Below are 144179 nucleotides of genomic sequence, written 5' to 3' on the forward strand. Positions count from 1 at the left end.
ATTCTTACCCAAGAAGACTCGGGGCTGTAATAGCTGGCAAAGGCGCTTCAACAAAGTACTGAGTAAAGTTTCTGAGTACTTATGTAAATAAGTTTATTTTAATTTTATAAATGAGTGAAAAATTATAACAACCTGTTTTCACTTTGTCGTTATGGGGTATTGTGTGGAGATTGCTAAGGATATTTAATTTAAATTCATTTAATAAATGAATTTATAAAATAATGGCTGTGACGTAACAAAATGTGGAAAAGTCAACAGATATAAATACTTTCCAAAGGCACTGCATCTGCATGGAAATATCGAAATGGATGCATATACATTTCAGTGTTGTTTTATTGACCCCAGGTACTAATGTGCTTGAGTAATCCATTGATTCAAAATTGTTTTTCATACTTCATTTTCTATTGGTCAGGCCCAGATTATCAGGTTTGCTCCTTTTGATCTGGACGTCTGACCACATCAGTTCATCGAATGTGTTCAAATGGAACTAACCGGTATAGAAACTGAACTAAACATGTTGATGTCAGGCATCTCCAGGAGGTTGTAACGTATTCCTCCCAATCTTGGGGTCAAATTCAGCTCAAACTGTAAATTCAACTCACATTGTTCCATCATGTCTTAACCCCTTTACAATACCTGCCTTTCATCAGCACAAGATCAGTCACTCAATACCAGGTCATCAGATCCCAACTGACAGTTTATTGGAGGCTCAGTGGCTTAAAGTATTAGCCAGTAAGAACATGGGGGCAACCGATTGTAAACCACTTGCTGGTCATATGGGGTAAAAGGATCAGATAGAGTTTTCAAGACAAAACACTGCAGTCTCAGTAAGCATTATACTGTAATTCAATGTGTTTAATGCAGTCTGGGATTTCATTACACCAATAGTTCCTAGCAGTGTGTGAGAGTTGTGTCAACTCTCTCCAATAATCTTTCATTTAAAATAATTCCTGCTAAAATGGAGATATGGTGATCTTAAAATGTGTATGTCGTGGAAAAACTATATTTATAGGATGCAAATAGGATTGCCAATTGTTTTCTCATCTTGTTTGTTTGCTGCAGTCTATTCTTTGAGGATGTGAGAGCCATAAGCTATGAGGTTACAGGAGGAGAATGTAGGTGATTCGTTTTTCCCTCAAAAACATTGCCTGTTGTCTCGTTTGAGTCAGCTCACAAATTTGGAAAACAAGACAAAGGTTCTGGTCCAGTGCCATGACTCTGACTGGTTCTGGCCCAGTGAAATTACTCTGACTGGTTCTGGTCCATTGCCATGACTCTGACTGGTTCTGGTCCAGTGCCATGACTCTGACTGCTTCTGGTCCAGTGCCATGACTCTGACTGCTTCTGGTCCAGTGCCATGACTCTGACTGCTTCTGGTCCAGTGCCATGACTCTGACTGGTTCTGGTCCAGTGCCATGACTCTGACTGGTTCTGGTCCAGTGCCATGACTCTGACTGGTTCTGGTCCAGTGCCATGACGCTGACTGGTTCTGGTCCAGTGCCATGACTCTGACTGGTTCTGGTCCAGTGCCATGACTCTGACTGGTTCTGGTCCAGTGCCATGACTCTGACTGGTTCTGGTCCAGTGCCATGACTCTGACTGGTTCTGGTCCAGTGCCATGACTCTGACTGGTTCTGGTCCAGTGCCATGACTCTGACTGGTTCTGGTCCAGTGCCATGACTCTGACTGGTTCTGGTCCAGTGCCATGACTCTGACTGGTTCTGGTCCAGTGCCATGACTCTGACTGGTTCTGGTCCATTGCCATGACTCTGACTGGTTCTGGTCCAGTGCCATGACTCTGACTGGTTCTGGTCCAGTGCCATGACTCTGACAGTGGTCATAGAGGAGGGGGTGGAGGGGGTCGACCTGATGGTGGCTACATCTGGTTTCTAGGCCAAAACTTAATAAACCAGACGGAGGCTGTTTTTGGTCTTCTTTTCCCAGCAGCACTTTGTGTCTACACACTCTGCTGCTTTACAATTTCAAAATGTGAATATGTCAGAATCCTCACCTCATTTTTCTGGGAAGGATATAATATAACAAGCTTACAGAAGTTCTTTTTGGATGACTGCTGAGACAGTGTACAAGCATACTGAGTTTAAACGACTGGTATGAAGTGTACAAGCATACTGAGTTTAAACGACTGGTATGAAGTGTACAAACATACTGATTTTAAATGACCGGTATGAAGTGTACAAGCATACTGAGTTTAAACGACTGGTATGAAGTGTACAAGATTACTGAGTTTAAACGACCGGTATGAAGTGTACAAGCATACTGAGTTTAAACGACCGGTATGAAGTGTACAAGCATACTGAGTTTAAACGACTGGTATGAAGTGTACAAGCATACTGAGTTTAAACGACTGGTATGAAGTGTACAAGCATACTGAGTTTAAACGACTGGTATGAAGTGTACAAGCATACTGACTTTAAATGACCGGTATGAAGTGTACAAGCATACTGAGTTTAAACGACTGGTATGAAGTGTACAAGCATACTGAGTTTAAACGACCGTTATGAAGTGTACAAGAATACTGAGTTTAAACGACTGGTATGAAGTGTACAAGCATACTGAGTTTAAACGACTGGTATGAAGTGTACAAGAATACTGAGTTTAAACGACTGGTATGAAGTGTACAAGCATACTGAGTTTAAACGACTGGTATGAAGTGTACAAGCATACTGAGTTTAAACGACTGGTATGAAGTGTACAAGCATACTGAGTTTAAACGACTGGTATGAAGTGTACAAGAATACTGAGTTTAAACGACTGGTATGAAGTCTACAAGAATACTGAGTTTAAACGACTGGTATGAAGTGTACAAGAATACTGAGTTTAAACGACTGGTATGAAGTGTACAAGAATACTGAGTTTAAACGACTGGTATGAAGTGTACAAGAATACTGAGTTTAAACGACTGGTATGAAGTGTACAAGAATACTGAGTTTAAACGACTGGTATGAAGTGTACAAGCATACTGAGTTTAAATGACTGGTATGAAGTGTACAAGAATACTGAGTTTAAACGACTGGTATGAAGTGTACAAGCGTACTGAGTTTAAACGACTGGTATGAAGTTTACAAGCATACTGAGTTTGTTCAAGGAATTTGAATCGCCTTTTCTTTTTCCGCCTGCTGTAAACATGAAATGTTTGCCTTTTGAAACATGCAAGGTGCTAGTACTTGTTTACTATCTTTCAGTAATTCCTACCACATTTAAGCACAGCTGTACGCCTCAAAGCATAACAAACTGTTCAAACAGTGTGAAGTTTGATCAACAGCGCAGTTAGCAAAGCTCCTTTCATCATCACAAAGGGTTGACAATAGCCTACATGATATTGTAGTGCGTGAGAGCCATTGGCTCTCTACATTAGCCTCCCTTCTGTAGAGGAACTTCATAAATACATTATTGTTGTGTGGTTAATTGTTTGTTAAATGGAATTATTAAGGACAGTGAACTCAAGGAGGACAGGGCAATTCTAAAGGCTTTCTTTCATGATTTCAAGTGGATACTGTCCACACAATTGAAAAGCCTGGACCCAATTATGTTGGTGGTGGTTGAAAGAGATGGCAGTTTGCCAAGGCCAGTACAAATGATCTGCTGCCAGTCTCCCTGGGCTAGGTCTTTTGACCTGTTCATTTAACACACACACACACACACACACACACACACACACACACACACACACTAAACCAAAACAATAAAAAATGGTTAAATAAGCTATTACATCTTCAGTGTTCTTTTTACTCCATCCAAATGACATGGCAACACATGTATTACACTATCTTCAAAACTAGGGGGCCTTGCAATGTGAGTTATGTCTGGCCGATATCCTTTTTTTAGTTCCTCGGCCATAAAAAAAAACATTTATGTGAAGATCCTGGTTCCTCCCTTGGTTATATAACATCATATAACTGGTTGAGTTGTAATTGTGCCTGAAACGCCCTCCCTTTTGGCCTGTTTCAGAATGCATGTTGCCCTGGCCGTGCTGTGTCATTACAGTTTACAGAGTACCGAGCAAATTCATTCTGTAATTCTAGGAGGGAGAAAGAGAGCAGTTGGAAATGTTCTGAAAATACCCTTTCTCTACATGGTAATGGGTCTTTATCTAGACTACTTGTTACTGTGGCTTAGTTTAGAGGCAAAACATGCCTGCATTAAAGGACTTGTGTTTCCTACTGAGCCTATGGCGTTTCAGATGCAATGTATTACAAGAGTAAGCAGGCATTGACCATTCAAATAACACAATGACCTTTACACATGATGCATACCTGAACAGTAAGGTTAACAGATAAAAGCTGTTACAGACAAAAAAGGAAAGAAAAATATGATTTGAGGGGAAATTAAGAGTTAACTTAAGCAGTTATACAAAATGTATCTCCAGCACATCCGGTATAGATGAGGCTAGCAGATGGGGTAGTCCAGCCACCTGTTACTCTCCTCCTCATGGAAAGGATGAACAGCCATATGTTACTCTGTTACTCTCCCCCTCATGGAAGTGATGAACAGGCATCTGTTACTCTCCTACTCAGCGGAATGATGAGCAGCCATCTGTTACTCTCCTCAGGGAAATGATGAACAGCCATCTGTTACTCTCCTCAGGGGAATGATGAACAGCCATCTGTTACTCTCCTCAGGGGAATGATGAACAGCCATCTGTTACTCTCCTCAGGGGAATGATGAACAGCCATCTGTTACTCTCCTCAGGGGAATGATGAACAGGGCCTTTTTCTCATCCAACATTTGGAATTGATTAAAGGAGCACACACACACTACCTGTTTTGTGGTTATTCCAACCACTAGTAACTTTAACAGCCCAAACATTGCCTCTCAGATCCAATAACTAGCTGTGCTAACTCCCCATAAACAATCACACATACTGAAATTGTTTGCCACAACTATGGGTCCAGTCTCTTGAACAGCACACACTGTGTATATGCAGAATTTCAGGGTCGGGTTTTGAGGATAACCAGAAATGCCTGATGTGGACCCAGTTAAAGACGTCATGTGGTGTCTTGTTTGCTCTTATGTAGACTTCTACCAGAGTGATCTGAGAGTGGACTCAAGAGATATCTATTTTTGTAAATAACAGCTGGTGCACGATATCTGAGAGTTGAGTGACTTCCGGAGCCGACAGAGATGGCCGACTCGCTTCGCGTTCCTAGGAAACTATGCAGTTTTTTGTTTTTTTTACGTGTTATTTCTTACAGTGGTACCCCAGGTCGTCTTAGGTTTCATTACATACAGTCGAGAAGAACTACTGAACATAAGAGCAGCGTCAACTCACCATCAGTACGACCAAGAATATGACTTTCGTGAAGCGGATCCTGTGTTCTGCCTTTCACCCAGGACAACGGAATGGATCCCAGCCGGCGACCCAAAAAAACGACTTCGTAAAAGGGGGAAACGGAGCGGTCTTCTGGTCAGACTCCGGAGACGGGCACATCGTGCACCACTCCCTAGCATTCTTCTCGCCAATGTCCAGTCTCTAGACAACAAGGTTGATGAAATCCGAGCAAGGGTAGCATTCCAGAGGGACATCAGAGACTGTAACGTTCTTTGCTTCACGGAAACATGGCTCACTGGAGAGACGCTATCGGAGTCGGTGCAGCCAACTGGTTTCTCCACGCATCACGCAGACAGAAACAAACATCTTTCTGGTAAGAAGAGGGGCGGAGGCGTATGCTTCATGGTTAACGTGACGTGGTGTGATCAAAGAAACATACAGGTACTCAAGTCCTTCTGTTCACCTGATTTAGAATTCCTCACAATCAAATGTCGACCGCATTATCTACCAAGGGAATTCTCTTCGATTATAATCACAGCCGTATATATTCCCCCCAAAGCAGACACATCGATGGCTCTGAACAAACTTTATTTGACTCTTTGCAGACTGGAATCCATTTATCCGGAGGCTGCATTCATTGTAGTTGGGGATTTTAACAAGGCTAATCTGAAAACAATACTCCCTCAATTTTATCAGCATATCGTTTTTGCAACCAGGGCTGGAAAAACCTTGGATCACTGCTATTCTAACTTCCGCGGCGCATATAAGGCCCTGCCCCGCCCTCCTTTTGGAAAAGCTGACCACGACTCAAATTTGTTGATCCATTAGAACGTGCGTTGAAGATGTCGTTCCCATTGCAACGATTAAAACATTCCCAAACCAGAGACCGTGGATTGATGGCAGCATTCGCATGAAACTGAAAGCCCGAACCACTGCTTTTAATCAGGGCAAGGTGACCGGAAACATGACCGAATACAAACAGTGTAACTATTCCCTCCGCAAGGCAATCAAACAAGCTAAGCGTCAGTATAGAGACAAAGTAGAATCTCAATTCAACGGCTCAGACACAAGAGGTATGTGGCAGGGTCTACAGTCAATCGCGGATTACAAAAAGAAAACCAGCCCCATCACGGACCAGGATGTCTTGCTCCCAGGCAGACTAAATAACTTTTATGCCCGCTTTGAGGACAATACAGTGCCACTGACACGGCCCACAACTAAAACATGCGGACTCTCCTTCACTGCAGCCGACGTGAGGAAAACATTTAAACGTGTCAACCCTCGCAAGGCTGCAGGCCCAGACGGCATCCCCAGCCGCGCCCTCAGAGCATGCGCAGACCAGCTGGCTGGTGTGTTTACGGACATATTCAATCAATCCCTATCCCAGTCTGTTGTTCCCACATGCTTCAAGAGGGCCACCATTGTTCCTGTTCCCAAGAAAGCGAAGGTAACTGAGCTAAACGACTATCGCCCCGTAGCACTCACTTCCGTCATCATGAAGTGCTTTGAGAGACTAGTCAAGGACCATATCACCTCCACCCTACCTGACACCCTAGACCCACTCCAATTTGCTTACCGCCCAAATAGGTCCACAGACGATGCAATCTCAACCACACTGCACACTGCCCTAACCCATCTGGACAAGAGGAATACCTATGTGAGAATGCTGTTCATCGACTACAGCTCGGCATTTAACACCATAGTGCCCTCCAAGCTCGTCATCAAACTCGAGACCCTGGGTCTCGACCCCGCCCTGTGCAACTGGGTACTGGACTTCCTGACGGGCCGCCCCCAGGTGGTGAGGGTAGGCAACAAAATTTCCACCCCGCTGATCCTCAACACTGGGGCCCCACAAGGGTGTGTTCTGAGCCCTCTCCTGTACTCCCTGTTCACCCACGACTGCGTGGCCATGCACGCCTCCAACTCAATCATCAAGTTTGCGGACGACACAACAGTGGTAGGCTTGATTACCAACAATGACGAGACGGCCTTCAGGGAGGAGGTGAGGGCCCTCGGAGTGTGGTGTCAGGAAAATAACCTCACACTCAACGTCAACAAAACTAAGGAGATGATTGTGGACTTCAGGAAACAGCAGAGGGAACACCCGCCTATCCACATTGATGGAACAGTAGTGGAGAGGGTAGTAAGTTTTAAGTTCCTCGGCGTACACATCACAGACAAACTGAATTGGTCCACCCACACAGACAGCATCGTGAAGAAGGCGCAGCAGCGCCTCTTCAACCTCAGGAGGCTGAAGAAATTCGGCTTGTCACCAAAAGCACTCACAAACTTCTACAGATGCACAATCGAGAGCATCCTGTCGGGCTGTATCACCGCCTGGTACGACAACTGCTCCACCCACAACCGTAAGGCTCTTCAGAGGGTAGTGAGGTCTGCACAACGCATCACCGGGGGCAAACTACTTGCCCTCCAGGACACCTACACCACCCGATGTCACAGGAAGGCCATAAAGATCATCAAGGACAACAACCACCCGAGCCACTGCCTGTTCACCCCGCTATCATCCAGAAGGCGAGGTCAGTACAGGTGCATCAAAGCTGGGACCGAGAGACTGAAAAACAGCTTCTATCTCAAGGCCATCAGACTGTTAAACAGCCACCACTAATATTGAGTGGCTGCTGCCAACACACTGACTCAACTCCAGCCACTTTAATAATGGGAACTGATGGGAAATGATGTAAAATATATCACTAGCCACTTTAAACAATGCTACCTAATATAATGTTTACATACCCTACATTATTAATCTCATATGTATATGTATATACTGTACTCTATATCATCTACTGCATCTTTATGTAATTTTTTATTTTACCTTTATTTTACTAGGCAAGTCAGTTAAGAACAAATTCTTATTTTCAATGACGGCCTAGGAACAGTGGGTTAACTGCCTGTTCAGGGGCAGAACGACAGATTGTCAGCTCGGGGATTTGAACTTGCAACCTTTCGGTTACTAGTCCAATGCGCTAACCACTAGGCTACCCTGCCGCCCCGGCAGATGTATCACTAGCCACTTTAACTATGCCACTTTGTTTACATTCTCATCTCATATGTATATACTGCACTAAATACCATCTACTGTATCTTGCCTATGCCGCTCTGTACAATCACCCATTCATATCTTTATGTACATATTCTTTATCCCCTTACACTTGTGTCTATAAGGTAGTAGTTTTGGAATTGTTAGCTAGATTACTTGTTGGTTATTACTGCATTGTCGGAACTAGAAGCACAAGCATTTCGCTACACTCGCATTAACATCTGATAACCATGTGTATGTGACAAATAAAATTGGATTTGATTTGATTTGATCTAAGGAAGTCTCGAGCTATTGCTCGCCTGAGATAGAGTATCTCATGATAAGCTGTAGACCACATTATCTACCTAGAGAGTTTATCTGTATTTTTCGTAGCTGTTTACCATCACAGTCAGAGGCTGGCACTAAGATAGCATTGAATGAGCTGTATTCCACTGTAAGCAAACAAGAAAACGCTCACCCAGAGGCGGCACTCCTAGTAGCCGGAAAATTTAATGCAGGGAAACTTAAATCCGTTTTACCAAATTTCTATCTGCATGTTAAATGTACAACCAGAGGGGAAAAAAACTCTGGACCACCTTTACTCCACACACAGAGATGCATACAAAGCTCTCCCTCGCCCTCCATTTGACAAATCTGACCATAATTCTATCCTTCAGATTCCTGCTTACAAGCAAAAAAATTAAGCAGGAAGCACCAGTGACTAGATCAATTAAAAAGTGGTCAGATGAAGCAGATGCAAAGCTACAGGACTGTTTGGCAAGCACAGACTGGAACATGTTCCGGGATTCTTCCGATGGCATTGAGGAGTACACCACATTAGTCATTGGCTTCATCAATAAGTGCATTGATGACATTGTCCCCACAGTGACCGTACGTACATACCTCAACCAGAAGCCATGGATTACAGGCAACTGCACGAAGCTAAAGGCTAGAGCTTCCACTTTCAAAGAGCGGGACTCTAACCCGGAAGCTTATAAGAAATCACGCTATGCCCTCCGACGAACCATCAAACAGGCAAAGCGTCAATACAGGACTAAGATTGAATCGTACTACACTCGTCAGATGTGGCACGGCTTGAAAACCATTACAGACTACAAAGGGAAGCACAGCTGCTCAGTGACACAAGCCTACCAGACAAGCCAAACTACTTCTATGCTCGCTTCGAGGCAAATAACACTGAAACATGCATGAGAGCACCAGCTGTACCGGAAGACTCTGTGATCACGCTCTCCGCAGCCGATGTGATTAAGACCTTTAAACAGGTCAACATTCACAAGGCCGCAGGGCCAGATGGATTACCAGGACGTGTACTGCGAGCATGCGCTGACCAACTGGCAAGTGTCTTCACCAACATTTTCAACTTCTCTCTGTCCGAGTCTGTAATACCAACATGTTTTAAGCAGACCACTATAGTGCCTGTTCCCAAGAACACTAAGGTAACCTGCCTAAATGACTACCGACCCGTAGCACTCACGTCTGTAGTCATGAAGTGCTTTGAAAGGCTTGCCATGGCTCACATCAACACCATTAACACCAAACCCTAGACCCACTCCAATTTGCATACCGGCCCAACAGATCCACAGATGATGCAATCTCTTTTGTACTCCACACTGCTCTTTCCCACCTGGACAAAAGGAACACCTATGTGAGAATGCTATTCATAGATTACAGCTCAGTGTTCAAAACCATAGTGCCCTCAATGCTCATCAATTAGATAAGGACCCTGTGACTAAACACCTCCCTCTGCAACTGGATCCTAGACTTCCTGACGGGCCGCCCCCAGGGGCCTCTCAGAGGTGCCTGCTGTCCTCTCATGTACTCCCTGTTCACTCATTACTGCACGGCCAGGCACGACTCCAACACTATCTTTAAGTTTGCCGATGACACAACAGTGGTAGGCCTGATCCCCGAACAATGACGAGACAGCCTATAGGGAGGAGGTCAGAAACCTGGCCGTGTGGTGCCAGGACAACAATCTCTCCCTCAATGTGATCAAGACAAAGGAGATGATTGTGGACTACAGGAAAAAGAGGACCAAGCATCCCCCCATTCTCATCGACAGGGCTGCAGTTGAGAGCTTCAAGTTCCTTGGTGTCCACATCACCAACAAACTAACATGGTTGAAGCACACCAAGTCGTGAAGAGGGCATGAAAAAACCTATTCCCCCTCAGGAGACTGAAAAGTATTGGCATGGGACCTCAGATCCTCAAAAGGTTCTTCAGCTGCACCATCGAGAGCATCCTGACTGGTTGCATCGCTGCCTGGTATGGCAACTGCTCAGCCTCCGACCGCAAGGCACTACAGAGGGTAGTGCGAACAGCCCAGTGCATCACTGGGGCCAAGCTTCCTGCCATCCAGGACCTCTATACCAGGCAGTGCCAGAGGAAGGCCCTAAAAATTGTCAAAGACTCCAGCCACCCTAGTCATAGACTGTTCTCTCTGCTACCGCACGGCAAGCGGTATCGGAGCGCCAAGTCTAGGTCCAAGAGGCTTCTTAACAGCTTCTACCCCCAAGCCGTAAGACTTCTGAACATCTAATCAAATGGCTACCCAGACTATTTGCATTGACCCCCCCCCCTCTTTTACACCGCTGCTACTCTCTGTTGTTATCATCTATGCATTGTCACTTTAATAACTCTACCTACATGTACATATTACCTCAACTACCCGGTGCCCCCACACATTGACTCTGTACCGGTACCCTCCTGTATATAGTCTCGCTATTGTTATTATACTGCTTAATTACTTGTTACTTTTATTTCTTATTCTTATCCGTATTTTTTTAACTGCATTGTTGGTTAGGAGCTCGTAAGTAAGCATTTCACTGTAAGGTCTACACCTGTTGTATTCAGCGCATGTGACTAATACAATTTGATATGATGTTTTCCTCATTTCACCCATCTTGTATTTATACACTGTATTCAAAGAAGAGCATTAGTAGGTATGGGGTATTCAGACTAAGTCCTCACTGTTGCCTTTCTCTGTCACGCAAAGAGAAACAAGTGGATCATAACTTCCTGCTAGTGACGACCTGGCCAGCAGCCCAATTACTTTTCAACATCCATCCAGACTTGAGCCTCTTAGAAGTCACAGCTTTACTTGATCTGCCAAGTCCCTCTGTTCTGCTTGCAGCTCTATGCACCACGTTTGCAACTCTGGGATACCGTTTGGCTTTTCTGCAGGTGTGCTGTACAGCTACTCTAGCAAATCTATCAGGCCACCGGTATCTCTCCCCCACTCTTTAAGAAGTTATGGAACTTGTCTTGCGGGACTTTCTTCATAGGTGATTGTGGGCATCAGTGTGCATACGTCAAAACATGTTATCTGTACCATCTAGACATCTGTCACATTTATTCTGTTCTAAGTTGAGGCAGTTATTTGTCATGTGGTTTTGTATGTTTGGGCAAGACCTCTACACATTGCACCGCCAAGACCTCTACAAATTGCACCGCCAACACCTCTACACATTGCACCGCCAACACCTCTACACATTGCACCGCCAACACACACACATTGCACCGCCAACACACACATCTTTGCAATATGAAACAATCACAAAAAAGTGGCCTTAAAATGTCTCAGTCATTATGCAGGGCCAGCTGCGGGCTGAGAAAAAAAGAGCAGGCTGTCAGACTACCGAACGTTTTAGTGACTCACACAGACGCCAGATGAATTGGCCTAACGGCTCATAGAGTTGTGACTACAAGTGAAAGCATAAGAGGTCTTTCCAAATCAACTTGTTTCTTCATATTTCCATTTCAACTGCATAAACTCTCCTTATTGAACTACATTTCTACAATATTGACCTAAGCACAACTGTATATGGATTCTGTTAGTACAATTAAACTATCCACTATTGAGCCATAGTTGGTCGATCAATCGAGCATTAAGGTGTAATAACTACGTAATTACAAAACTCACAAAGGAAAAGAGCTTCAGAGGCAAAGCCAGAAACAAATTCATTCCAATGTAACAAACACAAAATCCAGCATGTATACCAAATATTATTTATTTTCCAAAGGTATCAAACTACAGACAAACGGGATCTTTGTCCTAACATGACACTGAATGCAAGCTGTTATTTCACCACAGCGCCATCCCCCACAGAGCCCTGAACAGAGATCCTTGAACCTCCACGTTTGCTGGAAGTCATAGCTTACTTGGAAATACACTGAGTGTACAAAACATTAGGAACACCTGCTCTTTCCATGACATAGACACAACTGTGGGAAGCACTGGGGTCAACATGGTGACAACTTGTTGAGTCCATGCCATGATGAATTGAGGCTGTTCTGAGGGCAAAAGGGGGTGCAACTCAATATTAATGTTTTGTCCACTTAGTATAGTACAAGAGTATAGTACACCATGTGATTTGCACTGTTACAAAGAGAAGCATTTGAAGAAATGCATCGTCGTAAAATGCATTCGTATTGATGATATACAGTACCAGTCAAAGGTTTGGACACAACTACTCAATCAAGGGTTTTTCTTTATTTTTACTATTTTCTACATTGCAGAATAATAGTGAAGAGATCAAAACTATGAAATAGCACATATGGAATCATGTAGTAACCAGAAAAGTGTTAAACAAATCCAAAATATATTTAAAAATTTAGATTCTTCAAAGTAGCCACCATTTGCCTTGATGACAACTTTGTACAACCTTGGCATTCTCTCAACCAGCTTCACCTGGAATGCTTTCCAAAAAGTCTTGAAGGAGTTCCCACATATGCTGAGCACTTGTTGGCTGCTTTTCCTTCACTCTGCAGTCCAACTCATGGCACACCATCTCAATTTGGTTGAAGTCGGGTGATTGTGGAGGCCAGGTCATCTGATACAGCACTCCATCACTCACCTTCTTGGTCAAATAGCCCATACACAGCCTGGAGGTGTGTTGGGTCGTTGTCCTGTTAAAAAAAATGATCATCCCACTAAACGCAAAACAGATGGGATGGTGTATCGCTTCAAAATGCTGTGGTAGCCATTCTGGTTAAGTGTGCCTTGAATTCGAAATAAATCACAGACAGTGTCACCAGAAAAGCACCCCCACACCATCACACCTCCTCCTCCATGCTTCACGGTGGGAACCACACATGCGGAGATCATCTGTTCACCTGCTCTGCATCTCACAAAGACACAACGGATGGATCCAAAAACCTAAAATTTGCACTCATCAGACCAAAGGACAGATTTCCACCTGTCTAATGTCCATTGCTTGTGTTTCTTGGCCCAAATAAGCCTCTTCTTATTATTGGTGTCCTTTAATAGGGGTTTCTTTGCAGCAATTCGATCTCCTCTGAACAGTTGAGATGTGTCTGTTGAACTCTTCTGTGAAGCATTTATTTTGGCTGCCATTTCTGAGGCTGGTAACTCTAATGAACTTATTCTCTGCAGCAGAGGTAACTTTTCTTTTCCTGTGGTGGTCCTCGTGAGAGCCATAGCGCTTGATGGTTTTTGCGACTGCACTTGAAGAAACCTTCAAAGTTCTTGAAATGTTCCAGATTGACTGACCTTCATGTCTTAAAGTAATGATGGACTGTTGTTTATCTTTGCTTATTTGAGCTGTTCTTGCCATAATATGGACTTGATCTTTTACCAAATAGGGCCATATTCTGTATACCACCCCTACCTTGTCACAGCAACTGATTGGCTCAAACACATTAATTAACTTTTAACAAGGCACACCTGTATCACATCCTGCCGTGATTGGGAGTCCCATAGGTCGGCGCGCAATTGGCCCAGCGTCGTCCAGGTTTGGCCGGGGTAGGCCGTCATTGTAAATAAGAATTTGTTCTTAACTGATTTGCCTAGTTAAATAAAGGTTAAATAAAATTATATGTGTAATTTAAATGCATTCCAGATGACTACCTCATAAAGCTGGTTGGGAAAATGCCAAAAGTGTACAAAGCTGTCATCAAGGCAAAGGGTGGCTACTTTGAAGAATCTCAAATATAAAATATATTTTGATTTAACACTTTTTTTGGTTACTGCATGATTCCATGTGTCATTTCATTGTTTAGATATCTTCACTACTATTCTACAATGTAGAAAATAGTCCAAATAAAGAAAAACCCTTGAATGAGTAGGCGTGTCCACACTTTTGACTGGTACTGTAATCCCTGCAATACTGAGAAACTGGACATGGAAGAAGTTTGAAAATATATATCTTGTATTTCATAAGGAGGAGATAAAATCACTAGCTGTATATATTATTTATTCATGGTTATGATTAACATTGAACTGACCGTTGAGGCACCATGGTCGACTAAGTGTGATCCAGTAAAACATTAACTTTTCCATTGTCTGTCTTCCACTATAATTCCCTTTCAGAAGTCCATCACACATCTAAGGAGGTGAACCTGATCATACATGAAACTGTATTGTTTAGCCCAAGGTTTAGTTTGGCATTCTACTGGAAGAGCTATTACAAGGCTTGAGATACAATGCTTGAAAAACAAATCTCTGAAAGAGGTGACAGTTATCACCATAGAGATCCTATTACATTACTACAGGGGCTATGTCATAAAACCTCAAAGGTACAGAATGGGGTCAAAATGGTAGCCATATTGGTCAGGGAGAAATACAAAACCTGTAATGGGGTGCGTGCTGGTGGCAGGGAAGTCAGGCGCAGGAGAACGAACTTGGTATAAACGGAGTCGTTTAATAAATGCTCACAAACTCTGAAAACCATCATATACAAAATAATAAAAGTGGGTTCAAAACCCGTCGCACACCAGAACATAACTTGCACATAACATACAATCAAACAATCACCGACAAGGACAATGAGGGGAAACAGAGGGTTAAATACACAACATGTAATTGATGGGATTGGAACCAGGTGTGGAGGAAGACAAGACAAAACCAACGGAAAATGAAAAATGGATCAACGATGGCTTGAAGGTCGGTTACGTCGACCACCGAACGCCGCCCGAACAAGGAGAGGGACTGACTTCGGCGGAAGTCGTGACAAAACCAGTGTAATTAGAATGAATGGCAGTAGAGGCATAGGAGATGCATGTATCAGAAATATAATTATAATCAACAAATAATATTGTCATATAATTATAAATACAGTTTATACAGGTTTTATACCAAATGTCTGTATAAATAGCCTCTAAAATATAGGTAAACTGACCATAAATGTCTCAGATTTTATTTTCTTGGAAAGTTGTGAGTGCTTTTATGATACAGTATCAGTAGTTGTTGCATTTACAACTTGTCTCAGTCCTATCATCAATTGATTTCGGCAAGTGTACGGCTGTAGTTTGACTGCATTGTTTGAATGGAATGTTGGCATATTGGCATTTAATTTGAACAATTAATGGAAAAATTCCTCTAAAACTGGCTGGCTAGCTAGCTAACAAACACACAGTGCAGATAAATTCTACACATTATCACAGCACTGTCAAACCATAGTTGACCAACTCGCTGACCAAAATGGCTGACCTTTGGACCATCTTAAGAATGTTCATGTCCATTTTAGTATTCTAATTCCTAATTCTATGGTTATCATTTTGAAATTCTAATAACCTCATCTTTATAGGTTAAATCAGAACACTGTATTGACAGAGATAGACATCACATGCCACAGTGATAGGAAAATAGGTATTGACAACTTTTTTTCAACATAATAAAATATTATGGTATTGTTAAGCTTGCTTGGGACAATTAACATACTCTTTCCAGTGTATTCGTTTCAGAAACATATTGAATTATTTGCTCAGTCATTAATAACTACCTTACTCTGCTAGCTGTAAAGAGTTAATGTTGACTCAGCTGCAGTCAGCCCTGTACAGAGTAAGGTAATTAAGAGTTAACGTTGACTCAGCTGCAGTCAGCCCTGTACAGAGTAAGGTAGTTAAGAGTTAACGTTGACTCAGCTGCAGTCAGCCCTGTACAGAGTAAGGTAGTTAAGAGTTAACGTTGACTCAGCTGCAGTCGGCCCTGTACAGAGTAAGGTAGTTAAGAGTTAACGTTGACTCAGCTGCAGTCGGCCCTGTACAGAGTAAGGTGTTTGTTTAAAACTCCTCAGGTGGTGCTATGGTGAAGTGAACCAAAGGTCAACAAGTCTAGTTAGAATTCCAGCACATAGCTAGAGACTGTGACCCTCATATGAGCTTAGACAGAACCCATGTCCTAATGTAAACAACAGTTGGAAATTCTGAAAAACTATTTTTGTACATTAGACAACAAGCCAAATGAGGCTCTCCAATATGGGCTGGAAGAACAAGCATTCAAATAATGAACATTACACAGTACTCTCCTCGCATTATCTGATTACCGCACAGATTGTTTTTATTTTTCCATAGACACTGCTAAATCAGAGATGGTAAATCCCACATCAGAAAGTTGACTCAATCTCATATGCTAAATGAATATGAGTTTACATACTGTACACTTACCATGGGAAAGGTCGGAGTAAACCAGGTTAATAAAACAATGATATAACAACATAAGCCCTCCTGGTTATCAAGAGGGCTTCATCTTCCACAGTCGTCCATGTAGAAGCTGTGTCCCCCCCTAGGATCATGGATATAAGGCAGTGGAAAGTCAATGAGTATTCTTTGAGGGAAGTCAGCTCTGTCTCCAGTGCAGCTCACGTTGGTAAAGCAAAAACAGCATGGGGTTATTGAGGCCTAACCTACACATAACTCAGATACTCCAGACCAGACCTGCATCCATATTCCAGTCACTGTTTTCCTTACTGCCCCTGAAGTCTGTTAACGTGCTGACATGGAAGCAAAATTGGAACCTATGCGTCCGTCCTGTCACACACACAGATAGAGGCTAAACCACGCAACAGTACTTCTTCCACCATGATTTAGAAAGCTTCTTCATCTTGTCTGGAGTCCGTTTTTTCAGTCGATGCTGCTGCTGACTGTCAGAGTGCTGGATGCTGGCCACGATGGCTGCGTCAAACACCTCTTTGAGGTTCTTCTGGGTGAGTGAGGAGCACTCCATGTATGACACGGCCCTCATGTCCTCGGCACACTGCTGGGCCTCCTGGGGCTCCACTGGCCTCTCTTTGTACTTAGCCAGCTCAATCAGAACATTAACATCCTCCCGCAGGTCTGACTGGGTGCCCACCAGAACCACCGGCGCCTGCGGGCAGTGCCGGCGAATCTCCGGCACCCATTTCTCTGTTACGTTCTGGAAGGAGGAGGGGCTGACGACACTGAAGCACAGCAGGAAGACGTCTGCGTTGGTGTAGCAGAGCGGACGCAGCTTGTCAAACTCATCCTGCAGGGAGGAATGGAGAGGAGAGGGGGGTTCATGACACGACATGATAACAAGCAGAACCGAGAATGGGCAAGCTCAACTCAATAGCCCTCCTTGTGAAAAGGTTTTTGAGTACACTTAGAAAAAAAGGTGCCATCTAGAACCTAAAAGGGTTATTTGGCTGTCCCCATAGGAGAATCCTTTGAAGAACCTTTTATGGTTCCAGGTAGAACCCTTTCCACAGAGGGTTCAACATGGAACCCAAAAGGGTTCTACCTAACACCAAAAAGCGTTCTACCTGGAACCAAAAAGGGTTCTCCTATGGGGACAGCCGAATAACCCTTTCTTTCCAAGAGTGTATAGGGTTGACAAGGGCATCATCATAGCCAAGAGAAGGAAAATCCTGCCCTCATTGGCTATGTCACCATGTGCATGTCTGTAACTAGTGGCGCCTCAGCCTCATGACAAAGTATCTCTGGCAAGCAGGAACACACAATCTGTGTCCACATCCTGAAAACCCATGACACCTGTATCAGTTTCAGTTAGCGTGACATGCCGTAGTGGTTCTGATTAGGGACAGCTCTTTCAGCGTAGCCTACAGTTGATTTGAATTTCCTCTAATGTTGCTGACTGACATGCAATTTAGTAATGAAGGTACTATTCATGCCGACCAGCATATAATACACTAGCATGACTGCTAAATAGAAAAACTACCAATAGCTAAATTGTAGAGAAAGAGCATTGTTAAATTGCTAGAACATGACTATATTATAGATTTAAATAATTACTCTGAACATAAAATATAAACGCAACATGCAACAATTTCAAAGATTTGACTGAGTTACAGTTCATATGAAGAAATGAGGCCCTAATCTATGGATTTTACTGGATAGGGGTGCAGCCATGGGTGGGCCTTGGAGGGCATAGGCCAACCAACTAGAAAGCCAGGTCCAGCCAATCAGAATAAGTTTTTCCCCACAAAAGGGCTTTATTAAAGACAGAAATACCCCCCCCCCAAATGATCCTGCAGGCGAAGAAGCTGGATATGGAGGTACTGGGCTGGCGTGGTTACACGTGGTCTGTGGTTGTGAGGCCGGACTGCCAAATTCTCTAAAATGATGGAGGCAGCTTATGGTAGAGAAATTAACATTCAAATATCTGGCAACAGCTCTGGTAGAAATTCCTGCAGTCATCATGCCAATTGCACACTCGCTCAAAACGTGAGACATCTGTGGCATTGTGTTGTGTAACAAAACTGCATATGGCCTTTTATTGTCCCTAGCACAAGGTGTACCTGTGTAATGATCATGCTGTTTAATCAGCGTCATGATATGCAACACCTGTCAGGTGGGTGGGTTATCTTGGCAAAGGAGAAATGGTCACTAACAGGGATGTAAACAAATTAGTGCACAAAATTAGAGAGAAACAAACATTTTGTGCATATGGGAAATATCTGGGAAATTTGATTTCAGCTCATGAAAACAACACTTTATATTTTTGTTTAGTATACATAAGACCATGTACCATAGTCCACACTTTGTCTGCCCCTGGAGCGGTGACATCATTTATATCACCAGTTAAAGAGCCCCTGAGTGGAGTGGTGACATCATTTATATCACCAGCAAGAGTCCCTGAGTGGAGTGGTGACATCATTTATATCACCAGCAAGATTCCCAGAGTGGATTGGTGACATCATTTATATCACCAGTTAAAGAGCCCCTGATTGGAGTGGTGACATCATTTATATCACCAGCAAGAGTCCCTGAGTGGAGTGGTGACATCATTTATATCACCAGCAAGATTCCCAGAGTGGATTGGTGACATCCTTTATATCACCAGCTAAAGAGCCCCTGAGTGGAGAGGTGACATCATTTATATCACCAGTTAAAGAGCCCCTGAATGGAGCAGTGACATAATTTACATTACCAGTTAAAGAGCTCCTGAGTGGAGCAGTGACATCATTTATATCACCAGCTATAGAGCCCCTGAGTGGAGCAGTGACATCATTTATATCACCAGCTATAGAGCCCCTGAGTGGAGCAGTGACATCATTTATATCACCAGTTAAAGGGCCCCTGAATGGAGCAGTGACATAATTTACATTACCAGCTATAGAGCCCCTGAGTGGAGAGGTGACATAATTTATATCACCAGCTATAGAGCCCCTGAGTGGAGCAGTGACATCATTTACATTACCAGCTAAAGAGCCCCTGAGTGGAGCAGTGACATCATTTATATCACCAGTTAAAGAGCCCCTGAATGGAGCAGTGACATAATTTACATCACCAGCTAAAGAGCCCCTGAATGGAGCAGTGACATAATTTACATTACCAGTTAAAGAGCCACTGAATGGAGCAGTGGCATAATTTATATCACCAGCTATAGAGCCCCTGAGTGGAGCGGTGACATCATTTATATCACCAGTTAAAGAGCCCCTGAATGGAGCAGTGACATCATTTATATCACCAGTTAAAGAGCCCCTGAATGGAGCAGTGACATCATTTATATCACCAGCTAAAGGGCCCCTGAATGGAGCAGTGACATAATTTACATTACCAGCTATAGAGCCCCTGAGTGGAGAGGTGACATAATTTATATCACCAGCTATAGAGCCCCTGAGTGGAGCAGTGACATCATTTACATTACCAGCTAAAGAGCCCCTGAGTGGAGCAGTGACATCATTTATATCACCAGTTAAAGAGCCCCTGAATGGAGCAGTGACATAATTTACATCACCAGCTAAAGAGCCCCTGAATGGAGCAGTGACATCATTTATATCACCAGTTAAAGAGCCCCTGAATGGAGCAGTGACATCATTTATATCACCAGCTATAGAGCCCCTGAATGGAGCAGTGACCTAATTTACATTACCAGCTATAGAGCCCCTGAATGGAGCAGTGACATAATTTACATCACCAGCTAAAGAGCCCCTGAATGGAGCAGTGACATAATTTACATCACCAGCTTTGGAGCCCCTGAGTGGAGCAGTGACATCATTTATATCACCAGTTAAAGAGCCCCTGAATGGAGCAGTGACATCATTTATATCACCAGCTTTGGAGCCCCTGAATGGAGCAGTGACATAATTTACATCACCAGCTATAGAGCCCCTGAGTGGAGCAGTGACATCATTTACATTACCAGCTATAGAGCCCCTGAGTGGAGCAGTGACATCATTTATATCACCAGTTAAAGAGCCCCTGAATGGAGCAGTGACATAATTTACATTACCAGCTATAGAGCCCCTGAGTGGAGCAGTGACATCATTTATATCACCAGTTAAAGAGCCCCTGAATGGAGCAGTGACATCATTTATATCACCAGCTATAGAGCCCCTGAATGGAGCAGTGACATAATTTACATTACCAGCTAAAGAGCCCCTGAGTGGAGCAGTGACATCATTTATATCACCAGTTAAAGAGCCCCTGAATGGAGCAGTGACATCATTTATATCACCAGCTATAGAGCCCCTGAATGGAGCAGTGACATAATTTACATCACCAGCTAAAGAGCCCCTGAATGGAGCAGTGACATCATTTATATCACCAGTTAAAGAGCCCCTGAATGGAGCAGTGACATAATTTACATCACCAGTTAAATAGCCCCTGAATGGAGCAGTGACATAATTTACATCACCAGTTAAATAGCCCCTGAATGGAGCAGTGACATAATTTACATCACCAGTTAAAGAGCCCCTGAATGGAGCAGTGACATAATTTACATTACCAGCTATAGAGCCCCTGAGTGGAGCAGTGACATAATTTACATCACCAGCTAAAGAGCCCCTGAGTGGAGTGGTGACATCATTTATATCACCAGTTAAAGAGCCCCTGAGTGGAGTGGTGACATCCTTTATATTACCCGTTAAAGAGTCCCTGAGTGGAGCAGTGACATAATTTACATCACCAGCTAAAGAGCCCCTGAATGGAGCAGTGACATAATTTATATCACCAGCTATAGAGCCCCTGAATGGAGCAGTGACATAATTTACATCACCAGCTTTGGAGCCCCTGAATGGAGCAGTGACATAATTTACATCACCAGTTAAAGAGCCCCTGAGTGGAGCAGTGACATAATTTACATTACCAGCTATAGAGCCCCTGAGTGGAGCAGTGACATCATTTATATCACCAGTTAAAGAGCCCCTGAATGGAGCAGTGACATAATTTACATTACCAGTTAAATAGCCCCTGAATGGAGCAGTGACATAATTTACATTACCAGCTATAGAGCCCCTGAGTGGAGCAGTGACATCATTTATATCACCAGTTAAAGAGCCCCTGAATGGAGCAGTGACATAATTTACATTACCAGTTAAATAGCCCCTGAATGGAGCAGTGACATAATTTATATCACCAGCTATAGAGCCCCTGAGTGGAGCAGTGACATCATTTACATTACCAGCTATAGAGCCCCTGAGTGGAGCAGTGACATCATTTACATTACCAGCTATAGAGCCCCTGAGTGGAGCAGTGACATCATTTATATCACCAGTTAAAGAGCCCCTGAATGGAGCAGTGACATAATTTACATTACCAGCTATAGAGCCCCTGAGTGGAGCAGTGACATCATTTATATCACCAGTTAAAGAGCCCCTGAATGGAGCAGTGACATCATTTATATCACCAGCTATAGAGCCCCTGAATGGAGCAGTGACATAATTTACATTACCAGCTAAAGAGCCCCTGAGTGGAGCAGTGACATCATTTATATCACCAGTTAAAGAGCCCCTGAATGGAGCAGTGACATCATTTATATCACCAGCTATAGAGCCCCTGAATGGAGCAGTGACATAATTTACATCACCAGCTAAAGAGCCCCTGAATGGAGCAGTGACATCATTTATATCACCAGTTATAGAGCCCCTGAATGGAGCAGTGACATCATTTATATCACCAGTTAAAGAGCCCCTGAATGGAGCAGTGACATAATTTACATCACCAGTTAAATAGCCCCTGAATGGAGCAGTGACATAATTTACATCACCAGTTAAATAGCCCCTGAATGGAGCAGTGACATAATTTACATCACCAGTTAAAGAGCCCCTGAATGGAGCAGTGACATAATTTACATTACCAGCTATAGAGCCCCTGAGTGGAGCAGTGACATAATTTACATCACCAGCTAAAGAGCCCCTGAGTGGAGTGGTGACATCATTTATATCACCAGTTAAAGAGCCCCTGAGTGGAGTGGTGACATCCTTTATATCACCCGTTAAAGAGTCCCTGAGTGGAGTGGTGACATAATTTACATCACCAGCTAGAGAGCCCCTGAATGTCTCAGCCTCCAGTATTTATGCTGCAGTAGTTTATGTGTCGGGGGGCTGGGGTCAGTTTGTTATATCTGGAGTACTTCTCCTGTCCTATTCGGTGTCCTGTGTGAATCTAAGTGTGCGTTCTCTAATTCTCTCCTTCTCTCTTTCTTTCTCTCTCTCGGAGGACCTGAGCCCTAGGACCATGCCCCAGGACTACCTGACATGATGACTCCTTGCTGTCCCCAGTCCACCTGGCCATGCTGCTGTTCCAGTTTCAACTGACCTGAGCCCTAGGACCATGCCCCAGGACTACCTGACATGATGACTCCTTGCTGTCCCCAGTCCACCTGGCCATGCTGCTGCTCCAGTTTCAACTTCCACCTGACTGTGCTGCTGCTCCAGTTTCAACTGTTCTGCCTTATTATTATTCGACCATGCTGGTCATTTATGAACATTTGAACATCTTGGCCATGTTCTGTTATAATCTCCACCCGGCACAGCCAGAAGAGGACTGGCCACCCCACATAGCCTGGTTCCTCTCTAGGTTTCTTCCTAGGTTTTGGCCTTTCTAGGGAGTTTTTCCTAGCCACCGTGCTTCTACACCTGCATTGCTTGCTGTTTGGGGTTTTAGGCTGGGTTTCTGTACAGCACTTTGAGATATCAGCTGATGTACGAAGGGCTATATAAATACATTTGATTTGAATGGAGCAGTGACATCATTTATATCACCAGTTAAAGAGCCCCTGAATGGAGCAGTGACATAATTTACATCACCAGCTAAAGAGCTCCTGAATGGAGCAGTGACATAATTTACATCACCAGCTATAGAGCCCCTGAATGGAGCAGTGACATAATTTACATCACCAGCTATAGAGCCCCTGAATGGAGCAGTGACATAATTTATATCACCAGTTAAAGAGCCCCTGAATGGAGCAGTGACATAATTTACATCACCAGCTAAAGAGCCCCTGAATGGAGCAGTGACATAATTTACATCACCAGCTAAAGAGCCCCTGAATGGAGCAGTGACATAATTTACAACACCAGCTATAGAGCCCCTGAGTGGAGCAGTGACATAATTTACATCACCAGCTAAAGAGCTCCTGAATGGAGCAGTGACATAATTTACATCACCAGCTATAGAGCCCCTGAATGGAGCAGTGACATAATTTACATCACCAGTTAAAGAGCCCCTGAATGGAGCAGTGACATAATTTACATCACCAGCTAAAGAGCCCCTGAATGGAGCAGTGACATCATTTACATCACCAGCTATAGAGCCCCTGAATGGAGCAGTGACATCATTTACATCACCAGCTATAGAGCCCCTGAATGGAGCAGTGACATAATTTATATCACCAGCTAAAGAGCCCCTGAACGGAGTGGTGACATCATTTACATTACCAGTTAAAGAGCTCAAGTGGAGCGATGACATAATTTATATCAGGTATAAGTGTGTGCTTATCTTCGCTAATATGTGTTTAGCTATTTTATCTGGCAAACTTATTACACAACGTTCATGTTACGCTTGCATATCTCCAATACATCTAGTTCTATAGGAGGCAAGATAACGGTGGCATTCCACTAAGATTATATTTTGTTGTTAATTGACAAAAGTGCATTCTATCACTCTCTCTCTCATCTGTTTCTCTGATACACCCAGCTTGTGTGTACCCATTGTTTCATAAGATTTTAATAGTGCATTTCCCTCCTCAGATGGTAGCAGCAAAGGGTCTCCAGATCATTTCTGATTGGCTGGGAGTTAATTAACGGTATCAGGAACCCAATGAGGTCAACAACATCCCCAGGAAGAGTAGCTGCTGCTTCAGCAACAGCTAATGGGGATCCCAATAAAATACTAAAACATTGACAGTGAGGGATCCTGTATTTGGTATTCAGACAGTCTTCTGCATGCTTAGTATGCTAAATACATGGACGCAGTTATGCCCAGAGGAGCAGGGTGACATTGAGCATTGAAAAGGTAATAACTATTATTTTGTTGAATTGGCTCAGCCATTATCTCATATTTGTAGCACATCATGGGGTTGGGCGGGCAGGTGGCGCATGTGCTTTCACAATTATTTTGGGCTGTTTCATGAAAGCAAAATATTAATGCAAACGGAAATGTCATCTTGATTATATTTCAATGTAACCAAGGTTTAACTATGTTATAACAAAGTTATAACTATGATATTGCTTGCATTGTCTTGTAAAACATTATTTCAAAACAATTGAAAAGATCATTGGTGTCTAATGAAAAGCCCATCGCCTCAGAGCCTCGCTGCTCTTTCTGCAAAGAGACAAAGCAGAAACCTATGAACCCACAGAGCTCAGCCTCCAGCCAGGGACTCTCTCTGTGTCTAGACAGAACCGCTCTGGATCTCTCTTTGCCTGCGTTCATGGGCTGTTTTCCACTGCGGACTCTCTCCAGCCTGCTCTGCTCCTCAGAAACAGACCCATCTCGCGTTTCCTTTCCAGGCACAGATTCAATTCATTACACTTATAAAGTTTCCTCTCTGTAATCCCCCTCACATGTGGGGAAGACAGTATTTATCTGAGTAAGCTCATTTCTGGTGCAGACTCATGACTGGACAAAAACACTACTGTAGAGCATCAATTTAGACAGACAGATCCCTTATCTTCCCTACACTAGTAGACCATTTGAACCCATTCCGTACGTGTAGTTGCCTAGGGGGTTAGAAGACGTTTGAGACATTTAGGAACAGCAAAAAGGTCAACTTGTTTATTTTTAATGAATCCTTTACACTTCCAGGATTGTAGCGATCATATGAAACTGTCCTATAGGTGTATTTGAATGACAAACCTGCCCAGCTGTGTCACAAAGCTGCAGTTTCACTGGCTTGCCATCAACTGCCACGATCGCTGAAAGAAAAAAATATAACAAATTATACATTTAAATCAGCCAATATAACAAATAATAAATTGGTAACCACAAAGCAATTAAATACTTTTAAGGCCAGAATAGTGTTGTTATGGACAAACTATTGAGTATAACAATTACCATAGTGTTCCTGTTACCAATGTAAGGCAGCAGACAGTTGACCAAAAAAACAACAAAAAAACAGATTGTTGTAAATCAGGCTGAGTTCAAATATAGAATTCATAGAAAACAATACCTGTTTTTCAGGTAACACCTATGCTGTTAAAAGTGCCAGATAAAAACAATTAATTGCATAGCCCAATAGGACGACAACAGGTCCTAATAGTCTACCCGATTTAAAAAGGCACATATTTGTCAAGTTACCTGAAAAATTATCAAAGGCAGTTGGGACATATTTAGTTGGATATCCATTTGTGGTGTAGCTGACAATCAAGCTCGTCTTCCCAACTGCGCCGTCACCGACAAGCACACACTTCACTTTGCGCTCTCCGCCACCGGGCCGACACTTGGAGCCCGAAAACGACTCTCTGCTCCGAACCCTCCGAGGAGGAACCGGTGGGACCGCCGCCGACACCGCTACAGGTTTATAATCTCCGTCGCCCTGGGGTGGCATCGCCTTGTGGAACTGTCCAGCAACCAGTTAATCCTAGTTACGCCAAACCATTAGTTTCCTAGATTTGACATCAACGGGACTTTCACAAGAACTGTCCCTTATATTCTGTAGTGTTCCATGGCTGGAAAAAGTTTTGCCTTTCTACAAAGACGATGTAGACACCTTGATGTCAACCCCCCATTGTACAGAAATAAATTCCTCAAGCAATAAATCCAATAGGTGAAAATGTTTCCACCCCGTAGGATTAGAAATGTATTTCCTGAATATTTTCGAAAGTTGTAGTTTGCACTCCACTCACCTACTCAGCCCTATGACTCTAAAAAAAATCTGCCTTCTACTCTTGAGCAACATGACATCATCAAACACCACTGAGTCAGAAAAAACATTGCACCATTGACCAATAGCAACAAGCAAGCCCCCCCGTAGATTGCACAAATATCCTACTCCGGTGGTAGAATTGGATTATTTTTGTGCAAAAATGTTTTTTTTAAATGAACTAATTTATAAGGCTTCGTCTGTTCAATGGTTTCCAATGCTCTACTATTGATGGTTAAATTGTTACATAAATTGGGCACAATTCTTACAATTGTATCCCTCAGCCTGTTTGATCTCACCAACAATACTTCTCTCGGATGAAATGGCTGAGCGATGATACAGTAGCTCAAGTCTGCCATCTTGTGGACTGTGACATGAAAGACGCTATATTGAAAATCTCTAAGAACAAATTCGTATTTACAATGACGGCCTACACCGGGCAAACTGTCCCCTAACCCGGCGACGCTGGGACAATTTCAAAAATAGAGTGGTGTCATCGGCAAGCTCACATGATAATATCTGTCAACAATAGATATACATTTTATATCGCTGGATTTAAAAAAAAACAGGTAAAGAAGTTGGGTTGCAAGCAGTAAGAGGTAAATCAAAATTGGGCATCCTTGCCTAATTCCTCTTTTCAAATCTAGGAGAAGTGCCATGCTTTAATTTAATGGAACTGGTCCCATTCATATAAATAATTTTAATAGTGCTACAAAATAATTCCCCAAAACCAAATTTCTCAAAGGAGAGAAATAGAAACTCAAGTTCCACCGTATGAAGGCTTTATAAAAGTTTAAGAATACAATGAAGCTATCATGGAAGTTTAGATCAGAATAGTTAATAAGGTCTAACACCAGTCGGATATTATTAGATATATGTCTATTCCTCATGAAGCCAGATTGGGTATCTTCTTTAATTGAGCCCAACATTGCCTTCATTCTTTTTGCAAATATAGAGGCTCATATTTTGTAGTCGTTATTGAGCAGACAGATTGGACGCCAATTATCGAGAAGCAAATATTTCTTGGGCTTAGGTATTAATGTAATCAGACCTTCGAGTCAAACTGGGAGAGCATTATTTGCAATGCTTTTAGAAAAGACCTCCAACAGAAATGGGGCTAACTGTTGATAAAACGTTTGTAAAACTAAGCAGATATACCATCAGTCCCAGGAGACTGATTTTTAAGGTGTTCATTTATTCGATTGAACTCTTCAACTATAATAAGGTCATCACACTGTTCCCTCTCTAGTGTTTTAATTGCAAATAGGCGATATGGCAGGAGCGCGAATTACACGGAACGTTTGCCTCCCAAAAGTACTGTTCCACTCCGGACATATTTAAAAGCTACAACAGTGACGCACGTTGGAATTTGTCGTGACAGACAGCTAGCCAGCGATTGAAAGAGTACGATCAAATTAGCGTTACTTGGTAAATTAGTCCAATTAACACTATGGCAGAAACAGGGGTTGCTCTTGGCTTTTTGGAGGAGGCCGAAAACTGGCAACTACAGAGTCATCAGTTCCCCAGCAAAGTTGGAGGCAAACCTGCATGGTTGAGTCAGTTGGACATCCCAGGTCTTCCTGAGTTAGAATGTGGGAAATGCCATCTTCCTACCGCATTTCTCATGCAAGTTTACGCTCCAATAACTGGACAGGATAGAAGTTTTCACCGAACTCTTTTTGTATTCTGCTGCAAGACACCAGACTGCTATTCACGAAACGACAGCCGTTGTCTGAAAGGTAAATGGCTGTTAGCAAACTAGCTATTGCATTTCCATCAACATCACACCCATAGTCACATGGTCAGGGAAGGGGCACACTAAAAGGCTGGGATTATCCACCGCTCCCACCAGTGTAAAGTTAGCTACAGCGGTGCAACAGTTGGAGTGGGGTTTGAATTTGCAAACCTGTTAGAGGGCAAGCACATTACCACAGATGGACCAATGAGCCAGATATTTCACCGATTGGATGTGTGAAGCATCCGGTTGGCGTTTCCACTCACTACCAAATATGGTGAGAGGAAGCCCAGTGGTCGTCAGTGGAAGATGGAGCCAGGTGGATTTTGGTCGACATAATGCCAATTTATTCAACGATGAAACGTTTGACGTCAATAGTTTTCTGTTCTCAAAACTATAATCAAACAGGGTGAACTAAGTTTAGTAGATTTGACCTTTTTCCAAAGTAAAAAAAAAAAAGAGTTTAGAAGTAGTGCACGTTGAGTTATTTCACACGTGCACTTCAGAGTAGGCGTTCCCTAACAGAAAAATGCAAATACATGCTACAACGCACCAATAGGATCTCGCTAGCTCCTGCTTGGCTCTGCCCCCTCTGACTCATTTGCTCCCTTTTAAAATTCCAGGCTTTGGCCATAGGCGAGTTAAACAAATATTTGACACTACCAAAGGTCCAGATCCATCCCTTGGCAAGAGGAAGCAGTTTGGTAGTTGCAAAAAGCTGCTGGGATCCATAGTGAGCTCCTTATCAAGCTGAGCCTTGAGTGTAGTTATGATGTGCAACATGAGTGATTATGTTAATCAGAGGCAGGAATATGCCCGATCCACATCAACAGGACTGCAGTAGTCAGCTATTTTAAGTTCCTTGGCATCCACATCACCAAGGACTTGACATGGACCAACATCACCACCCGTGACAATATTTCCAAAGGCAGCTGATGAAATTTGGCATGCCACCCCGGGTCCTCTCCAAATACTGCTGCACCATCGAGTGTCCTGACCGGTTACATCACAGCCTGGGACAGGGAATTGCTCTGTCCACGACCTTCCAGCAGGTGGTGAAGACAGCCCAGTACATCGCTGGGGCCGTGTTCCCACCCATCAAGGACATCTACTTGAAACAATGCCCGAGGAAGTCCCACAGCATCATCAAGGACCCCACACACCTCAGCCACGAGCTGTTCATTCCCTTACCATTGGGCATACAGTATTGGAGCATGAGGTCTGATACTAAGAGGCTCAGAGACAGTTTATATCTACAAGCCATTAGAGCAGAGTCTGCTGAACACTTGAACTGGACTGACCACCTGCTCTGACTCTGCACACACCACAATGGCTGCTAGCAAACGCTTATTTACTATTGCCAATACTGCACAATTTAAACACTTATCCCCCAAGTCCCTCTCTTCCCCAATACACATACATATTGGACTATAAAATTGTCCCTTCCTTTATTATCCTTGTGCTAAAATGTTTATTCTATTGAGACATTTATGTTCATGTTATTTTATTTCTTGTTGCATTGTCCAGAAGGAACCGGCAAGTAAGCCTTTCGTTATACGGCGTATACCATGTTTATCCTGTACATACGACTAATCAAACTTGAAACTAATGATGTTCCTCTGCTTTTATTCTGCTCAAGCTGACATTGAGATTACTATTTTCTAGTATTTCGTAGCCAGTTGCCAAGGAGAAACGACTTTTATCCCTACAATCCTCCATCTGATGAAGACCCCAATTGGACTGAGCGTGACCCCTGTGTCCACGGTTCAGGGGTTAAACTATGCAAACTCTGTGGCTGTCCTGGTCAAAAAGTTTGCTCTAAATGCCATGTAGTGTCCTACTGCAGCAAAGAACACCAGACCATAGACTGGAAACACTGTCACAAGAAAGAGTGTTGCAAACAAGGTAATTATACTGCTACCATAAACTGTCACACTATTTGTAATAATGATGAAATTGTGTTTTCTGCTCGCCTGAAAGATAAAAATTCAACTTTCAATACATGTTTAGTGCCGTCCAGTGCAGTGCCTTCCCCATTCCTGTTCCCCGAGTTGGAACTGGTCACAGAGCCTGAGGAACATCAGAAAGAAGAGTCTCGTCAAATGGTGGGGGATGCACAGAATAATGTGGAATGCTCCTCCCTAGTTGATGGTAAGAATGCATTGCATTTACATGCCTAGTCTTTTCAGATCCATTAAGACACCAAAAGGAGGATGAGAGAAAATGTTGACATTGGACCCAACCTAAATAGGAGTCTATACATGATTACAATTTCTGTTGTATAAAAGCATACTTTCTATTCCACAGATTTGGCTGAGACAGAACTTGAAAACATGGCCATGCAGGAAACCGAAGATGGCAAAGTGTTCCAGAAGTTTAAACGGAGGATCGCATCAGAGCCACATCAGGTAACATAACTCTTCAAGCAGAATCCTCAGACATGAAGAGCATCAGAATTACTCAAATATATATTTGGCCATCCTGTAGATAACTTGAAACAAATCGCTTGTGGACAGACTCATGTCATTTAGGATGGTATCGTAGCTTCTGTCAAGACAGATGCAAAGACTATTTTTTTCTGTCACTGATCATTTGGGCAAATCACGATTTCGCAGGTATTCACAGCTTTCGAATTTCATAAGGGGAGGGGACATTTGGCGAATGCTCTGGCTGAGAGTTTCCATTTAGCCAGGTGGAGACTTATTAGTATATTCTCATACATCTCCCTCAGAACTTAATCGAGCACCTGATTAAATTATTATTTTAGTTCTGGGTTTCCTAAATTACTGAAGACCATAATATTGTGTTATTGTAGGTTTTGCGATATTTCAGAGATGGCTCTCCTCTTTGGGTTTCGTCTGAACATGTTCCTGTGGAGAAGGGCATCCCGCATTGTTCATGTGGTTCCAGGCGTATCTTTGAATTTCAGGTATTTGCAACAAAAAAACGTTTCTATTAAACAAATTCAGGTAGGTCCCTCAATTTCTTTGTTTAGATCCTAGAGTAAATGTTTTGCAGTGGTCTGCGACTAATGAATACGTAAGCCTAATCCTGGACTAAACCACACTTTCAGTGGAGATCTTTGATCCAGGACAGAACTTAATCTGGATCCGGAAAACCAGACCTTAATGTTTCAACGTCTAAGGCTTGCTGTTTATAAATGACAATGTGCTGATAGTGTTTTGCATCGCAACAGGTCATGCCCCAGCTACTGAATGATCTGAAAGTGGACAGCACTGATGCCAGTATAGACTGGGGAACCTTGGCTGTCTTCACATGTGCTGACAGCTGTGACCAAGGCAACAAGTACTCTTCTGAATTCATCTGGAAACAAGATTTCACAGAACAGAAATAATTGTATTAAAAACCAAATGTACCTAGTTAAGAAAATATTTAGTGGGGTTTTTGCATAGTTACACTGTCCTTTTGTCTCAGTGGCTATTTCCTTTCCTAGAGAAACTACGCATAAACAGCCACACTGTTCCAAATCGCTCATACATTTTGTTTTGAGGAATCTTACTTCAGGTTGTTACATTCTTACTTTATCACCATAAGCAAAAAAACATGTCATTTGTTTTGCCATAGGACTAATAGTTTGCATAGCTTCAACTGGTTTAAAAACATTTCTGTAATGCAATGTCATTTTTTGAGCATTAAAACTCAAATTAAAACACATGTTAATGTCATGTGACATTATGAGTCCATTCATTACTGGTCATGCTATCTCAAATCCATGTACAGTCATTCCCTGGATTGTTGTAAATCTTGCCATACCCTGAAGACAAAGCTTTTTAAACTAAAGGAGGGAGATCAGAATTAGTAAGGAAACATTTAACTGTGCACAAGGTAGCAAAATAACATTTAACACAAACAAATTACTGACAGGGCTTTCATGGTAGACCAAAAATACAGTTGTGTAAAATGAAACAAAATCCATGGTGAATTAGGCTAGTTAGTCCATTATAGCATTAAAACATGAGGGTTCTTCAATCATGACCAAAAACTGAATGAGAAATAAGACATGAGGTACATACAGATAAGACTAATACCATTCCTAAGATGCAGACTAAGGCTGCATTATTAATGTTCCATTTTCTTGCCTTCAGTACCAGTCGTCCAAACAATGTTAAAATAATGACAAATTGGGTAGTTAAGCCTTGCTGCGATACAATCCCAAGTGAGATTCTTCATACAACAATGAAAAAGACTAAAAACCATTTAAATTATGAATCTTAAAATGTCTGTAGGGAATGTGTGGACAAAGATGCACTGAGAAACTGTAGGTTAACAATAAAACCTACTTTAGAAAAATTAAAAGAGCCAGCCAAGACTGCCTTAAGCAAGAGTCACTTAAAAAAAAAAAAAAAAACTGCTAAAATACAGCATTTCTCCAAGTATCACCTTTATCTACTCCCCCAGATTCAGATCTACTCATAAATACCATGCATGTCCAGTATGAAGGAAGTTAAAAGGTATTTTCGCGAGCCAATGCTAACTAGCATTAGTGCAGTGACTGGAAATCTACAGGTATCTGCTAGCATGCTAAAGCTAGTTAGCATTAACTCAATAAACTACATTTAACTTCCTTCATACTGGAAACAGACATAAAAATGGTATCCACGAGGTCATCTGACTAAGTAGATAAAAGGCCTCATTGCCAAAATCTCAGAATTATCCCTGTAAGGTGAATAGGAGTGGTCCCTGCTTTGTTGATTAAACTGTGCAGGTCCAATCAGAGTCCCAAAGGAACGGGTCACAACAAAGGACAAGTGTCCCCGTGACTATTAAAACAAATTTTTAAAATAATGTCAGACAAATATTTACGTCGTCTTCCTGAATCCTTTCAAGATCGGGTAGATGTTTTCAAATGCTTCATAAATTTCTCCTCTCACCTTCGCACCTTGAAATAAGCAGCAACAATAGGTTACATTTGACAAAAATTGACAACAAATTTTCCTTTTCTACCGTTGCTTGCCAAAGTATTCACCCCCCTTGGCATTTTTCCTATTTTGTTGTCTTACAACCTGGAATTCAAATTTATTTTTTGGGGTTTGTATCATTTGATTTACACAACATGCCTACCACTTTGAAGATGCTAAATATTTTTTAAATATGAAACCAGACAAAAAAAACATAACTTGTGTGCATAACTATTCAACCCCCCCCAAAGTCAATACTTTGTAGAGCCACCTTTTGCAGCAATTACAGCTGCAAGTCTCTTGGGGTGTCTCTATAAGCTTGGCACATCTGGCCACTGGGATTTTTGCCCATTCTTCAAGGCAAAACTGCTCCAGCTCCTTCAAGTTGGATGGGTTCTCAATTGGATTGAGGTCTGGGCTTTGACTAGGCCATTTTTTTTTTTTTTTTACCTTTATTTTACTAGGCAAGTCAGTTAAGAACAAATTCTTATTTTCAATGACGGCCTAGGAACAGTGGGTTAACTGCCTGTTCAGGGGCAGAACGACAGATTTTGTACCTTGTCAGCTCGGGGATTTGAACTTGAAACCTTTCGGTTACTAGTCCAATGCTCTAACCACTAGGCCACTAGGCTACCCATTCAAAGACATTTAAAATGTTTTCCCTTAAACCACTCGAGTGTTGCTTTAGCAGTATGCTTAGGGTCATTGTCCTGCTGGAAGCTGAACCTCGATCCCAGTCTCAAATCTCTGGAAGACTGAAATAGGTTTCCCTCAAGAAGGTACCTGTATTTAGCGCCATCCTTCAATTCTGACCAGTTTCCCAGTCCCTGCCAATGAAAAACATCCACACCACCATGCTTCACTGTGGGGATGGTGTTCTCGGGGTGATGTGGTGTTGGGTTTGCACCAGACATATCGTTTTTCCTTGATGGCCAAAAAGCTCAATTTTAGTCTCATCTGACCAGAGTACCTTCTTCCATATGTTTCGGGAGTCTCCCATATTCCTTTTAGCAAACACCAAACATGTTTGCTAATTTTTTTCTTTAAGCAATGGATTTTTTTCTGGACACTCTTCCGTAAAGCCCAGCTCTGTGGAGTGTATGGCTTAAAGTGGTCCAATGGACAGATACTCCAATCTCCACTGGAGTTTTGCAGCTCCTGCAGGGTTATCTTTGTTGCGTTGCCTCTGATTAATGCCCTCCTTGCCTGGTCTGTGAGTTTGGTGGGCAGCGCTCTATTGGCAGGTTTGTGGTGCCATATTCTTTCCATTTTTTAATAAGGATCTAATGGTGCTCCGTGGGATGTTCAAAGTTTAGGATATTTTTTATAACCCAAACCTAATCTGTACTTGTCCACAACTTTGTCCCTGACCGGTTTGGAGAGCTCCTTGGTCTTCATAGTGCTTGGTAGTGGGGCCTTTCAGAACAGAGATCATGTGACACTTAAATAAAGTCCACTTGTGTGCAATCTAACTTATGTGACTTCTGAAGGTAATTGGTTACACAATTTCTTATTTAGGAGCTTCATAGCATAGGGGTGAATACATATGCACGCACCACTTTTCCATATATATTTTTTTTAAACAAGTTAGTTTCTTAATTTCACTTCACCAATTGACTTTGTGTTTGTCCATTACATGAAATCCAGATCTATTTAAATTACAGGTTGTAAAACAACAAAATAAAGAAAAACACCAAGGGGGTGAATACTTTTGCAAGGCACTGTATGTCATTAGGAAAAGGAGAAAAACTCACCTGTTAATACAACTTTGCCTGAAACGAATATCAACAGGACAATTCTGGGTTTGATCATTCTATAGATTAGCCCAGGGAACAACTCCGGTTCATAACTGAAAAACAAGAAAACGATTAGGCCTACTTATGATCTTTGCTCTCAGTACTAAATCACTTTAGGAATACCAATCGCAGTATTATAAATAATGAACAAAATGACAGAATTCCAAGTATGACAATGCATCTCCTCAGCTATTACAGACTTGAATATTGCAGTAGTGAATTTTACAAACCTGCTGAACTGCTGGTGAGTTAGTACAAGTCCCTCTAACCGAATGGGGAATTTGACATCACAGCTGCCCACCATGTTCTGTATCTTGAAATCAAGGAATTTGGCTGGGAAGCCCAACTTCTGCACGACTCTGGCATATTTCCTGGCCGCCAGGCGGGACTGCTCTTCACTGGGAGGGGGAAGAGGGAGTATGAGGCCTTTAAATAGATGATCTCATATGTTTTGTGTTTTTTCTTTGTTGAAAGAAGATACTAACCTTTTGGCTCCTGTGCACACCATTTTCCCAGAGCTGAAGATAAGTGCAGTTGTTCTTGGCTCTCGTATTCTCATGATAACAGCAGCAAATCGCTGTAAGACAAAGTTGCGAATTTGTTCAATAGAACAACAGTGTCTTGGTGGGACATTCTCGGACCAGAAGCAACATGCCTTTCAGGCCCATTCTAGTTGGCATTTTAGCTTGGTCCCATTTCACCTTTCCCTGGGCCCTGACAATGATTTGGAAAAGGTATGTACAGCACTAGTTATTATATAGGATGAGCTGTGTATTCGACATGGGGTCTGAATACTTTCCGAAATCCCATTTCCACATGTTTAGAATTTTTATTTATTTATTTCACCTTTATTTAACCAGGTAGGCAAGTTGAGAACAAGTTCTCATTTACAATTGCGACCTGGCCAAGATAAAGCAAAGCAGTTTGACACATACAACGACACAGAGTTACACATGGAGTAAAACAAACATACAGTCAATAATACAGTATAAACAAGTCTATATACAATGTGAGCAAATGAGGTGAGAAGGGAGGTAAAGGCAAAAAAGGCAATGGTGGCAAAGTAAATACAATATAGCAAGTAAAACACTGGAATGGTAGTTTTGCAATGGAAGAATGTACAAAGTAGAAATAAAAATAATGGGGTGCAAAGGAGCAAAATAAATAAATGAATTAAATAGTTGGGAAAGAGGTAGTTGTTTGGGCTAAATTATAGGTGGGCTATGTACAGGTGCAGTAATCTGTGAGCTGCTCTGACAGTTGGTGCTTAAAGCTAGTGAGGGAGATAAGTGTTTCCAGTTTCAGAGATTTTTGTAGTTCGTTCCAGTCATTGGCAGCAGAGAACTGGAAGGAGAGGCGGCCAAAGAAAGAATTGGTTTTGGGGGTGACTAGAGAGATATACCTGCTGGAGCGTGTGCTACAGGTGGGAGGTGCTATGGTGACCAGCGAGCTGAGATAAGGGGGGTCTTTACCTAGCAGGGTCTTGTAGATGACAGTATGAAGCGAGGGCCAGCCAACGAGAGCGTACAGGTCGCAATGGTGGGTAGTATATGGGGCTTTGGTGACAAAACGGATTGCACTGTGATAGACTGCATCCAATTTGTTGAGTAGGGTATTGGAGGCTATTTTGTAAATGACATCGACAAAGTCGAGGATTGGTAGGATGGTCAGTTTTACAAGGGTATGTTTGGCAGCATGAGTGAAGGATGCTTTGTTGCGAAATAGGAAGCCAATTCTAGATTTAACTTTGGATTGGAGATGTTTGATATGGGTCTGGAAGGAGAGTTTACGGTCTAACCAGACACCTAAGTATTTGTAGTTGTCCACGTATTCTAAGTCAGAGCCGTCCAGAGTAGTGATGTTGGACAGGCGGGTAGGTGCACAATACACAATACCCCATATTGACAAAGCAAAAACGGCTTTTTAGAAATGTTTGCAAATATTTAAAACTGAAATATCACATTTACATAAGTATTCAGACCCTTTTCTCAGTATTTTGTTGAAGCACTTTTGGCAGCGTTTACAGCCTCGAGTCTTCTAGGGTATGACGCTACAAGCTTGGGGCACCTGTATTTGGAGAGTTTCTCCCATTCTTCTCTGTAGATCCTCTCAAGCTCTGTCAGGTTGGAAGGGGAGCGTCGCTGTACAGCTATTTTCAGGTCTTTCCAGAGATATTTGATCGGGTCCAGGTCCGGGCTCTGGCTGGGCCACTCAAGGACTTGTCCCGAAGCCACTCCTATATTGTCTTGGCTGCATGCTTAGGGTCATTGTCCTGCTGGAAGGTGAACCTTCAATCCAGTCTGAGGTCTTCATCAAGGACCTCTGCTCCGTTCATCTTTCCTTTGATCCTGATGAGTCTCCCAGTCCCTGAAAATTATCCCCACAGCATGATGCTGCCACCACCACCATGCTTTACCGTAGAGATGCTATTGGCCATGTGATGAGCGGTGTCTGGTTTCCTCCAGACTTGACACTTGGCATTCAGGCCAAAGTTTAATCATGGTTTCATCAGACCAGAGAATCTTGTCAGAGTCCTTTAGGTGCCTTTTGACAAACTCCAAGTGGGCTATCATGTGCCTTTTACTGAAGAGTGGCTTCTCTTCATCTGGTCACTCTACCATAAAGGCTTGCTTGGTAGAGTGCTACAGATATGGTTGTCATTCTGAAAGGTTTTCCCCATCTCCACAGAGGAACTCTGGAGTTGTCATAGTGACCATTGAGTTCTTTGTCACCTCCCTGACCAAGGTCCTTCTCCCCTGATTGCTCAGTTTGGCCAGGCAGCCAGCCCCAGGAAGAGTCTTGGTGGTTCCAAACTTCTCCATTCTTAAATTGAAGGACACTGCATTCTTGGGGACCTTCAATGCTGCATTAATTCTTTGGTACCCTTCCCTAGATCTGTGCCTCGACACAATTCTGTCTCTGAGCTCTACGGACAATTCCTTCGACCTCATGGCTTGGTTTTTGCTCCGACATGCATGGTAAACTTCGGCACCTTATATAGACAGGTGTGTGCCTTTCCAAATCAGGGGTAGGGTAGCCTAGTGGTTAGAGCGTTGGACTAGCAACCGCAAGGTTGCAAGTTCAAACCCCCGAGCTGACAAGGTACAAATCTGTCGTTATGCCCCTGAACAGGCAGTTAACCCACTGTCCCTAGGCCGTCATTGAAAATAAGAATTTGTTCTTAACTGACTTGCCTAGTTAAATAAAGGTAAAAATTAAATTTAAAAATCATGTCCAATTAATTTAATTTACCACAGGTGGACTCCAATCAAGTTGGAGAAACATCAAGGATGATCAATAATAAGCTCAAGTTTGAGTCTCATAAATACTTGTGTAAATAAGGTATCTTTTTTTATTTGTAATAAATTTGCTTGAAATAAAAATTGATAAAAGATTGTATAGATGAGGAAAAAAATCTAATATAACCCATTTTAGAATAAGGCTGTAACAAAATGTGTATAAAGTCAAGGGGTCGGAATACTTTATGAATGCACTAACTACATTTTAATAATTTAGCAGACAAACTTATCCTGAGTGACTTACAGGAGCAATTAGGGTTAAGTGCCTTGCTGAAGGGCACAGACAGATTTTCATCTAGTCAGCTCTGGGATTTGAACCAGCAACCTTTCAGTTACTGGCCCAACACTCTTAACCACTAGGCTACCTGACTACTGATGTGCATAACCATTACTTATATATTGTCCAGACACACACTGCATATTTATATTACGGACTGACACTGCTTCTTCAGATATTTCTTGATTCTTTTTGTCAAGGCCGGGGGGGATTATTTGTGTATTAGCATTGTACTTTTGGACACACACTGCTGGAGATAGAATCAAGCATTTCACTGCACCTGCTTTAACTTTACACTCGTACCCATATGCGGGTTGAAAACAGGATATCTGATAAACAGCTAAATTGGAATGCAGTGGCTGTAGAGTAAAATGCCATACATGACATCAGAGCTCTGGCTTTGCGCTTCACAGCACTGTATGGGTTCAGAGCTTGAGCACTTCGCACGACAAGACGGTGCCTCCATCCCTCCCGCAACTTTTGCACAAAAAAATAATAGTCTGTGGTAAATGCTGTAAATTAAGAGGACTCAATGTATTTTCAAATGTGAGATGTTGAGAACTATAATAAATGCCTCTGATGTCATACATCAATATTTACATATCTTGCATTACTCATCTCATATGTATATACTGTATTCTATGCTATATATTGCATCTTAGCTTATGCCGCTCTCACATTGCTCACCCATATATTTATACATTGTTATTCCTTTCACTTAGACATGTGTGTATTCGATTTTTGTTGTGGAATTGTTAGATATTACTGCACTGTTGAAACTAGAAGAACAAGCATTTCGCTACACTTGCAATAACATCTGCTAACCATGTGTATTGTGACCAATATCATTTGAAACAAGCAAGCCAAACACCTGTGAGTCCAAATGTGCACTTCACATTTCCAGATCAAAAAACTCATACAGTGTCAAGGTTTATGATCACCATGTTTGATGTACAGGATTACATGGCGACATACCCTGGGTTGTTCTGAACAGAATGTTAGTCTGTTGAAGAAAATTCACCGCGGCACACACACCTGAATGCACTCATGATCCCTATGCGCACCAAAATGATCAGTTTCCCTGAATTGCATTGTGAAAGCCTAACACTGTTGTGTCCTATATTATAACTTAGCTAGTCATATTGACAAGAGAACAGGTTTTCAAATGATGCCCATCTGACCCAGATTGCAATTTATAAATGGACCACTTTTGGATTGCATAAACAGTAATTGTGTGATGGCGGGAATGTGTTCCAAACAAAACAACCACAAGTGTGCTGCTCTAGTTCCTCAACGGCACAGCCAGGAGAGCTAAAAAATATATTTAAAAAAAGCACCTTATAGTTGAAGACTCTCTTTGAGTCATAAAAGTGCATTGAAATTACTTAGGAATTGTGCACATTGGAGAGGTGTGTGGCCACTTGGAGACACCAGTTAGTCCTCTCAAAAAAAACACTTTCATGTTACTGAATGTATTCAGAGTATTTTCAGATTTAGTTATAGTACAGCAAATGTAAAATAGACATCAAATCAACAGTGTAATGTTTAGATTCAGTCATGAGTCAGATGAACTGTTGCCAAAATTCCAATAACCTCTAAACTGTTCCCTTTCCGTTGCTACCATGGTTAATTCACACGACGGTAAATGGTTAGCATCTGCTAATCTGTGTATGCAACAAATTAATAATAACAATATGCTTACCTTTGGATTGTACTCAGCATTTCTAGCTCGGAGTGCTATTGTTTTTAAGTCAAGTTTACAGCCCAAGTTCACAGTGGATACGATATTCCTAGAGAGAAGGAAATAAACCATGCAATCAGGATGGGAGATTCTCCTTGTTGATATGGTCACATCACTATAAAAATCATATTCAAACCGTCACTATTCACCTTAATCTTTTAGCTTCTTGTGTTTCAGGTTTATAGCAGTGCCTACATAGTGGTTGAGACTAACACATTATTCAAGAACACTTACTGTAGTTGTGGGACAATCCCAGAGCTCTCAGAGGCAGGTGTGGCAGGTGTGATGGGTGTCATGGGGGTTAGCGGTGTAGTGGTGTAGAGAGGGGTGTTTCCTGGCAGTGTGGTGGTGGTGACCGTTTGGGAGTGATAAAGCTGTGGCGTCTGTCCTGAGCCCCCTGACACCCCACCCTGCTGAGTCGAAGCCTGCTGCTGCTGTTGTTGCCGATGCTGCTCCTCCAGGAGAGACAGGCTGTTGGTGTTCGTCACAGGTTGGGGAGTCAGACCACTGCCATAGGGCATCATGGGGCTGAAGATGGGTATTCCAGGTGTCATTGCCCCCTGTAAAAGACGTGAGAACAAGCCCTCCATTAGGCTAGTTGAATCTAGAACATGTGAGCAAAGCTGTGTTGTCAACAAAAACATCTCACTGACATGTATTATTAGTCAAATTAGTTACCTGAGGGGAGGCAAGACCCTGGAAAGGAGGCAAACTGTTGTTCTGCTCCATGTCCTCAAATTATGAAGGTGGACAGTTTGTTGACCGTCTCAAAGGAAATAAATTCAGAGACCTAGGACTAGGAGCAATTCTGTATTTGAAAATGCCGACAAAAGTCATGTGTTGGAACAGAGCGTAGGAGGGAACCCCTTAGCTAGATAATTTTGACCTGAAAAAATATTAGAAGAAAAAAAACATACATAAAATTAGCTAAGCATCGAGCCCGGTGAAATTGCTACGAAGTAACCCTGCTGTCAAGAAACTTGATCATGACTCAACTAGACCACATTATGCAGCAGTAGCTAGCGAAAAACTATCGACCGCTAACGTTAGCAAGCTAGTTAACAAACTTAGCCTTTGCAAACCTTCAGCTAGCTACAGGCAGCAATAGTGGCGCACGAAATCCCTCTTAATATAGCTAGCACTAACATTACACTTCGGAATAATTAAATCCAATGTTCACAGAACGCGTACAAATTGTTTGGCGCAAAAATCGCAACTGAATTGATGATTGGCAGAGCTGGTCAGTCTAACGTTAGCGTAGTATTTACGCTAGCTAGCTACTTCCATGTCAACACTCATGTGGTCATAAGTGTTTTGCACACTAAGTGGTGAAGTTGAGATGGGACAACATTTTCAAATACTCACCACGTCCATAAAACAGCACTTAAAATGTCACATTAAAAACCTAGCCGCTGCTTTCACTGGTTCATGCGCTCACTCGCTCAAAAATTATATCCGGTATGGTACTTAAACACTTCCGGTGTCAAAGTTCACATAACATTTTGGGTTATTTTGTCTGGCAGGAGCAAAGGCAAAGGTTATCCAAAATTCAAAACAGAAATTGCTGTTCAAGAAAAAAAGGTTGGCATTATGCATTTTCTTTCGTGATTTTCTTTGATTCAATCCCTGTTTCAGCAGTACCCCTCAACCCTTACATATTGTGGCAGCAGAAAGATAATCCCTGGTTTCTGGCCTTTGTCAGAAACGTTACCCCTGGTTGCATAGGGGCAGTACCGATTTTAGCATGTACATCTTGGTGGAGCAAAATATATAAGTGGGACGCATGCCAGCAAAGCCACTACACAACACTAAATAATACATTCTTTCGTAGGACCATCGTTAAATATCCTACCTGTATCCCAAAACCATCATTATTAACGTTGCACGTGAAAACGCTCGTAATCTAACGCTCGTAGAACAGCTAAACGCATCGGTCGATTATTTTTCGCCCTCCCGTGTAACTTTATACACAAGATATTCACTGAACATAGCATCATGTGGTTTATTAGCCTCTGTTCCCGCCGATAACTTCAGAACAATTCACTACAAATAAAGTTGCCAATGTCTTTACAAATAAAACAAGCCAGCGACGTATAAAAAAAATGCTTCAAATTAAAACCGAGATGAGTGCAATAAAATAATACAATAGGTTATAGACATACTTACATTAAATTGACAAATGTCATGCTCAATAAATTGAGTTACTGTACAACACCTCATTTGGCCGCTTTTCCTTCCAGTTCTCTGCTGCCTGTGACTGGTACGAATTGCAAAAATCGTTGAAGTTGGAGACTTGTCTCCCTCACCAACTTTAAACATCTGCTATCTGAGCAGCTAACCGATCGCTGCAGCTGTACATAGTCCATCGGTAAATAGCCCACCCAATTTACCTACCTCATCCCCATACTGTTTTTATTTATTTACTTTTCTGCTCTTTTGCACACCAGTATCTCTACCTGCACATGACCATCTGATCATTTATCACTCGTTAATCTGCTAAATTGTAATTATTCACCTACCTCATGCCTTTTGCACACAATGTATATACTCTTTTTTTCTTTTTCTGTGTTATTGACTTGTTTGTTTACTCAATGTGTAACTCTGTCTGCACACACTGCTATGCTTTATCTTGGCCAGGTCGCAGTTGTAAAGGAGAACTTGTTCTCAACTAGCCTACCTGGTTAAATAAAGGTTAAATAAAAAAATGAAGCTGGTTGAGAATGCCAAGTGTGTGCGCAAAGCTGTCATGAAGGCTATTTGAAGAATCTCAAATATATTTTAATTTGTTTAACACTGTGTTACTTCATTGTTTTGATGTCATCACTATTATTCTACAATGTAGAAAATAGTACAAATAAAGACCCTAGAATGAGCAGGTGTTCTAAACTTGACCGGTAGTGTATGTTGGAGCAAGAATTGTCTTGATACATTTGGAAACTGTTCAGACTTCATTGTAATCAAATACATTTCATGTTTCTTAAAAAAAATATATACTGACATGAGAAAATTAACTACAGGGAACATTTTTATTCTTCAGCAAGAATGTAAAGAGAAAAGCAGGGGAAGGGTCCAAAATATGAAAAATCCAGACAAAAGCAGTAGCTTGAAATTGTGGCAGAAATAAGTTGTTCAGTCCTTCCTGAGTGGGACTGTTTCTTCTTTGATGCCCTCCTTGGTGACGATGCAGATCCTGAGGGCATCTCCGGTGTACACGTCTCTCTCAGCAGCAGAGATGAAGACATCTTTGACCAGCTGCACAGCCTTCTCCTGGTTCAGGGGCAGGTGCTGCACACCCTCCATATTCTTGAATCCAATCTAATTGTAAATTAAGAATAAAAGACAGACTAAGGGGCAATACAGAAACAAAGAGATGGTTTGTCCCGAACCAAAGATATCTTGGTCACTAGAATGTCTAGGGTTTCCCTGCCACTGCTAAATTCTGCATACACATTTGGCATACAAACATTCAAGCCATATTGTGCTGTCAAATTGGACAAAGCCCTCAAAAGCTATTAGCAATGCTCAACTTATACCACTTTTTGGTTTCTTTACCTGATTGTCAAGCAGAGGTTGCAGCATGGCACTCGCTGAGCCACCAGCTTTGTATGTGTCTCTCTGATAGGATCCCACAGGGTCAAAACTGTAAACAGCTCCTTTACCTGAAAAGCAAAAACAAACCAGCTCAGTTTAGAGTCATAAATAGTGGACTAGACTTAACACATGCAGTGAATACCTTACACATATGGAACCAAGCATCTGATAATAGTAATAGCAGCAATAGAGCAGGAGTCATACCCTCCTCATCCAAGCCACCGATGATGTTGTAAACGTAGTAGGGGAAGAATCTTCTACCGTACAGGATTGTTGACAGCATGGCTGCGATGGCTCCACTTGTCATGCTCTTGTTGTTTGAATGCTTGTACATCTAAAAATACATTCTCCCATCAGATATTGGCTGATAGAATATTATACATTTACAAACGTTACCTTATTGTGTACGCCATAAGTTTCTGCTCAACTAACAATTTTGAAAGAAAAAATTATGAAAGTGAAACAGCCTCAAAATGATCTCACCTTTAATCTTGCATCAATGATTTTGGTCAGAGTCAAGCAATCCCCATGGAATCCACTGCAGCCTATGACAGTCGTATTTGTTCTGTGAGAAATTAAACATGTATTAGTCACAGTACCGTAACTTAGTGGTGAAATATTTAACATATAATTTATTATGATGTTCACAAGCATAGACAGGCAGCCCAATTATGATTTCTCCACGACTAATTGTTTTTTTGTTCAGCTCAGAATAAGATCTGTGATTGATCGGATTGGTCAAATGATCAATTAGTGAAAACATATCAGAATTGAGTTGCCTGTCTAAACACAGCAATAGTGAGGCAGTAAATGGGGTTAAACCACACCATCTGGCAATTTTCCTTCGGTCATCCTTGGAAATACAGTTGTGTGCACATGACTTACAACTTGTAACATTTTGGAGAGTCACGACTGTGGATTGAATAGCCTTCACTCAAACGGGTGTCTGAGGCCACAATGGCGAAGTCTTCACCTGCAACGGCAAGCACAGTCCTGGAAACACAAAAAAAAGTTAAGTGTCAGTTGACATGATGCCCTAACAAACAAGTTGACGTTAGTTTTGGCAAAACCTTAACTCAACTACCAGATAATTAACGTTAGCTACTGTAGCTAACTGAAATCGAAACCAGATAAACATGTATTGTTGTTCACGTAGTTAGGTAACGTTACTTAACTACGAACATCTATTGATAAAGTGTTAGTTATTTGCACAATGACATATTACTAGTCAGACGCTATCTCCAGTCAGTGTCCATTCCTGCAGAAAACAATTATGTACAGCATTAGCTAGGTAACGTTACTGTAGCTTGCTATCATTTGGGCTACCAAAACGATTGTTAGTTGGATATTGACGCTTACCCTCCGTTGAAGGAATATGGAGAGAATCGGTGCTCTACTGGTCCAGTATAGTGATACTCCTTCATTTTCCCATTATCTCCATAAACTTGTGTAAACATTATGGCAGTTAACAAGAAAACCCGAACTCTTCAAATTGCTGAGACAAATGGGAAATCTCGCTGTATCACTGCAATATGGCGGACGGAAATGCTTCTTCTTCATCATCATCATCAACAACCGACAAAACAAGAAAAGTTGTCTTTCCTACCACCCAGTGGCTGGAATCATGGAGGGAGTTCGAAAAAGCGGTGAGGGAGGAGCGCTTTCAAATCGAACAGTAATCTGTGCAGCTCAACAATGTTACCAGCAAATCAGCAGAAACAATGTCCAGAAACAACATATTTTCATTGGGAAAGCAGATAAAGCATTTTTTAAATAAAAAAAACATCACTTTAGCATATGAAAATACAGAACCCTACGAATTACGTCACTTTTGTCTTGTGCCGACTTCGCTGCTTTTGGGCTGGGGTGTATTCATCACGTCTTACATCGGAAACCGTTAAGAACAAAACGGAAGCTAACGGTAACGAAACGGCGAGGGACCTACCGAATTTGTCCAATAGAATCTCGTTTTCATTGCAAAACTTTTCCCTTTCGGAGTAAACGTTTTGCAACAGAATAAACGTTAATGAATACAGTTGTGTCTCTTTCAGTGTGTCTTCGTCCGCAGAGATGAGGGTAAAGCCATTGCATTTAGGTTAACATTTTGTAACAAATTTGCGATTCACTTTGAGCCTGGCCTTTGGTGTTGCAACCGGTATCTACGTTTTTCGTAGATGTATACACTAGCTTTTTATTGCTGTATAACTATAACGTATCAATCTACCAAGCTAGCTCGCCTTTACCTTAGCTAGCTAGGTAAGTTAACGTAAACTCGTACATCGCCTTGGTCCGTACAATTTCCTTTAATTTAGCGCCCCAAAAACATAATACTTCCAGATCAACTGTAATGTCAATACCATTGTAAAGCACAATTTCTCCCCTTTCCAACATAATCAATTACATGACCTAAACGCTGCCTGTTTCTGCATAATTCAAGCAGGCAATGAGCCCCGTCGGGTCTTTTTTTTAAATGGCGGGTGGGGAAGCGAAACTAATAAGATGTTGAGTGGGAAAATTGCTTTTTTAAAACTCGATCTGTCCAACTTATCGCCTCTCAAATGTAAATAAAACACTATAAATAGTTTATATAATGTGTCATTACATACCTATTTGAAAGTTTGTGTCGAATTTGAATCGGGGTTTTAGTGATTTTAGAAGTAAACAGGCTTTGAGAATGATGATTGCATGCAATGATGATTTAAAAAAATGACTAGGTATCCCCCTTACCCCCTTCACTGTCCACTTCTTGTTTTTAAAGGATGATAGAAATGTTACACCTGGTGGCTAGAGATTGTAAGACAGAAAAAGTAGCTTTATGTGTGCTGTACGTTACGACATGACACGTCAAGATGTAACGGAGGGTCAGTTTCTTTCAACTTTTCTCTAATACTATAGAGTCATTTCCATGTCGATCAACGCTTGAATAGAAACCTAGATCACACCCCCGATTTTGACGTCAACACAGTCGCTAAAGTCCCATTAGTTTTCTTTGTAGCCTTGTTTGAATGTTGCGGTTTACCTTACCCTGGGGACAAGACAAGGAGTTTGGGCTATTCCTAGCTTTGGGACACTACATCGGGAGTCTGTGTATTCAGCCTGATCTCATAGACAAGACGTAACATAATAAATGTAAATCTGGAACACTCATTTGTATTATATGTTACTTTTGGTATGTATGGTTCAGTGCTTAATTTGTTAATCGGGAGATGCCGGAACAAAAAGTGAGAGGGGGATGATCTGGAGAGCTCTGTGGTACCAGGGGTGCATTACTTACTTTTTCTCACCTTCATAATAATATCATTGCATTTGCTTTGTGGCATAGAGCAGTATAGGCAATTTAATACTGTAAATGAAATGACAGGCTCCTTTGACACTGACAAAGTGAAAATCTGAGATCAATGAAAACGACCATGTGTTGAATCCATCAATAGACTAGGCCTAAGTGTGTGGAGACATGTGTTGTAGGCTACAAAATGAGGAGGAAATTATAGTCCTACAAATGCTTTACAGTTTCAGACTCACCCAATGATGTGCAGCTCACTCACCGGTGATGGCCGACGCTCTCGTGCCAAAAGCCTATATCTCTCGTTTTACTTTGTAAAACAATATTTGGAAGTTGATCAAATATTTTGTTAGCCTACAGCAGACAGATTAGTGTTCTTTTTTTCAGATTCAGCCATTTGCTTTACAAACTGTGTTTTCCCTTGATTGTAATTTGAAGTATTCCTTAAATCCTGTTTTATCTGCATGCTGTTTGTTCAATGACAGATTTGTCATGTATTCCTGACTGTAGCCTATTCCTTGTTATTGGGCTACAATCTACAGCTAGGCTAAGAGAGAGACCAGCTTCTCTCTCACCACAGCGATGGCCATGCGTTGGCTACAATGTTGCGCAAATGTTTTAACGAAGAGGCAACTCGAATGAACTTTGATCGCTTTCATTCAAATTTTGACATTGTAAAAAGTGATTATTCGTTTTCATGCCACGATAGGTACCAGATCTGGCCAAATAGGTTCTGTAATGAAACAGTCCATAACAGAGAGGTGCTGGATCCTGTTCCAATTAAGCACTGGTATGGTTACATATGACAGAAGGTTACTGAAGGCAAAAAACGAAAGGATGGTGGTTGGTAGTGGTGGGCATAAATGTGAACATCTAGCAACCCAAAGGTTGCGTGTTCGTTCGAACCTCATCACAGACAACTTTATAGCATTTTTGCTAATTAGCAACTTTAACTACTTTTTAGCTACTTTGCAATGACTTAAAACATTTATGTGGAAACTGTTAAAAGTAGTCCTGTGCATAGAGTTGTATAGTTCGTTTAACTTTGCAATCATTGGTATTTATTTTGTTACTACCGTGTAATTACCCATTTATTAATACCCCGTCTGGAACATAAGTGTTTGACAATTGTAGATGACCTGAGAGGACCATTTCCAGAATCAAACACTGTCATGTTCCAGACGGTGTATTTAGAAATTCAGTCTGGTCCCCAGGCAACTAGCTAGCTATCATCACTAAGAGTCCGTTTGCTGCTGAGTGACTGCTTAAGTTAGCTGTTCGCTAACGATAATACACAGGGGGCGTAGAGACTGTCACTGCTTTTTGAGTCATCACCGCTCGACGTGATTGATTTATGGGATCAATATCATGCCAAATGTATTCGCAAATGTAAGATACCAATCCACAAATGTAAATCACCAATCCACAAATGGCGCGATGGGTAACGATGCTTCGATGGTGTCTTGTCGATGAATGCAGATTGTCCCTGGTTCAATGCCAGGTTGGGGCGAGGAGAGTGACGGATGCAAAAGTTTGATCCCATATCCTACACCGAGGTAAAGACAGTTTCAGGTTGGATATTCGCCTGTAGTTTTCCTTACTTCCACCAACAGCAGTTAGGGACCGTCAACATAGTGACAAATCACATTTTTCGAATTTCAATAGCTCTTTAACCATTAGTCCAAACATTTTCAAAACTGGTTGTAGCTAATCCAATGGCATGAGAGCTGGTGAGGTTGGCTGCAGTGGGTTTGCTGGTCAATACATATACTGAACATGTAACCACAGTAAAGGTGGCCAGTAAATCAATGAATAAAAATATAATATTGACAAATTAAACATTAGACCTTTTCCAACATGTCAACAGACACTTAACTTCAATTAAGTATGAAACATTTCACCGTGTTAACTTTCTCTTTATCCCTGGTTGATGTACATATCAGAGCCTCTTCAGTGTGGATAGGATATAGCATACATTTTCAACAACAAAGACTGCACTTCCAGTTTGTGTTCTTTACTCTGTTGAACTCTTTTGTCTTCATTCCTAGGCACAGCACATGGAACCTCAGTTGGCATGCAAAACATTCAATCAAAACAAAACAGGACAATAAAAGTAGCATATAGGATCCAACCCTATCACAGAGTGAATAAATGTACGGTCGTGGCCAAATGTTTTGAGAATGACACAAATATTAATTTTCACAAAGTCTGCTGCCTCAGTTTGTATGATGGCAATTTGCATATACTCCAGAATGTTATGAAGAGTGATCAGATATTCATTAGGCCCTAATCTATGGATACAGGCAAGGATATTGCTGCCAGTAAGATTGCACCTAAATCAACCATTTATCGAATCATCAAGAACTTCAAGGAGAGCTGTTCAATTGTTGTGAAGAAGGCTTCAGGGCACCCAAGAAAGTCCAGCAAGCGCCAGGACTGTCTCCTAAAGTTGATTCAGCTGTGGGATCGGGGCACCACCAGTACAGAGCTTGCTCAGGAATGGCAGCAGGAAGGTGTGAGTGTATCTGCACGCACAGTGAGGCAAAAACTTTTGGATGATGGCCTGGTGTCAAGAAGGGCAGCAAAGAAACCACTTCTCTCCAGGAAAAACATCAGGGACAGACTGATATTCTGCAAAAGGTACAGGGATTGGACTGCTGAGGACCGGCGGACTGTCATTTTCTCTGAATCCCCTTTCCGATTGTTTGGGTCATCCGGAAAAAAGCTTGTCCGGAGAAGACAAGGTGAGTGTTAGCATCAGTCCTGTGTCACGCCAACAGTAAAGCATCCTGAGACCATTCATGTGTGGGGTTGCTTCTCAGCCAAGGGTGTGTGGCCTCACTCACAATTTTGCCTAAGAACACAGCCATGAATAAATAATGGTACCAACACATCCTCTGAGAGCAACTTCTCCCAACCATCCAGGAACAGTTTGGTGACGAACAATGTCTTTTCCAGCATGATAGAGCACCTTGCCATAAGGCAAAAGTAAGTGGCTCGGAGAACAAAAATCGATATTTTGGGTCCATGGCCAGGAAACTCCCCAGACCTTAATCCCATTGAGAATGTGTGGTCAATCCTCAAGAGCCTGGTGGACAAACAAAACCCACAAACTCTGACAATCTCCAAGCATTGATTATGCAAGAATGGGCTGCCATCAGTCAGGACGTGGCTCAGAAGTTAATTGACAGCATGCCAGGGCGGATTGCGTCTTGAAAAAGAAGGGTCAACACTGCAAATATCGACTCTTTGCATCAACTTCATGTAATTGTTAATAAAAGCCTTTGACACTTATGAAATGCTTGTAATTATACTTCAGTATTCCATAGTAACATCTGACAAAAATATCTAAAGACACTGAAGCAGCAAACTTTGTGGAAATTAATATTTGTGTCATTCTCAAAACGTTTGGCCACGACTGTAGAGTGTTTGTAGACTTTAAGAAAAAAATATCAAGTGACAGTTTCATCAGTACGTGCTTAAAGAAAGTCATATCACAAAGATCCCAGATGACAGTGCCCACCAACTCTATGACAATAACAAATTGTAAGCACCAAAGTGTGTTTGTCAAAATAATATCTGAAAATGTCAGTTGTTGAACATAATACTTTTATTTGTAATAGAAATGTATGACATATGCAGTTGAGAAATATTCCATGTACCAACACTACATGTAGGACGGACATAAGACATTCCCACATACAGTATTTTTTTTATTTGACCTTTATTCAACCAGGTAAGCCAGTTGAGAACAAGTTCTAATTTACAACTGTTACCTGGCCAAGATAAAGCAAAGCAGTGTGACACAAACAACAACACAGAGTTACACATGGAATAAACAAATGTACAGTCAATAACACAATACAAAAGTCTATATACAGTGTGTGCAAATTAAGTAAGATTAGGGAGGTAAGGAAATAAATAGGCCGTAGTGGCGAAATAATTACAATTTCTCAAATAAACACTGGAGTGAGATGTGCAGAAGATGATTGTGCAAGTAGAGATACTGTGGTGCAAAGGGGGGAAAAATATATATAAATAAAATAATTAACAATATGGGGATGAGGTAGTTGGATGTGCTATTTACAGATGGGCTACGTACAGGTGCAATGATCTGTAAGCTGCTCTGACAGCTGATGCTTAAAAATAGTGAGAGAGACATGAGTCTTCAGAGATTTTTGCAATTCGTTCCAGTCATTGGCAGCAGAGAACTGGAAGAAAAGGCAGCAAAAGGAGGAATTGGCTTTGGGGGTGATCAGTGAAATATACCCCTGCTGGAGCGCATGCTATGGGTGGGTGCTGCTATAGTGACCAGTGAGCTGAGATAAGGTGGGGCTTTACCTAGCAAAGACGTATAAATGACCTGGAGCCAGTGGGTTTGGCGACGAATATGAAGCGAAGGCCAGCCAACGACAGCATACAGGTCGCAGTGGTGGGTAGTATACGGGGCTTTGTTGACAAAACGGATGGCACTGTGATAGACTGCATCCAATTTGCTGAGTAGAGTGTTGGAGGCTATTTTGTAAATGACATCGCCAAAGTCAAGGATTGTCAATTTTACGAGGGTATGTTTGGCAGCATGAGTGAAGGATGCCTTCTTGCGAAATAGGAATATGATTCTACATTTAATTTTGGATTGGAGATTAGAGTTTACAGTCTAATCAGACACCTAGGTATTTGAGGTTGTCCACATATTCTAAGTCAGAACCGTCCAGAGTAGTGAAGCTACGCGGTTATAGATCATTTGTAGCCAGCAATAGGGGACTGATTGCTTCCTACAAGAGCACAAAACGTGTGCATTGCTAGACATCTTTGAAAAGCCCGTTTTTTTTTTAAGGGACAGTGTTGTATTTTGAGACAGGCTTGAATAAGTAGCCAATAGACAGAGGGTAGCATAATTTGTCTGATTCTCTGTAATAATGGTATGGGAAAAATAATGCAGTTTATTTTGTAAAGTGGGTTCTCTTATCAAACAACACAACATTTTCAGTCACCTCCTTGTCTGAAGTGGATAACAAGTGGATAAACTGGTTGTCAAGCCCTGCATGTTGTCAAGTCCTGCAAGTCTCATGGAATGTAGGCCTACATTGAGCACCACACATTGGCTGCTACTGTAGGCTGAATAACAGAACAGCTATTTCCATGTTAAAATGTTATGGGATGCATTTTCTCCATTATTTTTTATGGTAGGCCACTCTGGTAGCCACTCTGGTAGGTCTACATTATGATCAAATAGCCTCAGTAGCCTACTTGGCCACTGTTAAAACTAACATAAAGCGGATACAGCCTCAGTGTTCAGCACTGGACGTTGCACAGAATTTTCACAACTGTGAAATTTGCGCTCAGCAGACCTGAACTTTCCTCAGTGTCTAATTGTTTTTTAGGGAACATTGGCTTTAGGCCCATTTGTTGCAGACCTGTTTGAACGCAAAGTTACGCTAACTCCTTATTCATGATGTCCGATACACAGTGAGGCAACATTATTAACTCACCTAGCTGACTTCCTAAACTATACGGAACAAAAATATAAACGCAACATGTAAAGTGATGGTCCCATGTTTCATGAGCTGAAATAAAAGAAAGCATACATTTTCCAAATGCACAAAAATCAGTAATGTCCAACAGAGCTGTTGCCAGAGAATTTTTGTTAATTTCTCTATCGTCATTTTAGAATCCAACATGCCTCACAACTGCAGGCCACGTGTAACCACGCCAGCTCAGGACCTCCACATCTGGCTTCTTCATCTGCAGGATTGTCTGTGGAGGGGGAAGGGGGGTGCTGGAGTATTTTTTTGTCTTTTTTTTGTGTGTTTTTGTTGTTGTTGTATTGTACTCCCCTTTTCTCCCCAATTTCTTGATTTCCAATTGCAATCCAATTATGATCTTGTCTCAAAGCTGCAACTCCCTAGTGAGGCAAAGGTTGAGTCACGCGTCCTCCAAAACATGATGCTGGGCCAATTGGGGGTGACCCGGACTATGCTGCACCGCCCTATGGAGGTCATGGCCGGTTGTAACACAGCCTGGGAACGAACCCGGGTCTGTAGTGACACCTTATTAAGCACTGCAATGCAGTGCCTTAGACCGTTGCGCCACTCGGGAGGCTGCTGAGAAGTATTTCTCTCTGTAATAAAGCCCTTTTGTGGGGAAAAACTCATTCTGATTAGCTGGGCCTGGCTTCCAAGTGGGTGGGTCTATGCACACCCATGGCTGCACCCCTGCCCATTCATGTGAAATCCATAGATTAGGGCTAATGAATTTGTTTAAGTCTTCTATGAACTGTAACTCAGTAAAATCTTTGAAATTGTTGTGTTTATATTGTTGTTCAGGATATTTGTCATTTGTGTTTGACAGCATATCACTGTGCGGAAAGCAGCTGATGGCCGTGTTGTTTTATCCAAGTTCCAGAAGTACCAATTGTATCATTGCCCCTTCTGCCAGCTCTCCATTTTCAAGCCCTGAGACTATGCCAGTGTGTCGGCACACATTGAGTCTCACAGATTGAAGGCTGTGCTGCATAGAGGTAATCTCATCCATTAATTATGCTAGTTTAGCACATGATACCATGCTTTTTATCAACTGGGGAACTTTGGGTCCTGGATGCTGATTCTTTTTTTCCCCTCATTTCAGAGTTCACAATATTCATATGCCATTTGGAGTGCAGAGAGCAGCAAAGCATTTTCACAGCCCATACTGCCCCAAGATCTATGTAAATAGGAGTGATTTTACCAAACACATTCTACAATGTGAGTCAGTATGTGGGCGAGACCCAGGTGCAACTGTGAGAGGCCCAGATGTAACCAGTGCAACTGCGAGAGGCCCAGATGTAACCAGTGCAGATGTAACCACTGCAACTGCGAGAGGCCCAGAAGTAACCCATGCAGATGTAACCAGTGCAACTGCGAGAGGCCCGGATGTAACCAGTGCAACTGCGAGAGGCCCAGATGTAACCAGTGCAGATGTAACCAGTGCAACTGCGAGAGGCCCAGATGTAACCAGTGCAGATGTAACCAGTGCCACTGCGAGAGGCCCAGATGTAACCAGTGCAGATGTAACCAGTGCAACTGCGAGAGACCCAGGTTCATCGTGTCCAGCTATGAGACCTGCAAGCAAGAGGAAAATCAAATGTCGTAACTGCAGTTTATGGCCTAACAAAAATGATGAAGAAACATCAATTAAGGAAGCATACATCTGCTGAGAAGTACATTACAGCTCACTCCAATCTCAAAAGACAGTGCTTTGACCAGGACAATTGGGTGTTTGCAAAGGATCAACACATTTTACCTGTCTCTCCTTCTGGTGAGCAGCAATACATAATATATACACTGAGTGTACCACCATTATGAACACCTTCCTAATATTGAGTTGCACACCCCCCTTTCCCTCAGCCTCAATTTGTCGGGGCATTGACTCCACAAGGTGTCGAAAGCGTTCCACAGGGATGCTGGCCCATGTTGACTCCAATGTTTCCTACAGTTGTGTCAAGTTGGCTGGATGTCCTTTGGGTGGTGGACCATTCTTGATGCACACGGGAAACTGTTAAGCGTGATAAATCCAGCAGCGTTGCAGTTCTTGACACACAAACCGGTGCACCTGGCACGTACTACCATACCCTGTTCAAAGGCACTTAAATATTCTATCTTGCCCATTCACCCTCTGAATGGCCCACATACACAATCCATGTCTCAATTGTGTCAAGGATTAAAAATCCTTCTTTAACCTGTCTCCTCCCCTCCTTCATCTACACTGATTGAAGTGGATTTAACAAGTGACATCAATAAGGGATCATAGATATCACCTGATCAGTATGTCATGGAAAAAGCAGTTCCTAATGTTTTGTAAAATCAGTGTATATGATGATGATGATATAAAATATATAGTGTATTCCATTTACATATGCCAATACCTCACTCATGTTTCAGTACCAGCAGTGGAGGGAGAGATGGGAAGGATGTGCCCATTCTACACCGAGGATACCCACTGGGCACAGACGTCCACGTTGATTCAACATAATTTCATTGAAATGACATGACATGCAAACAACGTTGATTCAACCTGTGTGTGCCCAGTGGGTAGACGCATCTTCCATGTCTCCCCTGCTCCTGGTGGGCAGTAATATACACTTACCTCATTCTTCTCCACCTTGTTGTGTTATAGATGAAGGATCAGCAAGGTCTCCAGAGCCTGGAAACTGATCTTCAGGGGGCTGACTTCAAACTTAAACTGGTGAGTTTCATTCCACTTTGTATCTTATGCTCTTTTTGAGATATTCAATGGGAGTTTATGAGAATAAAATAATTGTTCAGTTAAGCAAGACAAAAAAAGTATGATTTATGTCCACAAAATATTGTTTATGAAAAGGCGTCTCACTCCCCTGTAAAAACGTTTCAACTTGATGTAGGATAAAAGTATAATGTTTTGATGCTCAGAATAAGCATATGTGTTTCTTAGAACCATGCATCTCTCACCTGGGGAAAAGCAGTCACTTGTGGCTTAAAGTTTTATGTCAATTGATACATTATTCAAATGTTTTTTCCTTTAGATGAACCATTTGAGCCTAATTAGGGGATGCGACGTGAAAGATGCTGTGTGGCGTTTAATGAGGCGCACAATTTCCAACACGCTGGCAAAAAAAACATGAATTGAAGAGGAGTAAATAGAAAAATCCCTCTTGCATCCCTTTCTACTGAGGTAGGTTTTGATTGGTAAGGATTTCTCATATTTACAAATGTCTCAACGCGACACATAGCTTCCTGCAGTGCAATTACCATGGCATTTTACAGTATTCCGTTCTCCCTGTTGCAACTGCCTTTTCACATCTTTGCAACCACTTGTGCTCTTGTTCATTAGCTGTTGTCCGGAAGAAATCGTTAACATATAGAGCGTCTGAAAGCGATGTGGAGTCGGCCATGAAAAAGTGGTTGCAGCTGGCAGCATACCGGGAAGGAGTGTGGTGGCCCCTGTGCCATGATGGACTTGGGAAATGGGTGTATTTAAGTGATAATGCCCAAGAAGATAGATTATGTAGATTATATACGTCAAGGGCCAGCAAACCGTGCCAATATAACCTCCAACAGCTTGGAGGGCATTATCACTTTTATACAACGGTTACCGACATATTCAAATAATGATTGACTTATTTTCATTAAAAACGTTATTTTTGATTAATTGATTCATACTATTTCCTTCCTTCCATAAGATATAGTCCCAACACAAATCTAAGGTGCTTGTTGCCAGCCAAGCCAACTGGTTGTTAGTTCTATGCTTTCTATGCCATGCTATCTAAGCTAAATGGCTATACTAGACCAAATAAAGAGATAACGATGCTCTGACGAAGACACAACCCCTTTTTGTTCCCTTGCATGAATTGAGCAAGGGAACAGTGGAAAAGACAGTGATGTGTAAGTTAGAAGTTAATATATTAATGCATAATTCGTATAGCCTATATATTAGTGTCCAGTGCCTTCAGAAAGTATTCAGACCCCTTGAATTATTCCACATTTTGTTGTTAAAGCCTGAAATCAAAATGGATTCAATATATTTTCTCACATCTACACAATACCCCATAATGACAAAGTGAAAACATGTTTTTAGACATTTTTGCAAATGTATTAATTTACAGAAATATCTAATTTACTTAAATAAGTATTCACACCCCTGAGTCGATACATGTTAGAATCAACTCTGGCAGTGACTACAGCTGTGAGTCTTTCTGGGTAAGTCTCTAAGAACTTTGCACACCTGGATTGTACAATATTTGCACATTCTTTTAAAAATTCTATGAGCTCTGTCAAGTTGGTTGATTTGTTAAATACTACTGCACTGTTGGAGCTAGGAACACAAGCATTTCGCTATACCTGCAATAACAACTGCTAAATAAGCCGATTTGTAAAAACTGTAACTAGGCCACATGAACAGTTAATGACATCTTGGTAAGAGACTCCAGTGTATATTTGGCCTTGTGTTTTCAGTAATAGTCCTGTTGAAAGTTGAATTTGTCTCCCAGTGTGTTGGAAAGCAGACTTAACCAGGTTTTCCTCTACGATTTTTCCTGTGCTTAGCTCTATTCCGTTTATTTTTATAAAAAAAAACTCCCTAGTCCTTGCCGATGACAAGCATACCCATAACATCATGCAGCCACCACCATGCTTGAAAATATGGAGTGGTTCTCAGTGATGTGTTGGATTGGCCACAACCATAACGCTTTTGTATTCAGGACAGTTCTTTTCTTTGCCACATTTTTTTTGTAGTTTCAGTTTAGTGCCTCATTGCAAACAGGATGCATGTTTTTGAAAATGTTTATTCTGTACAGGCTTCCTTCCTCCTTTTCACTTTGTAGTAACTCCACAATATTAACCTAAATGTTAATGTTGTTGAGCCATCCTCAGTTCTCCCATCACAGCCATTAAACTCTGTAATTGTTTTCATGTCGCCATTGGCCTCACAGTAAAATCCCTGAGCGGTTTCCTTCTTTTCCGGCAACTGAGTTAAGAAGGACGCCTGTATCTTGGTACATCCAAAGTGTTAGTTAATAACTTCACCATGCTCAGAGATATATTCAATGTCTGCTTTTTTTTTACCCATCTACCAATAGGTGACCTTTGCTAGGCATTGTAAAATCTCCCTTGTCTTTGTGGTTGAGTCTGTGTTAGAAATTCACTGCTCAACGGAGGGGACCTTACAATTATCTGTATGTGTGGGGTACAGAGATGAGGTAGTCATTCAAAAATCATGTTAAACACTTACATTTACATTTAAGTCATTTAGCAGACGCTCTTATCCAGAGCGACTTACAAATTGGTGCGTTCACCTTAAGACATCCAGTGGAACAGCCACTTTACAATAGTGCATCTAAATCTTTTAAGGGGGGTGAGAAGGATTACTTTATCCTATCCTAGGTATTCCTGAAAGAGGTGGGGTTTCAGGTGTCTCCGGAAGGTGGTCATTGACTCCGCTGTCCTGGCGTCGTGAGGGAGTTTGTTCCACCATTGGGGGGCCAGAGCAGCGAACAGTTTTGACTGGGCTGCGCGGGAACTGTACTTCCTCAGTGGTAGGGAGGCGAGCAGGCCAGAGGTGGATGAACGCAGTGCCATTGTTTGGGTGTAGGGCCTGATCAGAGCCTGGAGGTACTGAGGTGCCGTTCCCCTCACAGCTCCGTAGGCAAGCACCATGGTCTTGTAGCGGATGCGAGCTTCAACTGGAAGCCAGTGGAGAGAGCGGAGGAGCGGGGTGACGTGAGAGAACTTGGGAAGGTTGAACACCAGACGGGCTGCGGCGTTCTGGATGAGTTGTAGGGGTTTAATGGCACAGGCAGGGAGTTGCTTATTGCACACAGTGAGTCCATAGAACTTATGTGACATGTTAAGCACATTTGTACTCGTTTACGTTGACTCTATGACAATTGAGTACTTTTTCTAGCATTGATGAAACAGACCTTTTCTGAAGTAGTTCTATAATCCCTTATAGGGAAAATGAATGGTGAAAAAACGATTGGAACCATTTAAGTGTTTGACCAAACACACACATGTATACACTCATTACATTTACATTTACATTTAAGTCATTTAGCAGACGCTCTTATCCAGAGCGACTTACAAATTGGTGCGTTCACCTTAAGACATCCAGTGGAACAGCCACTTTACAATAGTGCATCTAAATATTTTAAGGGGGGTGAGAAGGATTACTTTATCCTATCCTAGGTATTCCTGAAAGAGGTGGGGTTTCAGGTGTCTCCGGAAGGTGGTGATTGACTCCGCTGTCCTGGCGTCGTGAGGGAGTTTGTTCCACCATTGGGGGGCCAGAGCAGCGAACAGTTTTGACTGGGCTGCGCAGGAACTGTACTTCCTCAGTGGTAAGGAGGCGAGCAGGCCAGAGGTGGATGAACGCAGTGCCCTTGTTTGGGTGTAGGGCCTGATCAGAGCCTGGAGGTACTGAGGTGCCGTTCCCCTCACAGCTCCGTAGGCAAGCACCATGGTCTTGTAGCGGATGCGAGCTTCAACTGGAAGCCACTCATGCTACACACACATCACAACTGCTGCTACAAGAGTGTTAAGATTGCTAAATACTGCACAATTTAAAAAACACTCACCACCCTATCCCCCTTCCCCAAAACACGTGTTAATATTGGACTATAAATTGTGCCTTCTTGTATTATACTTATGCTAAAATGTGTATTCTATTCTACTGAGCCATTTACTTTGTTCATATTATTAGACCACGCACAGACAGCTGTGTGTTATGTGCTAAATGTCAATCATTACGGGTGTTCGCTGGGTCCGGTAGTAGCCTGTGTTTTCTTCAACACTGTTGCACCTGTGTAAAGTTGGTTCAATACACTTTGTTCATTTATGATCTAGTCAGGTTTACATTGGTGTCAGAAGTAAAAACGTTGATACAAGTTAAGCTGACTTATGTGGCTATTTGAGAACGTTGGAATCCGAAAGTGAAGGTGGAGGTGGGGACGACCAGGTGCGTGTGAATGGACGTGCATTCTGTCTGAGGAGATCTAGGGCGTTTGAAGGACAAAAGTGCACCTGTATTTCGACACCTAAGGATGTAAACAAACATGGCGGCGCCCAGTTCCGGCTGCGTCCGTATCTGTTAGACCCAAGTATTCATTGGGAAGCTTTTCATGCTCAGTTTGAACTGTTAGCTCATTTTAGGGGTGGTCGGATGAAGAAAGGGCACTGCAGTTGGCTTTATGCTCACGGATGAAGCTCTGTCCTGTTTGACCTCAGTGGGAGCACTAGGAGGCGCTTGGACAGTGTGTACAGCCCGGGCTACTGCGTCCGAACTGAGGAATAGACGCAGGCAGCCTGGAGAGCCTCTACGGGTGCTAGCTAATGACATTGAGAGCCTCTCTCGGCGGGCATATGCTCACATTTCCGGTAGTTCATACAGGCGCTCCCCTACGGAGCTGCGCATACAGACCCAGCTGGCTCATCCTGAGTCATTGCAGACAGCCTTGGAGATGGCTTTGGAGAGGGAGCTGGTGTGGGCTGGGGCTTTGGTGGGGGTGCAGGGAGACACACCTCTGTGCGAGCTGGGGGCAGAGCAGCCCGGAGCCGGAAAAGCCTGAAATGACAGAACTCATTTGTGTCGCTACTGGTCCCAGGGTCTGCTGGGGTTGTGGCCAGCCAGGCCATCTGCGCCGAGATTGCTCCCATGTCCCCCAGAGCTCAGGGAAACGGCTCCCGCAAGGACCGGGTAGTGCGGACCCTTCTTTCTATCCCAACCACCATCATCTTCAGGAGGAGCCCACCGACAGACGGGGAGGGCCCAAACAGACGAGGGGCAAGCGGAGGGAGCCTGGACCTGTTTGGGGACTTTGTCATGTCCCTGTCACTGTGGAGGGGTGCCCTTGGTGGACACTGGGTCCACAGTAACCCTGGTGAGGCCAGATATTGTGCCAGGTTGGACTCAGTGTGAGCCTACAACTGATGCAGCTCCGCACAGTCACAGGTGAGCTGGCACCCATGAAAGGGAAGGGAATAATGACTCTGACAGTAGGGGGCAGGACTGTGCGTCATCCTGTGTGGGTGGCGGCTGTGCAGGACCCTTGTATCCTGGGGTCAGAACTTTGTTAGGAGCACAGGCTGCCAGTTAGACCTAAATGGGGCACACTGAGCTTCCAGGAGGGACGGATGGCATCCATGTTAAAGTCTCATTGCGCCCTACAGCTGTGTGTGACTGTCCCCTGTCACCTACGGCGGTTCAACCTCCATGACACAGCCCTCTGTGAGCTCGGGCCGCACCCCCAGCCCAGCTGCTGGGAGGGAGGAGAGGACACTGTCTGCAGTGAGGAGATATGGGGGAGGAACTGTGTTGGTCTTGACCCTGAGCAGCAGCGGAACGGTTTGGCAGTTGCTGTTTGAATTCAGAGACAGCTTTGCGTAGACTCTTCTGGTGCAGCATGTCGCATGATGCTGATGCTAAGGAGGCGGCAAAAGGCTGTGTTGGAGATGCAGCGGGCAGACTTCATTGAGCCCTCAGACAGCAGTCGTGGATGGTTCAAGAAGGGGGCAAGCTGAGGTACTAAAATGAGGTAACCAGGAAGGACTTTACCACGTATCGATGAGTCGCTGGACCTGGTTAGGGGTCCTCCTGGTTCTCCTCACTAGACCTCCGCAGTGGCTACTGGCAGGTGCCCCTCTCCCCAGAGGCCAGAGCCAAAACTGCGTCTCCACTAACAGAGGACACTGGCAGTTCAAGGTCCTGTGCTTTGGCCTGTGCAACGCTCCAGCTACTTTTGAGCGTTTGATGGACAGGGTGCTGGATGGCATCCCCGACAGCAGTGTCTGGTATACCTCGATGACATCCTGGCCCATGGCAGCTCCTTCCAGTCAGCCCTGGGGGCGCCACGGCGTGTGCTGGAGAGGGTGGCTGCCGCAGGTCTGAAGCTTGCCACTATTATCTTTTATTTTTGGTTGCATTGTCAACCTGAAGGAAAGAGCCTGCAATTAAAACATGCACCATTGTCAAGAAGGAACCTGCAAGTTAAGCATTTCGTTGGAGGTGTGTACCATGTGCATTCTGACTAATAAAACAAAAAACACCATTTGAATCTATCAAAACTGTTTAACCAATCACAATTCGCTGATGATGCACCCACTTATTTCGCCACGCCCACTTTCCGCGTATGCCGTGATCCATACTTGGTTGTCATTAGTTACCAAATCACCAAGTCATAATTATGGATAAACCCCGCTAATTACTACAATGTAATTTCTTAAATTGAAATTTTAAACATAACCTCAACCACACTGCAAACCTTGTGCCGAACCCTTAAATGAAGACCTAAAAGCACATTTTTATATTCATGAATTTGTACGATGTAGCCAATGTTGGCAAACATGTATTCCCCATCCAAAGACTTGCTTTACCGCCACTTGAAGAAGATTTGTTCCTTGTCTCTGTTTCCAGTCGGTAACATTATTATCCTGGTGTGCATCTCTGAAGCTAGCAGCACAGTAACCGCTAAACATGGCTACTGTTCTCCCAACCAGACCTTGCGATAGCAACCCTGCAACCCCGGGAGCTCAGTCTATAAAGGTAAACTTGGCAAATATATCGGATCAGAAATACCAGTATAACGTTACACATTGCTGGCCACATACATATTGTGAAGACACAACAGGCTATGGTAGCTAACGTTAGTTAGCTGACAACACAAATGTTTAATTCAACCTACTGCCGTTTCGCTAGTTAAATACAATTGATAGCAATCTAGCTGTTTTGGGTCGATGTGTTCTAACTTTTGTGTCGTCGTTAGTTAACGACTAGACAGTTTACGGTACTAGCTAGCCATAACGTTACCTGAATTTACTTAGCTAGCATAGCATCTAACATTTTAGCTGTTTAGTACTGTCAGCGTATCATTGTTTACCGAGGTAAAGACAGTTTCAAGTTGGATATTCGCGCGTTCAAACCTCCAAATAAGTGTCATGATGTTGGAAAAATTGCGCACAACATTGCACGGGAATTATTTACACGATTTGGACATTCATTCGCTTTCCAAAGCGAAAAACATGTGGAAATGTGAGCAGCATTCTGTATTCCTAGTTGAATTAGTTAGGGAGCGTAAACAAACTTTTTTACATTCAAATTTCAATAGCATGTGACCTACTTGACTCAAACAAGTTTCATAATGTCCACTGACTTCCATTCTTTCTATATTGCACACACTCTAGTTTGTCCATTTTCATCTCACATGATTTTACATGAATGTTAAAAAATAAAAAATGTCAATAGCTCCTTGATCATGTGCCCTACTGACTTCAAACAAGGTGCAGAATGTACACAGACTACCCTTCTATATTGCACACTCTTGTTTGTTCTGTAAAATCACTCGATGTAATGTACATTTTTGATCGTTTAAAATTTCAATAGCTCCTTGGTCATGTCAATTACACACCTAAGCGTGCAGTGGATATACACCCATTGCATAACCTCTAGTCATGTATCTTCTATATTGTTGTACATTAATATTAGTTTGACAATTAGGGGGTTCAGTCCAGTGTTGTGTTTACCCTTTTCTTTAATATTTATCTACAATAATTGGTAGTTCTAAGTACTTATTTTCCCTGTTTTTATTTTATTTTACCATAGTATTTAACAGCGGTACACAATAGGAGAGAGACAGATAATATCTCCTTTCATCGTTAATATCAACCATAAAGGGCAAAGTATGAGATTCATGCTATTCATTGTCCAAAGCAGGGATGAGAGTGAGCTAGTAAGGTAGGCTGCAGTGGGTTTGCTGGTCAATACATATACTGAACATGTAACCACAGTAATGGTGGCCAGTATATCAATGAATAAACATTTAATTTTGACAAATTACACAGAAATTGTATACCTTTCATCTTTCCAACATGTCAACAGACACTTTACTTCAATTAAGTATGAAACATTTCACCGGGTTAACTTTCTCTTTATCCCTGGTTGATGTACATGTCAGAGCCTCTTCAGTGTGGATAGGATATAGCATACATTTTCAACAACAAAGACTGCACTTCCAGTTTGTGTTCTTTACTCTGTTGAACTCTGTTGTCTTCATTCCTAGGCACAGCACATGGAAGCTCAGTTAGCATGCAAAACATTCAATCAAAACAAAACAAAGTGTAACACGTTATAAATAATGTCAAATATCAATGCAGTACGACGAATTAGCCATCCATTGTGTTATATCATAAATGGTCTTACATGCCGTCACTGTTGTCAAAATATTATAAACATGTTAAATAAAGTTACTAACCCAGTCAGTCTTTGGGCCACATCCAGGTTCTTTATCAGTGGCACACATGAAGCAGTTGTTGGCTTTGTTGAACTCTGAAATCATAGGCATGAACTGAACATATGGCTGTCCCACACAACTACATACACTAAGTTGACTGTGCCTTTAAACAGCTTGGACAATTCCAGAAAATGATGTCATGGCTTTAGAAGCTTCTGATAGGCTAATTAACATAATTTGACCTGTACCTGTGGATATATTTCAAGGCCTACCTTCAAACTCAGTGCCTCTTTGCGTGACATGGGAAAATCAAAAGAAATCAACCAAGACCTCAAAAAAATTGTAGCCCTCCACAAGTCTGGTTCATCCTTGGGAGCAATTTCCAAACGCCTGAAGGTATCACGTTCATCTGTACAAACAATATTACGCAAGTATAAACACCATGGGACCACGCAGCCATCATACAGCTCAGGAAGGAGACGGGTTCTGTCTCCTAGAGATGAATGTACTTGGTGCAAAAAGTGCAAATCGATCCCAGAACAACAGCAAAGGACCTTGTGAAGATGCTGGGGGAAACGGGTACAGAAGTATCTATATCCACAGTAAAAACAAGTCCTATATCGACAACCTCAAAGGCCGCTCAGCAAGGAAGAAGCCACTGCTCCAAAACCACCATAAAAAATTCAGACTACGGTTTGCAACTGCACTTGGGGACAAATATCATACTTTTTGGAGAAATGTCCTCTGGTCTGATGAAACAAAAATATAACTATTTGGCCATAATGACCATCGTTATGTTTGGAGGAAAAAGGGGGAGGCTTGCAAGCTGAAAAACACCATCCCAACTATGAAGCACGGGAGTGGCAGCATCATGTGGGGGTGCTTTGCTGCAGGAGGGACTGGTGCACTTCACAAAATAGATGGCCTCATGAGGAAGGGAAATTATGTGGATATATTGAAGCAACATCTCAAGACATCAGTCAGGAAGTTAAAGCTGGGTCGCAAATGTGTGCGAGCAAGGAGGCCTACAAACCTGACTCGGTTACACTAGCTCTGTCAGGAGGAATGGGCCAAAATTCACCCAACTTATTGTGGAACGCTACCAGAAACATTTGACCCAAGTAAAACAATTGTATGGGAATGCTACCAAATACTAATTGAGTGTATGTAAACTTCTGACCAACTGGGAATGTGATGAAAGAAATAAAAGCTGAAATAAATAATTATCTCTCCTATTATTCTGACATTTCAAATTCTTAAAATAAAATGATCCTAACTGACTGTTAAGGGAATTTTTATCAATATTGACTATGTATACATTTTTGGGTATTAAAACGGAGGAATTTAATTTCTGTAACACTGACCCAAGACGGACTTTTTACAAGGATTAAATGTCAGGAATTGTGAAACTGAGTTAAATGTATTTGGCTGAGGAGTATGTAAACTTCCGACTTCAACTGTATACAGTGGGGCGAATAAGTATTTGATACACTGCCGATTTTGCAGGTTTTCCTACTTACAAAGCATGTAGAGGTCTGTAATTTTTATCATAGGTACACTTCAACTGTCAGATACGGAATCTAAAACAAAAATCCAGAAAATCACATTGTATGATTTTTAAGTAATGAATTAGCATTTTATTGCATTGCAGTCTATCAAATATCCTGCGATGTGAGATTGTAATGTCCTGGAAGGGTTTGAGCGTACAAGGGGGTCTATCAGTCAGATACTCTTTTTCTCCAAATTACTTCTGAGTGTGGGTCTCAGGCTTACAGATTTAAGTCTAATAGCATGAGATGAAAGTAGACGAACATCAAAGTGTGCGATTTATGAAGGCATAGTCAGTGGACATTCTGAACCTTTTTTGAGATCATTAGGTTACATGACCAAGGAGCTATTGAAATTTTACATTTGGAAAAATTCATGTAAAAATGTGTGAGATGAAAATCAACAAAGTAAAGGGTGTGCAATATGTAGGCCCACTGAGTGGACACTGAACCTTGTTTGAAGTCAGTAGGTCACATGACCAAGAAGCTATTGAAATTCAAAAATATAAATAAATAATTTAAAATAGTGCGAGACGTAACACACATTGTGTGTGCAACGTGTGTCTATGCCATCGGGTTAGCTACAACCAGTTTTGAAAGTTTTTTAGGTGTAATGGTTAAAGAGCTATTGAAATTTGAAAAATGTGAATTGTCACTATGTTGACGGTCCCTAACTGCTGTTGGTGGAAGTAAGGAAAATTACAGGCGAATATCCGTCGAATATCCAACCTGAAACTGTCTTTACCTCTGCTCATTGTTTTTGTTTGCATCTTACATTGTGCATGTGTCGTTAGACCACAATCCAAATCCAATGCTCTCTGTTTTTCCTCTAGGAATACCTGAATCAGATTGTGATAACAATTATTGGTATACAGTCTGAAACAAAACACAGCAAAAACTTGAAGTGTCCTTTATTTTTAATTTAATTAGACAAGTCAGTTAACAACAAATGATTACTTACAATGACGACCTATCAAAAAGCAAAAGTCCTCCCGTGCTGGGATTAAAATTATAGGACAAAACACACATCACGACAAGAGCCACCACAACATAAAGAGAGACCTAAGACAACTTAGCATGGCAGCAGCACGAAACATTATTGGGCACAGACAACAGCAAGGGCAAGAAGGTAGAGAGAACAATACATCACGCGAACAAGCCACAACTGTCAGTAAGAGTGTCCATGATTTGAGTCTTTGAATGAAGAGATGGAGATAAAACAGTCCTGTTTGAGTGTTTTTTGCAGTTAACGTTAGCTGTAGCGAACTGAAAATAGGAGAGACCCAGGGATGGGGTTACAATGCAGAATGTTTAATACAAGTACATTTTAATTTACTCTTTCTGTGCTGTTGGTACTTAATTTGGTCGAAATTAGAGACCAAATATCCGCAGGAAAGTGTTATTTACCCGACTTTGTGCCAAGGTACATAAGAAAAACCATGTAAACACCTCCAATACTTCGGTTAGTATGCATTTGTCGCGTGCATGTACTTCCCATCTTGTGCACGTGCGATGTGTCATGAGCAAACAAATCTTGTTTGCCACACTCGCGTCTTGAATTCGTTTAATAATGATTTCCTGTGGATATTTTGTCTTACATTTTGACCAGCTGATGGACCAACCCCATGGACAATCGGCAGAGTAAGTTCAAATATAATTGAATTCATCATTTGTGACAGACAAGCGATGTTTAGTGGTTTCTATGTATATGTGCATGCCTTTTGCTGTACACAGTGGAAGGCAATCGGGCTACCTTTAGGCCAGCTTTATCGAATGAGAGGGGGGAATGGTGCTTGCTGGATCGACACAACAGAGGAAATTATCTCACCCCGTGAGATCTGATAACATCCCAAAAACATTATTTTTGGAGAAAACTTTAACAAGTAGTAATAGTTCAGGTGTTTTGTGTATTCTAACTGTATTGGCTATCATTTTAGGATGACATCGAGGAAGTGTCCAATGATGGCAGTCAAGCTCCAAAAAGACAGCGCATGGGTTCAGGTGACAGTTCCAGAAGTTGCGACACCTCCAGTCAGGAACTTGGGTATGTGGTCAGTTTGTATCTGAAGGTGTAGTTTGAAATATTTTCATCACTACTTCCTAATAGACCATGTCCAATCCCCATTACAAACACTTTGGCTGCTTTTACACAGGCAGCGCAATTCTGATATTTTTTCCACTAATTGGTCTTTTGACAAATCAGATAATTTCACATCAGATCTGCTTGGTCAAAAATATCATAATTGGGCTGCCTGTCTAAACGCAGCCTACGTGCCCAATAACATTGAGTCTGTCTTTCAAACAGGCTTAATACTTCTACCCTGCTCTTAACTTTTCAGTCATATGTGTTTCCCCAGGCCCACATACTTCTCAGCAGAAAATCTGACCGAGTACAGGTGGCCGTCAGACGGTAGTGGGGAGTACTATATGTTACAAGAACAAGTCAGTGAATATCTGGGAGTCACTTCATTCAAGCGAAAATATCCAGGTAATGTGACTAAAAGTTCGGCTTGTATGGTGTAGTAGGATCATTGCGTGTCAATTTGATTATTAGGCTAGTAGTCTTGTTATAGCCTATCTGTAGATCATACGGGTCAATCTCTGACTAACCATGCCCTATCTCAATGGAAATAAGCCTCCAGGTTTGATTGTTTTTATCCTCAATCATTAATGTTGTCTCTTGCTGGAGCAGTCTACTACTTTTAATTACCTAATCAATTCAATCAATCAATACATTCTTCTTTTAGATTTGGAAAGGAGAGACCTCTCCCACAAGGAGAAGCTATATCTGAGGGAGCAAAATGTCATCACAGAGACACAGTGCACATTGGGTGAGAAGTGAAAAACATGGAATTGTTGCGTAATCAGGAAGAGCTTAGAGTTCAGCATAAACCACCAGGGCCTCAAGCCTCCCCAAGAGTTGTTTTGGGGAATTGGGCTACTCGTGGATACAATAATTAATTGTGAATATTTTTTTCCAGGCTTGACTGCTTTACGAAGTGATGAAGTGATTGATTTGATGATCAAGGAGTACCCAGGAAAACATGCTGAGTATTCTGTAATCCTCCAAGAGAGGGAGCGCCAGAGGATAACAGAAGAGTACTCTGTAAGCACGATGTTCAGAGAGTATCACTATGTTAGTACTCTGTTCAGAGTACCACTAATGTTAGTACTCAAGGTAGTATGCTCAGCAACATTGACATATTAATTAATGCAAAGTTAGCTTTGTGTTTGCAGATTTCTATATTTTGTTACAGAAGTCTTGGACTTGAGTTTTATATATAAATAATATTTGTGCAACTCAAGCCAAGACTTATGTGTGTGTATTTTTATATATTTGGGGAACTCAAGTCCAATTGTATTTTTTTTTTTTTTTGTATACTCTACCGTTCAAAAGTTTGGGGTCACTTAGAAATATCCTTGTTTTTGAAATAACATAAAATTGTATCAGAAATACAGTGTAGACATTGTTCATGTTGTAAATGGATATTGTAGCTGGAAATGGCTGATTATTTTTATGGAATATCTACATAGGTGTACAGAGACTCATTATCAGCAACCATCACACCTGTGTTCCAATGGAACGTTGTGTTAGCTAATCCAAGTTTATAATTTTAAAGCGCTAATTGATCATTAGAAAACCCTTTTGCAATTATGTTAGCACAGCTGAAGACTGTTGTCCTGATTAAAGAAGCAATAAAACTGGCTTTCTTTACACTAGTTGAGTATCTGCAGCATCAGCATTCCCCCCCATATGGGGAATGCTGGTATATAGACTCTCAACATCTAATGTGACCAAAAACAAGGACAACTCCTGAACTGTATTTTCATTTAAAGTTGACATGGTTATTCAATATGTTGTTGGTAAGTTTTTATTCAATTTTTTTTATCTCCTAGAAAATGCAGCAACAAAGGCCTCAGAAGGTTGAAGCCAGTAAAGTGCCAGAGTACATACAGAAAGCTGCCAAGAAAGCTGCTGAGTTCAACAGTAACTTCAACAGGGAAAGGATGGAAGAGAGAAGGGCCTATTTTGACCTTCAGACACATGTACGTTAATTCCACGAATAAAGACATATAGCTCCATAGGTCTTTTGTGTTTATAAGAACTCCCTTGCCATGTTTGAGTAGATCCACCGAGTGTACAAGGCATTAGGAACACTTGTTCTTTCCTGGACATAGACTAACCAGGTGAATCCAGGTGAAAGCTATAATCCCTTATTGTTGTCACTTGTTAAATCCACTTCAATCAGTGCAGTTGAAGGGGAGAAGACATGTTGAAGAAGGATTTTTAAGCCTTGACACAATTGAGACATGGATTGTGTATGTGTGCCATTCAGAGGGTGAATAGACTAGACAAACTATTTAAGTGCCTTTGAACGGGGTATGGTAGCAGGTACCATGCACACTGGTTTGTGTCAACTGCAATGCTGCTGGATTTTTCACACTCATCAGTTTCCCATGTGTATCAAGAATGGTCCACCACCCAAAGGACATCCTGCCAACTTGACCCAACTGCGGGAATCATTGGAGTCAACATGGGCCGGCATCCCTGTGGAACATTTTTGACAGTTTGTGGAGTCCATGCCCTGACAAATTGAGACTGTTCTAAGGGGAAAAGGGGGTGTAACTCAATATTAGGAAGGGGTTCCTAATGTTTTGTACACTCAGTGTGTATCGGTACATTCATTAACTATTATCTATGTGGAGTTGAACTTGCAATTGAAGGAGTAAAAGTTTCAACTAACTTTCTAACAGATTATCCAAGTACCCCAAGGGAGGTATAAAGTCCTTCCTCCAGAGAGAACCAAGACTGGACCCTATCCAGTGGCCCTCATCCCTGGGCAGTTCCAGGACTACTACAAAAGGTAAGGTTCACTAACCAAAAAACTAGTCTCATGAATGCAGGTCCTGACCTCTAAAGATATTTGAGTAGCTGATAAATTGATGTTCCTGTGTTTGATACAGGTACTCTCCCAACGAGCTGCGCTACTTGCCCATGAACACAGCCCTGTTCGAGCCCCCCCTGGACCCGGAGCTGCCTGCCCTGGACAGTGATGGGGACTCGGACCATGCAGATGACAACAAGGGAGAAGAGGGCAAGAAAAATTCAGTAAGGAACTGGATCCTTGAACTGGTTTTACACAATTCACTTGATTTCAGAGCTAGAGATGCGAAGACATGTTGTATTGTATTACCAGTAAATGCCTAGAGATGCTCTGTAAGTTGATTCAATGTAAGCTCTTTTGCAGCTTGCTTGAATAGTAAGAACTGAATTGTGTCTACAGGACAGCTCATCTGGAAACACTTCAGATGGGGACAGTCAGGACAGTGGAGTGCAGTCAAAGGGCAAGGCCAAGGACAGGACTGCCATCCTGGCTAAAGATGCCACCCCACGCCCCAACCAACACAAATCTGTCCCTGGGTACAAGGTAGAAGAAAAAAGCCCCTGACTTTCTCCAACAGCACTTCTCTTCCCTTTCCCCTTCTCTACTACCCCTTCCAGATTCTTCAGCACTTTCAATAGAGAGACTCTCCTTTGTTTTCTGGCCCTGTCACTTCTCTCACACACATACTCCACCAGGTGGCAATAGTTCTTATTTGGGGCAACACTCAAGTCTGTGGACTTGTTCTGCCTTCCCTCTTTCACTTGGTCCAGTTTGCTACTGATGGTTCCAGATCAACCATATGGTTAAAATACTGATGGTTCCAGATCAACCATATGGTTAAAATACTGATGGTTCCAGATCAACCATATGGTTAAAATACTGATGGTTCCAGATCAACCATATGGTTAAAATACTGATGGTTCCAGATCAACCATATGGTTAAAATACTGATGGTTCCAGATCAACCATATGGTTAAAATACTGATGGTTCCAGATCAACCATATGGTTAAAATACTGATGGTTCCATGTCAACCATATGGTTAAAATACTGATGGTTCCAGATCAACCATATGGTTAAAATACTGATGGTTCCAGATCAACCATATGGTTAAAATACTGATGGTTCCAGATCAACCATATGGTTAAAATACTGATGGTTCCAGATCAACCATATGGTTAAAATACTGATGGTTCCAGATCAACCATATGGTTAAAATACTGATGGTTCCAGATCAACCATATGGTTAAAATACTGATGGTTCCATGTCAACCATATGGTTAAAATACTGATGGTTCCAGATCAACCATATGGTTAAAATACTGATGGTTCCAGATCAACCATATGGTTAAAATACTGATGGTTCCAGATCAACCATATGGTTAAAATACTGATGGTTCCAGATCAACCATATGGTTAAAATACTGATGGTTCCAGATCAACCATATGGTTAAAATACTGATGGTTCCAGATCAACCATATGGTTAAAATACTGATGGTTCCAGATCAACCATATGGTTAAAATACTGATGGTTCCAGATCAACCATATGGTTAAAATACTGATGGTTCCAGATCAACCATATGGTTAAAATACTGATGGTTCCATGTCAGCCGTATGGTTAAAACAAATAATTTATATACAGTATATACACTAGATGACTTAAAATAAACAAGTATAAAAACATTGTCCTTAAAGCTAGAATCCTTAATTGAAACAATAAAAACGCATACACCTTGTCTCTGTTTTGGTAAAAATCTGAGGGATGGGCCTGGAGAAATGTAACCACTCTCAAATTCATAGACAGAGCTATGGATGCAAGGACTGACCATCCATTATACCAAACGTATAGTTTCAACCATTTTGAGGCTATACAGTGTTCAAATCAAATTGTATTGGTCACATACACATATTTAGCAGATGTTATTGCAGGAGTAGCGAAATGCTTATGTTCCTAACTCCAACAATGCAGTAATATCTAACAATACACACATCTAAAAGTAAAATAATGGAATGAAGAACTATATAAATATTACGACAAGCAATGTCGGAGTGGCATTGACTAAATACAGTAGAATAGAATACTGTATGTAAACATTATTAAAGTGACCAGGGATTACATATCTATGTTTATAGGGCAGGATCCTCTAAGGTGCAGGATTGAGTAACCGGCTGGTACCCGGCTAGTGATGGCTTTTTAACTGTCTGATGGCCTTGAGATTTAAGCTGTTTTTCAGTCTCTTGGTCACAGTTACTTTGTTTACAATTTACTTTGTTTACAAACATTGGAGTAAAACAAGCTTCTATTTTGGGTATTGATGGTGTACAACAGTTGAACTAAGCTCATGGGGCATTTATAAATGATAATCAATGGGTATAGATAATTAATTGAAATCCCAAAATTGATGTATCTACTAAGGATTCTAGCTTTAAGATATTATTATTTTGTGAAAGTACTGTTACTGTCCCTGCTACTACAACAACAACACCATATTTACATGTAATTACATTTTCATTGAAATACTGTGGAATTCCTATGGAAGACTGCTTCTTCTGGGCAGTGCCAATATGGTTGACTGGTGACATCAAAGCCTCTCATTGGCAAAACATAGCATCAGCAATCCAGGGTTTATATACATTATTGGTTGAAACACTGATGGTTCTATATCAGACGTTATAAGCAATAACATTTTGGAGTAGTTCTGTCACATCTGGAACTTTTTCTTCACAGCACTTTCGATTGGTCCTGAAGACTTGTACATTTTTCACTGTATTCTTTGAATGTCTTAATATACCTCTTTTCTGTCTACTTGGCAACAGACGAATTAAAGGGATAGTTCACCCAAATTACAAAATTACATTGGTTTCCTTACCCTGTAAGCAGTATATGGACAAGGTATGACAGCGATCCATGCTTTGGTTTTGTTTCCATGGCATTGTTTCCACATTTTAGCATTTGTGGCACAAATCCATTTAAAGTCATGGGACCAATTTTTATTAACCTTTTCATGTTCAAATAATGTATAAGTGACTTCATGGAACTTTACAATACATTTCTGATGATTAGGGCGTGATGTGTGAAAAATGCTAATATCAGTCCCATGACTTGAAGAGGCTTTGTGTCACAAATGCTAAAACATTAGCATTTGGAAACGGTTCCTTTGGAAACGAAGCCAAAGCGTGGATTGTTGTCATACCCTGTCCATAGACTGTTTACAGGGTAAGGAAACCAATATATCATTTGGATGAACTATCCCTTTGAGACATGTGAGCAGATATATTTGGCTGTTAGATTAATTGTTTTTAAACCACACAGTATTTCTTGTTATGATACAGACTTTATAAGATGCATCCATTTTTATTTAGTAGTAGCACTTCAACTACAGTATTACTTGAGTGTTTTGAACGTTTTATAATTCAAGTTGTCAGTACTTTTAATGCAGTATTCTGCAGTTGTTTGAAATAACCTTACATACTGTTCTTTGTTTGAGACTGGAGAACACAATGTTACTGTGCCAGAGGCCTGTTAATACACTTTCTAGATGTTGGCTTTAAAAAAAAAAAAAAAGACTTTCGATTGCCTCTGAAAGTTATTGTTGTGTTCAGGTAGGAGTATGGCTTTTCTGGGATCAACATGATCTACCTTCTGGTCATTTACTCTCTGTCTTACTGCAAGGCAACATGGGAGATTAATAAAAGTTAGTTTGCTGAGAATGACATTAAGAGCAGTAAGGCCAAATGTAGCATGACTGGTATTACTACACTACATCCGGATGTGGTCATTGATTGCTGTGGAGTGTTCATAACTTTCCACAGGGATTGATTTGTCTGTTAACTTTCCAATCGGCATGTTTCCAAAGGGAATTTGAATAATTTATTTTGAGTGTAAACCAAACTTTAGAAGTTTAAACATTTATTGTTAGTATGTAATGCATACAAATAAACTATAAATCTTAGATGTGTTCGGAATTTATCACTAACTTTCTAATCGGCTCATTGAATTTAAGGCTAAAGTCAATACAGTACTTGCAGAATAATTACCTATCTATAGATAACATGGCCTTAAAGTTGACTTTATTATCATTTTAATGCAAGTTAGAGTTCAGGAGCTGTACAAAAAATGTATTTATTTTCATACTGATAAGGATATGAATATCCTTAGTTGACACTACACTGCAGGGGTAGCCATCTGAAGCCTAACACAAAATATGTGTTTATTTTCATACTGATAATGATATGAATATCCTTAGTTGGCACTACACTGCAGGGGTAGCCACCTGAAGCCTAACACAAAATATGTGTTTATTTTCATACTGATAATGATATGAATATCCTTAGTTGACACTACACTGCAGGGGTAGCCATCTGAAGCCTAACACAAAATATGTGTTTATTTTCATACTGATAATGATATGAATATCCTTAGTTGGCACTACACTGCAGGGGTAGCCATCTGAAGCCTAACACAAAATATGTAGCCTTCTCTTCTTGTTTTGCACCAGTCAAAGACAACATTTCAGGATGGCAACACCAAACGTTTGACATTTTGAAAAATGATTCTATTTCCACGAACACATAGAAACCTACTTCATCCCTCATGGGCTATATCCTCCTAACTGATTGCACACTTGTCATTCCCAATATTTGTGCAGACTGTCTGCCTAAGTTGGTACAGTTTGTGTTAAATTTGTTCCTGACTTGTACACTTCTCTCTCTTAGAATGTAATGTCTTACATGCATGATTTGAGTGTAATGGCAAAGGTGTCATACCTTCCTTTGGATAAATATTTATCAAAGTTTAGCTGGCACCCCTCTTTCTGTGGAGAAGGATGCCAGCTAAATTAGCTGTCCTTTTATTAACTCAACTGTGTCTCTAACCTCCGGTTCACCCTCCCACAGGTTTCGTTGTTTGTTTTATCTAATCTAATACTTTTTATGTAGGAAAACCTTTGATATGTCAGTCTTTAGACACAGTTCACCATTGAAATAAAGATTTCAAACAAATAGAATGTACAAATAGAATGTCCTTTTATTAACTCAACTGTGTCTCTAACCTCCGGTTCACCCTCCCACAGGTTTCGTTGTTTGTTTTATCTAATCTAATACTTTTTATGTAGGAAAACCTTTGATATGTCAGTCTTTAGACACAGTTCACCATTGAAATAAAGATTTCAAACAAATAGAATGTACAGAATGTCTTTATTTCAATGGTGAACTGTGTCTAAAGACTGACATATCAAAGGTTTTCCTACATAAAAAGTATTAGATTAGATAAAACAAACAACGAAACCTGTGGGAGGGTGAACCGGAGGTTAGAGACACAGTTGAGTTAATAAAAGGACATTCTATTTGTACATTCTATTTGTTTGAAATCTTTATTTCAATGGTGAACTGTGTCTAAAGACTGACATATCAAAGGTTTTCCTACATAAAAAGTATTAGATTAGATAAAACAAACAACGAAACCTGTGGGAGGGTGAACCGGAGGTTAGAGACACAGTTGAGTTAATAAAAGGACAGCTAATTTAGCTGGCATCCTTCTCCACAGAAAGAGGGGTGCCAGCTAAACTTTGATAAATATTTATCCAAAGGAAGGTATGACACCTTTGCCATTACACTCAAATCATGCATGTAAGACATTACATTCTAAGAGAGAGAAGTGTACAAGTCAGGAACAAATTTAACATTGATTGTGTTCGCAGCACAGAGACTGTTTTATTTATTTTTAGTTTACCTTTATTTAACCAGGCAAGTCAGTTAAGAACAAATTCTTATTTTCAATGACGGCCTGGGAACAGTGTAGTGTAGTGCCTGCAGTGGGAACTGCCTGTTCAGGGGCAGAACGTCAGCTCGGGGGTTTGAACTTGCAACCTTCCGGTTACTAGTCCAACGCTCTAACCACTAGGCTACCCTGCCGCCCCAGTAATGAGGTCATTAGTGGTGGTTAGAGCGTTGGGTAGTAGTGTTTAGAGCGTTGGACTAGTAACCGAAAGGTTGCAAGTTCAAATCCCCGAGCTGACAAGGTACAAATCTGTCGTTCTGCCCCTGAACAGGCAGTTAACCCACTGTTCCTAGGCCGTCATTGAAAATAAGAATTTGTTCTTAACTGACCTGCCTAGTAAAATAAAGGTAAAATAAAAAAATTTAAAAATAGTTTTCCTCCTGTCAGAAATCACTTTGGCTAGCTACCTTTCGATAAGTGTGGGACCACAATGTGTGGAAACAGCTCGGCATCTACCGGAGGGACATTCAACTGTTTAACCTGTTATGAGCAGCTACACCATGGCACATCCAAATAGATCTTAAATCAACTTGACCTCTTTGTGTTTGCCTTTGGAGATTTTGAGATCTGAGAATCATAGACTCCCAGTCCCCATGACTAGAATGGGTTTGTGGGAGGTTCTTAAAAATGACAAGGATTTTCCTAGTCATTCTTGTTTTGGGTTGTGAAGTAAGAATCAGCTAACAAGATTGGATCTATTGTGAGGAAATTAATGTATACCTCCTGTCAGGCCTTTTAGGATTTAACACCTTGTACAATGTGTGTTGCCCAGAAGCCCTGTGACACATGGTGCACTAGGCCTGGTTGCTAAACATGATAGCATTGTTTTGTCCTTGCAGCCTAAGGTCATGCCCAACGCTATTTGTGGCATTTGCCAGAAGGGTAAGGAGTCCAACAAGGAAGGAAAGCCAGAAGCTCTCATTCACTGCACACAGTGCAAGAACAGTGGTAAGTGGAACTGCTTGTTTTTTAATTAAAACTGACAAATTGCACAGGCTTGTTCATAATGACCATAAAGCCTCTAAGATATGAGCAACAGAACTTAATCTGAATTGTTGGGATCACAAATTGGAATTATACAGTCTTTTGGAGAAGTGCTGTGGTGTGAGCGTTTATGTGCGTGTCCGTCCCAGCTCATCCATCGTGCCTGGACATGGGTGAGGAGCTGGTGGGTCTGATTAAGACCTACCCGTGGCAGTGCATGGAGTGTAAGACGTGCACGGTGTGTAAGCATCCCCACCATGAGGAGGAGATGATGTTCTGTGACACGTGTGACCGGGGCTTCCACTCCTTCTGCGTGGGCCTGGACTCCATCCCTCTAGGTGAGCTCTCTCTCTCTGGGTCTGTTCAAATACTTTAAGGATGCATCATTCCTTCTTTCCTTAGTGAAACCTTTGTGATGGAATTGTTGCTTACACCTATCAATATGTATTAGATCAGTGATTACTTGAAAGATGGAAGGGGGAGGGTATAAAAAAAGAGAAGCTCTGTCTTGCTGTTGCACTCTTTCTTTCTTTCTCTCTCATTGTAGCTTATGTCGTCTTTTATGGAGTTCTGGGGTGATTTGAATTTCTGGTTTTATGTGAAAATAACATTAATTTGCATAGCCATCTGAACTTGGTGAATAATGCTAAATTAGAAATCTGTTTTTAGAGTTTTCCAAGACTGGCATTAAAGATGATTTTTTTTGTGCAGTCATGAAGGGTTGTGTGTTACCTCAACTTGCTATAATTAGCGTTGCTGCAAATTAAACATCAGAAAGTTAATGTTCGGAATCTGTTCTAAATGCTTTAGAAGTGTTGAAATCAAATGTCAGAAAGTGCTGGTCTTAAATGCCTTTTAGTCTGATGGATCCCACAATGTAGTCTGCTTTCTAGCCTTTGGGTTGATGTTACGTATTACAGCTGGTCCACATCGTTTTTCTCCTCAGGTTGCTGGGTTTGTGAGTGTTGCAACAAGGAGTCCTCAACCCCCAAGAAGAAAAGAGGAAGAAAAAAACTACTAAAATCTGCACATAAAAAGAATGTGATCAAATCAATAAGCTAACTGTTTTGATACTTCTTGTACTTTAGATCGTGTTAAGATTCAGTTTTGTAATCCTGTGTATATCTATGGATTTGCTTTGTCTTAACTATATTTGAAATGTTATTGCCACTGAAGTAAAACATTTTTTTGCCGGTAAATGTTTTTTAAAATGATATAACCCATGCCTGCCCTGAAGTTGTATTAAAACACAGATAATGCCCTTCCTACCATTGTGCCCCAATAACTTCTCGTCAAAGTAGTGCCACCTAATACTGCCTATTCATTTCTGATAAGTTACAATAGAACTCTAAATCAACCACACGTTGTTGTTGTGACATATCTAAGAACACAGTCAATACATCCACACATACAGCAGGCACCACAATAGCTGCTCATGTGTAAGGACTGGCTTAAGTGTGACCAATTAGTCACTTGGGAGAGGTGTTCAGGTGAGAGCCAAAGAGATCAGTTTGCCTCTTATGGTCCCTTTGGGCCCTGGTGTGAAGTCTTATAGCAGCTGCCACGTGGCGAACAGGTAGACCACACTAAGAGAGAGACGTACGCAGCTCCCCGTCATCTGATAGGTGAGAGTGTGGAGTCCAATAGGCAGTTCGAAGCAGCAGCAAGACACTAACGATATGCATGTGAACGCTCGCCACATGGCATAGAAAGGTCAGTGTTCCACTCAACAACCTCTGTTATTTTTATTTTTTTTAGGAGCCCATTCAGTTAATATATCAATGTTCAACAACTGAAGCCTGGCTTGGTATGTTGTGAACTTGTATAAATTGCCCTCTTACTTGCAATGTATATGAGCCAACATTTGAAATGAGATACTTTCTATTTGAGGTTCGTACGATTATGATTTTTCAACGCAGATATCGATTTATTGGAGGACCAAAAAAAGCCGATACCGATGAATTGACCGATTTTATATATTTAAAAAAGAAATGTTTAAATATTTTTTATATATATTATATATATTATATATTTTTAAATGTATGTATTTATTAAAGAAATCGTAATAATGACAATTACAACAATACTGAATGAACACTTATTTTAACTTAATATAATACATCAATAAAATCAATTTAGCCTCATAAAATGATACATGTTCAATCTGGTTTAAATAATGCAAAACCAAAGTGTTGGAGAAGAAAGTAAAAGTTTAATATGTGCCATGTAAAAAAGCTAACGTTTAAGTTACTTGCTCAACATCAGAACACATGAAAGCTGGTGGTTCCTTTTAACAGGAGTCTTCAATATTCAATATATAGTGATTATGATTGATTGATTTTTATAAGATAAGTTTAATGCTAGCTAGCAACTTACATTGGCTTCTTACTGCATTCGTGTAACATGCAGTCTCCTCGTGGAGTACAATGTAATCAGGTGGTTAGAGTGTTGGACTAGTATCCGAAAGGTTGCGAGATTGAATCCCCGAGCTGACAAGCTCAAAAATCTGTCGTTAACTCACCGTTCCTAGGCCGTCATTGAAAATAAGAATGTGTTAACTGACTTGCCTAGTTAAATAATGGATAAATAAAGGTGTAAAAAAACAACAAAGGTGGCCAAATCGGTGTCCAAAAATAACGATTTCCGATTTTTATGAAAACTTGAAATCGGCCCTAATTAATCTGCCATTCCGATTAATCGGTCGACCTCTACTTTCTATCATATGGGCAAGAAGAGGAATGCCATTTTAGGCATGCTGGTCTAAACCTGGAGAGCAGTAAGAACTTGCTATGCTTTAGCCTTAATGACCACTAGATGGAAGCCAAAAGCTTTTGGTTGAGCCATCTTTGCTCTCTGTCAATTTCCCTGGTTGGTATGAAGATGCTGTATAGTGAACAAATACCATATTCAATAGCGTGAAAGATTCTTGCTCTTGAAGGTTTGCACCAGATTTTGTAACAGTTAGCGCTTTGTATTTAGGAAATAATATACTCTGTTGCTTCGATGTTTGGGAACACAACAAACCAATGTTCTTGGGAGAAGATATGTTCCTAACCAGTGAGACAATATTCTGGGGTGAAGATATGTTCCTAACCAGTGAGACAATATTCTGGGGAGAAGTTATGTTCCTAACCAGTGAGACAATATTCTGGGGAGAAGTTATGTTCCTAACCAGTGAGACAATATTCTGGGGAGAAGTTATGTTCCTAACCAGTGAGACAATATTCTGGGGAGAAGTTATGTTCCTAACCAGTGAGACAATATTCTGGGGAGAAGATATGTTCCTAACCAGTGAGACAATATTCTGGGGAGAAGATATGTTCCTAACCAGTGAGACAATATTCTGGGGAGAAGATATGTTCCTAACCAGTGGGTCAATGTTTGGGAACACAGCAAACCAATGTTCTGGGGAGAAGAGATGTACCTAACTAGTGAGACAATGTTTGCAACCTTTTTGTTGGGAAATTCGATGGAACCTTTTGGAAATTAGTAATTATTCTGTTTTTATTCACTGCAGACTTCTTCTTTATTGCTGTCAGATGTCAAAGCGATCTCTTTGGTCAATGATTTTCAGCATAACATGTGAAACTCAGATTTTTTTATTGCAGTCTTCCAGACTGTATTACCCTGGAGTCTCGTTGGCCTACTGAAATAAGGACGTCCTTCACAAGCTGTCTTTATGACCAGGATTTATGGACAGACTCTGGGACACACTTTATAAAGTGGGAGTGAAAGTACCATCTTTTTTGATCGATTGCAACACTTTTATGTGTTAAAATACTTTTAAACAATGTGTCATGAAATAAAACTGATCCTCTCATAAAGCCAGCAGCAGCTGTCAGAGAGATAACAGCCTGTGGCTGTCTGAGCCTTGCTGGTTGTGAGAAACTCTACCAGGCTGTATCACTCCTCTGGCTTGCTTCTCTCTCTTGGGTCAAAGCAAACACTGGATCACTTGCTACTATGTATTTTTTATGTACTTTTTTTTTAAATTAGGCAAATCCGTTAAGAACTAATTCTTATTTACAATGACAGCCTGGGAACAGTGGGTTAACTGCCTTGATCAGGGGCAAAATGACAGAATTTTACCTTGTCAGCTCTGGGATTTTGAACTAGCAACCTTTTGGTTACTGGCCCAACGCTCTAACCACTAGGCTACCTGCCACCCCATCAATTATTGTATCAATTATTAATTGGGTAAGCTCATGGAAAATACAAACACTTTTAAATTAAAAGACCCCTCTGCTGTTTGACTTGCGGTAGATAGCTAGGCTGTTAATGCCAGGCTGTTAAATCAGGTGTAATGGTCCTCTCTTGTTGCCAGGCTGTTAAACCAGGTGTAATTATCCTCTCTTGTTGCCAGGCTGTTAAACCAGGTGTAATTATCCTCTCTTGTTGTCAGACTGTTAAACCAGGTGTAATGGTCCTCTTTTGTTGCCAGGCTGTTAAACCAGGCTGAGCACAGACCGCATCATGGTTGTCGGACCTTCCTCATGCATATTTTACTGCCTAACAACAGGTGCCTCTCCACAACCAGAGTGCCTTCGCCCTGGTGGACGAGTGGCTTAAGTGAGGACTGGCCATACGGTAGGCACCTTTCACCGCCGTTCTGTCTCACCAGCCTTGAGTGAAGCAGTTAATGAAGGGGTGTCGGTTGAGGTAAAGGGTAAAGCAGGGAGTTTATGGGTTTACTGGTTTTGTTCCAGTGAGGTATCTTTAGCCAGGTATATTTTACCACCAGAATAAGGCCTAAACTCATGATAAACCACGTAGTGTTTGAAGCGTTGGCGGATCTCCCTCTACTGTCTCCAGTAGTCACCCACAGGGCCTAGACAGGGGTTCTCCAGTAGTCACCCACAGGGCCTAGACAGGGGTTCTCCAGTAGTCACCCACAGGGCCTAGACAGGGGTTCTCCAGTAGTCACCCACAGGGCCTAGACAGGGGTTCTCCAGTAGTCACCCACAGGGCCTAGACAGGGGTTCTCCAGTAGTCACCCACAGGGCCTAGACAGGGGTTCTCCAGTAGTCACCCACAGGGCCTAGACAGGGGTTCTCCAGTAGTCACCCACAGGGCCTAGACAGGGGTTCTCCAGTAGTCACCCACAGGGCCTAGACAGGGGTTCTCCAGTAGTCACCCACAGGGCCTAGACAGGGTTCTCCAGTAGTCACCCACAGGGCCTAGACAGGGGTTCTCCAGTAGTCACCCACAGGGCCTAGACAGGGGTTCTCCAGTAGTCACCCACAGGACCTAGACAGGGGTTCTCCAGTAGTCACCCACAGGGCCTAGACAGGGGTTCTCCAGTAGTCACCCACAGGGCCTAGACAGGGGTTCTCCAGTAGTCACCCACAGGGCCTAGACAGGGGTTCTCCAGTAGTCACCCACAGGGCCTAGACAGGGGTTCTCCAGTAGTCACCCACAGGACCTAGACGGGTTCTCCAGTAGTCACCCACAGGACCTAGACAGGGGTTCTCCAGTAGTCACCCACAGGGCCTAGACAGGGGTTCTCCAGTAGTCACCCACAGGGCCTAGACAGGGGTTCTCCAGTAGTCACCCACAGGGCCTAGACAGGGGTTCTCCAGTAGTCACCCACAGGACCTAGACAGGGGTTCTCCAGTAGTCACCCACAGGGCCTAGACAGGGGTTCTCCAGTAGTCACCCACAGGGCCTAGACAGGGATTCTCCAGTAGTCACCCACAGGGCCTAGACAGGGGTTCTCCAGAAGTCACCCACAGGACCTAAGACAGGGGTTCTCCAGTAGTCACCCACAGGACCTAGACAGGGGTTCTCCAGTAGTCACCCACAGGACCTAGACAGGGGTTCTCCAGTAGTCACCCACAGGACCTAGACAGGGGTTCTCCAGTAGTCACCCACAGGACCTAGACAGGGGTTCTCCAGTAGTCACCCACAGGACCTAGACAGGGGTTCTCCAGTAGTCACCAGTCACTGCTTTGACCAACAGCTGGCTACAGCTGCTCTCCGGTTGCACCACATGCTTGAGTGATGTGAGTGACTGGCTGCACAGACAGGTCCAGTAACCCTGCACAGCCAACACTTACAAAGAATCTTTGCACAAGGTTCCCCTCAGCAGGGAAGACTGCAGATGTTTTGTTCAGCACTGGTGGCCACTTCACCCCTTTAGTTCTGCAGCCTGTATCCGTCCGTGTGAAATTCCCTCTGGTGTCAGTTTAGACCTTATGGACTGAATCCTGGACTTTAGCAGCAGCATGATATAACTGAATACCACCTGTACTGTAATGTCCACTGTTTAATCAAATGTATTTTTAGTATACACTATATTCCTCAGTGTGTTAAATGCCTGTTAATTTTGGGGCAGCTGTAAAATGGGAGTTGTTTCTAGTTAGTATCGGTATAAGCAATAAACACCTAGATGTGCTGTCCGGCCTGTCAGTTCCTCCACAGTGTGGGAAGGAGGCCTGTGATAAGTTAGACTTTGATGTAAACCCTGTTCTCTCTGCTGAGTGTCTGTGCTGCTGCATTAGGGGTGGGCCGGCAGGCTTCATTTTACAGCTCATTCCAGTTTCTTCGGCCTCTGGAACAGTTTCACAGTCCTGTTTGGAACAGTGGGCCTGCTTTGTCACTGAGCTGCTGAAGCACCTTTGGGGCGCCCTGTGATTGAAGACAACATATGGACAATGCCCTCCCTTCCTGTTTCAAGGGAATGTTGTTCGGGCTGGGTGGACTCCTGGGAAAGGGAGTACTACCTTTGACCTCTGGAATCACTCATTTACCCTGGGCCCAGGGAGAAGATAAGGGGGTCTGCAGGAAGGGATGTAGCCAACCAGCTGTCACTAGGAACTCCCAGTGTTTCTGTGGCCATTCTCAGGGAGGAAGGCAGACCCTTCTGAGGGCAGAGCAGAGCAACAGGGCCAAAGCATTTGCCTGACGATCTGTGTTAGCCATTTCTATAGCTGCCTTCTAACAATGCGGATTGTAGGCTTTTGGTACAAACTGTGAAGCCATGATGGGGTAGAGATAACAAGATGTATGGGTATGCTGTTTTATTGGTGTTTTATGTGAAATGTAGTGCATTTCTCTATTTTGTTTCATGGCTGTATTTCTAGAGTTATTTGTGTTGCAGCCAGCTTGAGGTTTGTGTTGCAGCCAGCTTGAGGTTTGTGTTGCAGCCAGCTTGAGGTTTGTGTTGCAGCCAGCTTGAGGTTTGTGTTGCAGCCAGCTTGAGGTTTGTGTTGCAGCCAGCTTGAGGTTTGTGTTGCTGCCAGCTTTAGGTTTGTGTTGCTGCCAGCTTGAGGTTTGTGTTGCTGCCAGCTTGAGGTTTGTGTTGCAGCCAGCTTGAGGTTTGTGTTGCAGCCAGCTTGAGGTTTGTGTTGCAGCCAGCTTGAGGTTTGTGTTGCTGCCAGCTTTAGGTTTGTGTTGCTGCCAGCTTGAGGTTTGTGTTGCTGCCAGCTTGAGGTTTGTGTTGCAGCCAGCTTGAGGTTTGTGTTGCTGCCAGCTTGAGGTTTGTGTTGTCCAAAAAAAACACACTTCTCTTTTGGGATGCATTTCTCTTTCTCTGTCTGTCCTCTCTCACTTTACAATCCCGTTACAGTCCTTGTTACAATCCCTGTTACAGTCCACCGAATAGGCAGCTGTGGGTTGGACACCACATCCCAGACCTGTATCTGTCTGTGCACTAATTCAAGTAGCAACTATTTATGGACGTCATCTGCCAACCTACCGTTTCTGATGTGTGTGTCTGTCTGTCAGTGGGCTGGGTGTGGACAGAAACCGGAGTCATTTACACAGTCCTCCAAACTATCCCCTGATAAGGAATAGGGGATTATCATCCCTGACCCTGACCTGTTTGATATGAGTTACCTGTTGTTTTCAATTGTTACTGATATTTAAAATACAGAAAACATTGTGGAGACATAGGAGAGGAGCACTTCTTTTGGTTATAGGTGTATGCTGTGAGGTGATGTTTCGTCATAGGTGTATACTGTGAGGTGATGTTTCGTCATAGGTGTATGCTGTGAGGTGATGTTTCGTCATAGGTGTATACTGTGAGGTGATGTTTCGTCATAGGTGTATGCTGTGAGGTGATGTTTCGTCATAGGTGTATACTGTGAGGTGATGTTTCATCATAGGTGTATACTGTGAGGTGATGTTTCGTCATAGGTGTATACTGTGAGGTGATGTTTCATCATAGGTGTATACTGTGAGGTGATGTTTCGTCATAGGTGTATGCTGTGAGGTGATGTTTCGTCATAGGTGTATACTGTGAGGTGATGTTTCATCATAGGTGTATACTGTGAGGTGATGTTTCATCATAGGTGTATACTGTGAGGAGATGTTTCATCATAGGTGTATACTGTGAGGTGATGTTTCACCATAGGTGTATACTGTGAAGTGATGTTTGATCATGGGATGAAATAGAACAGAACTTAATGCTGGATTGTGAACAATGCCGAAAAGCCTTTGTTCAAAAAAACTCTGTGATGGCACTTTCATATAGTGAAAACATTTCTACAGAACATATTGGGAAGTCAGCAGAATAATGCGAATTATTTATTGATTACTGCATTGTTGGGTTTAGAGTGTGCAAAAAGCCATTTCATTGTACTTGTGCATGTGACATTGAAACGTGTCTATAAGTCCCCTAAACCCCTGTAACTGTATTAGTTCAGGTTTGGATACCTAAACTGTTGTGAGACAGGATGAGTAATATATTTATAGTTGGACAGGGTCGAGGGGTTTACGTTTGACACATGCTGATTGATTTTAATTTTTTAATTTTTTAATTTAACCTTTATTTAACCAGGTAGACTAGTTGAGAACAAGTTCTCATTTTCAACTACGACCTGGCCAAGATAAAGCGTAGCAATTCGACACATACAACAACACAGAGTTACACATGGAATAAACAAAACATAGTCAATAATACAGTAGAACAAAATAAAACAAAAAGTCTATATACAGTGAGTGCAAATGAGGTAAGTTAAGGAAATAAATAGGCCATGGTGGCGAAGTAATTACAATATAGCAATTAAACACTGGAATGGTAGATCGGCAGAAGATGAATGTGCAGGTAGAGATACTGGGGTGTAAAGGAGCAAAATAAATAAATAAATACCAGTATGGGGATTAGGTAGGTAGATGGGCTGTTTACAGATAGGCTAAGTACAGGTGCAATAATCTGTAAACTGCTCTGACAGCTGGTGCTTAAAGCTAGTGAGGGAGATGTGAGTCTCTAGCTTCAGAGATTTTTGCAATTTGTTCCAGTCATTGGCAGCAGAGAACTGGAAGGAAAGACGACCAAAGGAGGAATTGGCTTTGGGGGTGACCAGTGAGAGACAGTGACTTGCAAAAGTATTCGGCCCCCTTGAACTTTGCAACCTTTTGCCACATTTCAGGCTTCAAACATAAAGATATAAAACTGTATTTTTTTGTGAAGAATCAACAACAAGTGGGACACCAATCATGAAGTGGAACGACATTTATTGGATATTTCAAACTTTTTTAACAAATCAAAAACTGAAAAATTGGGCGTGCAAAATTATTCAGCCCCTTTACTTTCAGTGCAGCAAACTCTCTCCAGAAGTTCAGTAAGGATCTCTGAATGATCCAATGTTGACCTAAATGACTAATGATGATGATTACACACAGGTGGATTGTATTTAAGTCTCTGTATAAATGCACCTGCACTGTGATAGTCTCAGAGGTCCGTTAAAAGCGCAGAGAGCATCATGAAGAACAAGGAACACACCAGGCAGGTCCGAGATACTGTTGTGAAGAAGTTTAAAGCCGGATTTGGATACAAAAAGATTTCCCAAGCTTTAAACATCCCAAGGAGCACTGTGCAAGCGATAATATTGAAATGGAAGGAGTATCAGACCACTGCAAATCTACCAAGACCTGGCCATCCCTCTAAACTTTAAGCTCATACAAGGAGAAGACTGATCAGAGATGCAGCCAAGGGGCCCATGATCACTCTGGATGAACTGCATCTGTCCATAGGACAACAATCAGTCGTATATTGCAAAAATCTGGCCTTTATGGAAGAGTGGCAAGAAGAAAGCCATTTCTTAAAGATATCCATAAAAAGTGTTGTTTAAAGTTTGCCACAAGCCACCTGGGAGACACACCAAACATGTGGAAGAAGGTGCTCTGGTCAGATGAAACCAAAATTTAACTTTTTGGCAACAATGCAAAACGTTATGTTTGACATAAAAGCAACACAGCTCATCACCCTGAACACACTATCCCCACTGTCAAACATGGTGGTGGCAGCATCATGGTTTGGGCCTGCTTTTCTTCAGCAGGGACAGGGAAGATGGTTAAAATTGATGGGAAGATGGATGGAGCCAAATACAGGACCATTCTGGAAGAAAACCTGATGGAGTCTGCAAAAGACCTGAGACTGGGACGGAGATTTGTCTTCCAACAAGACAATGATCCAAAACATAAAGCAAAATCTACAATGGAATGGTTCAAAAATAAACATATCCAGGTGTTAGAATGGCCAAGTCAAAGTCCAGACCTGAATCCAATCGAGAATCTGTGGAAAGAACTGAAAACTGCTGTTCACAAATGCTCTCCATCCAACCTCACTGAGCTCGAGCTGTTTTGCAAGGAGGAATGGGGAAAAAAATCAGTCTCTCGATGTGCAAAACTGATAGAGACATACCCCAAGCGACTTACAGCTGTAATCGCAGCAAAACGTGGCGCTACAAAGTATTAACTTAAGGGGGCTGAATAATTTTGCACGCCCAATTTTTCAGTTTTTGATTTGTTAAAAAAGTTTGAAATATCCAATAAATGTCGTTCCACTTCATGATTGTGTCCCACTTGTTGTTGATTCTTCACAAAAAAAATAAAGTTTTATATCTTTATGTTTGAAGCCTGAAATGTGGCAACAGGTTGCAAAGTTCAAGGGGGCCGAATACTTTCGCAAGGCACTGTATACCTGCTGGAGCGCGTGCTACGAGTGGGTGCTGCTATGGTGACCAGTGAGCTGAGATAAGGCGGGGCTTTACCTAGCAGAGACTTGTAGATAACCTGTAGCCAGTGGGTTTGGCGACGAGTATGAAGGGAGGGCCAACCAACGAGAGCGTACAGGTCGCAATGGTGGGTAGTGTATGGGGCTTTGGTGACAAAACGGATTGCACTGTGATAGACTGCATCCAGTTTGTTGAGTAGAGTGTTGGAGGCTATTTTATAGATGACATCACCAAAGTCGAGGATCGGTAGGATGGTCAGTTTTACGAGGGTATGTTTGGCAGCATGAGTGAAGGATGCTTTGTTACGATATAGGATGCCGATTCTAGATTTAATTTTGGATTGGAAATGCTTAATGTGAGTCTGGAAGGAGAGTTTACAGTCTAACCAGACACCCAGGTATTTGTAGTTGTCCACGTATTCTAAGTCAGAGCCGTCCAGAGTAGTGATGCTGGACGGGTGAGCAGGTGCGGGCAGCGATCGATTGAAAAGCATGCATTTAGTTTTACTTGCGTTTAAGAGCAGCTGGAGGCCACGGAACGAGAGTTGTATGGCATTGAAGCTCGTCTGGAGGTTAGTTAACACAGTGTCCAAGGAGGGGCCAGAAGTATACAGAATTGTGTCGTCTGCGTAGAGGTGGATCAGAGAATCACCAGCAGCAAGAGCAACATCATTGATGTATACAGAAAAGAGAGTCGGCCCGAGAATTGAACCCTGTGGCACACCCATAGACTGTCAGAGGTCCAGACAACAGGCCCTCTGATTTGACACACTGAACTCTATTAGAGAAGTAGTTGGTAAACCAGGCGAGGCAATCATTTGAGAAACCAAGGCTGTCGAGTCTGCCAATAAGAATGTTGTGATTGACAGAGCCGAAAGCCTTGGCCAGGTCGATGAATACGGCTGCACAGTAATGTCTCTTATCGATGGCGGTTATGATGTCGTTTAGAACCTTGAGCGTGGCTGAGGTCCACCCATGACCAGCTCTGAAACCAGATTGCATAGCGGAGAAGGTATGGTGGGATTCGAAATGGTCAGTAATCTGTTTGTTAACTTGGCTTTCGAAGACCTTAGAAAGACAGGGTAGGATAGATATAGGTTTGTAGCAGTTTGGGTCTAGAGTGTCACCTCCTTTTGAAGAGGGGGATGACCGCGGCAGCTTTCCAATCTTTGGGAATCTCAGACGATACGAAAGAGAGGTTGAGCAGGCTAGTAATAGGGGTTGCAACAATTTCGGCAGATCATTTTAGAAAGAGAGGGTCCAGATTGTGTAGCCTGGCTGATTTGTAGGGGTCCAGATTTTGCAGCTCTTTCAGAACATCGGCTATCTGGATTTGGGTAAATGAGAAATGGTGGGGGCTTTGGCGGGTTGCTGTGGAGGGTGCCGGGCAGTTGACCGTGGTAGGGGTAACCATGTGGAAAGCATGGCCAGCCGTCGAGAAATGCATACTGAAATTCTCAATTATAGTGGATTTATCGGTGGTGACAGTGTTTCCTAGCATCAGAGCAGTGGGCAGCTGGGAGGAGGTGCTCTTATTCTCCATGGACTACAGGATGCAAATTTCTGTTTGAAAAAGCTTGCCTTAGCTTTTCTAACTGCCTGTGTATATTTGTTCCTAACTTCCCTGAAAAGTTTCATATCACGGGGGCTATTCTATGCTAATGCAGAACGCCCCGGATGTTTTTGTGCTGGTTAAGGGCAGACAGGTCTGGTGTGAACCAAGGACTATATCTATTCCTAGTTCTATATTTTTTGAGAGGGGCATGCTTATTTAAGATGGTGAGGAAGGCACTTTTAAAGAATAGCCAGGCATCATCTACTGACGGGATGAGGTCAATGTCATTCCAGGATACCCCGGCCAGGTCGATTAGAAAGGCCTGCTCGCAGAAGTGTTTCAGGGAGCGTTTGACAGTGATGAGGGGTGGTCGTTTGGTTGCAGACCCTTTACGGATGCAGGCAATGAGGCAGTGATCGCTGAGATCTTGATTGAAAACAGCAGAGGTGTATTTGGAGGGCGAATAAGTTAGGATGACATCTATGAGGGTGCCCGTGTTTACGGATTTGGGGTTGTACCTGGTAGGTTCATTGATAATTTGTGTGAGATTGAGGGCATCAAGCTTAGTTTGTAGGATGGCCGGGGTGTTAAGCACGTCCTAGTTTAGGTCACCTAGTAGCACGAGCTCAGAAGATAGATGGGGGGCAATCAGTTCACATATAGTATCGAGGGCACAGCTGGGGGCAGAGGGAGGTCTATAGCAAGCGGCAACAGTGAGAGACTTGTTTCTGGAAAGGTGAATTTTTAGAAGTAGAAGCTCAAATTGTTTGGGTACAGACTTAGCCTGCAGAGTTCTGTATTACTTTCTATCTTTGCAGTAGATTGCAACACCGCCCTCTTTGGCAGTTCTATCTTGGTGGAAAACGTTATAGTTAGCAATGGAGATTTCAGGGTTTTTGGTGGTTTTCCTAAGCCAGGATTCAGACACGGCTAAGATAAGGTCACCGGTGTCTGCGGCTACTACAGAATGTTTACCAACCCAATAAACAGTTTAATCTACAGTAGGCTACCAGTGAAGCTACGTACGGTACGGTTCATCCACAACCAATGAAAATACTTTTATCTTTCATGTGCATGGTAAAACAGGCTCCTGTGGGTCAGTGACATGATTACTGTTGGAATAACAGACTGTAGAAAAACATGTAACTGGGCTGTGATCAAAACACTGGGCTGTGATCAAAACACTGGGCTGGGATCAAAACACTGGGCTGGGATCAAAACACTGGGCTGGGATCAAAACACTGGGCTGGGATTAAAACGCTCGGCTGGGATTAAAAGGCTCGGCTGGGATCAAAACACTGGGCCCAGGATGAAAAAGAAGGCGCCGAACAGAGAGGGCTGCCTCGCTTCTAGTATTTTGTTTTTTTATGTTTTATTTCTTACATAGTTAGCCCAGAAGATCTTAAGTGTAATTACATACAGCGGGGAAGAACTATTGGATATCATTGCGACATCAACTTATCAGCACTACGACCGGGAATACAACTTTCCCGAAGCGGATACTTTGTCCGAACCACCTAGGGCATTTGAACTGATTCCAGAGGGCTGACCCAAAACAACACCGCCGGAGAAGCGGTCTTCTGATCAGACTTCGGAGGTGCGCACACCACCCACCGCTTCAGAGTATATTACTTGCAAATGTCCAGTCTCTAGATAACAAGGTAGACAAAATTAGGGCAAGGGTTGCTTTCCAGAGAGACATCAGGTATTGCAACATACTCTGTTTCACGGAAACATGGATCTCTCGGGATATGCTGTCGGAGTCGGTAGAGCCACCTGGATTCTTTGTGCATCCCACCGACAGGAATAAACATGTCTTCAGGAAGAAGAAGGGCGGGGGTGTATGTTTCATGATTAACGACTCATGGTGTAATTGTAACAACATACAGGAACTCAAGTTATTTTGTTCATCTGACCAAGAATTCCTCACAATCAAATGCCAACCGTATTATCTCCCAAGAGAATTCTTCTAGGTTATTGTCACAGCCGTGTATATCCCTCCTCAAGCTGATACCACGACGGCCCTCAAGGAACTTCACTGGAAACCACATATCCATCGCATATCCTGAGGCTGCATTTATTGTAGCTGGGGATTTTAACAAAGCAAATTTGAGAACAAGGCTACCTAAATTTTACCAGCTTGATGACTGTAGCACTCGCACTGGAAAAACACTGGATCACTGCTACTCTAACTTCCGCGATGCGTACAAGGCCCTCCCCCACCCTCTTTTCGGCAAATCTGTCCACGACTCCATTTTGCGCCTCCCTTCCTATAAGCAGAAATTCAAACAGGATGTACCCGTCCTAAGGACTATTCAAAGCTGGTCTGACCAATCGGATTCCACGCTTCAAGATTGTTTTGATCACGCGGACTGAGACATGTTCCGGGTAGCCTCGGAGAATAATATCAACGTATACGCTGATTCGGTGAGTGAGTTTATAAGGAACTGTATAGGAGATGTTGTACCTAATGTGACTATTAAAACCTAACCTAACCAGAAACTGTGGCTAGATGGCGGCATTTGCGCAATACTGAAAGAGCGAACCACCGCATTTAACCATGGAAAGGTGACTGAGAATATGGCCAAATACAAACAGTGTAGTTATTCCCTCCGCAAGGCAATCAAACAACTGAAATGTCAGTATAGAGACAAAGTGGAGTCGCAATACAATGGCTCAGACACCGTATGTGGCAGAGGCTACAGACCATCACGGACTACAAAAGGAAAACCAGCCACGTCATGGACACTGATGTCTTGCTTTGAGGATAATACACTGATGTTACCCGCTTCCAAGGACTGTGGGCTCTCCTTCTCTGTGGCCGACGTGAGTAAGACATTTAAACGTGTTAAGCCTTGCAAGGTTGCCGGCCCAGACGGCTTCCTTAACCGCTTCCTCAGAGCAACTGGATGGTGTGTTTACGGACATATTCAATCTCCCTCTATCCCAGTCTGCTGTCCCCACATTCTTCAAGATGGCCACCATTGTTCTTGTACCCAACAAGGCAAAGGTAACTGAATTAAAGGACTATCGCTCCGTAGCACTCACTTCTGTCATTTGAGAGACTAGTCAAGGATCATATCACCTCTGCCTTACCTGTCACCCTAGACCCACTTCAATTTGCTTACTGCCACTATAGGTCCACAGACGATACAATTGCCATCACACTGCACACTGCCCTATCCCATCTGGACAAGAGGAATACCTATGTAAAATGCTGTTCATTGACTAAAGCTTAGCATTCAACACCATAGTACCCTCCAAGCTCATCATTAAGCTTGAGGCCCTGGGTCCCTGTGCAATTGGGTCCCTAGGTGGTGAGGGTAGGAAACATCTCCACTTTGCTGATCCTCGACACTGGGGCCCCACAAGGGTGCGTGCTCAGCCCCCTCCTGTACTCCCTGTTCACCTTTGACTGCTTGGCCATGAACGCCTCCAAATCAATCATCAAGTTTGCAGATGATACAGCAGTAGTAGGCTTGATTACCAACAATGACAATACAGCCTATAGGGAGAAGGTGAGGGCACTCAGAGTGTGGTGTCAGGAAAACAACCTCTCACTCAACGTCAACAAAACAAAGGATATGATCGTGAACTTCAGGAAACAGCAGAGGGAGCACCCCCCTATCCACATTGACTTGACAACAGTGGAGAAGGTGGAAAGTTTTAAGTTCCTCAGTGTACACATCACGGACAAACTGAAATGGTCCACCCACACAGACAGTGTGATGAAGAAGGCACAACAGCGCCTCTTCAACCTCAGGAGGCTGATGAAATTTGGCTTGCCACCTTAAACCCTCACAAACCTTTACAGATGCACAATTGAGAGCATCCTGTCGGGCTGTATCACAGCCTGGTATGGCAACTGCACCGCCCACAACTGCAAGCCTCTCCAGAGGGTGGTGTGGTCTGCACAACGCATCACCAGGGGCAAACTACCTGCCCTCCAGGACACCTACAGCACCCGATGTCATAGGAAGGCCAAAAAGATCATCAAGGACAACAACCACCCGAGCTATTGCCGTTTCACTCCGGAAGCATCCAGAAGGTGAGGTCAGTACAGGTGCATCAAAGCTGGGACCGAGAGACTGAAAAACAGCTTATATCTCAAGGTCATCAGACTGTTAAACAGCCATCACTAACACAGAGAGAATGCTGCCTACATACAGACTTGAAATCATTGGCCACTTTAATAAATGGATCACTAGTCACTTTAACAATGCCACTTTAATAATGTTTACATACCTTGCCATACTCATCTCATATGTGTATATACTGTATTTTATACCATCTATTGCATCTTGCCAATGCCACTCTGTCAATGCTCATCCATATATGTATATATTCTTATTCCATTCCTTTACTTAGATTTTTGTGTATTAGATAGTTGTTGTGGAATTGTTAGATATTGCTGCACTGTCGGAACTAGAAGCACAAGCATTTCGCTACACTCGCAATAACATCTGCTAACCATGTGTTTATGACCAATATTTGATTTGATTTGAAACGCTGAGCCGGGATCAAAATGCTGGAAAATGTGGAAGCACCTTTGGCCATTTACTGAGTTTAGATCAAAACAACGGTCTGATTTTCAGCCTGAGAACACCCTTCATCCAGTTAGTCTTTCAGAGAAAGAAGTGACCAAACAGAAGCGCTCTGGTGTGGTGTGGCTGAGACCGGTTGGCCAAAGGGGGCGGTCCCCCCGAGCAGTCCACTGTGGTGAGAGTGAGGCGCCATAGACAGGGGCTGGAGACCCACTGAGAAGAGAGAAAACATTCAGTGGCCCTGTCTGACACCAGGGGTCAGGGGATCAGCCCCAGCCACCGTAGGAAGCTTAGAAGGCAGGGCCCTCTTCCCGCTCCCCCCAGCGCCATCATTTTGAAGCAGGAGCAGCTGGCCGGTGTCAGGAGTTACAAAGGGCCATCTGTGCAGAGAGAACTGTCCCAACCATTCCTTCGCTTGCTACTTCATTAAACTTTCCACTTCATAAACCCAATCGGGCCAGCTCGCTATCGCTGGCCAGCATGTGGGCCACGCTCCCCAACTTTTTTTCCCAGGACTCACTCGGTCAGTCCACATTGCCAACTATAAACAAGTGACAAGCCGCTTTTTCCCATCCTGAGCTGTTTTCTCTATTTGGCTAGTAGGAATAAAACAAAACAACTTTTATTGGCAAGCTCGAGAGATGGAATTTTAAGATCAAAATAAATCACTTTTGATATGAAGAAAACAAGTTGGAACTGTGTGTACTGAAGTGACTTTGCAAATATAGCTGTGAGCAGCAATGCACGGGGTTCACAGGGTGACAGAAAGGACACGATCAGTTGCATAACAAAACAAGCAGTGAAAGCGTTTATCTCTTAATACCCCAAGGATGATGCAAGTGAAGTTTAGTCTAGTGCTGTAAATTACAAACCTGCGCAAGTACTTCCAGTTCACGTTTTCTAATACGGCAGCAATAGTGCACATAATAATCCCTATTTTTTTGTTTCAGTTATAATTTTATTTAATTTTTATCTTAGAAAATACCCTTGTTTCGTAGCTCTTTCATATTGGACAATGCCAACATTAACAAACATTGTGAAATATTTGTACTATAATCTGTTTGTGTATATGATTTAAATCCCAGTTGGTACACTCCACATTAGCGTTCCAAAATACTTCAATACACTCTCACAGCTGTAATATGGTAGGATTCCAGTTTATAATTTTACTGAATAAAATATCCACTTTTCACTACAACAATATGTGATTATACCGATATGCTCATCACAATATTTCACATTGTTTGTCTGCATAATTTAAATCTAATATTAATTTGCATGAGACAAAGTCATATTGATAAATAGTCATTGCTCTTGTATCCTATGGTGCCAATAACATCTATAGAAGCACCAACTGTTCTGGTGCAGCCACCTAAGCTTGCAGTTACTCTATATTCCCTCAGCTTCTAAGGACATATACAAAAGGTGTACATACAAAATTTCATGGCCCCATGTCAATCTGTTCAGTTCTTACAGCCCTGGAGTGATATGGTGCCATCTAGTGATGTAGCTTGGCCGTCTTTGACTGCAGCAACTAATCATCCTCAAATTCATTAGAGCCTAATTCATTGAGTCTATATACCAAATCTGGAATCCATTTTACTTATGGTTCATGAGAAGAAGATTTTGAAAGTATTTTTTAGCATTTGTGTGTAACAGTATAACTTTAATCCGTCCCCTCGCCCCTAACCGGGCGCGAACCAGGGACCCTCTGCACACATCAACAACTGACACCCACGAAGCATCGTTACCCATCGCTCCACAAAACGTGCATCTATAGGTATAGTGCGGCCATATTTGAATGCAGCAACTATTTTGAGAAAATTATTTTTTGCATTAGCGTAACATATGCAAAGAATGAGTTGTTAATAGTCTCTTTGTTTTTTGAGATATCAATACCTAATTCAGTGTTTGTTCATCTTATGGATGTCCATGATAGCGATGACAAGTTTTAAGTTGATAGCCCACTGGATTTACAGTGGACAAGTAAAATCTGATAATTTTTTGGTCAATATGCCATCTATTGACCCTTAGTTTGAGAAAAGCTATCTTAAGACATGTCCCATTGACCTACATTCTGAATTTGGTGTCATTTGGTCCTATGGTTCATGAGAAGAATATTATTTAAACTATTTGTTGCATATTTTAGCATATTAGCATATGTGCTAATATGCATCTACTGGAATAGTGTGGCCATCTTTGAATGCATCAATCATTATTTTAGCCAGTTGTTGGACGTGCATAAAAACCCCTCCAAGATGTAGGCTAAACGTGTCCATGCCCATCATGAAACAAGAGATGAGAGCCTCTGTGAATACCAGTGAACCTTCTATTTAGAAGTTATTTTCCTGAACAATTGTTTGTTTTCCATTTCATATTTTTAAAACCCAAGCCCTCCATAGGATGTGAGTCATCACCAGCCTTTCAAATCACTTCATGGCTACTGACGTGAGTGATATGGGGCAGTAGTCATTTTGGCAGGTTACCTTCTCTTTCTTGGGCACAGGGACTATGGTGGTCTGCTTGAAACATGTCTACCCAAGGACGTCAGAGGACAAAAATCAGTTAACCACCTAACTGAGGAACTCAATTTAACCTTGCGCAATACCCTAGATGCAGTTGCACCCCTAAAAACTAAAAACATTTCTCATAAGAAACTAGCTCTCTGGTATACAGACAATACCCGAGCTCTGAAGCAAGCTTCCAGAAAATTGGAACGGAAATGGCGCCACACCAAACTGGAAGTCTTCCGACTAGCTTGGAAAGACAGTACCATGCACTATCGAAGAGCCCTTACTGCTGCTCGGTCATCCTATTTTTCCAACCTAATTGAGGAAAATAAGAACAAACCTGCAAAGCTAACTATAAAGCAGCATTCCCCAAGAGAGGATGGCTTTCACTTCAGCAGTAATAAATTAATGAATTTCTTTGAGGAAAAGATCATGATTATTGGAAAAGCAAATTACGGACTCCTCTTTAAATCTGCGCATTCCTTCAAAGCTCCGTTGTCCTGAGTCTGCACAACTTTGCCAGGACCTAGGATCAAGAGAGACACTCAAGTGTTTTAGTACTATATCTCTTGACACAATGATGAAAATAATCATGGTCTCTAAACCTTCAAGCTGCATACTGGACCCTATTCCAACTAAACTACTGAAAGAGCTGCTTCCTGTGATTGGCCCTCCTATGTTGAACATAATAAACGGCTCTCTATCCACCGGATGTGTACCAAACTCACTAAAAGTGGCAGTAATAAAGTCTCTCTTGAAAAAGCCAAACATTGACCCGGAAAATATAAAAAACTATCGGGCTATATTGAATCTTCCATTCCTCTCAAAAAAAATTGAAAAGGCTGTTGCGCAGCAACTCACTGCCTTCCTGAAGACAAACAATGTATACGAAATGCTTCAGTCTGGTTTTAGACCCCATCATAGCACTGAGACCGCACTTGTGAAGGTGGTAAATTACCTTTTAATGGCAATCTGTCCTCGTGCTCCTAGACTTTAGTGCTGCTTTTGATACCATCGATCACCACGTTCTTTTGGAGAGATTGGAAACCCAAATTGGTCTACACGGACAAATTCTGGCCTGGTTTAGATCTTATCTGTCGGAAAGCTATCAGTTTGTCTCTGTGAATGGTTTGTCCTCTGACAAATCAACTGTAAATTTCGGTGTTCCTCAAGGTTCCGTTTTAGGACCACTATTGTTTTCACTATATATTTTACCTCTTGGGGATGTCATTCGAAAACATAATGTTAACTTTCACTGCTATGCGGATGACACACAGCTGTACATTTCAATGAAACACGGTGAAGCCCCCAAATTGCCCTCGCTAGAAGCCTGTGTTTCAGACATAAGGAAGTGGATGGCTGCAAACTTTCTACTTTTAAACTCGGACAAAACAGAGATGCTTGTTCTAGGTCCCGAGAAACAAAGAGATCTTCTGTTGAATCTGACAATTAATCTTAATGGTTGTACAGTCATCTCAAATAAAACTGTGAAGGACCTTGGCGTTACTCTGGACCCTGATCTCTCTTTTGATGAACATATCAAGACTGCTTCAAGGACAGCTTTTTTCCATCTACGTAACATTGCAAAAATCAGAAACTTTCTGTCCAAAAATTATGCAGAAAAATTAATCCATGCTTTTGTTACTTCTAGGTTAGACTATTGCAATGCTCTTTATTTCCGGATACCCGGATAAAGCACTACATAAACTTCAGTTAGTACTAAATAAGGCTGCTGTCACTGGCTTACTGGTGCCAGGTAATCTAATGCAGCACTACATCAATCTCCTTCTTCGTAAAATAGCCTTTACACAGCCTGGAGGTGTGTTGGGTCATTGTCCTGTTGAAAAACAAATTCAAGTCCCACTAAGCCCAAACCAGATGGGATGGCGTTTCGCTGCAGAATGCTGTGGTAGCCATGCTGGTTAAGTGTGCCTTGAATTCTAAATAAATCACAGACAGTGTCACCAGCAAAGCACCCACATACCATCACACCTCATCCTCCATGCTTTACGGTGGGAAATACACATGCAGAGATCATCCGTTCACCGACTCCGAGTCTCACAAAGACACGGCGGTTGGAACCAAAAATCTCCAATTTGGACTAATTTCCACCGGTCTAATTGCTTGTGTTTCTTGGCCCAAGCAAGTCTCTTATTCTTATTGGTGTCCTTTAGTAGTTGTTTCTTTCCAGCAATTGGACCATAAAGGCCTGATTCACGCCGTCTCCTCTGTACAGTTGATGTTGAGATGTGTCTGTTAATTGAACTCTGCAAAGCATTTATTTGGGCTGCAATTTCTGAGGCTGGTAACTCTAATGAACTTATCCTCTGCATCAGAGGTAACTCTGGGTCTTCCATTCCTGTGGCGGTCCTCATGAGAGCCAGTTTCATGCGCTTGATGGTTTTTACAACTGCACTTGAAGAAACTTGAAAAGTTCTTGAAATATTCTGTATTGACTGACCTTCTTGCCTTGTAGTAATGATGGACTGTTCTTTCTATTTGCTTATTTGAGCTGTTCTGGTTTATTTGAGCTGTTAGGTTTGTTAAAATAGAGCCCATGGCCTCTAGTTTCTGTGTGCCAAATTATATATTCTATTCTGGAGTTCCATGTCAAGAAAGAAAATCCAAGAATAACAATAGTTTTACAGCTTTGCTTTGAACCCCCTAATTACATCAAGACTTCAATTGCATTGCATATGCAGTATATTTAAGAAACTACATGATGCAATTTGTCTTAGAAATTCTATGGCTCTATCTATTATATGGCGTCATCTTTCTGTTTTAAAAATGTGGAACTAAAGTGTATGTTCTGTTATGCACCTTGATTACCAGATTATTTTGAACCCTAAAATGTCTGTTTAGAAAAAGTGGAGAAGATATGTGTATGAACAAGTATAGACGGATATAATTTTGGGTTAGTTAAATACCTAATACACCTGGTGGTGGTCAGTGTGGCTTAAAACCAATGACAAGACAGAATGGAGGAGAGGGTGCAGGCAGCGATTTGTAACAGGACCCCCAGACAGCGAGTCCAACATTGTTCCCTGGTGTTGAAACAGTTAAGTTGGTAACAAGCGTGGCGGTTGGAAAAGGTTGGCTCAGGATATGAGAGGGAAATGGCCTGAGTAAGGAAGGACTCGTTCTCAACTCGCTCAAGTAGGAAATGGGCACTGATTCCAAGGAAATGGTCTGTGTTCCTGACTAATCATTTGGGCAGGCCTTCTACTGTGATCCAGCCTCTTCCTCCAGCAGTGCTGTCTGTGTGTCTATCTGTCTGTTTGGACAGCACTGTGGAGCAGGGGCAGGGGACAGGAACAATATAGGTCACAGAGGAGAGGAGGGGGCAGGAACAATATAGGTCACAGAGGAGAGGAGGGGGCAGGAACAGCATAGGTCACAGGGGAGAGAAGAGGAGGGGCAGGAGCAGCACAGGTCACAGAGGAGAGGAGGGGGCAGGAACAGCACAGGTCAGATCGGAGAGGAGAGGGCAGGAACAGCACAGGTCAGATCGGAGAGGAGAGGGCTGGAACATCACAGGTCACAGGAGAGAGGAGGGGAGGGCAGGAACAGCACAGGTCACAGAGGAGAGGAGAGGGCAGGAACAGCACAGGTCGGAGAGGAGAGGGCAGGAACAGCACAGGTCGGAGAGGAGAGGGCAGGAACAGCACAGGTCGGAGAGGAGAGGGCAGGAACAGCACAGGTCGGAGAGGAGAGGGCAGGAACAGCACAAGTCGGAGAGGAGAGGGCAGGAACAGCACAAGTCGGAGAGGAGAGGGCAGGAACAGCACAGGTCACAGAGGAGAGGAGAGGAGAGGGCAGGAACAGCACAGGTCACAGAGGAGAGGAGAGGAACAGCACAGGTCAGAGAGGAGAGGAGAGGAACAGCACAGGTCAGAGAGGAGAGGAGAGGAACAGCACAGGTCAGAGGAGAGGAGAGGAACAGCACAGGTCAGAGAGGAGAGGAGAGGAACAGCACAGGTCAGAGAGGAGAGGAACAGCACAGGTCAACAGCACAGGTCAGAGGAGAGGAGAGGAACAGCACAGGTCAGAGGAGAGGAACAGCACAGGTCGGAGAGGAACAGCACAGGTCAGAGAGGAGAGGAACAACAGCACAGGTCAGAGAGAGGAGAGGAACAGCACAGGTCAGAGAGGAGGAGAGGAACAGCACAGGTCAGAGAGGAGAGGAGAGGAACAGCACAGGTCAGAGAGAGGAGAGGAACAGCACAGGTCAGAGAGAGAGGAGAGGAACAGCACAGGTCAGAGGAGAGAGGAACAGAGGAACAGCACAGGTCAGAGGAGAGGAGAGGAACAGCACAGGTCAGAGAGGAGAGGAGAGGAACAGCACAGGTCAGAGAGGAGAGGAACAGCACAGGTCGGAGAGGAGAGGAGAGGAACAGCACAGGTCGGAGAGGAGAGGAGAGGAACAGCACAGGTCAGAGAGGAGAGGAGAGGAGGTCGGAGAGGAGAGGAGAGGAACAGCACAGGTCAGAGAGGGAGAGGAGAGGAACAGCACAGGTCAGAGAGGAGAGGAGAGGAACAGCACAGGTCAGAGAGGAGAGGAACAGCACAGGTCAGAGGAGAGGAGAGGAACAGCACAGGTCAGAGAGGAGAGGAACAGCACAGGTCAGAGAGGAGAGGAACAGCACAGGTCAGAGAGGAGAGGAGAGGAACAGCACAGGTCAGAGAGGAGAGGAGAGGAACAGCACAGGTCGGAGAGGAGAGGAACAGCACAGGTCGGAGAGGAGAGGAGAGGAGAGGAGAGGAGAGGAGAGGAGAGGAGAGGAGAGGAGAGGAGAGGAGAGGAGAGGAGAGGAACAGCACAGGTCACAGAGGAAAGGAAAGGAATCCACTATTGTGTGCAGGAATATATTTGGCAAGGCTGTTAGGACATGACGTGTCATGAGGAAGAAGGGATCCCATTGCTTACAGAGTTTCCATCACCGCCTCATATCTTAGCGTTCAACAATTGAAAAAATACAGGTAGCCAACTGGAACACCATTTGCTGCACTAACTGTCTGCTGGATGTGACAAGCGCAGAATGAGTTGAGCAGTAGGTGCATCTTTTAACCCCAACATGGTTAGTTGATGATGTGTCTATGTAATCACCATGTCACCATAACATCTAGGGTCACTACATCAAATGAGTAATAACGCGAGATTGAGGTCCCCATTTTATGTGTACTACGTCATCCTTTTCATACGATATGCTACATCAATGATAGGCTCATGATATGCTTGTATGATATGCTACGTCAATGATAGGCTCATACGATATGCTACATCAATGATAGGCTCATGATATGCTTGTATGATATGCTACGTCAATGATAGGCTCATATGATATGCTACATCAATGAAAGGCTCATATGATATGCTTGTATGATATGCTACATCAATGAAAGGCTCATATGATATGCTTGTATGATATGCTACATCAATGAAAGGTTCATATGTTATGCTTGTATGATATGCTACATCAATGAAAGGCTCATATGATATGCTTGTATGATATGCTACATCAATGAAAGGCTCATATGATATGCTTGTATGATATGCTACATCAATGAAAGGCTCATATGATATGCTTGTATGATATTCTACATCAATGATAGGCTCATATGATATGCTTGTATGAGAGGCTTGTATGATATGCTACATCCATGATAGGCTCATATGATATGCTACATCAATGATAGGCTCATGATATGCTTGTATGATATGCTACACCAATGATAGGCTCATGATATGCTTGTATGATATGCTACATCAATGATAGGCTCATATGATATGCGTGTATGATATGCTACATCAATGATAGGCTCTCATGATATGCTACATCCATGATAGGCTCATATGATATGCTACATCAATGATAGGCTCATGATATGCTTGTATGATATGCTACATCAATGTTAGGGTCATATGATATGCTTGTATGATATGCTACATCAATGATAGGCTCTCATGATATGCTTGTATGATATGCTTGTATGATATGCTACATCAATGTTAGGGTCATATGATATGCTTGTATGATATGCTACATCAATGATAGGCTCTCATGATATGCTTGTATGATATGCTTGTATGATATGCTACATCAATGATAGGCTCTCATGATATGCTTGTATGATATGCTTGTATGATATGCTACATCAATGTTAGGCTCATATGATATGCTTGTATGATATGCTACATCAATGATAGGCTCTCATGATATGCTTGTATGATATGCTACATCCATGATAGGCTCATATGATATGCTACATCAATGTTAGGCTCATATGATATGCTTGTATGATATGCTACATCAATGATAGGCTCTCATGATATGCTTGTATGATAGGCTCATATGATATGCTTGTATGATATGCTACATCCATGATAGGCTCGTGATATGCTTGTATGATATGCTACATCAATGATAGGCTCATATGATATGCTTGTATGATATGCTACATCAATGATAGGCTCTCATGATATGCTTGTATGATATGCTACATCAATGATAGGCTCTCATGATATGCTTGTATGATATGCTACATCCATGATAGGCTCATATGATATGCTACATCAATGTTAGGCTCATATGATATGCTTGTATGATATGCTACATCAATGATAGGCTCATGATATGCTTGTATGATATGCTACACCAATGATAGGCTCATGATATGCTTGTATGATATGCTACATCAATGATAGGCTCATATGATATGCGTGTATGATATGCTACATCAATGATAGGCTCATGATATGCTTGTATGATATGCTACATCAATGTTAGGCTCATATGATATGCTTGTATGATATGCTACATCAATGATAGGCTCTCATGATATGCTTGTATGATATGCTACATCCATGATAGGCTCATATGATATGCTACATCAATGTTAGGCTCATATGATATGCTTGTATGATATGCTACATCCATGATAGGCTCATATGATATGCTACATCAATGATAGGCTCATGATATGCTTGTATGATATGCTACATCAATGATAGGCTCATATGATATGCTTGTATGATATGCTACATCAATGATAGGCTCTCATGATATGATTGTATGATATGCTACATCAATGATAGGCTCATGATATGCTTGTATGATATGCTACATCAATGATAGGCTCATATGATATGCTTGTATGATATGCTACATCAATGATAGGCTCTCATGATATGCTTGTATGATATGCTACATCAATGATAGGCTCATGATATGCTTGTATGATATGCTACACCAATGATAGGCTCATGATATGCTTGTATGATATGCTACATCAATGATAGGCTCATATGATATGCGTGTATGATATGCTACATCAATGATAGGCTCTCATGATATGCTACATCCATGATAGGCTCATATGATATGCTACATCAATGATAGGCTCATGATATGCTTGTATGATATGCTACATCAATGTTAGGCTCATATGATATGCTTGTATGATATGCTACATCAATGATAGGCTCTCATGATATGCTTGTATGATAGGCTCATGTGATATGCTTGTATGATATGCTACATCAATGTTAGGCTCATATGATATGCTTGTATGATATGCTACATCAATGATAGGCTCATATGATATGCTTGTATGATATGCTACATCCATGATAGGCTCATATGATATGCTACATCAATGATAGGCTCATGATATGCTTGTATGATATGCTACATCAATGATAGGCTCATATGATATGCTTGTATGATATGCTACATCAATGATAGGCTCTCATGATATGATTGTATGATATGCTACATCAATGATAGGCTCATGATATGCTTGTATGATATGCTACATCAATGATAGGCTCATATGATATGCTTGTATGATATGCTACATCAATGATAGGCTCTCATGATATGCTTGTATGATATGCTACATCCATGATAGGCTCATATGATATGCTACATCAATAATAGGCTCATGATATGCTTGTATGATATGCTACATCAATGATAGGCTCATATGATATGCTTGTATGATATGCTACATTCATGATAGGCTCATATGATATGCTTGTATGATATGTTACATCCATGAAATGCTCGTATAATATGCTACATCCATGATATGCTCTTATGATATGCTACATACACTGTACATCATATGCTTGTATGATATGCTACCAATCCAATTTGTACTACATGTTAATAATATCCTGGTAATATCCTGGAGAGCATCTTTAACCCTATAGGGTAAAAACTGGAGTGCATCTTTAACCCTAGGGAACTGCCTTGTTCAGGGGCAGAACGACTGATTTTTACCTTGTTCAACTCGGGGATTCGATCCAGCAACCTTTGAGTTACTGATTAGCATGTATAACGGTGATTACATGAATTCAGTTAGGGTTTATAGCGGTGATTTACATTAATTCAGTTAGGGTTTATAAAGGTGATTACATGAATTCAGTTAGCGTGTATACAGTGATTACATGAATTCAATTAGGGTGGATAACAGCAATTACATGAATTCAGTTAGGGTTTATAACGGTGATTACATGAATTAATTTGTTTATAATGACAATTACATTAATTCACTTAGTGTTTATAATGGTGATAACATGGATTCAGTGTTTCTTTATTTTATTTTATTTATTTCACCTTTATTTAACCAGGTAGGCAAGTTGAGAACAAGTTCTCATTTACAATTGCGACCTGGCCAAGATAAAACAAAGTAGTTCGGCACATACAACAACTGTCACGTTTTGACCTTAGTTCTTTTGTTATGTCTTGGTTTTAATATGGTCAGGGCGTGAGTTGGGTGGGTTGTCTATGTTCGTTTTTCTATGATTTGCTATTTCTGTGTTTGGTATGGTTCTCAATCAGAGGCAGCTGTCAATCGTTGTCCCTGATTGAGAACCATATTTAGGGAGCCTGTTTTCTATTGTGTTTCCTGGGTGATTGTTTTCTGTTGTTTGTCTGCACCAGCCAGAACTATTTTTGGTCGTTTCTCTTTGGTAATTTTGTTATTTCCGTGTTCATTTGAATAAATATGGACACATACCACGCTGCACCTTGGTCCTCACCTTCTTCCACCAACAACGGCCGTTACAACAACACAGAGTTACACATGGAGTAAAACAAACAGTCAATAATACAGTAGAAAAATAAGTCTAAATACAATGTGAGCAAATGAGGTGAGATAAGGGAGGTAAAGGCAAAAAAAAGTCCACGGTGGCAAAGTAAATACAATATAGCAACTAAAACACTGGAATGGTGGATTTGCCGAAGTCGAGGATTGGTAGGATGGTCAGTTTTACAAGGGTATGTTTGGCAGCATGAGTGAAGGATGCTTTGTTGCAAAATAGGAAGCCTATTCTATATTTAACTTATTGGAGATGTTTGGTGTGAGTCTGGAAGGAGAGTTTACAGTCTAACCAGACACCTAGGTATTTGTAGTTGTCCACATATTCTAAGTCAGAACCATCCAGAGTAGTGATGTTGGACGGGCGGGCAGGTGCAGGCAGCGTTCGGTTGAAGAGCATGCATGTAGTTTTACTTGTATTTAAGAGCAGTTGGAGGCCACGGAAGGAGAGTTGTATGGCATTGAAGCTCGTCTGGAGGGTTGTTAACACAGTGTCCAAAGAAGGGTCAGAGGTATACAGAATGGTGTCGTCTGCGTAGAGGTGGATCAGAGACTCACCAGCAGCAAGAGCGACATCATTGATGTATACAGAGAAGAGAGTCGGTCCAAGAATTGAACCTTGTGGTACCCCCATAGAGACTGCCAGAGGCCCGGACAACAGGCCCTCCGATTTGACACACTGAACTCCATCAGAGAAGTAGTTGGTGATATAATGATTTATAATGGTGATTACATGAATTCAGTTAGCGTTTAATGGTGATTACACGAATTCAATTAGTGTGTATAACAGTGATTACATGAATTCAATTATGGTTTATAACGGTGATTACATGAATTCACTTAGTGTTTATAACAGTGATTACATGAATTCACTTAGTGTTTATAATGGTGATAAACAAAGGCAAATCCTTTCAGAACTTACTGGCAGGTTTTTGTCCATAAACTTCATGAACTCTTTGATACTTAATATGTGCTTTATAAGATCAAGTGAAACAAATATATGTAATGTTCCAGTTTATTTACTCCTGCTGAATATCAATGTGACATGTTTGAGTATGATAAATGGGTTTAGATTAGAGTCCATTTTCACACTACTCTGCATTAGTGTCTCACTGTATTCTTCTCAGGCGACTTGTAAAACAAATTAATGATGATGATCTTGAACAGGACTTCCTGACTCAGTCAGTAAATATTGGCAATAGTGCCTTATCCTCATCCTCATAGCTCAGCTCCAGCAGAGAGGAAAATTCAATACAATACTTTCACTGGTTTCTTTTTAATTAAGAACGTATACTTTTGGAATTTATGTTTTGTCCCTGAAACAGAACAGTATTCTATTTGTTGGACGATTTTTTATTTTATTCTGGTGGACTTTTTCCATGAAATGCACTTTCTCTTTGTCTGTTGCTACTATATCCTGTGCTGTCAAAGAGGTGAAAGTGAGAGCCATTTGTCTGTCTCAGAGGACATTTTTTCTCAGTGTCACTCATTCCTCCCAGGTCCTCTGACGGCTCCAACGGTAGCCTGGGTCAGAGCTCCTTGGAAATTCACACATCCTCACAGAAAAGGGAAGTTCCTATTCTATGTGCCAAAATCCAACTACTGTAGGACATACCATAACATCAACACTAGACCACAGTTACCATTCTGGTCTAGACAGAGCTACTCTGACCCTGAACACCCACTGAACTCTCTCTCTCTGGACTGTTGCTGCTATATGAATAATCTGGTGGACGGTTATTTCCAAAGGAGCACTTCTAAAATGTTATTGCTATATTCGTATTTTATTGGAATATTGGTATATTCCCATTAGCACTGGTGTTTAGGTTGTCGGTTGATAAAAGTCACAAAAAAGTCACATGTAGCATTTACATGCAGAGCTACAGATTATTTCATGATACTGGATGATGTTTAGATGGAGCTAAAATGACGCTCCACCATAAAGACCATATTTATGATCTACTTTAACAATATCAATACGTCTACATTATGGGAAAGTGAACAAGAAATGATCAATGCAGAATTACTTCTTACACTGTGCCCAAACCGGCCCACGCTTGCATCCGCATGCGCCATCGCGCGCATTATCATTTTGTCTATACCTACCAGATGCGATCATGACATGCAGATTAAAACACCAAAACCAACTCAAACGATTGTATTAATTTCTGAGCAGGTTGAAACACTTTCATAGACATTTAGTTAGTTAGCTGTTGCTAGCAGTTTGTCCTGGGAGATTGAATGTGATGTGATGGCACACATTCGTCTTCCCAACATAGACACAACATATATAGAATACATCAGGAAGATGCCGTTTAGACATTGTTTGCTCATTGGCAAGGCGTCTTTTATTAGAATACATACATTCTAAATTCTACAGTTCTACATCGTTTGTATGGTCGGCCAGACATCAACATTTTAATCTGATGTCTAGGAGACATCTTCCCAATGTGTGAAAACTCTCCAAACTATATATTCCCTAAGCAATGTGATACATTGGTTGAAGGTGTGCGTGTTTACTATGGTCCTTTAGATGGGTCGTTGCAGAACTGACCCAGAGTAAAAAGGGAAACCTAGTTAGATCAAGCACCCACATGGGTTTGTATTTTCAGGAAAACTAATAAGGAAATGGGAGAGGTGAGACTTGTATCGTGTCGAGCATCTCAAATAGAACCATGTTAACTATCAGCGATGCATCACCTAGCCACTCTAGCTTCGCCCACAATGGCTCACCATGTGGTTACTAGCATACCGACAGCATGCTAGGTATTGCTAGTATTACGGAACCGATTGGACAAACCTACTGTTACATTATACTCAATGAGTCTAGGAGCCTTAGGCTTACCTAATTGTTCCGTAACCTGAATAGGAGTGTGCATTAACGTGAAAGTATGTGTACGGACCGTGTTGGATGTGTGTGTGTGCCTGAGGACAGCGAACTAACCATGATCCAGGACCAGCTCCGTGGGTCGGTTAAATCAGCTCCATCCTGACTCCCATGGGTCGGTTAGACCAGCTCCATCCTGACTCCCATGGGTCGGTTTGATCAGCTCCATCTGGACTCCCATGGGTCAGTTGGACAAGCTCCATTCTGACTCCCATGGGTCAATAGGACAAGCTCCATCCTGACTCCCATGGGTCGGTTGGACAAGCTCCATCCTGACTCCCATGGGTCGGTTGGACAAGCTCCATCCTGACTCCCATGGGTCGGTTGGACAAGCTCCATCCTGACTCCCATGGGTCGGTTGGACAAGCTCCATCCTGACTCCCATGGGTCGGTTGGACAAGCTCCATCCTGACTCCCATGGGTCGGTTGGACAAGCTCCATCCTGACTCCCATGGGTCGGTAGGACAAGCTCCATCCTGGATCCCATGGGTCAGTTAGACCAGCTCCATCCTGACTCCCATGGGTCAGTTGGATAAGCTCCATCCTGACTCCCATGGTTCGGTTAGACCAGCTCCATCCTGACTCCCATGGGTCGTTTAGACAAGCTCCATCCTGACTCCTATGGGTCGGTTAGACCAGCTCCATCCTGACTCCCATGGGTCGGTTAGACCAGCTCCATCCTAAATCCTATGGGTCGGTTAGACCAGCTCCATCCTGACTCTCAAGGGTTGGTTAGACAAGCCCCAGCTTAGATCCTATGGGTCAGTTAGACCAGCTCCATCCTGACACCCATGGTTCGATTCGACCAGCTCCATCCTGACTCCCATGGGTCAGTTAGACCAGCTCCATCCTGACTCCCATGGGTCGGTTAGACCAGCTCCATCCTGACTACCATGGGTCGGTTAGACCAGCTCCATCCTGACTACCATGGGTCGGTTAGACCAGCTCCATCCTGACTCCTTTGGGTCGGTTAGACCAGCTCCATCCTGACTCCCTTGGGTCGGTTAGACCAGCTCCATCCTGACTCCCTTGGGTCGGTTAGACCAGCTCCATCCTGACTCCCATGGGTCGGTTAGACCAGAGGATTATTGATTAGCGTGGTCAAAATATTTACAAAAAGACACTCAGATAGACCGGTTGAAAATTAGAGGTTAACTACTGTAAAACAAACTAAAGCTTTTAACTACTGTAAAACAAACTAAAGAGGTTAACAACTGTAAAACAATCTAAAGGGTTAACTACTTTAAAATAAACTAAAGAGATTAACTACTGTAAAACCAAATAAAAAGGTTAACTACTATAAAACCAAATAAACCGGCAGGCCTATGGCTCAAGGATGAACCGACCTCCCAATTGGCCTTCCATACTGCAGTGTTTGATGTAATGCATTCTGGAAAAGAAATCTCATATTTCAAAACATTATGAATTATTATAAACAACCCACAGTATGATTTTGGAATATTTCCAGGCCACTGTAAAATCCTAAAATTGTTATAGGAGAATGAGTTTAAAAATGATGGGTTTCAACATTAAATATTTCTGTGGTGATGTGTAGAATAAATAAAGCCATTGTAATTTCATTTAATTAAATTCTACTTTCTTTAATTCAAATTCAATTAAACTTCTGCTTCATGTGGGGTGTGGACAATTCAAATTCAAGAATAAAATTGATATTGAAGAGTAGTTCATAACTCAATTCAGAATTGACCCCAACCGTGCAATCCAGTAGGGGCTTGAAGCTGTAGTGAGCTTTGATTGGTTAGTTCACCTTTCCCAAATGTAGGTCCCGCCCTGTTCACGATCCCTCGCCCATGCTTGTATCACCCAATGGTCCCCGCCCACTTCTCTTCTCTTCCATTAAAAATGAATGGCTGGCTTCTGTTGTTTCATCGCCCTACATAATTTTCAGTTAATCAGCACCTTTACATGCTGACTAGACCGTTCGCGTGAGTGCGTCCACGCACGCCACTGCGTGCATGTTGATTTTGTTTACCCACACCAGACGCAATCAGGACATGCAGGTTGAAACATCAAAACAAACTGAACCAACTATATAAATTTGGGGACAGGTCGAAAAGCATGAAGCATTTATGGCAATTTAGCTAGCTTTAAAAAAAAAAGTATTTAAGTAGGCAAGACAGTTAAGAACAAATAGGTTGTAATTTTACCTGAAATGCACAAGGTCCTCTACTCCAATAATTCATCCACAGATAAAAGGGTAAACCGAGTTTGTTTCTAGTAATCTCTCCTCTTTCAGGCTTCTTCTTCTTCTTTGGACTTTGTATGGTGGTTGACAACAAACTTTAAGGTGCATTACCACCACCAACTGGATTGGAGTGTGGACCTCAGTTCATTTTTCAATCACCCACGTGGTTCTATGCTCCTAAAAACCAATGAGGAGATGGGACTTGCAGCACACAGTCACAAATATAACCCATTTCTATTTTAGCATCTGGCCACGAAGACGCCTGCGAGCAGTGTGGGTGCAATGTTTGAATAACATGTATGTGTTCATTTATTTTGCAACACTCGCTCACGCGACGCGAGCGGTGTGGTCAGCATGTTAGCGTTTGGCAATGCAGACGCTTGTTGATGCGCGCAAGCAGTGTGCATAAAATGATTGAATAACATGTATGTGCACATTTATTTTTCAACGCTCGCGCACCCAACGTGGCCGGTCTAGTCATGGTGTGAGGAAAAACATTTGCACATCTGAGTAGGCTTATTGCAGGTGCTTGGTAATCATTTGATGTCTTTAAAGAAAATAACATCTTGCACTTGTCTGTAATACTTACGTATCGTAAGGACAGAATACTTCTAACATAATTCACTGACTGTTTTGGAAACAGTCCCGTCCCTAGTGTGATTTTGGAGACATCTACCCACCCAACTAATAACTATGCTGCTCCATATTTGGATGACAAAGTTCTCTGCTTTTCTCATCTGTTTTTCTTAAACAGCAAATGAAACCAATGGGCAAAAACATAATGATATCATTTCATCCAACAGTAATCAATCATGTAGGTGTAAAGTAAATAATTTCTACTTTGCTTCATGTATAATCAGATGGTTTACTGCTGTTCCACTGTTTACACTAGCATCTATCTTTCCCTTCCCCTATTTAGCAGATGGATACTGGCAAGGGCTTCCTCTTGGTCCCTATTCATTTCCTCAGTAAAACTTTTGCCCAGACATCATCCGTCAGTGTGAACAATAGACTCGATGGTTGTTCAGCAACAAAAGCAACGCGTGCGCAACTATGGGGCAAAACAGACAGGATTGGCTTAGATTGTTGACAACATGTAAACTATATTTTGTCTCCAATGCTTATTGAAAACAAAAATAAAGTTGCACAATGAGCACTTGTCTCTCAAATACATAGATACAGTTGTTGGTTAGCAAGCTAACAAATGTTTGCCATTTTAACATCGACGTGACATCTGTCAAAACACCACAAAACAATATATGGTATCAAGGACAAGATGAAACTAGCTGAAACGAGCCACTGCCAATTTCCCACATGGCAGTTTCTTGTCATTGTTGCTAGCTATCTGGCCATCCAGAATCACAACAACCAGTGGAGGCTCCTCAGAGGAGGAAGGGGAGGACCATCCTCTTCAGTGAATTTCATAAAAATAAAAATAGTGAAACTTTAAAGTTATCCCTTTTAGATAAAACTATACTAAATATATCCACGTCACCAAATAATTGATTAAAACACACTGTTTTGCAATGAAGGCCTACAGTTGCCTCAGCATAATTCTGTAGGGTAACACCATGGTATAGCTGGAGGACAGCTAGCTCCTGTCCTCCTCTGGGTACATTGACTTCAATAAAAAATCTAGGTGGCTCATGGTTCTCACCCCCTTCCATAGGCTTACACAGTAATTATGACTTCCGGAGGACATCCCCCAATTTATCAGAGCTCTTGCAGCATAAACTGACATGTTGTCCACCCACTCAAAGGATCAGAGAATGAATCTTGTACTGAAAGCATAAGCTACAGATAGCTAGCACTGCAGTGCATAAAATGTGGAGAATAGTTGACTCAAAGCTAGAGAAATACAATAGTTGGAAAGTTTGGAACAAATACATTTCTTAAAAAATTAAGGAGAATAGCGCGAGAGAGAGAGAATGAGAGCTAGCTATATTTGGTTGCATTTTTTTAACTTTCAGTTTGCTGGAAAATGCAGCTAGCAAGTTTAGCCTACTCAAGCGCCTGGCTCAAACAGAGAGGGATGCTATGTAGCTAGCTGGCTATGGCTATTCAACACTGGAACTCTTCCAAGTCAAGGCAAGCTTTTGGTTTTATTAATTTATTGCCACTGGTGCCTGCTGGTGTAACTGCTAAACTGCTTGCTGACTGTACACTGTACTGCATGATTGTAGCGGGTTTACTAACGCGTTTGTGCTAGTAATTCTAGTTGACTATGACGTGACAACGATGTAGGCTGTGTGTAGAAGTTAGTGGTCACGATATGAAGGTTTGGCTAGGACCGTTTTTTTTGCCTGGTCACTGACAGCTGATGTGTTGTTCACTGAAGTCCACATGCAAAGGGAACAGTTGAGAGGAGAGCCTGTAGATGGTTGCGAGAAGGAATTATACAACGAGCAATGTGATCATGCTGTTTTTATGTTGCTGCTATGAAAGTGAACTGTGTGTGTGATCAGGGGTGTATTCATTCCACGGATTCTGTGGAAAAACATTTCTTAAACGGAAGCAAACTGAATGAAACAGGGATAAATATACCTGAATTTGTTCAATAGAAACTCTCATTTGCAACTGTTGGACTAATGATTACACCCTAGATCTGCGAGATGCAGGCAAGAGTGTGCAAGGCTGTATATTGAATGTGTCAATGTCTGTCACCTTGATTACTCAAAGTTCTCTCGACCTATGCACCTTCATTGTAAACTTTAATTAATATGCTAGGTTGTAGCAACCTCATGATGGGTATAGGTCAAATTCGAGTATCATGTAGTAGCCTAAACATATCGATGTTACATTGAGCTGGGTTAATGGAATATGATTGACAGTCATCCAATGTGCTGTAATAGAAATAAGACCTGGCTCATAAAAAAATACTCATCCTCCCTCATCTTAAAAGCCACCGACCGCCACTGAGAACAATACACAGACTTCCACCCCTTTGAAGTGCGCACATGGTTTTCATGACGTTGTCAGCTAACCCATCTATATCTCAAGCATTCCTCTGGAACGAACACCCACGCGCGCACACACACACTGCTCTTGTCCAATTAGCTTTAACCAGAAAGCAAAGTCACTTTACTCCTACCTACATGTATAAATTACCTCAATTACCTCGACTAACCTGTACCCCCGTACATTGACTTGGTTCCGGTATCCCCTGTATAGCCTCGTTATTGATATTTTATTGTGTTACTTTTTTAACTTTAGTTTACTTAGTAAATATTTTCATAAGTCTATTTTCTTAACACTGCATTGTTGGTTAAGGGCTTGTAAGCATTTCACGGTAAGGTCTACCTACACCTGTTGTTTTTGGCGCATGTAACAAATCAAATTTGATTTGATTTGAAATAATGTTTTTAAGGTCGACAAAGTGACAATTTATTTAGCTATGTTTTTTAATTATTATTATTCATCCACATTATGCAATTTGCTTTAAAAGTCCATGTTCCCTACATCCAAACAGTGGTTGGACAAAAGGCAGATAAAAGCCTTCAGTAAAAAGTGAAACCCCTCCTCTGCTCCCCACCAAAGGGATGATGACAATGTTGCAAGCCAAGTGGAAAGAGACACTAAATCAATGTTGCCCGCTGCTATGTGAGCCAGCATGCGTGTGGAGCGAGAGGACGACATGGCACTTTCTGAATGGGCGCCTTTGCCAGGCCAGTGGCGACCGTAGGGTGGAAATGTGAGTCTAAGTGACTGGTGTTATTGACTCCAGTCAACAAATGAGTCCATGTAATCCGTCTGACTTTGTTCTGTTCACTTGGCGGAGCGCTCTCATTAGTCCCCTGTGAATGCTCAACCTGTCAGCAGGTCTGCTCTCCTGCCCACTGACCTCTGATTCAGGTCTCAACCAGGCAGGAGGTCTGCTCTTCTGCCCACTGACCTCTGATTCAGGTCTCAACATGTCAGCATGTCTGCTCTCCTGCACACTGACCTCTGATTCAGGTCTCAACAAGGCAGGAGGTCTGCTCTCCTGCCCACTGACCTCTGATTCAGGTCTCAACCAGGCAGGAGGTCTGCTCTCCTGCCCACTGACCTCTGATTCAGGTCTCAACATGTCAGCATGTCTGCTCTCCTGCACACTGACCTCTGATTCAGGTCTCAACAAGGCAGGAGGTCTGCTCTCCTGCCCACTGACCTCTAATTCAGGTCTCAACCAGGCAGGAGGTCTGCTCTCCTGCCCACTGACCTCTGATTCAGGTCTCAACAAGGCTGGAGGTCTGCTCTCCTGCCCACTGACCTCTGATTCAGGTCTCAACCAGGCAGGAGGTCTGCTCTCCTGCCCACTGACCTCTGATTCAGGTCTCAACCAGGCAGGAGGTCTGCTCTCCTGCCCACTGACCTCTGATTCAGGTCTCAACAAGGCAGGAGGTCTGCTCTCCTGCCCACTGACCTCTGATTCAGGTCTCAACCAGGCAGGAGGTCTGCTCTCCTGCCCACTGACCTCTGATTCAGGTCTCAACAAGGCAGGAGGTCTGCTCTCCTGCCCACTGATCTCTGATTCAGGGATCAACCTGTCAGGAGGTCTGCTCTCCTGCCCACTGACCTCTGATTCAGGGCTCAACCAGTCAGGAGGTCTGCTCTCCTGCCCACTGACCTCTGATTCAGGGATCAACCTGTCAGGAGGTCTGCTCTCCTGCCCACTGACCTCTGATTCAGGGCTCAACCAGTCAGCAGGTCTGCTCTCCTGCCCACTGACCTCTGATTCAGGGCTCAACCTGTCAGTATGCCTGCTCTCCTGCACACTGACCTCAGATTCAGATTTTACTCAAGCTGATCATCATGCTCAACCACAATGTACCATGTCAAAGGAGAAGGTAGGGATGAAACCCTGTGTCAAAGGAGTAAGGCAGGGATGAAACCCTGTGTCAAAGGAGGAAGGCAGGGATGAAACCCTGTGTCAAATGAGGAAGGCAGGGATGAAACCCTGGGTCAAAGGAGGAAGGCAGGGGTGAAACCCTGTGTCAAAGGAGGAAGGCAGGGATGAAACCTAGGTCAATGTGACCGTGTGACTACTACTTAAAGTTTTAAGTTTTATTGGTCGTATGTGCAGGATACACATGGTATACACTGTCCAACCAAATGCTTACTTGCAGGTTCCTTCTGGACAATGGAACAAAAATAAGAAATAATTAAAGATAAGGATATGAACATAAAGTAAATGACTCAGTAGAATACAATAAACATTTGAGCGATTAGCGTGGCTGATTCACACCCTGTGGGATGTCTCATTTTGATGTGGTCTTTAGGACTTGCTTTGCTCTCTGATTAGACTTCCTGATGTTCATTCATAGAGACGGGCGTCAATTCAACTCACTCATTAGATCCCTTCAGAAGTTACTCCTTTCAAAGAACGAGACTAAACACAAACCAAATTCAAATCTGTGTTCATGTAAACTGTTTGCTGTATATGACCAAAATAGCATTTATTATTGTTATGGTTATGCTAAACACAATGAAGAAGAGAAAAATGATGGGAGACGATGGGACATATCGCATTGTTTCAATCAGTTTGATTGTGTCCTGTCTGAGTTTTGTTTTTAGAATGATGTCTATAAGGGAGGGGGGCGGGCTTTTCTCTCTCTCTCTCTTGATCTCTCTCCCTCAGTCTCTTCTTCCTCCATTCATATTCAGATGAAAGCCTTCTCTGTCTAGGCATTTACATACTGTGGAGGGAAGTATGGGGCAAGCCAGCCAGGCTCTGGCATGTCTGCCGGAGGAGAAGGATGAGAAAATGCCAGCACAGGCCGGTAGATACCAGAAGGGACGGAGCAATACCGCTCAGCCCATTGATGGGCGTTGCTCACCATCTGTCCGTTGGAGTGGCGAGGCGTCCGTGTCAACTCCCAGCTGCATGGCATCTCAGGCAGACTGGAGCCAGAGTGAGGTCCCCAGAGCTCCGCTGGCTAGAGCAGTCCCATGCAGACACGAGAAGGGAGGACAATGTACTGGGGGGATGGGTGGGTGAGAGAGGGGCTGTTCAGCACTGATGTTTATGGATACATCCATCCCCCGCCATGACTGGGCATACTCTCACTGTCTTGTGTCATTGTCATTAATCTGAATGTGAGACTGACTTTCTGTCCTTGTGTGTCAGCAGTGGAAGATCCCATATACAGTGTTGTCAGGGATGACATCATGTCCTCCTCTCCCTCTCATGTTTTCTTCTCAGGGTTATAACTGTTCAAATAAATAAGAGAAATGATGAGTCACATCTTACATGTCTAGTCACAATAATCCCGGTGAGATGCCTCCTCATGGTTAATCTGGTGAACAGCACACATCCGTCCCCTCTCTTGGTTTCCCTGTAATTGGCCTTAAGCTAAAGGACAAAGGAGGACATGGAATATAGTTTTTATTTTGTTCTCAAATGAAGGGATTTTCATTCAGTTGATTGCCAAACCTCAACTTTCCTACCCATCTGCCATTTGAAATGATCTCAAGAGAGGAGAGCATTCAGTGTTAGTGGTCATTAATCAGGCGTCAGTTCACCGATCCATTCCCACACACCCCACACTGAACGTTGTCTCCAAGGGACACGCCCCGCTCTCGCTTCAATGGAGAAGACCTGGCAACCCGCCGCTTTCCGAGCACGAGAGTAAAGGTGCTGTGCATTTATATACACATTATATTTGCCCTCGTGATGGGTGCATGCTATTTATTGGGGTGTCGTGGCTCTTTTTGCACCGTGTCAATTATGGTGCCTGGGATCAAGGTCCTGTGTCCTATGAACTCCATAGGTCACAAAGGGCCCTCAGAAAAGACCTCATGTTCAGAGGATCCTTTAGCACTGACCAGAAGCCACACTGGCAACACAAAACAGAGAAGAAAACAACAATGATTCTTGACTGGAAACAACAGCAGCATCTCACTGAATCAATAATAAATTCAAATACAAATGCAACTATTACTACTCATTGGCACAATTTATAATCTCCTCCCAGCAATATTATCACTCATAAATTCCACTAAATTCCTTGTGATTTCTCAGTGAAACAAATGGGTCATTCTGATTCTGAACGAACATTGACATTTTCAGCAGGCCTATCTATGAATGAGCAGATCAAAAACACAAAGCAAGGACTGGATCACCAGGGATTTCAAAGAATTTAGTTTGAGTTTAGGTTTAATAAATATGCCACCTAGAAGATGCTTGTATCCAAAGCAACTAACAGTCATGTGTGCATACATTTCATGTACAGGTGGTCCCAGGAACCAAACCCACTATACTGGCATTGCAAGCACCATTTCTCTACCAATTGAGCTACTGAAGACCTGTAAAATTATGTAATCTAAATGAGTCTGTTGGATAAAACTCATTATGATCCATTTATTTTACTCACAGTAGCTTATAAAACCAGAACATTGTTCAGTGTCTTTAAAAAAAATCTATTTCAATATAATGGGACCATTTCACTCACAATTTGATATATCTAAATGACTTACTGGTTTCCCTGGTCTGAAATGGGTATGTGGTTGTCTTTACCCAGATTTTGTTTTGACATCTTTATTATTTTGGCATGAAGAAAACTTGGAATATAACAAACCAATAAGTTCCCATCAATATGTACAACCTTGAATACAATTAAAACAATCACAAATCGATTGTACCTTGATTTTATCACATTTTCCTTCTCTCCACCAAACAGAGAGTAATCCATTATTATTTGTGTGCACTTCCATTCATGAGCTCTCAACGCTCTTTGGCTCAGCACAGCTCTGTGGGTTTGGCTAGTGCGCAGGGCTGAATTCTTGCAAGGAGGCATCTGTTGCTTATAGTTCTGACATCTGCTGCCATTGCTACCCTTTCCCATCATGCTGTGGGATATAGTTTCTCCCAAAGGTGGCCTTTGTATGCACCATTGTGAATTTAATCATTGTCTGCCGCAGGCGGTTCCCACGAAACGTGCAAAGGAAGTTATTGCCATGCTTAGAAACCTGTTGTCATTGCCTCTGCACAGTGATCCTCATTGTGAGGATGCTACTCTTCATTTCACTTTCCTAGGAGGGCATGAAAAAAAAAGATCAACCTCTGAAAAGTTGAGTTTGTGATATTGCTAAACAAGGTGAAACTGCTGAAATTTGTATTGAACTGGAAAATTAATGAGCCCAGAAAAATGTTGAACAACAAAGTGAATCTATAGAAATGTGCATTTTTCACCACAGCGAAATTATATAACTATCTGTCCAATATTCCCTGTCTGTTATCTCTCCTGTGGTGTATCTGGTAGGATTTCCAAGAGCCTCTTCTGGGAGGAGTTGGCACAAGGGACTCAAAGAAGCTAGGTACCTAGGGAGCCACATTGTCCACTGAGTCATAGCAGAATATCAAATCAAATCACAGTTTATTTGTCACATGCGCTGAATACAACAGGTGTAGTAGACCTTACAGTGAAATGCTTACTTACAGGCTCTAACCAATAGTGCAAAATGGTATTAGGTGAACAATAGGCAGGTAAAGTAATTTTAAAAAGCAGTAAAAAGACAGGCTATATACAATAGCGAGGCTATAAAAGTAGCGAGGCTACATACAGACACCGGTTAGTCAGGCTGATTGAGGTAGTATGTACATGTAGATATAGTTAAAGTGACTATGCATATATGATAAACAGAGAGTAGCAGTAGCGTAAAAGAGGGGTTGGCGGGTAGTGGGTGGTTGGACACAATGCAGATAGCCCAGTTAGCCAATGTGCGGGAGCACTGGTTGGTCGGACCCATTGGAGTAGTATGTACATTAATGTATAGTTATAGTGACTATGCATATATGATAAGCAGAGAGTAGCAGCAGCATAAAAAGAGGGGTTGCGGGGGGGGGGGGGGGGGGGGATAATAGCCCACCATGGGGTTGGTGGGTAAAACACATCAGATAATAGCCCACCATGGGGTTTGTGGGTCAAACACAACAGATAATAGCCCACCATGGGGTTGGTGGGTCAAACACAACAGATAATAGCCCACCATGGGGTTGGTGGGTAAAACACATCAGATAATAGCCCACCATGGGGTTGGTGGAGAAAACAGAACAGATAAAGCCCACCATGGGGTTGGTGGGTAAAACACATCAGATAATAGCCCACCATGGGGTTTGTGGGTAAAACACAACAGATAATAGCCCACCATGGGGTTGGTGGGTAAAACACATCAGATAATAGCCCACCATGGGGTTTGTGGGTCAAACACATCAGATAATAGCCCACCATGGGGTTTGTGGGTCAAACACAACAGATAATAGCCCACCATGGGGTTGGTGGGTAAAACACATAAGATAATAGCCCACCATGGGGTTGGTGGGTAAAACAGATAATAGCCCAATGGGGTTGGTGGGTATAATAGCCCACCATGGGGTTGGTGGAGAAAACAGAACAGATAAAGCCCACCATGGGGTTGGTGGGTTAAACACATCAGATAATAGCCCACTGTGGGGTTGGTGGAGAAAACACAACAGATAATAGCCCACCATGGGGTTGGTGGGTCAAACACATCAGATAATAGCCCACCATGGGGTTTGTGGGTCAAACACAACAGATAATAGCCCACCATGGGGTTTGTGGGTTCAGATAATAGCCCACCATGGGGTTTGTGGGTCAAACACAACAGATAATAGCCCACCATGGGGTTGGTGGGTCAAACACAGCAGATAATAGCCCACCATGGGGTTGGTGGGTAAAACACATAAGATAATAGCCCACCATGGGGTTGGTGGAGAAAACAGAACAGATAAAGCCCACCATGGGGTTGGTGGGTAAAACACATCAGATAATAGCCCACCATGGGGTTTGTGGGTAAAACACAACAGATAATAGCCCACCATGGGGTTGGTGGGTAAAACACATCAGATAATAGCCCACCATGGGGTTTGTGGGTCAAACACAACAGATAATAGCCCACCATGGGGTTGGTGGGTAAAACACATCAGAAAATAGCCCACCATGGGGTTGGTGGGTCAAACACAACAGATAATAGCCCACCATGGGGTTGGTGGGTAAAACACATCAGATAATAGCCCACCATGGGGTTTGTGGGTAAAACACAACAGATAATAGCCCACCATGGGGTTGGTGGGTAAAACACATCAGATAATAGCCCACCATGGGGTTGGTGGAGAAAACAGAACAGATAAAGCCCACCATGGGGTTTGTGGGTAAAACACATCAGATAATAGCCCACCATGGGGTTGGTGGAGAAAACACAAACAGATAATAGCCCACCATGGGGTTGGTGGGTCAAAACACATCAGATAATAGCCCACCATGGGGTTTGTGGGTAAACACAACAGATAATAGCCCACCATGGGGTTGGTGGGTAAAACACATCAGATAATAGCCCACCATGGGGTTGGTGGGGAAAACACATCAGATAATAGCCCACCATGGGGTTGGTGGTGAAAACAAACAGATAATAGCCCACCATGGGGTTGGTGGGTAAAACACATCAGAAAAGCCCACCATGAACAATAAAGCCCACCATGGGGTTGGTGGGTAAAACACATCAGATAATAGCCCACCATGGGGTGGGGTTGGTGGAAAAACACAACAGATAATAGCCCACCATGGGGTTGGTGGGGAAAACACATCAGATAATAGCCCACCATGGGGTTGGTGGTGAAAACACAACAGATAATAGCCCACCATGGGGTTGGTGGGTAAAACACATCAGATAATAGCCCACCATGGGGTTTGTGGGTCAACCACATCAGATAATAGCCCACCATGGGGTTGGTGGGGAAAACACAACAGATAATAGCCCACCATGGGGTTGGTGGGAAAACACAACAGATAATAGCCCACCATGGGGTTGGTGGGTAAAACACATCAGATAATAGCCCACCATGGGGTTGGTGGGTAAAACACATCAGATAATAGCCCACCATGGGGTTGGTGGGGAAAACACATCAGATAATAGCCCACCATGGGGTTGGTGGAGAAAACACATCAGATAATAGCCCACCATGGGGTTGGTGGGTAAAACACATCAGATAATAGCCCACAGAACAGATAAAGCCCACCATGGGGTTTGTGGGTAAAACACAACAGATAATAGCCCACCATGGGGTTGGTGGGTAAAACACATCAGATAATAGCCCACCATGGGGTTTGTGGGTCAAACACATCAGATAATAGCACACCATGGGGTTTGTGGGTCAAACACAACAGATAATAGCCCACCATGGGGTTGGTGGGTCAAAACACAACAGATAATAGCCCACCATGGGGTTGGTGGGAAAACACATCAGCTAATAGCCCATGGGGGTTGGTGGAAAAACACATCAGATAATAGCCCACCATGGGGTTGGTGGGTAAAACACATCAGATAATAGCCCACCATGGGGTTGGTGGGTAAAATACAACAGATAATAGCCCACCATGGGGTTGGTGGGTAAAACACATCAGATAACAACCATGGGGGGGTAAAACACAACAGATGGTGGGGAAAATACAACAGATAATAGCCCACCATGGGGTTGGTGGGGAAAACACAGATCAGCCCACCATGGGGTTTGTGGGTGAAAACACATCAGATAATAGCCCACCATGGGGTTGGTGGGTAAACACATCAGATAATAGCCCACCATGGGGTTGGTGGGTAAAACACAATAATAGCCCACAGATAATAGCCCACCATGGGGTTGGTGGTGATAATAGCACAACAGATAATAGCCCACCATGGGGTTGGTGGAGAAAACAGAACAGATAAAGCCCACCATGGGGTTGGTGGGTAAAACACATCAGATAATAGCCCACTGTGGGGTTGGTGGAGAAAACACAACAGATAATAGCCCACCATGGGGTTGGCGGGTAAAACACATCAGATAATAGCCCACCATGGGGTTGGTGGTGAAAATACAACAGATAATAGCCCACCATGGGGTTGGTGGGTAAAACACATCAGATAATAGCCCACCATGGGGTTTGTGGGTCAACCACATCAGATAATAGCCCACCATGGGGTTTGTGGGTCAAACACAACAGATAATAGCCCACCATGGGGTTGGTGGGTCAAACACAACAGATAATAGCCCACCATGGGGTTGGTGGGTAAAACACAACAGATAATAGCCCACCATGGGGTTGGTGGGTAAAACACATCAGATAATAGCCCACCATGGGGTTGGTGGTGAAAACACAACAGATAATAGCCCACCATGGGGTTGGTGGAGAAAACAGAACAGATAAAGCCCACCATGGGGTTGGTGGGTAAAACACATAAGATAATAGCCCACCATGGGGTTGGTGGAGAAAACAGAACAGATAAAGCCCACCATGGGGTTGGTGGGTAAAACACATCAGATAATAGCCCACCATGGGGTTGGTGGGTAAAAAACACAATAGCCCACCATGGGGTTTGTGGGTCAAACACATCAGATAATAGCCCACCATGGGGTTGGTGGGTCAAAACACAACAGATAATAGCCCACCATGGGGTTGGTGGGTAAAACACAACAGATAATAGCCCACCATGGGGTTGGTGGGTAAAACACAACAGATAATAGCCCACCATGGGGTTGGTGGAGAAAACACAACAGATAATAGCCCACCATGGGGTTGGTGGGTAAAACACATCAGATAATAGCCCACCATGGGGTTTGTGGGTGAAACACAACAGATAATAGCCCACCATGGGGTTGGTGGGTAAAACACATCAGATAATAGCCCACCATGGGGTTGGTGGGTAAAACACAACAGATAATAGCCCACCATGGGGTTGGTGGGGAAAACACATCAGAAAATAGCCCACTGTGGGGTTGGTGGAGAAAACACACCCACCATGGGGTTGGTGGGTAAAACACAACAGATAATAGCCCACCATGGGGTTGGTGGGTAAAACACATCAGATAATAGCCCACCATGGGGTTTGTGGGTAAAACACAACAGATAATAGCCCACCATGGGGTTGGTGGGTAAAACACATCAGATAACAGCCCACCATGGGGTTGGTGGTGAAAACACAACAGATAATAGCCCACCATGGGGTTGGTGGGGAACATACAATAGATAATAGCCCACCATGGGGTTGGTGGGTAAAACACATCAGCTAATAGCCCACTGTGGGGTTGGTGGAGAAAACACATCAGATAATAGCCCACCATGGGGTTGGTGGGTAAAACACATCAGATAATAGCCCACCATGGGGTTGGTGGTGAAAATACAACAGATAATAGCCCACCATGGGGTTTGTGGGTAAAACACATCAGATAATAGCCCACCATGGGGTTTGTGGGTCAAACACAACAGATAATAGCCCACCATGGGGTTGGTGGGTCAAACACAACAGATACTAGCCCACCATGGGGTTGGTGGGTAAAACACATAAGATAATAGCCCACCATGGGGTTGGTGGAGAAAACAGAACAGATAAAGCCCACCATGGGGTTGGTGGGTAAAACACATCAGATAATAGCCCACCATGGGGTTTGTGGGTAAAACACAACAGATAATAGCCCACCATGGGGTTGGTGGGTAAAACACATCAGATAATAGCCCACCATGGGGTTTGTGGGTCAAACACATCAGATAATATCCCACCATGGGGTTTGTGGGTCAAACACAACAGATTATAGCCCACCATGGGGTTGGTGGGTCAAACACAACAGATAATAGCCCACCATGGGGTTGGTGGGTAAAACACATAAGATAATAGCCCACCATGGGGTTTGTGGGTAAAACACAACAGATAATAGCCCACCATGGGGTTGGTGGGTAAAACACATAAGATAATAGCCCACCATGGGGTTGGTGGAGAAAACACAACAGATAAAGCCCACCATGGGGTTGGTGGGTAAAACACATCAGATAATAGCCCACTGTGGGGTTGGTGGAGAAAACACAACAGATAATAGCCCACCATGGGGTTGGTGGGTAAAACACATCAGATAATAGCCCACCATGGGGTTTGTGGGTGAAACACAACAGATAATAGCCCACCATGGGGTTGGTGGGTAAAACACATCAGATAATAGCCCACCATGGGGTTGGTGGTGAAAACACAACAGATAATAGCCCACCATGGGGTTGGTGGTGAAAACACAACAGATAATAGCCCACCATGGGGTTGGTGGAGAAAACAGAACAGATAAAGCCCACCATGGGGTTGGTGGGTAAAACACATCAGATAATAGCCCACTGTGGGGTTGGTGGAGAAAACACAACAGATAATAGCCCACCATGGGGTTGGCGGGTAAAACACATCAGATAATAGCCCACCATGGGGTTGGTGGTGAAAATACAACAGATAATAGCCCACCATGGGGTTGGTGGGTAAAACACATCAGATAATAGCCCACCATGGGGTTTGTGGGTCAACCACATCAGATAATAGCCCACCATGGGGTTTGTGGGTCAAACACAACAGATAATAGCCCACCATGGGGTTGGTGGGTCAAACACAACAGATAATAGCCCACCATGGGGTTGGTGGGTAAAACACAACAGATAATAGCCCACCATGGGGTTGGTGGGTAAAACACATCAGATAATAGCCCACCATGGGGTTGGTGGTGAAAACACAACAGATAATAGCCCACCATGGGGTTGGTGGAGAAAACAGAACAGATAAAGCCCACCATGGGGTTGGTGGGTAAAACACATAAGATAATAGCCCACCATGGGGTTGGTGGAGAAAACAGAACAGATAAAGCCCACCATGGGGTTTGTGGGTAAAACACAACAGATAATAGCCCACCATGGGGTTGGTGGGTAAAACACATCAGATAATAGCCCACCATGGGGTTTGTGGGTCAAACACATCAGATAATAGCACACCATGGGGTTTGTGGGTCAAACACAACAGATAATAGCCCACCATGGGGTTGGTGGGTCAAACACAACAGATAATAGCCCACCATGGGGTTGGTGGGTAAAACACAACAGATAATAGCCCACCATGGGGTTGGTGGGAAAACACAACAGATAATAGCCCACCATGGGGTTGGTGGGTAAAACACATCAGATAATAGCCCACCATGGGGTTGGTGGTGAGAAAACACAACAGATAATAGCCCACCATGGGGTTGGTGGGTAAAACACATCAGATAATAGCCCACCATGGGGTTGGTGGGAAAACACAACAGATAATAGCCCACCATGGGGTTGGTGGGTAAAACACATCAGATAATAGCCCACCATGGGGTTTGTGGGTCAAACACAACAGATAATAGCCCACCATGGGGTTGGTGGGTAAAACACATCAGAAAATAGCCCACCATGGGGTTGGTGGGTCAAACACAACAGATAATAGCCCACCATGGGGTTGGTGGGAAAACACAACAGATAATAGCCCACCATGGGGTTGGTGGAGAAAACACAACAGATAATAGCCCACCATGGGGTTGGTGGGTAAAACACAACAGATAATAGCCCACCATGGGGTTGGTGGACACAACAGATAATAGCCCACCATGGGGTTGGTGGGTAAAACACATCAGATAATAGCCCACCATGGGGTTGGTGGTGAAAATACAACAGATAATAGCCCACCATGGGGTTGGTGGGTAAAACACATCAGATAATAGCCCACCATGGGGTTGGTGGGTAAAACACATCAGATAATAGCCCACCATGGGGTTTGTGGGTCAAACACATGGGGTTGGTGGGTAAAACAGATAATAGCCATGGGGTTTGTGGAAAAACACAACAGATAATAGCACCATGGGGTTTGTGGGTCAAACACAACAGATAATAGCCCACCATGGGGTTGGTGGGGAAAATACAACAGATAATAGCCCACCATGGGGTTGGTGGGGAAAACACATCAGCTAATAGCCCACTGTGGGGTTGGTGGAGAAAACACATCAGATAATAGCCCACCATGGGGTTGGTGGGTAAAACACATCAGATAATTGCCCACCATGGGGTTGGTGGTGAAAATACAACAGATAATAGCCCACCATGGGGTTGGTGGGTAAAACACATCAGATAATAGCCCACCATGGGGTTGGTGGGGAAAATACAACAGATAATAGCCCACCATGGGGTTGGTGGGGAAAACACATCAGCTAATAGCCCACTGTGGGGTTGGTGGAGAAAACACATCAGATAATAGCCCACCATGGGGTTGGTGGGTAAAACACATCAGATAATAGCCCACCATGGGGTTGGTGGGTAAAACACATCAGATAATAGCCCACCATGGGGTTGGTGGGGAAAACACATCAGATAACAGCCCACTGTGAGGTTGGTGGGGACCCATCAGATAATAGCCCACCATGGGGTTGGTGGGGAAAACACATCATATAATAGCCCACTGTGGGGTTGGTGGGGAAAACACAACAGATAATAGCCCACCATGGGGTTGGTGGGGAAAACACATCAGCTAATAGCCCACTGTGGGGTTGGTGGAGAAAACACATCAGATAATAGCCCACCATGGGGTTGGTGGGTAAAACACATCAGATAATAGCCCACCATGGGGTTTGTGGGTAAAACACAACATATAATAGCCCAACATGGGGTTGGTGGGTAAAACACATCAGATAATAGCCCACCATGGGGTTTGTGGGTCAAACACATCAGATAATAGCCCACCATGGGGTTTGTCGGTCAAACACAACAGATAATAGCCCACCATGGGGTTGGTGGGTCAAACACAACAGATAATAGCCCACCATGGGGTTGGTGGGTAAAACACATAAGATAATAGCCCACCATGGGGTTGGTGGAGAAAACAGAACAGATAAAGCCCACCATGGGGTTGGTGGGTAAAACACATCAGATAATAGCCCACTGTGGGGTTGGTGGAGAAAACACAACAGATAATAGCCCAAAATGGGGTTGGTGGGTAAAACACATCAGATAATAGCCCACCATGGGGTTTGTGGGTAAAACACAACAGATAATAGCCCACCATGGGGTTGGTGGATAAAACACATAAGATAATAGCCCACCATGGGGTTTGTGGGTAAAACACAACAGATAATAGCCCACCATGGGGTTGGTGGGTAAAACACATCAGATAATAGCCCACCATGGGGTTTGTGGGTCAAACACATCAGATAATAGCCCACCATGGGGTTTGTGGGTCAAACACAACAGATAATAGCCCACCATGGGGTGGGTGGGTAAAACACATAAGATAATAGCCCACCATGGGGTTGGTGGAGAAAACAGAACAGATAAAGCCCACCATGGGGTTGGTGGGTAAAACACATCAGATAATAGCCCACTGTGGGGTTGGTGGAGAAAACACAACAGATAATAGCCCACCATGGGGTTTGTGGGTCAAACACAAAAGATAATAGCCCACCATGGGGTTGGTGGGTCAAACACAACAGATAATAGCCCACCATGGGGTTGGTGGGTAAAACACATAAGATAATAGCCCACCATGGGGTTGGTGGAGAAAACAGAACAGATAAAGCCCACCATGGGGTTGGTGGGTAAAACACATCAGATAATAGCCCACTGTGGGGTTGGTGGAGAAAACACAACATATAATAGCCCACCATGGGGTTGGTCGGTAAAACACATCAGATAATAGCCCACCATGGGGTTGGTGGTGAAAACACAACAGATAATAGCCCACCATGGGGTTGGTGGAGAAAACAGAACAGATAAAGCCCACCATGGGGTTGGTGGGTAAAACATATCAGATAATAGGCCACTGTGGGGTTGGTGGAGAAAACACAACAGATAATAGCCCACCATGGGGTTGGTGGGTCAAACACATCAGATAATAGCACACCATGGGGTTTGTGGGTCAAACACAACAGATAATAGCCCACCATGGGGTTGGTGGGGAAAATACAACAGATAATAGCCCACCATGGGGTTGGTGGGGAAAACACATCAGCTAATAGCCCACTGTGGGGTTGGTGGAGAAAACACATCAGATAATAGCCCACCATGGGGTTGGTGGGTAAAACACATCAGATAATAGCCCACCATGGGGTTGGTGGTGAAAATACAACAGATAATAGCCCACCATGGGGTTGGTGGGTAAAACACAACAGATAATAGCCCACCATGGGGTTGGTGGGTCAAACACAACATATAATAGCCCACCATGGGGTGGGTGGGTAAAACACATAAGATAATAGCCCACCATGGGGTTGGTGGAGAAAACAGAACAGATAAAGCCCACCATGGGGTTGGTGGGTAAAACACATCAGATAATAGCCCACTGTGGGGTTGGTGGAGAAAACACAACAGATAATAGCCCACCATGGGGTTTGTGGGTCAAACACAAAAGATAATAGCCCACCATGGGGTTGGTGGGTCAAACACAACAGATAATAGCCCACCATGGGGTTGGTGGGTAAAACACATAAGATAATAGCCCACCATGGGGTTGGTGGAGAAAACAGAACAGATAAAGCCCACCATGGGGTTGGTGGGTAAAACACATCAGATAATAGCCCACTGTGGGGTTGGTGGAGAAAACACAACAGATAATAGCCCACCATGGGGTTGGTGGGTAAAACACATCAGATAATAGCCCACCATGGGGTTGGTGGTGAAAATACAACAGATAATAGCCCACCATGGGGTTGGTGGGTAAAACACATCAGATAATAGCCCACCATGGGGTTGGTGGGGAAAATACAACAGATAATAGCCCACCATGGGGTTGGTGGGGAAAACACATCAGCTAATAGCCCACTGTGGGGTTGGTGGAGAAAACACATCAGATAATACCCCACCATGGGGTGTGTGGGTAAAACACAACAGATAATAGCCCACCATGGGGTTGGTGGGTAAAACACATAAGATAATAGCCCACCATGGGGTTTGTGGGTAAAACACAACAGATAATAGCCCACCATGGGGTTGGTGGGTAAAACACATCAGATAATAGCCCACCATGGGGTTGGTGGTGAAAACACAACAGATAATAGCCCACCATGGGGTTGGTGGAGAAAACAGAACAGATAAAGCCCACCATGGGGTTGGTGGGTAAAACCCATCAGATAATAGCCCACTGTGGGGTTGGTGGAGAAAACACAACAGATAATAGCCCACCATGGGGTTGGCGGGTAAAACACATCAGATAATAGCCCACCATGGGGTTGGTGGTGAAAATACAACAGATAATAGCCCACCATGGGGTTGGTGGGTAAAACACATCAGATAATAGCCCACTGTGGGGTTGGTGGGGAAAACACAACAGATAATAGCCCACCATGGTGTTGGTGGGGAAAACACATCAGATAATAGCCCACTGCGGGGTTGGTGGGTAAAACACAACAGATAATAGCCCACCATGGGGTTGGTGGGTAAAACACATCAGATATTAGCCCATTGTGGGGTTGGTGGGTAAAACACAACAGATAATAGCCCACCATGGGGTTGGTGGGTAAAACACATAAGATAATCGCCCACCATGGGGTTGGTGGGGAAAACATATCAGATAACAGCCCACTGTGGGGTTGGTGGGGAAAACCCATCAGATAATAGCCCACCATGGGGTTGGTGGGGAAAACACATCAGATAATAGCCCACTGTGGGGTTGGTGGGGAAAACACAACAGATAATAGCCCACCATGGGGTTGGTGGGGAAAACACATCAGATAATAGCCCACTGTGGGGCTGGTGGGTAAAACACAACAAATAATAGCCTTCCATGGGGTTGGTGGGTAAAACACATCAGATAATAGCCCACTGTGGGGTTGGTGGGTAAAACACAACAGATAATAACCCACCATGGGGTTGGTGGGTAAAACACAACAGATAATAGCCCACCATGGGGTTGGTGGGGAAAACACATCAGATAATAGCCCACTGTGGGGTTGGTGGGTAAAACACAACAGATAATAGCCTTCCATGGGGTTGGTGGGTAAAACACAACAGATAATAGCCCACTGCGTAGTTGGTGGGTAAAACACAACAGATAATTGCCCACCATGGGGTTGGTGGGTAAAACACATCAGTTAATAGCCCACTGTGGGGTTGGTGGAGAAAACACAACAGATAATAGCCCACCATGGGGTTGGCGGGTAAAACACATCAGATAATAGCCCACCATGGGGTTGGTGGTGAAAATACAACAGATAATAGCCCACCATGGGGTTGGTGGGTAAAACACATCAGATAATAGCCCACCATGGGGTTTGTGGGTAAAACACATCAGATAATAGCCCACCATGGGGTTGGTGGGTAAAACACATAAGATAATAGCCCACCATGGGGTTTGTGGGTAAAACACAACAGATAATAGCCCACCATGGGGTTGGTGGGTAAAACACATCAGATAATAGCCCACCATGGGGTTTGTGGGTCAAACACATCAGATAATAGACCACCATGGGGTTTGTGGGTCAAACACAACAGATAATAGCCCACCATGGGGTTGGTGGGTCAAACACAACATATAATAGCCCACCATGGGGTGGGTGGGTAAAACACATAAGATAATAGCCCACCATGGGGTTGGTGGAGAAAACAGAACAGATAAAGCCCACCATGGGGTTGGTGGGTAAAACACATCAGATAATAGCCCACTGTGGGGTTGGTGGAGAAAACACAACAGATAATAGCCCACCATGGGGTTTGTGGGTCAAACACAAAAGATAATAGCCCACCATGGGGTTGGTGGGTCAAACACAACAGATAATAGCCCACCATGGGGTTGGTGGGTAAAACACATAAGATAATAGCCCACCATGGGGTTGGTGGAGAAAACAGAACAGATAAAGCCCACCATGGGGTTGGTGGGTAAAACACATCAGATAATAGCCCACTGTGGGGTTGGTGGAGAAAACACAACATATAATAGCCCACCATGGGGTTGGTCGGTAAAACACATCAGATAATAGCCCACCATGGGGTTGGTGGTGAAAACACAACAGATAATAGCCCACCATGGGGTTGGTGGAAAAACAGAACAGATAAAGCCCACCATGGGGTTGGTGGGTAAAACATATCAGATAATAGGCCACTGTGGGGTTGGTGGAGAAAACACAACAGATAATAGCCCACCATGGGGTTTGTGGGTCAAACACATCAGATAATAGCACACCATGGGGTTTGTGGGTCAAACACAACAGATAATAGCCCACCATGGGGTTGGTGGGGAAAATACAACAGATAATAGCCCACCATGGGGTTGGTGGGGAAAACACATCAGCTAATAGCCCACTGTGGGGTTGGTGGAGAAAACACATCAGATAATAGCCCACCATGGGGTTGGTGGGTAAAACACATCAGATAATTGCCCACCATGGGGTTGGTGGTGAAAATACAACAGATAATAGCCCACCATGGGGTTGGTGGGTAAAACACATCAGATAATAGCCCACCATGGGGTTGGTGGGGAAAATACAACAGATAATAGCCCACCATGGGGTTGGTGGGGAAAACACATCAGATAATAGCCCACTGTGGGGTTGGTGGAGAAAACACATCAGATAATACCCCACCATGGGGTGTGTGGGTAAAACACAACAGATAATAGCCCACCATGGGGTTGGTGGGTAAAACACATCAGCTAATAGCCCACCATGGGGTTTGTGGGTGAAACACAACAGATAATAGCCCACCATGGGGTTGGTGGGTAAAACACATCAGATAATAGCCCACCATGGGGTTGGTGGTGAAAACACAACAGATAATAGCCCACCATGGGGTTGGTGGTGAAAACACAACAGATAATAGCCCACCATGGGGTTGGTGGGTAAAACACATCAGATAATAGCCCACTGTGGGGTTGGTGGAGAAAACACAACAGATAATAGCCCACCATGGGGTTGGTGGGTAAAACACATCAGATAATAGCCCACCATGGGGTTGGTGGTGAAAATACAACAGATAATAGCCCACCATGGGGTTGGTGGGTAAAACACATCAGATAATAGCCCACCATGGGGTTTGTGGGTAAAACACATCAGATAATAGCCCACTGTGGGGTTGGTGGGAAAACACAACAGATAATAGCCCACCATGGGGTTGGTGGGTAAAACACATCAGATAATAGCCCACTGCGGGGGTTGGTGGGTAAAACACAACAGATAATAGCCCACCATGGGGTTGGTGGGTAAAACACATCAGATATTAGCCCACCATGGGGTTGGTGGGTAAAACACAACAGATAATAGCCCACCATGGGGTTGGTGGGTAAAACACATAAGATAATCGCCCACCATGGGGTTGGTGGGAAAACATATCAGATAACAGCCCACTGTGGGGTTGGTGGGGAAAACCCATCAGATAATAGCCCACCATGGGGTTGGTGGGGGTTGGTGGGTGAAAACACATCAGATAATAGCCCACCATGGGGTTGGTGGGAAAACACAACAGATAATAGCCCACCATGGGGTTGGTGGGAAAACACATCAGATAATAGCCCACTGTGGGGCTGGTGGGTAAAACACAACAAATAATAGCCTTCCATGGGGTTGGTGGGTAAAACACATCAGATAATAGCCCACTGTGGGGTTGGTGGGTAAAACACAACAGATAATAACCCACCATGGGGTTGGTGGGTAAAACACAACAGATAATAGCCCACCATGGGGTTGGTGGGGAAAACACATCAGATAATAGCCCACCATGGGGTTTGTGGGTCAAACACAAAAGATAATAGCCCACCATGGGGTTGGTGGGTCAAACACAACAGATAATAGCCCACCATGGGGTTGGTGGGTAAAACACATAAGATAATAGCCCACCATGGGGTTGGTGGAGAAAACAGAACAGATAAAGCCCACCATGGGGTTGGTGGGTAAAACACATCAGATAATAGCCCACTGTGGGGTTGGTGGAGAAAACACAACATATAATAGCCCACCATGGGGTTGGTCGGTAAAACACATCAGATAATAGCCCACCATGGGGTTGGTGGTGAAAACACAACAGATAATAGCCCACCATGGGGTTGGTGGAGAAAACAGAACAGATAAAGCCCACCATGGGGTTGGTGGGTAAAACATATCAGATAATAGGCCACTGTGGGGTTGGTGGAGAAAACACAACAGATAATAGCCCACCATGGGGTTGGTGGGTCAAACACATCAGATAATAGCACACCATGGGGTTTGTGGGTCAAACACAACAGATAATAGCCCACCATGGGGTTGGTGGGGAAAATACAACAGATAATAGCCCACCATGGGGTTGGTGGGGAAAACACATCAGCTAATAGCCCACTGTGGGGTTGGTGGAGAAAACACATCAGATAATAGCCCACCATGGGGTTGGTGGGTAAAACACATCAGATAATAGCCCACCATGGGGTTGGTGGTGAAAATACAACAGATAATAGCCCACCATGGGGTTGGTGGGTAAAACACATCAGATAATAGCCCACCATGGGGTTGGTGGGGAAAATACAACAGATAATAGCCCACCATGGGGTTGGTGGGGAAAACACATCAGCTAATAGCCCACTGTGGGGTTGGTGGAGAAAACACATCAGATAATACCCCACCATGGGGTGTGTGGGTAAAACACAACAGATAATAGCCCACCATGGGGTTGGTGGGTAAAACACATAAGATAATAGCCCACCATGGGGTTTGTGGGTAAAACACAACAGATAATAGCCCACCATGGGGTTGGTGGGTAAAACACATCAGATAATAGCCCACCATGGGGTTGGTGGTGAAAACACAACAGATAATAGCCCACCATGGGGTTGGTGGAGAAAACAGAACAGATAAAGCCCACCATGGGGTTGGGGGTAAAACACATCAGATAATAGCCCACTGTGGGGTTGGTGGAGAAAACACAACAGATAATAGCCCACCATGGGGTTGGCGGGTAAAACACATCAGATAATAGCCCACCATGGGGTTGGTGGTGAAAATACAACAGATAATAGCCCACCATGGGGTTGGTGGGTAAAACACATCAGATAATAGCCCACCATGGGGTTTGTGGGTAAAACACATCAGATAATAGCCCACTGTGGGGTTGGTGGGGAAAACACAACAGATAATAGCCCACCATGGTGTTGGTGGGGAAAACACATCAGATAATAGCCCACTGGGGGTTGGTGGGTAAAACACAACAGATAATAGCCCACCATGGGGTTGGTGGGTAAAACACATCAGATATTAGCCCATTGTGGGGTTGGTGGGTAAAACACAACAGATAATAGCCCACCATGGGGTTGGTGGGTAAAACACATAAGATAATCGCCCACCATGGGGTTGGTGGGGAAAACATATCAGATAACAGCCCACTGTGGGGTTGGTGGGGAAAACCCATCAGATAATAGCCCACCATGGGGTTGGTGGGGAAAACACATCAGATAATAGCCCACTGTGGGGTTGGTGGGGAAAACACAACAGATAATAGCCCACCATGGGGTTGGTGGGGAAAACACATCAGATAATAGCCCACTGTGGGGCTGGTGGGTAAAACACAACAAATAATAGCCTTCCATGGGGTTGGTGGGTAAAACACATCAGATAATAGCCCACTGTGGGGTTGGTGGGTAAAACACAACAGATAATAGCCCACCATGGGGTTGGTGGGGAAAACACATCAGATAATAGCCCACTGTGGGGTTGGTGGGTAAAACACAACAGATAATAGCCTTCCATGGGGTTGGTGGGTAAAACACAACAGATAATAGCCTTCCATGGGGTTGGTGGGTAAAACACATCAGATAATAGCCCACTGTGGGGTTGGTGGGGAAAACACATAAGATAATAGCCCACTGTGGGGTTGGTGGGGAAAACACAACAGATAATAGCCCACCATGGGGTTGGTGGGGAAAACACATCAGATAATAGCCCACTGCGTAGTTGGTGGGTAAAACACAACAGATAATTGCCCACCATGGGGTTGGTGGGTAAAACACATCAGTTAATAGCCCACTGTGGGGTTGGTGGAGAAAACACAACAGATAATAGCCCACCATGGGGTTGGCGGGTAAAACACATCAGATAATAGCCCACCATGGGGTTGGTGGTGAAAATACAACAGATAATAGCCCACCATGGGGTTGGTGGGTAAAACACATCAGATAATAGCCCACCATGGGGTTTGTGGGTAAAACACATCAGATAATAGCCCACCATGGGGTTGGTGGGTAAAACACATAAGATAATAGCCCACCATGGGGTTTGTGGGTAAAACACAACAGATAATAGCCCACCATGGGGTTGGTGGGTAAAACACATCAGATAATAGCCCACCATGGGGTTTGTGGGTCAAACACATCAGATAATAGCCCACCATGGGGTTTGTGGGTCAAACACAACAGATAATAGCCCACCATGGGGTTGGTGGGTCAAACACAACATATAATAGCCCACCATGGGGTGCGTGGGTAAAACACATAAGATAATAGCCCACCATGGGGTTGGTGGAGAAAACAGAACAGATAAAGCCCACCATGGGGTTGGTGGGTAAAACACATCAGATAATAGCCCACTGTGGGGTTGGTGGAGAAAACACAACAGATAATAGCCCACCATGGGGTTTGTGGGTCAAACACAAAAGATAATAGCCCACCATGGGGTTGGTGGGTCAAACACAACAGATAATAGCCCACCATGGGGTTGGTGGGTAAAACACATAAGATAATAGCCCACCATGGGGTTGGTGGAGAAAACAGAACAGATAAAGCCCACCATGGGGTTGGTGGGTAAAACACATCAGATAATAGCCCACTGTGGGGTTGGTGGAGAAAACACAACATATAATAGCCCACCATGGGGTTGGTGGGTCAAACACATCAGATAATAGCCACCATGGGGTTTGGGGTCAAAACACAACAGATAATAGCCCACCATGGGGTTTGGGGAAAATACAACAGATAATAGCCCACCATGGGGTTGGTGGGTAAAACACATCAGATAATAGCCCACCATGGGGTTTGTGGGTCAAACACATCAGATAATAGCACACCATGGGGTTTGTGGGTCAAACACAACAGATAATAGCCCACCATGGGGTTGGTGGGGAAAATACAACAGATAATAGCCCACCATGGGGTTGGTGGGGAAAACACATCAGCTAATAGCCCACTGTGGGGTTGGTGGAGAAAACACATCAGATAATAGCCCACCATGGGGTTGGTGGGTAAAACACATCAGATAATTGCCCACCATGGGGTTGGTGGTGAAAATACAACAGATAATAGCCCACCATGGGGTTGGTGGGTAAAACACATCAGATAATAGCCCACCATGGGGTTGGTGGGGAAAATACAACAGATAATAGCCCACCATGGGGTTGGTGGGGAAAACACATCAGCTAATAGCCCACTGTGGGGTTGGTGGAGAAAACACATCAGATAATACCCCACCATGGGGTGTGTGGGTAAAACACAACAGATAATAGCCCACCATGGGGTTGGTGGGTAAAACACATAAGATAATAGCCCACCATGGGGTTTGTGGGTAAAACACAACAGATAATAGCCCACCATGGGGTTGGTGGGTAAAACACATCAGATAATAGCCCACCATGGGGTTGGTGGTGAAAACACAACAGATAATAGCCCACCATGGGGTTGGTGGAGAAAACAGAACAGATAAAGCCCACCATGGGGTTGGTGGGTAAAACACATCAGATAATAGCCCACTGTGGGGTTGGTGGAGAAAACACAACAGATAATAGCCCACCATGGGGTTGGCGGGTAAAACACATCAGATAATAGCCCACCATGGGGTTGGTGGTGAAAATACAACAGATAATAGCCCACCATGGGGTTGGTGGGTAAAAACACATCAGATAATAGCCCACCATGGGGTTTGTGGGTAAAACACATCAGATAATAGCCCACTGTGGGGTTGGTGGGGAAAACACAACAGATAATAGCCCACCATGGTGTTGGTGGGGAAAACACATCAGATAATAGCCCACTGCGGGGTTGGTGGGTAAAACACAACAGATAATAGCCCACCATGGGGTTGGTGGGTAAAACACATCAGATATTAGCCCATTGTGGGGTTGGTGGGTAAAACACAACAGATAATAGCCCACCATGGGGTTGGTGGGTAAAACACATAAGATAATCGCCCACCATGGGGTTGGTGGGGAAAACATATCAGATAACAGCCCACTGTGGGGTTGGTGGGGAAAACCCATCAGATAATAGCCCACCATGGGGTTGGTGGGGAAAACACATCAGATAATAGCCCACTGTGGGGTTGGTGGGGAAAACACAACAGATAATAGCCCACCATGGGTTTGGTGGGGAAAACACATCAGATAATAGCCCACTGTGGGGCTGGTGGGTAAAACACAACAAATAATAGCCTTCCATGGGGTTGGTGGGTAAAACACATCAGATAATAGCCCACTGTGGGGTTGGTGGGTAAAACACATCAGATAATAGCCCACCATGGGGTTGGTGGGGAAAACACATCAGATAATAGCCCACTGTGGGGTTGGTGGGTAAAACACAACAGATAATAGCCTTCCATGGGGTTGGTGGGTAAAACACAACAGATAATAGCCTTCCATGGGGTTGGTGGGTAAAACACATCAGATAATAGCCCACTGTGGGGTTGGTGGGAAAACACATAAGATAATAGCCCACTGTGGGGTTGGTGGGAAAACACAACAGATAATAGCCCACCATGGGGTTGGTGGGTAAAACACATCAGATAATAGCCCACTGGGGTTGGTGGGTAAAACACAACAGATAATTGCCCACCATGGGGTTGGTGGGTAAAACACATCAGTTAATAGCCCACTGTGGGGTTGGTGGAGAAAACACAACAGATAATAGCCCACCATGGGGTTGGTGGGTAAAACACATCAGATAATAGCCCACCATGGGGTTGGTGGTGAAAATACAACAGATAATAGCCCACCATGGGGTTGGTGGGTAAAACACATCAGATAATAGCCCACCATGGGGTTTGTGGGTAAAACACATCAGATAATAGCCCACCATGGGGTTGGTGGGTAAAACACATAAGATAATAGCCCACCATGGGGTTTGTGGGTAAAACACAACAGATAATAGCCCACCATGGGGTTGGTGGGTAAAACACATCAGATAATAGCCCACCATGGGGTTTGTGGGTCAAACACATCAGATAATAGCCCACCATGGGGTTTGTGGGTCAAACACAACAGATAATAGCCCACCATGGGGTTGGTGGGTCAAACACAACATATAATAGCCCACCATGGGGTGCGTGGGTAAAACACATAAGATAATAGCCCACCATGGGGTTGGTGGAGAAAACAGAACAGATAAAGCCCACCATGGGGTTGGTGGGTAAAACACATCAGATAATAGCCCACTGTGGGGTTGGTGGAGAAAACACAACAGATAATAGCCCACCATGGGGTTTGTGGGTCAAACACAAAAGATAATAGCCCACCATGGGGTTGGTGGGTCAAACACAACAGATAATAGCCCACCATGGGGTTGGTGGGTAAAACACATAAGATAATAGCCCACCATGGGGTTGGTGGAGAAAACAGAACAGATAAAGCCCACCATGGGGTTGGTGGGTAAAACACATCAGATAATAGCCCACTGTGGGGTTGGTGGAGAAAACACAACATATAATAGCCCACCATGGGGTTGGTGGGTCAAACACATCAGATAATAGCACACCATGGGGTTTGTGGGTCAAACACAACAGATAATAGCCCACCATGGGGTCATTGGGGAAAATACAACAGATAATAGCCCACCATGGGGTTGGTGGGGAAAACACATCAGCTAATAGCCCACCATGGGGTTGGTGGGTCAAACACATCAGATAATAGCACACCATGGGGTTTGTGGGTCAAACACAACAGATAATAGCCCACCATGGGGTTGGTGGGGAAAATACAACAGATAATAGCCCACCATGGGGTTGGTGGGGAAAACACATCAGCTAATAGCCCACTGTGGGGTTGGTGGAGAAAACACATCAGATAATAGCCCACCATGGGGTTGGTGGGTAAAACACATCAGATAATAGCCCACCATGGGGTTGGTGGTGAAAATACAACAGATAATAGCCCACCATGGGGTTGGTGGGTAAAACACATCAGATAATAGCCCACCATGGGGTTGGTGGGGAAAATACAACAGATAATAGCCCACCATGGGGTTGGTGGGGAAAACACATCAGCTAATAGCCCACTGTGGGGTTGGTGGAGAAAACACATCAGATAATACCCCACCATGGGGTGTGTGGGTAAAACACAACAGATAATAGCCCACCATGGGGTTGGTGGGTAAAACACATAAGATAATAGCCCACCATGGGGTTTGTGGGTAAAACACAACAGATAATAGCCCACCATGGGGTTGGTGGGTAAAACACATCAGATAATAGCCCACCATGGGGTTGGTGGTGAAAACACAACAGATAATAGCCCACCATGGGGTTGGTGGAGAAAACAGAACAGATAAAGCCCACCATGGGGTTGGTGGGTAAAACACATCAGATAATAGCCCACTGTGGGGTTGGTGGAGAAAACACAACAGATAATAGCCCACCATGGGGTTGGCGGGTAAAACACATCAGATAATAGCCCACCATGGGGTTGGTGGTGAAAATACAACAGATAATAGCCCACCATGGGGTTGGTGGGTAAAACACATCAGATAATAGCCCACCATGGGGTTTGTGGGTAAAACACATCAGATAATAGCCCACTGTGGGGTTGGTGGGGAAAACACAACAGATAATAGCCCACCATGGTGTTGGTGGGGAAAACACATCAGATAATAGCCCACTGCGGGGTTGGTGGGTAAAACACAACAGATAATAGCCCACCATGGGGTTGGTGGGTAAAACACATCAGATATTAGCCCATTGTGGGGTTGGTGGGTAAAACACAACAGATAATAGCCCACCATGGGGTTGGTGGGTAAAACACATAAGATAATCGCCCACCATGGGGTTGGTGGGGAAAACATATCAGATAACAGCCCACTGTGGGGTTGGTGGGGAAAACCCATCAGATAATAGCCCACCATGGGGTTGGTGGGGAAAACACATCAGATAATAGCCCACTGTGGGGTTGGTGGGGAAAACACAACAGATAATAGCCCACCATGGGGTTGGTGGGGAAAACACATCAGATAATAGCCCACTGTGGGGCTGGTGGGTAAAACACAACAAATAATAGCCTTCCATGGGGTTGGTGGGTAAAACACATCAGATAATAGCCCACTGTGGGGTTGGTGGGTAAAACACAACAGATAATAACCCACCATGGGGTTGGTGGGTAAAACACAACAGATAATAGCCCACCATGGGGTTGGTGGGGAAAACACATCAGATAATAGCCCACCATGGGGTTTGTGGGTCAAACACAAAAGATAATAGCCCACCATGGGGTTGGTGGGTCAAACACAACAGATAATAGCCCACCATGGGGTTGGTGGGTAAAACACATAAGATAATAGCCCACCATGGGGTTGGTGGAGAAAACAGAACAGATAAAGCCCACCTTGGGGTTGGTGGGTAAAACACATCAGATAATAGCCCACTGTGGGGTTGGTGGAGAAAACACAACATATAATAGCCCACCATGGGGGGTTGGTGGTAAAACACATCAGATAATAGCCCACCATGGGGTTGGTGGTGAAAACACAACAGATAATAGCCCACCATGGGGTTGGTGGAGAAAACAGAACAGATAAAGCCCACCATGGGGTTGGTGGGTAAAACATATCAGATAATAGGCCACTGTGGGGTTGGTGGAGAAAACACAACAGATAATAGCCCACCATGGGGTTGGTGGGTCAAACATCAGATAATAGCACACCATGGGGTTTGTGGGTCAAACACAACAGATAATAGCCCACCATGGGGTTGGTGGGGAAAATACAACAGATAATAGCCCACCATGGGGTTGGTGGGGAAAACACATCAGCTAATAGCCCACTGTGGGGTTGGTGGAGAAAACACATCAGATAATAGCCCACCATGGGGTTGGTGGGTAAAACACATCAGATAATAGCCCACCATGGGGTTGGTGGTGAAAATACAACAGATAATAGCCCACCATGGGGTTGGTGGGTAAAACACATCAGATAATAGCCCACCATGGGGTTGGTGGGGAAAATACAACAGATAATAGCCCACCATGGGGTTGGTGGGGAAAACACATCAGCTAATAGCCCACTGTGGGGTTGGTGGAGAAAACACATCAGATAATACCCCACCATGGGGTGTGTGGGTAAAACACAACAGATAATAGCCCACCATGGGGTTGGTGGGTCAAACACATCAGATAATAGCACACCATGGGGTTTGTGGGTCAAACACAACAGATAATAGCCCACCATGGGGTTGGTGGGGAAAATACAACAGATAATAGCCCACCATGGGGTTGGTGGGGAAAACACATCAGCTAATAGCCCACTGTGGGGTTGGTGGAGAAAACACATCAGATAATAGCCCACCATGGGGTTGGTGGGTAAAACACATCAGATAATAGCCCACCATGGGGTTGGTGGTGAAAATACAACAGATAATAGCCCACCATGGGGTTGGTGGGTAAAACACATCAGATAATAGCCCACCATGGGGTTGGTGGGGAAAATACAACAGATAATAGCCCACCATGGGGTTGGTGGGGAAAACACATCAGCTAATAGCCCACTGTGGGGTTGGTGGAGAAAACACATCAGATAATACCCCACCATGGGGTGTGTGGGTAAAACACAACAGATAATAGCCCACCATGGGGTTGGTGGGTAAAACACATAAGATAATAGCCCACCATGGGGTTTGTGGGTAAAACACAACAGATAATAGCCCACCATGGGGTTGGTGGGTAAAACACATCAGATAATAGCCCACCATGGGGTTGGTGGTGAAAACACAACAGATAATAGCCCACCATGGGGTTGGTGGAGAAAACAGAACAGATAAAGCCCACCATGGGGTTGGTGGGTAAAACACATCAGATAATAGCCCACTGTGGGGTTGGTGGAGAAAACACAACAGATAATAGCCCACCATGGGGTTGGCGGGTAAAACACATCAGATAATAGCCCACCATGGGGTTGGTGGTGAAAATACAACAGATAATAGCCCACCATGGGGTTGGTGGGTAAAACACATCAGATAATAGCCCACCATGGGGTTTGTGGGTAAAACACATCAGATAATAGCCCACTGTGGGGTTGGTGGGGAAAACACAACAGATAATAGCCCACCATGGTGTTGGTGGGGAAAACACATCAGATAATAGCCCACTGCGGGGTTGGTGGGTAAAACACAACAGATAATAGCCCACCATGGGGTTGGTGGGTAAAACACATCAGATATTAGCCCATTGTGGGGTTGGTGGGTAAAACACAACAGATAATAGCCCACCATGGGGTTGGTGGGTAAAACACATAAGATAATCGCCCACCATGGGGTTGGTGGGGAAAACATATCAGATAACAGCCCACTGTGGGGTTGGTGGGGAAAACCCATCAGATAATAGCCCACCATGGGGTTGGTGGGGAAAACACATCAGATAATAGCCCACTGTGGGGTTGGTGGGGAAAACACAACAGATAATAGCCCACCATGGGTTTGGTGGGGAAAACACATCAGATAATAGCCCACTGTGGGGCTGGTGGGTAAAACACAACAAATAATAGCCTTCCATGGGGTTGGTGGGTAAAACACATCAGATAATAGCCCACTGTGGGGTTGGTGGGTAAAACACAACAGATAATAACCCACCATGGGGTTGGTGGGTAAAACACAACAGATAATAGCCCACCATGGGGTTGGTGGGGAAAACACATCAGATAATAGCCCACTGTGGGGTTGGTGGGTAAAACACAACAGATAATAGCCTTCCATGGGGTTGGTGGGTAAAACACAACAGATAATAGCCTTCCATGGGGTTGGTGGGTAAAACACATCAGATAATAGCCCACTGTGGGGTTGGTGGGGAAAACACATAAGATAATAGCCCACTGTGGGGTTGGTGGGAAAACACAACAGATAATAGCCCACCATGGGGTTGGTGGGAAAACACATCAGATAATAGCCCACTGGGGTTGGTGGGTAAAACACAACAGATAATTGCCCACCATGGGGTTGGTGGGTAAAACACATCAGTTAATAGCCCACTGTGGGGTTGGTGGAGAAAACACAACAGATAATAGCCCACCATGGGGTTGGTGGGTAAAACACATCAGATAATAGCCCACCATGGGGTTGGTGGTGAAAATACAACAGATAATAGCCCACCATGGGGTTGGTGGGTAAAACACATCAGATAATAGCCCACCATGGGGTTTGGTGGGTAAAACACATCAGATAATAGCCCACCATGGGGTTGGTGGGTAAAACACATAAGATAATAGCCCACCATGG

At 43.1% G+C, this 144179-nt stretch overlaps 5 protein-coding genes and 1 long non-coding RNA gene across 9 annotated transcripts; 3 read left to right on the top strand and 3 right to left on the bottom strand.

Moving 5' to 3' along the window:
• Nucleotides 1-14993: 14993 nt before the first annotated feature.
• On the bottom strand, nt 14994-27156 carry LOC115112853 (rho-related GTP-binding protein RhoU-like). Its single transcript, XM_029639861.2, has 3 exons — nt 26094-27156; nt 25653-25711; nt 14994-17595 (listed from the first exon to the last, which is right to left on the bottom strand). The coding sequence occupies exons 1-3, from the start codon at nt 26341-26343 to the stop codon at nt 17143-17145; spliced, it is 762 nt and encodes a 253-aa protein (XP_029495721.1). The 5' UTR covers nt 26344-27156; the 3' UTR covers nt 14994-17142.
• An 832-nt stretch (nt 27157-27988) lies between these two features.
• On the top strand, nt 27989-32068 carry pdcd2 (programmed cell death 2). Its single transcript, XM_029639858.2, has 6 exons — nt 27989-28397; nt 30059-30298; nt 30404-30544; nt 30701-30801; nt 31209-31322; nt 31590-32068. The coding sequence occupies exons 1-6, from the start codon at nt 28109-28111 to the stop codon at nt 31746-31748; spliced, it is 1044 nt and encodes a 347-aa protein (XP_029495718.1). The 5' UTR covers nt 27989-28108; the 3' UTR covers nt 31749-32068.
• Nucleotides 32069-32209: 141 nt separating this feature from the next.
• Nucleotides 32210-41941, bottom strand: tbp (TATA box binding protein). 2 transcript variants are annotated; one of them, XM_029639860.2, is made up of 8 exons: nt 41791-41941; nt 41104-41221; nt 40660-40985; nt 40387-40474; nt 35594-35685; nt 35339-35506; nt 35067-35161; nt 32210-33293 (listed from the first exon to the last, which is right to left on the bottom strand). In XM_029639860.2, the coding sequence occupies exons 2-8, from the start codon at nt 41152-41154 to the stop codon at nt 33214-33216; spliced, it is 900 nt and encodes a 299-aa protein (XP_029495720.1). In that variant the 5' UTR covers nt 41155-41221; nt 41791-41941; the 3' UTR covers nt 32210-33213. The 2 variants fall into 2 exon arrangements, with proteins under 2 accessions (XP_029495720.1, XP_029495719.1); XM_029639859.2 differs by having other exon boundaries at nt 41104-41311.
• Nucleotides 41942-43432: 1491 nt separating this feature from the next.
• On the bottom strand, nt 43433-45566 carry LOC115112854 (proteasome subunit beta type-1-like). Its single transcript, XM_029639863.2, has 6 exons — nt 45376-45566; nt 44902-45009; nt 44500-44581; nt 44221-44350; nt 43978-44084; nt 43433-43740 (listed from the first exon to the last, which is right to left on the bottom strand). Exons 1-6 carry the CDS (start codon nt 45471-45473, stop codon nt 43555-43557), a joined length of 711 nt encoding a protein of 236 aa, XP_029495723.1. The 5' UTR covers nt 45474-45566; the 3' UTR covers nt 43433-43554.
• Nucleotides 45567-55452: 9886 nt separating this feature from the next.
• Nucleotides 55453-56460, top strand: LOC115112629 (uncharacterized). Its single transcript, XR_003860979.2, has 3 exons — nt 55453-55522; nt 55839-55987; nt 56147-56460. It is a non-coding gene; the product is annotated as an uncharacterized LOC115112629 (long non-coding RNA).
• Nucleotides 56461-62156: 5696 nt separating this feature from the next.
• Nucleotides 62157-78496, top strand: LOC115112855 (PHD finger protein 10-like). Of its 3 annotated transcripts, none has more exons than XM_029639864.2 (12): nt 62157-62347; nt 67516-67622; nt 67918-68066; nt 68326-68409; nt 68560-68684; nt 69476-69625; nt 70334-70443; nt 70544-70688; nt 70864-71007; nt 77084-77192; nt 77378-77566; nt 78175-78496. In XM_029639864.2, exons 1-12 carry the CDS (start codon nt 62279-62281, stop codon nt 78288-78290), a joined length of 1497 nt encoding a protein of 498 aa, XP_029495724.2. In that variant the 5' UTR covers nt 62157-62278; the 3' UTR covers nt 78291-78496. The 3 variants fall into 3 exon arrangements, with proteins under 3 accessions (XP_029495724.2, XP_029495725.2, XP_064868686.1); XM_029639865.2 differs by having other exon boundaries at nt 62165-62347; nt 67936-68066; XM_065012614.1 differs by lacking the exon at nt 62157-62347 and adding an exon at nt 67200-67219.
• The last annotated feature ends 65683 nt before the right edge of the window (nt 78497-144179 follow it).

The sequence above is a fragment of the Oncorhynchus nerka genome, linkage group LG28 (genome assembly GCF_034236695.1).
Source record: "Oncorhynchus nerka isolate Pitt River linkage group LG28, Oner_Uvic_2.0, whole genome shotgun sequence".
NCBI classification, from domain to species: Eukaryota; Metazoa; Chordata; class Actinopteri; order Salmoniformes; family Salmonidae; genus Oncorhynchus; species Oncorhynchus nerka.

Bases quoted from the DNA above. Each gene is read 5' to 3' on its own strand.
- LOC115112853 (XM_029639861.2), bottom strand. From the start codon at position 26,343: ATGCCACCCCAGGGCGACGGAGATTATAAACCTGTAGCGGTGTCGGCG. The intron at 25,712-26,093 runs GTAACTTGACAA...TTTTTCTTTCAG, and splicing joins TGCCTTTGATAATTTTTCAG to CGATCGTGGCAGTTGATGGC. The intron at 17,596-25,652 runs GTTTGTCATTCA...TCCTCCCTGCAG, and splicing joins TTTGTGACACAGCTGGGCAG to GATGAGTTTGACAAGCTGCG.
- pdcd2 (XM_029639858.2), top strand. From the start codon at position 28,109: ATGGCAGAAACAGGGGTTGCTCTTGGCTTTTTGGAGGAGGCCGAAAAC. The intron at 28,398-30,058 runs GTAAATGGCTGT...ACTATTTTCTAG, and splicing joins CGACAGCCGTTGTCTGAAAG to TATTTCGTAGCCAGTTGCCA. The intron at 30,545-30,700 runs GTAAGAATGCAT...TCTATTCCACAG, and splicing joins ATGCTCCTCCCTAGTTGATG to ATTTGGCTGAGACAGAACTT.
- tbp (XM_029639860.2), bottom strand. From the start codon at position 41,154: ATGGAGCAGAACAACAGTTTGCCTCCTTTCCAGGGTCTTGCCTCCCCT. The intron at 35,507-35,593 runs GTTAGTATCTTC...TCCCCCTCCCAG, and splicing joins GTGTGCACAGGAGCCAAAAG to TGAAGAGCAGTCCCGCCTGG. The intron at 35,162-35,338 runs GTTTGTAAAATT...CTTGTTTTTCAG, and splicing joins ACTCACCAGCAGTTCAGCAG to TTATGAACCGGAGTTGTTCC.
- LOC115112854 (XM_029639863.2), bottom strand. From the start codon at position 45,473: ATGTTTACACAAGTTTATGGAGATAATGGGAAAATGAAGGAGTATCAC. The intron at 44,582-44,901 runs GTAAGTCATGTG...AATTTCTCACAG, and splicing joins TCTCCAAAATGTTACAAGTT to AACAAATACGACTGTCATAG. The intron at 44,351-44,499 runs GTGAGATCATTT...ATGTATTTTTAG, and splicing joins TCATTGATGCAAGATTAAAG to ATGTACAAGCATTCAAACAA.
- LOC115112855 (XM_029639864.2), top strand. From the start codon at position 62,279: ATGGCTACTGTTCTCCCAACCAGACCTTGCGATAGCAACCCTGCAACC. The intron at 70,444-70,543 runs GTAAGGTTCACT...TGTTTGATACAG, and splicing joins TTCCAGGACTACTACAAAAG to GTACTCTCCCAACGAGCTGC. The intron at 77,193-77,377 runs GTAAGTGGAACT...TGTCCGTCCCAG, and splicing joins CACACAGTGCAAGAACAGTG to CTCATCCATCGTGCCTGGAC.